The sequence below is a fragment of the Mercenaria mercenaria genome, chromosome 11, assembly GCF_021730395.1.
Source record: "Mercenaria mercenaria strain notata chromosome 11, MADL_Memer_1, whole genome shotgun sequence".
Taxonomy (NCBI): domain Eukaryota; kingdom Metazoa; phylum Mollusca; class Bivalvia; order Venerida; family Veneridae; genus Mercenaria; species Mercenaria mercenaria.
The window spans coordinates 38040946-38185124 of record NC_069371.1 but is presented as its reverse complement, the minus strand read 5'-3'; the positions used below and the strand labels follow the sequence as shown (position 1 = coordinate 38185124).

At 36.2% G+C, this 144179-nt stretch overlaps 4 protein-coding genes and 1 long non-coding RNA gene across 9 annotated transcripts in view; 1 reads left to right on the top strand and 4 right to left on the bottom strand.

The window, feature by feature from the left end:
- LOC123531519 (protein boule-like) overlaps window positions 1-49435 on the bottom strand; it is a 70936-nt gene extending 21501 nt beyond the window's left edge. For 2 of the 4 annotated variants that reach the window (XR_008366012.1, XM_045312562.2), the window contains exons 1-5: window positions 49262-49357; window positions 27267-27383; window positions 26907-26998; window positions 12696-12765; window positions 3261-3320 (exon numbers count right to left, since the gene is read on the bottom strand). Coding sequence is in view for 3 of the 4 variants with exons in the window: in XM_045312562.2 (XP_045168497.2) it covers window positions 3261-3320; window positions 12696-12765; window positions 26907-26998; window positions 27267-27383; window positions 49262-49309 (387 nt within the window). In the remaining variant the exon portion in view is untranslated. Of the gene's footprint in view, window positions 1-3260; window positions 3321-12695; window positions 12766-26906; window positions 26999-27266; window positions 27384-49261 lie in introns of all 4 variants that reach the window. The other 2 variants (XM_045312564.2, XM_045312563.2) reach the window with 2 other exon arrangements.
- A 10149-nt stretch (window positions 49436-59584) lies between these two features.
- Window positions 59585-84826, bottom strand: LOC123532474 (zinc finger protein 112-like). 2 transcript variants are annotated; one of them, XM_045313924.2, is made up of 6 exons: window positions 84709-84826; window positions 80109-81461; window positions 78697-78812; window positions 74529-74699; window positions 72699-72818; window positions 59585-62834 (listed from the first exon to the last, which is right to left on the bottom strand). In XM_045313924.2, exons 2-6 carry the CDS (start codon window positions 81443-81445, stop codon window positions 62308-62310), a joined length of 2271 nt encoding a protein of 756 aa, XP_045169859.2. In that variant the 5' UTR covers window positions 81446-81461; window positions 84709-84826; the 3' UTR covers window positions 59585-62307. The 2 variants fall into 2 exon arrangements, with proteins under 2 accessions (XP_045169859.2, XP_045169858.2); XM_045313923.2 differs by having other exon boundaries at window positions 84703-84821.
- LOC123533634 (uncharacterized) lies at window positions 62856-72662 on the bottom strand. The gene is made up of 6 exons (XM_053517175.1): window positions 71665-72662; window positions 71099-71187; window positions 70743-70864; window positions 70381-70494; window positions 70003-70122; window positions 62856-69040 (listed from the first exon to the last, which is right to left on the bottom strand). The coding sequence occupies exon 6, from the start codon at window positions 69022-69024 to the stop codon at window positions 64585-64587; it is 4440 nt and encodes a 1479-aa protein (XP_053373150.1). The 5' UTR covers window positions 69025-69040; window positions 70003-70122; window positions 70381-70494; window positions 70743-70864; window positions 71099-71187; window positions 71665-72662; the 3' UTR covers window positions 62856-64584.
- LOC123532473 (autophagy-related protein 9A-like) lies at window positions 84823-119488 on the top strand. The gene is made up of 22 exons (XM_045313920.2): window positions 84823-84968; window positions 87741-87931; window positions 90374-90482; window positions 90938-91087; window positions 92023-92158; window positions 93869-93971; window positions 97915-98014; window positions 98674-98723; window positions 99828-99918; window positions 100555-100654; window positions 102648-102688; window positions 103205-103267; window positions 103806-103880; window positions 104547-104656; window positions 105489-105529; window positions 106013-106147; window positions 108406-108585; window positions 109390-109473; window positions 114158-114224; window positions 114922-115022; window positions 115544-115625; window positions 116221-119488. Exons 2-22 carry the CDS (start codon window positions 87808-87810, stop codon window positions 116673-116675), a joined length of 2397 nt encoding a protein of 798 aa, XP_045169855.2. The 5' UTR covers window positions 84823-84968; window positions 87741-87807; the 3' UTR covers window positions 116676-119488.
- Window positions 110444-114135, bottom strand: LOC128546530 (uncharacterized). Its single transcript, XR_008366011.1, has 3 exons — window positions 113736-114135; window positions 112854-112950; window positions 110444-112340 (listed from the first exon to the last, which is right to left on the bottom strand). It is a non-coding gene; the product is annotated as an uncharacterized LOC128546530 (long non-coding RNA).
- Window positions 119489-144179: the final 24691 nt, after the last annotated feature.

Below are 144179 nucleotides of genomic sequence, written 5' to 3'. Positions count from 1 at the left end.
GAAAATACATGCTCAAACCAAAATGCTCAAAAGAGCAAGATGTAACAATACTGATGCACAGTTCTATTACACCTTCAATCTTACCTTCTTAATGGTCCAACAGTCTGCTGTCAACAGTCCATACTCATTTTTCAGTGCAACTTTGCTGAATTTTTTGGCCAGAAGAATTTTTTAAAAATGCCAACTTCTATTTTGAAGCAGAATTCATCAATGTTTACTGCATTAACATTTATTTTTGACTATGACTAGCAGACTGTGTCCGTTTAAGATTCACATCTCTATTAAACTCGCTGTATCAAAGAATCTCTAAGTTTTGACATATTCAGTTCACACTTGTTGAACATTATGTTTTTTAAACTCATTACCAACAGAGATAAACAACAGCTGCAGCAAGTATTTGCAACTAACATCAAGTCTCGCTGGAAAATCAGAACCTGAACATCTGGGGGTCAGGAATCGAGACCAAATATCCCTATGCCATTGCATGTCTCTAGGGAAGCTTTAGTACCTGTTCCAGCTTCATTTCTGCTTTACTTAGAAAGAAGAGATGTGCATCTTTCATATAACTTTTACCTCCCATTTCACTGTTAAAAACTTTTAAAAGATGTGTCTAACAATTTCTGTGGTCCGTCAGTTGATGAATAATAAAACCAATAGGAATTTTACCTTTTGCAATTAAGAAATGATACTTGTCCGATAACTTTTCAAAAACAGGAAATGGATTGTGTAGTAATATTAAAGGTAAAGGTTATCTACAACAAAAGGATAATGCATTAAGTTCTTACTTCAACAATTAAACTTGTACAAATTTTAAGGCATCTGCAAGCTTAATTCTCATACTATATAGACAGGGCTCGACAAATTCTTTGAAAGCAACTCGTCCTGCAGGACAACCTGCCTAGAATTTTCACTTGTCTTGCAACAATTCGTACTCATCCAGCAATTCCCTAAGAAGACAATGTCTATTTTATGGTAAATACCGGATCTTGTTCAGGACTATCGAGCGTCCAGCTAATGCGATCATAATGCAGTACTGTAACAGAGGGGGCAAATTTTAGTTGCGGACAACAAACTTTCATTTTAGATCTTTTAGCTATCTGGCTTCTTCACTGCTCAGGTTTTAACCCTTTACCACACAGAACAGAAGCCAAAGTAACCTCTTTTACATAACACTGATAAGTGATAATCAATAATCAATAATCGGTATATGGCTGATAAAGGTGACTGTCTTATATGAACAGAGGTGTTGGCATTATTTTATGATTACACACACTTATGTTAAAAATGTCATTATTTTAATATTTTCTGTAAGTTTGACATTATTTTTGTCAATATAAAGTTTGTAGCAATTTAAATTCTCTTTCCGATGATACAAAATTTATTGTAGTTTCTCTTTGAGTTTCGAAGATATAAAGTGTTAAAGTACGGGAATATATATTTTTAGGCATAAAATTCTGTTTTGGATTACTTTCACATTGAAATTCATATACAATTTCATTTTGATGTTTGAAAGTTTGATTTATAGTTAATAGACTTATCTTCCGAATCGGAATCGGTAAGTATTTATATAAAAAAACAACCATCAAACTGAATAACACTACAAAAATAACGGATCATAAAATTTCTGAAAGTGCAAAAAGATCGCTGAGATCGAGACTCGTAACCGACTACAGTATTCTTGTGCTAAAAATTAAAAATTTTAAGATAATATTACGTAATATTTTGATGATCAAACGTCGGTACATCACGGGTGACTTCCGCAGCAATTAACTCTTGGGGTGTCATAAAATATTTGAAAGCCGCGGTCCTTCTGTTTTGATTAACACTTCCCGTTATGTAAGGCCATAAATTCCAAGCCATCGTATACACAAATTGTTGTTTAGGGGAAATCCGCATGTATCACGCGTGACCTTCATGACCTAACACATTTAAAAATACTTTGATGTTAAATGGGTGTTATTTTTAGAACGAGGAAAGCCCGCGAACCGGCCAGTTGCAAGCAGTTTTCTCAGTAATTTTCCATGACGTAGCGTCGTGCACATGTAGGAAAAAACCCCGGTGTCTTTCTTTGCAAAGTACTCGATAAATTTAAATAGTAACCACATGATCTTGTACGTAAATAATGATGACGAAATCCCATATTTTGAGTTAGTAAACATCCGGAATTTGTTTCTTTAGGAAAAGAACGAAAATAAAGCGATTGATTATGAGACACGGGATAAAACGATTCTGTTCAAATGGCCGTTAATCGGTATAATACGTTTCTATCGGGGAACCGATAGACTCGGGTCAATACGTTTCTGTTCGGTAATCGATAGATACGGTGATAAACGTATCCATGTGGGAAAGGGTTAATTACATTATATTTTGGGTCAAAAATACTTTAATATTTACAAGCAGACAAATGGATTTGTCAAGCCCTGATAGAAATCACCCATTATCAAAGCACCCTTTTGTAGTGTTTTGTGTAGGCAAAGCAATAGCTTCCTTTTTTATTGGAAAGTGTCGACTATCTTGATTAAAGAAAATTAAAGTTTGGTACCATGTCTTTTGATAATGCTTGCCTGTGCTTCCAGTTTTGGATGCCATAAAAGAAGTACTAAAATTTTCAAAAATTATTATTATATAACAGTCTTATGCCATCCAACAACTGTAAATGCATAAAAGGAAACTAAATGTTTAACATCCTGGACAAATCATTAGATAATTGAAATCTGTGGTCAAGCTTTGCTTTTTAGGTTGTTATGATCAAACACCTAACAAGGAATATATTTTCATAAAGTTTTGTTTCCATCCTCTTTCATAACTAACTTTCAATAAAGAAAACATTTTTTTTTTTTTTACATCTTTCTCATACATGATATTACAGGTCTACAGTCAAGTCGCAAAGCCTGACCAAAGCGCCAACATGCAAATATAACAGTCTTAGAACAAAGTTTTGCAATTTAATTTCATCCGAAGAGTCAACTGTAAAAATTTGTTCCAAGCATAAAGTGCCATTAAATGCAAATATTTAGTAACAACATGGGCCCTCAACTCTAAAGTTTTGTACAAATCTTTTCAACATTCTCCATTTTTTCCCCCTCAGAACAATGAAATATTCCGAGATCATCAAATTATTAGTTTGTGCATAAAGTAATTTAACTGGAGAATTCAAAAACTGGTCAATCAACAGAACCTGCCAAACTGTTCAAAACACTGACAAACTTGGGTGTGGAAATCCTACTCAGAATGTCAAGAAACCATGCAAAAGTACAAACCTGCTTCCTAATTGCTGGTCCTATATTGAGCTTTCGGTCTCTGAACACCAGATTATCAGACTGAAACAGTAAAACAGTTTATGTTGTAATCTTGCATTTAACCAAGGTCTTCATCATTTTATCAAGCATGTTTTCAGAAAATGAACTTACTGAAAGATTTAAAAAGTACACAACTAGTATCTAAAGAATGGTTGTAAACTTTAACTATGTGAGAATAAGAAAAATTATTTAATAACTGTGTATTACAGAGATGCTAGTAAAACCAGAGCTGTCTAATTCCAGGGTTGTTTTTTCTTCTATAATAGGGGCCCTCCCCTCAGAAAATTTCTTTTAAACAATGCAGTTTTCCCCCAAAATTGCCTTTACATCAGGTTTTTTATTCCCCTTTGCCCAAATACCGAGCTATTCCCCCCCCCCACCACCCCCACCCAAAAATCACAGGCCTGGGCCCCTTCCCCTCTTGGTAAAAAAATCCCCTGAATTCATCAACAGTAAAAAAGTCTTGTCTCCTATTTTCCCAAATTGTGAAGAGGTTCTACCCTTTCTGTTTTGTGAAAAACTAGTGTTAACATTTTTATGTCTATATTCCTGCAATAACTGTAGAATCAGGAAAAAGCACCGTCTGGAAACACCAAAGCATAAACAAGAATGTGTATGTAGGACACAGGGTGTGCCCCCACTGGTATATTTGTCATAAATAAGGGGCAATTATTCAAATGTTTGCAGTCTTAAATGGGTACAGCCTCAACAAACATTTTACATAAAGGATTCCTTATTCTAGGCTATATACTTTTTGAGCTATGAGCATCACAAACAAAAAATCCACTATTTTGGCTATTTCAAGGGCTGTAACTCTGTAATTTGTGCTAAATTCTAAAGAAGAATGCCAAGTGTGCAAGATCACATCATGATAAAGACTAGGGCAAGGTTTCATCAATCTACATCAAATACTTTCTGAGCTAGGCACGTCATTAGGTGAAAATACACATTTTTTACTATTTCAGGGGCCGTAATAGGGTTTGAGCCAGACGAAAAATAGGTGTGCAAGTATTACGGGAGCCAGGCGAAAAATAGGAGGTGTGCAAGTTTATATCAAGATAAAGACTTAAAGGAAGTTTCCATCAATTTATATCAAATACTTCTTGAGCTAGGCATGTTAAAAGGTGGAACTGTGCATTTTTTTTCCATTTCAGGGGCCGTAACTTTGGAAATAGGGGGCGGGGCCAGACGAAAAACAGAAGATGCGGAAGTTCATATCATGGTTAAGACTCATACAAGGTTTCATCAATTTATATCAAATACTTTTTGAGCTAGGTGCGTCACAAGGTGAAAATGTGCATTTTTGATCATTTCAGGGGCCACAACTGGAAATAGGGGGTGGAGCCTGACGAAAAATAGGACGTGCACAAATTCATATCATGATAGGTTTCATCAATTTATATCAAACACTTTTTGAGCTAGGCGTGTCACAAACTTTTTTTGGATGGACAGACGGACAAGACCAAATCTATATGCCCCCCAACACAAATGGGGGCACAAAAACCCAAAACAAAACAATCAGGGCTTGACAAATTCTTTGAACACAACTTAGGCCTGCAGGAAGAGCTGCCTAGAAGGTTCACTCTTTAAGCTTCAATTTGTACTGTCCTGCAATTCACTCAGCAAGAACTATTTTACCCTACTCTTGTTCTAAACTGCCGTGCGTCTAGCTAATGCAATCATAATGTATTATTACCCTGACGGTACAGCGGGATTTTAGAGTTGCAAACAACAAATTAACATCAGTTTAATGCAAACAACAAATTAACATCAGTTTAAGATCTTTTAGCTTAGTGTATTTAAAATAAGTTGCTGTCTGTAAAAACTGTTTCCTTTGTGAATTGCAGGAGTATACAGTACTAGTACAAATTGCAGCAGGAGTGAAAACTATATAGGCAGCTCATCATGCAGGAGAGTTGCTTTCAAAGAATTTGTTGAGTCCTGCTTCAGCAATTTCCACTCACCACGGACAAGTTGATTTGTTAAGCCCCGACAGGGACAAGCTGGGCATATCCTATGAAGCAATTTCAAATAAGTAGTGAGTGAGTGAGTTGGGTTTTACAGCGAATCGACATAAAATGGTCATATATCGCTGAGAAGAAGTTATATTGAAAACGCCAATTGTAAAGCATACCTTAAATCATTTATGTAAAAATGTAAAGCATATCTAAAATCATTTAAGTAACAAGAGGGCCAAGATGGCCCTAGGTCGCTCACCTGAGAAAAAGACCATAACAGTGTAAACAGGTTTGACCCAGTGATTTCACGGAAACAAATATTTTGGCCATTAGGACTGAACCAAAAATGTGGTCTCTTGAGTTTAAACAAGCATTTCCTTTGATATGACCTAGTGACCTTGTTTTTGACCCAAGATGACCCATATTCAAGCTTGACCTAGATTTCATCAAGGCAATCATTCTGACGAAATTTCATGAAGATCAATTGAAAAATACAGCCTCTATCGCATACACAAGGTTTTTCTTTGGTTTGATCTAGTGACCTACTTTTTGAACCAAGATTACCCATATTCGAACTCTACCTAGATTTCATCAAGGTAATCATTCTGATTAAATTTTATGAAGATTAATTGAACAAGAGCTTGTCGAACACGAAATCCCCCCCCCCCCCCCAATGCATTCAGTAATTGCACAAGGAATAGAAATTATATGCTCACTATAAACAAAAGTTCTACTGTTCTGGTCCAATCTGACCTGGACCTTTAACCTAACAAGAGATCACAGAGTGATCTTGGGACTGACCACTGAGCCGTTTTTGAATGTTCCAAATTTCAAGACTAGCTCAAGATCAAAATCAAGGTCAAGTTTCATTTCGGTACAAAACAATGTGCATGTGGTCCAAATTTGAAAGCTGTGGCTTGAGAAATGTGAAAGTAGGTCACTAGATCAATTTCAATGTCAAAGTTCATTTCAGTACAGAACTATGCACGTGTTTCAAATTTGGAAGCTGTAGATTGAGAAATGTGAAAGTAGGTAATAGGTAAAAATCAATGCCAAATTTCAATTCAGAACACAAAAATATGCATGCAGTCCAAATTTGAAGCCTATAGCTTCAGCAATGTGAAAGTAGGTCACTATGTCAATCTCAAGATCAAAGTTCATTTCGGTACACAAAGCTATGCATGTGGTCCAAATTTGAAGGCTGTAGCTTGAGAAATGTGGAAGTAGGTCACTAGGTCAAAATCAAGGTCAAATTTTATTTCGGAACACAAAACAATGCATGTGGTCCAAATCTGAAGCCTGTACCTTCAAAAATGTCAAAGTAGGTACTAGGTCAAAATCAAGGTCAAATTTATTTCGAACACAGAACTATGCATGTGGTCCAAATTTGAAGCCTGTACCTCAAAATGTGAAAGTAGGTCACTAGGTCAAAATCAAGGTCAATGTGTTTCAGTGCTACAAAACTATGCATGTGGTCCAAATTTGAAGGTTGTAGCTACAGAAATGTGAATGTAGGTCACTAGGTCAAGATCAAGGTCAACCATGTCAAGGGTTCATCTTGCCCTCAAAAATATACAATGTGGTCCAAATTTAGAATGCTGTTAGTTATGACAGAAATTTTAAAGTTTTTCCCTATATAAGTCTATATGAACCATGTGACCCCAGGGGGGGCCATATTTGACCTAGGGGATAATTTGAACAAACTTGGTAGAGAACCACTAGATGATGCTACATTACAAATATCAAAGCCCTAGGCTTGTGGTTTGGACAAAAGGTTTTTCAAAGTTTTTCCCTATATAAGTCTATGTAAACCATGTGACCCCAGGGTGGGGCCATATTTGACCCAGGATAATTTGAAACAATCTTAGTGAAGGACCACTAGATGATGTCATATACAAAATATCAAAGCCCTAGGCCCTGTGGTTTTAGACAAGAAGGTTTTTCAAAACATTTTTTCCTATATAAGTCTTATAGAACCATGTGACCCCAGTGGGGCCATATTTGACCCCAGGAAATATCTTGAATACATCTTGGTAGAGGACATTTTCACATAATCAATGCCTGAAATAGAAACATAACCAAATATACAAAGCCTCTCATGGGGCATCCTGTGTTCTTGACTAGAAGGTTTATGCACAAAGATTTAGCCTTTACCTGAGCGTCTATAGGCACATCCTATGGTAAATTATAGATGTTAATTTAAACAATGGCCTATGCATATGCAAGTATAATGTGGATGGATAGCCATCATGCACTATCATGAAAATGACCTTTACGTCTAAGTGGACCTTGACCTTTGAGCTACAGACCTGGGTCTTGCGCACGACATGTCGTCTTCCTGTGGTTCACATTCATGCCAGTTATTTGAAAATCCATCCATGGATGACAAGATATGGACGGAACACGCCATCAATGCACATCCTTTAACGTCTAAGTGTGACCTTGACTTTGAGCTACGGACCTGGGTCTTGCGTGCGACACGCGTCTTAACTGTGGTACACATTCATGCAAGTTATTTGAAAATCATCCATGGATGACAAAGATTGGACCGGACACGCCCATCAATGCACTATCCTTTAAAGTCTAAGTGTGACCTTGACCTTTGAGCTACGGACCTGGGTCTTGCGCGCGACACGTCGTCTTACTGTGGTACACATTCATGCCAAGTTATTTGAAAATCCATCCATCGATGACAAAGATATGGACCGGACACGAAAATTGCGGACAGACCGACAGACGGTTCAAAAACTATATGCCTCCCTTCGGGGGCATAAAAAAAAAAGGAGCCGTCACTAATGGTGACAAATGCCCCCCCCCCCCCCGCAGCATCTTGACCTTTGACCTGGTGACCCCAAAGTCAGTAGGGGTGGTGTACTCAGTAAGTACTATCAGCATGTGAAGTTCGAAGGTCCTGGGTGAAGTGGTTCGCGAGTAAAGTGCCTTCATGCAAAAAGTTAACATTGGCCCCTGTGACCTTGACCTTTGACCCCAAAGTCAGTAGGGGTGGTGTACTCAATGAGTACTATCAGCATGTGAAGTTTGAAGGTCCTGGGTGCAGTGGTTCGCGAGTAAAGTGCCTTCATGCAAAAAGTTAACGTTGTGACGAACGAACGAACTAACAAACACAGGTTTTTTTCTTTCTGGCCTTCCAAATAATTTGATTCATATTCCATGTAGTAGCATCCTTAACAAGCACCTTAACCAAAATTCAAAGTTCTATGGCAAATCCTTCACAGACCAAATAAGAACTGTGAATCTCTGAGTGTACTTAGCAGTGATGAGAAGGCGTGATCATGATCCCAGTAGGGCTCAAACCCAAGATCCCCGGAGTTGAGCTTCCAATACCTTAACCACTAGACCACCGCTCAATTCTTAAACTGATCACAAATAATCTTTTTATGACCAGAAAACTATTTTACTAATAACAAGAGATCACAGAGTGATCTTGGCGCCCACCAATGTGCCATTTTTGAGTGTTCCAAATTTCAAGACTTACTGACTAGCTCAAGGTCAAATTTCATTTCCGTACACAACACTGTGCATGTGGTCCAAATTTGAAAGCTGTAGCTTGAGAAATGTGAAAGTAGGTCACTAGGTCAATCTTAAGGTCAAAGTTCATTTCGGTACACAAAACTATGCAAGTGGTCCAAATTTGAAGGCTGTAGCTTGAGAAATGTAAAAGTAGGTCACTAGGTCATGTGACCCCAGGGCGGGGCCATATTTGACCCTAGGGGGATAATTTTAACAAACTTGGTAGCGAACCACCAGGCGATGCTACATTACAATATCAAAGCCTTAGGCTTTGTGGTTTGGACAAAAAGATTTTCAAAGTTTTTCCCTATATAAGTCTATGTAAACCATGTGACCCCCGGGGCGGGGCCATATTTGACCCTAGGGGGATAATTTGAACAATCTTAATAGAAGACCACTAGATGATGTCACATACAAAATATCAAAGCCCTAGGCCCTGTGGTTTTGGACAAGAGGTTTTTCAAAGTTTTTCCCTATATAAGTCTATATAAACCATGTGACCCCCGGGGCAGGGCCATATTAGACCCCAGGGAAATAATTTCAATCATCTTGGTAGAGGACCACTAGATGATCCTTCATACCAAATATCAAAGCCCTAGGCTCTGTGGTTTTGGGCAAGAAGAGTTTCAAAGTTTTTCCCTATATAAATCTATGTAAATTATAGAAATAAACAAAGGGCCATAACTTACTAAAAATTTGTTGAACCAGTCTGATTTTCAGGGGGACACAACTAGGGTACCAATACATCATTCTGACAAAGTTTGGTCAAAATCCCCCTGGTAGTTTCTGAGGAGATGCGATAACGAGAAATTGTTAACGGAAGGACGGACGGACGGAAGGACGCCGGACCACGGACGCAGAGTGATTTGAATAGCCCACCATCTGATGATGGTGGGCTAATGAATGAATATATGTGTCTCCTGAGCACCTGAAAAATAACTCCATTTAAGTGAAAATCTTTGGCAATTTTAAAATTACTGACATTCTTGAAAATTGCCATGTGGTTTATAAACATAGAAGGTGAGAAAAAAAGTAGGTTTTATCATTATAATATTCATTAATTATTTTTCATTCAGCAAAATCTTTTTCATGTATATCTTATATTCATATCAAATCCGTGCACAAAGCGCGATTCTAAAAAGCTTTGTCCACAAACATTTGAGTAAATACATGCTTCAAACCATACACCTCAGGGCTAAAATTTTGCACTCGCTAACTCAATAAATGCAAGTAGATTTCACGGAATGTGAGTAGATAAAAACGTCACATGAATTTCAAGTACAAGTAATAGTCGAAATTGCCATGGTTTTTGTTAATGTTTGCAGATTCAGTTTCGGTTTCGTTGGAGGACGAGGCAGTGACAGGATTTTCCTCTTGTGCAGAAGAAAGAAAACGCGTCATCTTTTGTTGGTGAACCATTTTTGTTGAATGGTTTACCGTATAAAGAGACATAGAGGTCTATCCGATAATTAAATCTAGAATGCAGTCTACCTTACTACTTCTTACCTAAGTGCGAATTGGTACTTACTTATAATATTGGGTAAGAAAATTCACGTCGCCGTAATTGTGGCCGGTAGTTAAGTTGAGCAATCAACGACGCATTCAGAATCAGGGATAAAAACTAGTTATTTTTATTTAGGGGCACCCAGACTGTCAACAAGAGGGCCATGATGGCCCTATATCGCTCACCTGTTATCACTGCACTTGAGGACGGTCCTCAGAAAAAGTATCTAAGTCCAAAGGACAGGAACAACAAAGGGAAGAAATTTAACCAAAAAGAAAATTTTGTTTTAAAAGGTACAGATATGTCAAAATACACCTAAAAATTGGAGGTACAATCCATGTTGTACCACAGAAAAGTGGTCTCGGTTTTTCCCTACGGCCAATAATAAAAAAGTTACTAAAAATAAGCTATTTATAGTAACGTAAAAGGGAAGTAATTAAAAAGAAAATTATTTGTAAGTGAACAAAAGAAGGATCTGCCAAATAAATCTGTTGACATAAATGAAATTTCAGATCAGTATCTTCATTAGTTACGGAGATATACCAATTTTAATTTGAAATAAAGGGAGGTAATTTGAAATAAAATCAGTCCATAGTTATCTACCCTGATTGGCTCAGTCCAACTAATGACAATAATGAAATTTCAAATAAGTCCTATAAGTACTTACTGATATAAACTCATTTTGATTACAATCAGGGGAGGTAATCACATATATAATAACTCTGGAACCTACGAATCGTCGATTGGATCTGATTTGTCATGGAATCCAAGATTTATTGTTGTTGAAGATATTTTGGAAGTTTGTATCAAATAAAACCATAAATGAAGTCTCTATATGGCTGCAAAAGCCAAAATAACCAATTTTGGACCTTTAAGGGGCCATAACTCTGGAACCCATGACGGAATCTGGCCAGTTCAAGAAAGGAACCAAGATCTTGTGGTGATACAAGTTGTGTGCAAGTTTAGTTAAAATCAAATCATAAATGAAGCTGCTATTGTGCAGACAAGGTCAAAATAGCTAATTTTGGCCCTTTCAGGGGCCATAACTCTGAAACCCATTAAGGGATCTGGCTGGTTCAATAAAGGACCTGAGATCTTATGGCGACACAAGTTTTGTGCAAGTTTGATTAAATTCAAATCATAAATGAAGCTGCTATTGTGCAGACAAGGTCAAAATAGCCAATTCTGGCCCTTTCAGGGGCCTTAACTCTGGAACCCATAATGGGATCTCGCCAGTTCAAGAATGGAACCAAGATCTTATAGTGATACAAGTTGTGTGCAATTTTGGTTAAAATAAAATCATAAATGAAGCTGCTATTGTGCAGATAAGGTCAAAATAGCTAATTTTGGCCCTTTCAGGGGCCATAACTCTGGAACCCATGTTGGTATCTGGCCAGTTCAAGAAAGGAATCAAGATCTTATGGTGATACAAGTTGTGTGCCAGTTTGGTAAAAAATCAAATCTTAAATAAAGCTGCTATTGTGCAGACAAGGTCAAAATAGCTAATTTTGGCCCTTTCAGGGGCCATAACTCTGGAACCCATACTGGGATCTGGCCAGTTCAAGAAAGGAATAGAGATCTTATGGTGATACAAGTTGTGTGCAAGTTTGGTTAAAATAAAATCATAAATGAAACCACTATCGTGCAGACAAGAAATTGTTGACGGACGCACGCACGCACGGACACACGACGGACGAAGGGTGATCACAAAAGCTCACCTTGTCACTATGTGACGGGTGAGCTAAAAATAAATATTTAACATAACCTGCTAATTCATATCTCTGAGGATTATTTCGAGTGTCATTTTAAAAATCAGAGTGCTAAAACGCACAAAATTGTGCGCCAAGGACCCTGAAAACAATGTTCTAACACTATTTTTAAGGATATTGTAACATATTTAAATGAAAGTCTAAATTTGCAAGTAGATTTTCAGATTTAGCAAGTAAGAAAAAAAGCTATTGCTAAAATTTGCAACTGGTCAAAAAAGTAAACACATACTACTTCTCATATACGAAGAAGCATGTATCACCCATCTTGCTTGAAATTTAGTGAATATGCAAATTTAAGGTTGAAATTTTTCTGACTGGTATTTCTCAACATTTTCCTCAAGTTATTTCCTAGTAGTATATGCTATCCTATAAACCAGGAGAAAACCACAAGAAATAGGGTTTGAATTTTCAACTTGCCCAATTATTTTGAACACCACCCACATAACATACATTTTTTCTTATATTACTTAGTCCAATATACTCCACACAAATTCCATTCCCTTTCAATGACTCTAAAATCCTCCAACTGTACTTTTGTTTAACTCAATCACTTTTGCAGAACACCTGTCCCATAATTAAACTAGCATCTCTGCATTATATAAGTGAAAGAATAAAGACAAAAATGGACACTCACTTCTACACTCACCTCCTTTTTGATTATCCTGTCGGCATCTTCTTGGTTTTCGAATGTGATGAAGCCATACCTGGAAAATTGAATGGTCAGCTTATAACATTAATACTGTGGAATCATTTAATTTTGTCTGCACAAAATTTTGTGGTTTTGGCCAAAACGGTTGTTTCGTGGTGACGTAAATTCGTGGATTTCAAATTTTTTATTTTTTTTCTTCATAATTTCCACAGAACTAAATCTAGTATTTCATTTTGTTCTTACATGTGAAACCTACACGTGTCAAACTGCGCTACCATGGTAACCAAATTTGCAATCTACACCACGGGAGATTAGCAAGTGATTGATCATGCGCCAATTAACGACCGCTTTATCTTATACGACCCCTAATTTGCAAAACTTGATGAAACTGTGAAATATTCAATGAGGAAAGTCGGCGCCAATTAAAGTGTCAAAACTGTAGCACCTGGAATATAGTCTTGATTGATACAATATGAATGGTTTAGAATCATGAAACTAGAATGTGTCTGTAGGACACAGGGTGTGGACACTGGTACATTTGTCACAAATAAGGGGCAATAATTCAAATGTTTGCAGTCTTAAGTGGGTATAGTCTCAACAAACATTTTATATAAAGGATTCATTCTATTTTGGCTATTTCATGGGCCATAACTCTGTAATAAGCACTAAGACCCCTATTAACCAATTAACGGTGTGCCGGTGGTCTAGTGGTAACACCCTTGACTGTCAATCCAGAGGTCCGGGGTTCAAATCCCGGTCCAGGCACTGGAAATTTCTGAGATGCTCTTGAGCGTCTCCCACCTGACTTAGAGGCCTGTACTGGTTCTTCCCAGGAAAGACGGCTTCACGTGTATCGGTGCTATACACCCGGCATGTTGAAGAACCAGACTGAAAGACTCAAAGAGCTAGGCTAAGTTAGCCGGACAAGTCTGTATCTAAAAAGGATTTCTCTCTATCTCTTCTGGAGGCTTTATCTCACTCTGTCTCTGGTCAGACTGCTCTGTGTCTGTACTAGTAGAGGATGAATTTTGCGCCCTGTGTGGCTGCGTTTGCTATATGTAAAGCTCCTTTGAACGTGTTTTGAATGTTCCAAATTTCAAGACTAGCTCAAGGTCAAAATCAATGTCAAATTTCATTTTGGTACAAAACAATGTGTATGTGGTCCAAATTTGAAAGCTGTGGCTTGATAATTTGAAAGCAGGTCACTAGAACAATTTCAAGGTCAAAGGTCATTTCGGTAGACAGTACTATGCATGTGCTTCAAATTTGAAGGCTGTAGCTTGAGAAATGTGAAAGTAGGTAATAGGTAAAAATCAATGTCAAATTTCAATTCAGAACACAAAAATATGCATGCGATCCAAATTTGAAGCCTGTAGCTTCAGAAACGTGAAAGTAGGTCACTATGTCAATCTCAAGATCAAAGTTCATTTCGGTACACAAAAATATGCATGTGGTTCAAATTTGAAGGCTGTAGCTTGAGAAATGTGAAAGTAGGTCACTAGGTCAAAATCAAGGTCAAATTTTATTTCGGAACACAAAACTATGCAAGTGGTCCAAATTTGAAGCCTTAGCTTCAGAAACGTGAAAGTAGGTCACTGGGTCAATCTCAAGATCAAAGTTCATTTCAGTACAAAAAACTATGCATGTGGTCCAAATTTGAAGCCTGTACCTTCAAAAATGTGAAAGTAGGTCACTAGGACAATAACGAGGTCAAAATTTTTTCGGAACACAAACCTATGCATGTGGTCCAAATTTGAAGACTGTAGCTACAGAAATGTGAAAGAAGGTCACTAGGTCATCAGGTCAACTCATGTCAAGGTACATCTTGCCACTCAAAACTATACATGTGGTCCAAATTTGAATGATGTAAGTTATGGACATGAAGGTTCTAAGTTTTTCCCTATATAAGTCTATATGAACCATATGATCCCTGGGGCGGGGCCATATTTGACCCTAGAGGGATAATTTGAACAAACTTGGTAGAGAACCACTAAATGATGCTACATTACAAAATATCAAAGCCATAGTCTTTGTGGTTTGGACAAAAAGATTTTCAAAGTTTTTCCCTATGTAAGTCTATGTAAACCATGTGACCCCCAGGGCGGAGCCATATTTGACCCTAGGGGAATAATTTGAACAATCTTAGAAGAGGACCAATAGATGATGTCATATACAAAATATCAAAGCCCTAGGACCTGTGGTTTTGGACAAGAGGTTTTTCAAAGTCTTTTCCCATATAAACCATGTGACCCCCGAGGTGGGACCATATTTGCCCAAAGGGAAATAATCTGAACAATCTTGGTAGAGGACCACTAGATTTTGCTACGTACCAAATATCAAAGCCCTAGGCCCTGTGGTTTTGGACAAGAATATCTGAAACCGTTTTAACTGTTCCTGGCCAATGTGACCTTGACCTTTGACCTAATGACCTCAAAATCAATAGGGGTCATCTGCTGGTCATGGCCAGCCTAATTATCAATTTCCCTGACACTAGGCCCAAGCGTTCTAGAGTTATTGCCTGGAAACCATTTTACTGTTCCTGGTTACTGTGACCTTGACCTTTGACATATTGACCTTGAAATCAATAGGGGTCATCTGCTGGTCATGATCAACCTCCCTATCAACTTTCGTGACCCTTGGCCTAAGCGTTCTTGAGTTATCATCCGGAAACCGTTTTACTGTTCAGGGTCACTGTGACCTTGACCTTTAACATACTGACCTCAAAATCAACAGGGGTCATCTGCTGGTCATTACCAACCTCCGCATCAACTTTCATGATCCTAGGCCTAAGTGTTCTTGAGTTATCATTCGGAAACCGTTTTACTATTCAGGGTCACTGTGACCTTGACCTTTGACATACAGACCTCAAAATCAATAGAGGTCATCTGCTGGTGATGACCAACCTCCCTATCAACTTTCATGATCTTAGGTCCAAGCGTTCTTGAGTTATCATCCGGAAACGGATTGGTCTAAATTCCGACTGACCGACCGACATCTGCAGAACAATATACCCCTCCTTCTTCAAAGGGGGGCATAATAATAATAACCTCTTTATCAACTTTCACGATCCTAGGCCCAAGCATTCTTGAGTTATCATCCGGAAACCGTGTAACTGTTCCGGGTCACTGTGACCTTGAACTTTGACCTACTGACTTCAAAATCAATAGGACCAACCTCCCTATCAATTTTCATGATCCTAGGCCCAAACATTCTCGAGTTATCATCCGGAAACAGATGCCGACATCTGCATAACATTATACCCCTCCTTCGAAAGTTAAAGTTCATATCATGATTAAGACTCATGCAAGGTTTCATCAATTTATATCAAAAACTTTTTGAGATAGGCGCGTCACAAGGTGAAAATGTGCATTTTTGACTATTTCAGGGGCTCTGGAAGTAGGGGGGGGAAAAGCCAGACGAAAAATAGGAGGTACGCAAGTTCATGTCATGATAAGGACTCGTGCAAGGTTTCAATTTATATCAAATACTTTTTGAGCTAGGTGCGTCAAGAACTTTGGACAGACGAACACGGACAAGACCTAATCTATATGCCCCCACCACTCATGGGGGGTGGGGGCACAAAAATGTTCCGTACATGGCTATTGTTTTTATTCAGTAGTAGAGCTACTAGTGTAACCATAGTAAAAATAGTAATCCTTACATAAACTGGTTGCTAGACTTTCATCCAAATGTTTTTTTGCAAAATGAATGCGCGTCTGCATCTAAAATTACAAGCTGTTGAACTTGTGCATCTGTTATTTCCTGAATGATATAGTCGGTTTTGTTCTGACGCATACCTATGTTTATCGTTGATGGAGCCTCCATTAACTACACAAAAGCTGCAGCTCAGTACTGCCGCATGCACACAACTACGGACCAGATCAGACGACTATGGTGTCTTTTATGGCGACATCGAGTAAAATTTACATTATCTTGGGCACAATTTGTTCGTTGGTACATTTTAGTGGCTACAGTGAAAAGTTCACCTAAAGCCAGGAATATATGCTCAATTTGACATAGTGGCTGACAACATTCCATTTTGAATGTTTTGAAATATACTGAATTGTGAATTTTGAAGTCTGAAAAATAAAGTGCTTTAAAAATTAAATTTAAGTTGAAAATACTTACTATTCAAATTTATAAACTACAGTCGAGACTGCCTTAACGACCCCTGAATTTAGCGACTCCCTGTCATATGCGACCCTATTTTATGCTCCAGACATAATTTACTATTAAAATAGTCTGAATTAAGCAACCCCCTGCCTTACACGACAATCGACTGTAAAATTAGGCTCCAGAATCGATTATTAGACCGTTTTCAGCGACTTTGAGACGCTCCCTCGCAAGATTTTACACGACAGTTACCATTCGTTATCTCGCATGAAGTTGTTTGAGGCGAGAACTTATTTGTTTACAAAAAATAGCCGATGAAAAACATGAAAAAAATAACTGTTTTGACATTAGAACAGCATGCTAGAATTGCTCGATTTGGAAAAACCAGTGTATAAAGTCGCCGTAGAATTCGGAGTCGGAGCATACATTAACAATGTTCCCCAGGGATCAAAAAGAAGGCGATATTTAACAGAAAATGACGAAGTAAACATGGTTTTAAGATGCAGTCAATAAACAAATAAATGTAACAGGACCATTAATACACAAAGAACAAGAGTTGTCCGTAAGACAGCGCGCTCGACTTTTCTCAGTGCTTGACTCAGAATTAGAGCTTTGTCAGTAAAACAAATTCCAAGTTAAAAAGGGACATAACTCTGTCAAAATTCAAATATGAGTTATGGGAATTGTGTCTCCTGGTGCAGACTTTGATAGTAAATAACTATTTTGAGTTTCAAGTCAAAAGCTTTAATAGTAACAGAGATATTTGACTTTTAACAAAAAATTAAGTTAAAAGGGGGCATATTCTGTCAAAATTCAAATCAGAGTTCATGGTTCATACAGGACTTGGCAAAAAAAAATCAAGGACTTTTCAAGGACTTTTTATGGATTTTCAAGGACTATTTTAATCGCTTTAAATCTTAAATTACAAAACCATTTAGGCTCTTCATAAGGCATTATGACAGAAGAAAAGTTACAGAACAGTTTTATTTTTCCATAAGCTACAATAGCATATCTTAACCTTTATGAGATCTTCAGTGGGATTACCTTTTATGAGCTATATTTGCCTGTATACATATACTTAGTACATGTTTCTTGTAAGTCTTTCAAGCTCTCAAGACTAGTTTTCAATTTGTCCTCAAGGGACTTCACTTCTTGTTTTCGCGTGTGATTTCAACGCACTTTCTCCCACAGTTCCGACATCAATGAGTTTATCACATACACTTATGCTTGTCTGACTTAAACTCCTTTAACCACGATGAATAATCATCCTGTGTAAGCCATTTATTGGCGAAACTACATTTATTTTTTGGGCCACTCATTGTTGTTGTTGATAAGTCACGCTACAATGACCTTGCGCATAATATTGTAACGTTGTGAAAATCGCTATTCCGTATCTAACTTCCGTACAAAAACGGTGTTCAACTAGCGTTCCCTCCGTGGGTGTGCATGTATTTTTATTTTACACCGTTTTTTCGCTCGTTTTGACTTATTTATTATTTATTTTTTGTATTTTTCCCCTACAATACGATTGCACCCCCGTTTTTAGCAAAATTTAAGGACTTTTTTACCTTTTTTTTCAAAATTCAAGTACTTTTTCAGGGGATTTTTGGAAGAAAAAAATCAAGGACTTTTCAAGGACTTATGATAAAATTCAAGGACTTTCAAGGACCTGTGCGAACCATGGAGTTATGGGGATTGTTTCTCCTGGTGTAGACTTTGATGGTTAACAAGTATTTTAAGTTTCAAGTCAAAAACTTTGATAGTAACAGAGATATTTGACTTTATCAAAAACTTTAACAAAAATTCTAAGTTAAAAAGGGGCATAATTCTCTCAAAATACAAAAATCAGAGTTATGGGAATTGTGTCTCCTGGTGTAGACTTTGATTGTAAATAACTATTTTGAGTTTCAAGTCAAAAGCTTTAATAGTAACAGAGATATTTGACTTTATCAAAATTAAAAAAAAATATTCTAAGTTAAAGAGGGGCATAATTCTGTCAAAATTCAAATCAGAGTTATGGGGATTGTTTCTCCTGGTGTAGACTTTGATGGTAAATAAGTATTTTAAGTTTCAAGTCAATAGCTTCGATAGTAACAGAGATATTTGATTTTATCAAAAACTTTAAACAAAAATTCAAGTTAAAAAGGGGCATAATTCTGTCAAAATTCAAATCAGAGTTATGGGGATTGTTTCTCCTGGTTTAAACTTTGATAGTAAATAACTATTTTTAGTTTCAAGTCAATAGCTTTGATAGTAACAGAGATATTTGACTTTATCAAAAACTTTAACCAAAAATTCAAGTTAAAAAGGGGCATAATTCTGTCAAAATTCAAATCAGAGTTATGGGGATTGTTTCTCCTGGTTTAGACTTTGATAGTAAATAACTACTTTAAGTTTCAAGTCAATAGCTTTGATAGTAACAGAGATATTTGACTTTATCAAAAACTTTAACCAACGGCGACGGCAACGCCGACGCGAGTGCAATAGCTCTACCTTTTCTTCGAAAATTAGAGCTAAAAATGAACATTAACCTCAGTGTGTAAATAGTTCATCTAATGGAACATTTATATTTTAAAATCCCAAATACTACTCGCACCCGCCTTTATTCTCTTACTAGATCATGAGCTTAAATTTGTTTTATCAACATCAAACGAATTATGCATACTATTTAAAATGCTATATTTTATCAAAATGTACGTAAAGAAATAGTATTTAAACATTTTTACTCGTACCTTAAAAGAGGCCTATAACTAGAAAATGCTTTTGTAAAAAAGCGCATGTCTCCCCAAATGCAAAGTCCTATAGGCAATAAGTCAACAGGGGTCAGGAGCGAAAGTCAAAGAGACACTGATGGTTGGCTGCAATAGGGATCATCTACTTGGCATGTCCAGTCATCCCGCTAAATTTCAACACTCATGGCCTAGTGGTTCTCAAGTCACTGTTCAGGCTCCTGTGACCTTGACCTTTGATCAAGTGACCTCAAAATAAATAGGGGTCATCTACTCTGCATGTCCAATCATCCTATTAGGTTTCAACATTGTAGGTCAAGTGGTTCTCAAGTTATTTCCAAAAAATGATTTTACATGTTCAGGCCCCTGTGACCTTGACCTTTAATTGACTGACTCTAAAATCAATAGGGGTCATCTACTCTGCATGTTCAATCATCCTATGAAGTTTCAACATTCTGGGTCAAGTGGTTCTCAAGTTATTGATCGGAACTGGTTATCAATGTTCAGGCCCCCGTGACCTTGACCTTTAATGGAGTGACCCCAAAAACATTAGGGGTCATTTACTCTGTATGAACAATCATCCTATGAAGTTTCAACATTCTGGGTCGAGAGGTTCTCAAGTTATTGATTGGAAATGGTTTTCCATGTTCAGGCCCCTGTGGCCTTGACCTTTAACAGAGTGACCCCAGAATCGTTAGGGGTCATCTACTCTGCATGACCAATCATCCTATGAAGTTTCATCATTCTGGGTCAAGTGGTTCTCAAGTTACTGACCGGAAATGGTTTTCAATGTTCAGGCCCCTGTGGCCTTGACCTTTCACAGAGTGACCCCAAAATCGTTAGAGGTCATCTACTCTGCATGACCAATCATCCTATTAAGTTTCAACATTCTGAGTCAAGTGGTTCTCAAGTTACTGACCGGAAATGGTTTTCAATGTTCAGGCCCCTGTGACCTTTACCTTTAATGGAGTGACCCCAAAATCGATAGGGGTCATCTACTCTTCATGATCAATCATCCTATGAAGTTTCAACATTCTGGGTGAAGTGGTTCTCCAGTTATTGATCGGAAATGGTTTCCCATGTTCAGGCCCCTGTGACCTTGACCTTTGAGGGAGTGACCCCAAAATCAATAGGGGTCATCTACTCTTCATGATCAATCATCCTATGAAGTTTAAACATTCTGGGTCAAGTGGTTCTCTAGTTATTGATCGGAAATGGTTTTCAATGTTCAGGCCCCTGTGACCTTGACCTTTGACGGAGTGACCCCAAAATCAATAGGGGTCATCTACTCTTCATGACCAATCATCCTATGAAGTTTCAACATTCTGGGTCAAGTGGTTCTCTAGTTATTGATCGGAAATGGTTTTCAATGTTCAGGCCCCTGTGACCTTGACCTTTGACGGAGTGACCCCAAAATCAATAGGGGTCATCTACTCTTCATGACCAATCATCCTATGAAGTTTCATCATTCTGGGTCAAGTGGTTCTCTAGTTATTGGTCGGAAATGGTTTTCAATGTTCAGGCCCCTGTGACCTTGACCTTTGACGGAGTGACCCCAAAAACAATAGGGGTCGTCTACTCCAGCAGTCCTACAACCCTATAAAGTTTGAAGGTTCTAGGTCAAATGGTTCTCCAGTTATTGCTCGGAAATGAAGTGTGACGTACGGACGGACAGGGCAAAAACAATATGTCTCCTTGGGGAGACATAATTATATAAGTATCCAATATAAAAATGTGAAAAATCAAGCAGATATCTGTATATATGAAACCAGCGTCAGCCAGTTGAGTGAGACTGTTTTAAGAGACTCCCTGTCATATGTGACCTTTTTTGCTGCTTCCCAAAGTCGGTCTCTTAAAACAGTCTTGACTGTAGTACCCTTCTTTCAATGAAAAGCTTTATTTCCCAAAATGGACAAATATCGCGCATAAATTTCCCAATTTGAAAGGCCATGGCCTTTTCTCAATTTCCTGATGAAAAGCCCTGTGAAGGAGGGCTATCCAGAGATCATTTGTGTAAAGTTTCATCAAAATCCATTCAGTGGTTTTGGAGTAGATGTTGTTTAAAGTTTACTGTTGATAAAGTGACCATGCCCTCTGGTGGCAACAGGGTTTTCCCTAGGATTTTTCATTTGGGGGACATGATGTCCCTTAGGTTTGCATTTTAGTTAACATACACATGATTTTGGGGGACATTTCTTGTTTCATCTGACAACAAGTATTACATCGCATCACATGTTTATCGTGATCAAACAACAGCCATTCGTATTTACTCAACCAGGACTCGCAAAAATGGTGCGTAGACTGCGAAGAGTTTCTTCAACTCCATATTTTGATGAGTCATTTCACACTACTGCAGACTGCACTTCCTACATTACAGAACCATTTTAAGGCAAAAAAAAACAAGAGCACCGCCTTGCGGGTGCTGACGCTCATCTGATTTTTTTTGTATAATAGAAATATTGTCCTACCCATGATTTTCTAAGTCTAAAAAGGGCCATCACTCTTGCAAAAAGCAGGATAGAGTTATGTTTCTTGATGTACAGTGTCCACTTATGATGGTGAAAAACTGTTGCAAGTTTTAAAGCAATAGCTTTGATAGTTTATGAGAAAAGTTGACTTAAACATAATATTCAACCAAGAAAATGATTTTTCTAAGTCCAAAAGGGGCAATAATTATTGCAAAAAGCAGGATGGAGTTATGTTGCTTGCTGTACAGGGTCAGCTTATGATGGTGAACAAGAGTTGCAAGTTTTAAAGCAATAGCTTTGATAGTTTAGGAGAAAAGGTTGACCTAAACATAAAACTTAACCAAGAAATCTGATATTTTCTAAGTCCAAAAGGGGCCATAAATCTTGCAAAAAGCAGGATGGAGTTATGTTCCTTGCTGTACAGGGTCAGCTTATGATGGTGAACAAGTGTTGCAAGATTTAAAGGAATAGCTTTGATAGTTTAGGATAAAAGCTGACCTAAACATAAAACTTAACCAAGAAAACTGATTTTCTAAGTCCAAAAGGGGCAATAATTCTTGCAAAAAGCAAGATGGAGTTATGTTTCTTGATGTACAGGGTCTGCTTATGATGGTGAACAAGTATTCCAAGTTTCAAAGCAAAAGCTTTGATAGTTTAGGAGAAAAGTTGACCTAAACATAAAACTTAACCAAGAAATCTGATATTTCTAAGTACAAAAGGGGCCATAAATCTTGCAAAAAGCAAGATGGAGTTATGTTTCTTGCTATACAGGGTCAGCTTATGATGGTGAACAAGTATTCCAAGTTTCAAAGCAATAGCTTTGATAGTTTAGGAGAAAAGCTGACCTAAACATAAAACTTAACCAGGCAACGCCGACGCCGACAACCGCTCAAGTGATGACAATAACTCATTTTTTTTCAAAAAATCAGATGAGCTAAAAACGATAGCCAGTCCAAAAGATATCCGAGTCACATAGACGCTTATAAAATGTACTGTATAAAGCATCTTGCTTTTAAACTAACAAAAAAGAAGTACGAGAAAGAAGTTATCGGAAAGGACTTTTAGCGCCACATCGAGGTCGCACTCCTGCAGATTTTTGGGGACAGGACTGCCAAAAATCACGTAATCCTGCGCTTTTTATGCGGTAAGGAAAACCCTGGGCGGCCATGTTTTTTGACGAATCAGAAAAATTTGAACAATATTTGTAGAAGGTAACACAAGGACAATTTGTGTGAAATTATTTAAAATCGGGCTAACAGTTTTATACAAGAAGATTTACTACGTAAAATTCTACTATATACATAAAGGGAAAAGTGACCACGCCCCCTGGCTGCCATATTTTTTGATGAATCGGAATTATTTGAACAAGTGAATGAAGTACTGCCATGCAATACAAAGTCCCCTACTGGAAGGCACCTAATTTTCTCCATTGCAGTACAACATAATGAACTGATATCTGTCAATGATGTATAAACAATATTGTACTATATATACAATATAACAAAGCACTTGGATTAAAATTTGCATATATAAAAACGTACAGTTGTTTTCATTTGGAATTTTTTTGGCCAATTATAAAGAAGTTATCATAAAAGTTATTTATAGTAACAACAAAGTGAAATTAATCCTAAAAAAAAAATTCTTTATAATGTAAGTCCACAAGAAACTCTTTACCAGGTAGAGATAGATCAAAATACACCTAAAAATTGGATGTAACATGCACGTTGTACCACAGAAAAGTGGTCTCGATTTTTCCTTACGGCCAGTAATAAAAAAGTTATAATATAATCTATTTATAGTAAAACAAAGAGACGTTAATCTAAAAACAAGAGGACCATGATGGTCCTGAATCGCTCACCTATCTCCACATGACCCAGTGTTCAACTGAGTATGACATCGTTATTTCTATTATTTGACATAGTGACCTAGTTTTTGAGCACATGTGACCTAGATATCATCAAGATAAAAAATTCTGACCAATTTTCATGAAGATCCATTGAAAGGAGGTCACAAGGTTTTTCTATTATTTGACCTAATGACCTAGTTTTTGAAGGCACGTGACCCACTTTTAAACTTGACCTAGATATCATCAAGGTGAACATTCTCACCAATTTTCATGAAGATTTCGTGAAAAATATGGCCTCTAGAGAGGTCACAAGGTTTTTCCATTTTTCAACCTACTGACCTAGTTTTTGACCGCACATGACCCAGTTACAAACCTGACCTAGATATTATCAAGCTGAACATTCTCACCAATTTTCATGAAGATCCATTGAGAAATATGGCCTCTAGAGAGGTCACAAGGTTTTTCTATTTTTAGACCTACTGACCTAGTTTTTGACCCCACGTGACCCAGTTTCGAATCTGACTTAGATATCATCAAGATGAACATTCTGACCAATTTTCATGAAGATCTCATGAAAAATATGGCCTCTAGAGAGGTCACAAGGTTTTCCTATTTTTAGATCTACTGACCTAGTTTTTAACCCCACATGACCCAGTTTCGAACCTGACCTAGATATCTTCAAGGTAAACATTCTGACCAATTTTCATGAAGATCCATTGAAAAATATCGCCTCTAGAGAGGTCACAAGGTTTTCCTATTTTTAGACCTACTGACCTAGTTTTTGACCGCACGAGACCCAGTTTCGAACTTGACCTAGATATCATCAAGGTGAACATTCTGACCAATTTTCATGAAGATCCATTGAGAAATATGGCCACTAGAGAGGTCACAAGGTTTTTCTATTTTTAGATATACTGACCTAGTTTTTGACCCCACATGACCCAGTTTCAAACTTGACCTAGATATCATCAAGATGAACATTCTCACCAATATTCATGAAGATCTCATGAAAAATATGGCCTCTAGAGAGGTCACAAGGTTTTTCTATTTTTAGTTCTACTGACCTAGTTTTTAACCCCACGTGACCCAGTTTCGAACTTGACCTAGATATCATCAAGATGAACATTCTGACCAATTTTCATGAGGATGCATTGAGAAATATGGCCTCTAGAGAGGTCACAAGGTTCTTCTATTTTTAGACCTAATGACCTAGTTTTTGACCCTACGTTACCCAGTTTCGAACTTGACCTAGATATCATCAAGATAAACATTCTGACCAATATTCATGAAGCTCTCATGAAAAATATGGCCTCTAGAGAGGTCACAAGGTTTTTCTATTTTTAGACCTACTGACCTAGTTTTTGACCCTACGTGACCCAGTTTCGAACTTGACCTAGATATCATCAAGGTGAACATTCTGACCAATTTTCATGAAGATCTTGTGAAATATATGGCCTCTAGAGAGGTCACAAGGTTTTTCTATTTTTAGACCTACTGACCTAGTTTTTGATGGCACGTGACCCAGTTTCGAACTTGACCTAGATATCATCAAGATGAACATTCTGACCAACTTTCATAAAGATCCCATGAAAAATGTGACCTCTAGAGTGGTCACAAGCAAAAGTTTACGGACGCACGCACGGACGGACGGACGGACGACGGACACTGCGTGATCACAAAAGCTCACCTTGTCACTTTGTGACAGGTGAGCTAAAAAGGGTGCCTCATGGTGGTGAACATTTGTGCAAAGCTACATCAAAATCCCTCCATGCATGAAGAAGAAATGCTCCGGACAAAGTCATTCTTGAATTTGACCTTTGACCTCTAAGTATGACCTTGACCTTAGACCTCGGGTCCTGGTTCTTGCGCATGACAATTCCTCTCACGGTGGTGAACATTTGTGCTAAGTTGCTTTAAAATCCCTCCATGCATAAAGAAGAAATGCTCCGGTCAGTCATTCTTGAACTTGACCTTTGACCTCTAAGTATGACCTTGACCTTAGACCTAGGGCCCGGGCTTTGCATACAACATGTTGTCTCATCCAGGGGAATGTCCGTGCCAACTTGATATTTAAATCCTGTTTTGCATGACAAAGTTATAGACCGGACAGGAAAAAAATCATATTGACCTTTGATCTCAAAGTGTGACCTTCACCTTTAAGCTAGGGTTCTGGGTGTAGCGCACGACAAGTCATCTCATCATGGGGAACATTTATGCCAAGTAATATTGTAATCCCTTGATGGATGACACCGTTCTGGACCGGACAGGAAAAAAACCCTATGACAGTTGGCCTCCAATTGTGACCTTGACCTTTGAGCTAGGGGTCCAGGTTTTGCGCATGACATGTTGTTTCATCATGGGGAACATTTGTGCCAAGTAATATCAAAATCCCTTCATGGATGGCACAGTTATGGACCGGACAGGAAAAAAACCCTATTGACCTTTGGCCCCCCCCCCCCCCCCCCATTGTGACGTTGACCTTTCAGCAAGTGGTCCGGGATTTGTGCATGACACGTCGTCTCATCGTGGGGAACATCTGTGCCAAGTGATATTGAAATCCCTTAATGAATGACAGAGTTATGGACCAGACACGAAACTGACCCTTTCAAAATCGGACCATCGGTTTAAGAGATGTCGTTTTAAGATTTTTCTATTTTTAGCTCTGGCGGCCCCTATGTGCAACCAAGGGATAACGTTTAAACGGCAATCAATTATCCCGGGATATTGCCTTCAGTCACGACTCTGGCTAGCTTTTTCCCTTCTATATTGGGGGCCCATAATCCTAATTGCAAGTGCGCAAAATAGCAGCTTACTGTTTACCAAAAAAAAAAGGAAACATATATTATCATTAAAGAGCAATAAACACTTGTTTCATTCAGTTTTATGAACAGAGGAAGTTTTTGATGGTTGGAAGGGTGATCATTTCGTTTAACCGGGTAGAAATTTTGTAAACATTTACCAGTCAAACAGAGACTCGTTTAAAAGTGGGAGCCTTACTGCAAAGTTACACTATTTCCTTATTTTCTAAACATCTACTTACCCTTTTGATACACCAGCCCTATCTGCTATTATTTTGGAATCTTTAACTGCACCATAAGCAGAAAAAAACTGTTTCAGCTCCTGTTCAGTAGTCTGAAAATCAGTATCAAATAACTTATCAGTGCAAGCATTATTATTTAATTAAACACAATTTTCAAAGTTGATCCAACACATTAAGCTGTAAATGTCATGGAAAGAAATGTTCCCCAAGTAATCAGTATTACAGAATACTCGCAATTTAGTCAGTTTTAGTACAAAGTATTTTTCAAAAACATCAAAAATCATAAATATAAACCAAAAATAATTTACCAATACTCGTATTTTCACCAAATCAAACATCTCATTTTCTACTTCAACTTACATTTGCTGCAATGCCCCCAACAAAAATTCTGTTTGGTATAACTGTTCCAAATTTTGGTGCTCCACTCAAAGGGGTTCCGCATGGTGTAGTTGATGGACTGACATCTGCAGAAGACGTCTGAAATTTATACAAGATGGCCATGAGACCAGCATGCCTACTAATTTTTAAAATTAAGGGTAAATGTACCCCATGCCTTTGCAAAAGAGGGGTACACTTCAAAATTTGGGGGGTACACTACATGTCAGACCTGAAATTTTTCTATTTAACTAGTGAAATTTGCATATACATGTTTTTTTTTCGTGCAGACTTGTGTCCTACTTTGCAGCAATTTGTATTTAAAATCAAGCATTAATTTTTCATTTTATTCACTTTAATGAAGTTCAAGATACATTTATAAGGATTTTTCTATAGCAGAATAGCAGGGCGCTGTGCCCTGCCCTTTTTTAGCGGCACCCTTCTGTCCGATTCGCTGTCCTTTTGCCCTTTCAGCACCGCCCCTTTGACCCTTCAGCAGTAGATTATTTCTAACCAAACTGCCCGTCAATCACCTGTCAAAATATCAGACGTCCCAAATAACTGTCAATCAATACGCAGATATGACACTCGCCGACTACACACAGGTGTTGTGTATTTGCCAGAGGCAAATTTATGCAGTAATGGTAATTAAAAACGACTAAAAGACAATGACCGACTGAATCGTAACAAACAACAATTAGAGAGGTCTGCAATCAAAGCAAACTGAAAAAGAGAGAAAAACTAGAATGTGTCTGTAGGACACAGGGTGTGCCCCCCTCCACCCCTACTGGTACATTTGTCACAAAAAAGGGGAAATAATTCAAATGTTTGCAGTCATAATGGGGTATAGCCTCAACAAACATTTTATGAAAAGGATTATTTATTCTAGGCCATATACTTTTTGAGCTATGAGCATCACAAACAAATAATCCACTATTTTGGCTATTTCAAGGGCTGTAACTCTGTAATAAGCTCTAAGATTCTCAAGAAGAATGCCAAGTGTGCAAGGTCACATCATGATAAAGACTCAAGCAAGGTTTTATGAATTTACATCAAATACTTTTTGAGCTAGGCATGCGATTCTAAAGGAATGTGCATTTTTTTACTATTTCAGGGGCCATAACTTTACAAATAGGGGGTGGAGCAGGCCTCGACCTTTACTTTTTTCAGCAGTTGCCAGCAGGTCCACCAACTGCTAAAATCTAGTAGACCTGCTAAGACTTTAGTGGACCTCCAATTCTATCACATAAATTGTGATGCTGTTGACGTCATAACTTCATATGACTCAAAGAAACAGGACTTATTTCTTAAATAATCAATCAAAGGCCTTAAGGTCGGCTAATGATTGATGTACTGGTAGTATAGTCTACCAGTTTCAGTTTGTTTTTAGTTTTTTCCCCCAAACTGAACAGAGATTTTGTTACAATAGATTAAATGGACATTCATTCGATGCCTAGTAAAACTTTGAATGACATTATACAAGTATTTAAACCCAATATATTTCTCTAAAATCGAAGAGTGGTTCGCAAAAATAACAAGAGCTGTCGGAGGACAGCAACGCTCGACTATTCAACAGCCTTGTCAATTGAATGAATACAAAAGTTGAAAAAGGGGCATAATTTTGTAAAATGCAAAGTAGAGGTATTGAACCTCTGTACTGCATGTCATATCATGACAGTGAACAAGTGTGTGAAGTTTCAATCCTTTCCAATTTGTGGATACTGAGATACCAGCTTACATACAAAAACTTCACAAAAAACTGCTAAGTCAAAGGGGCATAATTTTGTAAAAATGCCAAGTCGAGTTATGGGACCTTCACAGTGCATGTTAGATCATGACAGTGAACAAGTGTGTGAAGTTTCAATCCATTCTAATTAGTGGATACTGAGATATCAGATTACATACAAAAATTTAACCAAAAACTGCTAAGTCGAAAAAGGGGCATAATTTTGAAAAAAAAGAGAGTAGAGTTATGGGACTTGCTTAGTGCATGTCAGATCATGATAGTGAACAAGTATGTGAAGTTTCAATCCATTCCCATTAGTAAGTACTGAGATACCAGCTTACATACAAAACCTTAACCAAAAATTTCTAAGTCGAAAAAGGGCATAATTGTAAAAGCAAATAGAGTTATGGAACTGTGCAATGTAGATCATTCATCACAGTGATAAGTGTGTGAAGTTTCAATCCATTCCACAAGTGTTACTGAGTTACCAGCTTAGATACAAACCTTAACCAAAAATTTCTAGTCGAAAAAGGGCATAATTTGTAAAAAAGCAAATAGAGTTATGGACCTGTGAAATGTAAGTCAGTTTCACAGTGAATAAGTGTGTGAAGTTTCAATCCATTCCCACAAGTGGTTACTGAGATACCAGCTTACATACAAAACCTTAACCAAAATCGGGACGCGGACGCCGACGCGGACGCCGACGCATGGGCGAGTGCAATAGCTCACTATTCTATGAATAGTCGAGCTAAAAATGTTGAAAGTACAAACTACTTGACAGCTGATACAGCCCATGACTATAAATATTTTTCTAGTAAACATTTGCCTCCGGCATTACCAAAACAGGCAATTATTGGCTGGTATATATTTGCACATAATAAAATTTGAATATGACAATTTGTATATTGAAATTTTATAGCGCGAATTGCCACATACAATTTGGAACGGATGGACGAAAGAACTGTTCAGATATTTTACAAATAACGGGCCTGGGGATAACCGTGTCACACGCTAGGTATTGTTCAATCATATTATAAGGGATGTGAATTTAAAGTATACTTACTTTTGCGTTTAAAGATATGTAAATGTTGCTGAGTGTCAATATACAGTGTCATGAATGTTTACACTGACAGGAAAATTGCGCATTCGAAACTAAGGGAAATTACTCGGACTAGCTTCCAATTTTGGAAAAGATAACCGATATTAATAAATGCAGTTCTTTTTTAGTTAAACCCATCATTTATTCTATTTCAGACCTGTTAACCCCTTCAAAACAATGTCAGTAGTCCCCAAGTCCATGAACTTTCAATTATCCATTTATTCATGTAGACAGACAGGCCCAGACAGGGCTGAACAATGTTTGAGCCATTTTTACGTGGTCTGTAGCAGAGTGGGTGTGGGGAGGGGTGTTCCTTCCCGCTTTGAACTGCAGTCAGATGTTGAAATGGGCATTGTGGCAGGTGGTAAAAGGGCAAATGTATCAAACTGTAAAGTGGCAATATGGGGTGGGGCGAGGATACCCCCTCCTGCAAGTAGGGATTGGGGTATCACCACAAGGAAATTTTAAAAATGCAGACCCTTGATTCAGCCTCTGGTGCGATTTCTAACTGAAAATTTTATGTTCAATTTCTAAATATTACCTAGATTCTTTTTAGTATTACAATATCCAAAGTATGAATGACTGTCACTTCATATTTTTTTTACTTTCAGGTCATGCCTCAGGACTAGAATATAAGTCTGATATAGATTCTATGTATGTGTAATAAAAATAAATTCTAGAATCATTTCTGTTACAATAATATCTATCATGTCTGTTACTTTAATGTTAAAATTTCATAACACAGCTCAATATTTACCCAAAATATTATATCTGGTTACGATTGCACTTTTCTATACCGTCAAAATCTCCAGTTTCAACAATGTGTTTTACAAATTGTGATGATACGAAGACAGTTTAGCAGCAATTGGCAGTATCTGACATTGAAGTTTACGGTGAAATTACCTCTTATTTAAATCATTTCATAAAAAAAATTGTTTCGTTTCGTCAAAGCAGTCTAACATAGACTATCTACTTTCGATTTCAAAAACTACAAGAAGATACAATTAAATGTTTCGCCGATTTGTTTATTTCTCGTAAAATAAGAAATAAAATCATTTTTAAAATCAGTAGTAACTAAACAAACCAGTAAGAGCTTCTTCTCCCGATAATTTATCCGCTTACTGACTGCAAAAGAACCGAAGTCCGTATTTTCAAACGCAGACGTAGAAGCATTGTTATAAACAGGTCACGTGTGTTCGCCGACAAGTGCCCAGAATGTAATTAGGATTCATCCGCGAAGTCTCGCGGAAGAATTAACGTACTGAACATATCTTATTCGGGCCATTTAAAATGAAGCTGTCATAATTTAATTTCATCGATGTGGTAAACTCTTTGATAAGAGACATTCCAATGCTTTCAGAGGTACCCGACTCAGGAAAATACTAGCAGTATGTTTTAGAGCTATATTTTGTCTTTCGCTGGACGTTACACAAGCTTGGTACGCCTGCGCAATTCATGAAATGCACAGCGCAATAAATTTATTTGCGCAATGATTTTAAAGATTATTTTTTGAAACGGACAGGGTAGCAAATGGATAATTTGGCTAATAAGTTAATATGCAGTTTTTATTTGAATTTGTGAACATCATAATTGCTTTTTGTGACAAAAGGGCATAAAATTAGTCACCATAATTATATGCGCAAATGTATTACCAAATCCCGCAGAATCGTTATGCGTGTTTATGCTTAATGAGTTACCGCGGAAGAAAATACGTGGCTCTTTTCGAGTATTGCACAATTACACTTCATAAATTTGACAGATTACATCGTATATTGGTCATAGCAAATGGGATTGACATTACTGAACTTCATACGATCAATGAACTCTTTGAAATTAGAGACAATCTAATGGAACTACATCAATTCGCTGTGTTGTGAGGCCATTTAATGAGAATGATAAATCGGGCGATAGCAAGGACTCGTCAAAACGCTTTCAGCGTTTAGCCGACTCAAAAATGGAAGAACTGTACCAGGGGTCTAGCTAGGTCCAATTTTTTGGGAGAAGTCACTTCTCCCTCAAATTGATTTAGGGAAAAGTGGAGAGGCCTTAGGGAGAAGTGGGAAGACTTGAGTGATTCGAAAGGTGGCTGTAATTTTCTTGTTTCTAGATAAAAAACATTGATGTGACCATTCATTTTCTTAGTTAGATCATTTCCCATATAGTGGTTATTGTTTCATTATAAAATTCTGAAAAAAGTTGTTTTCAAAATTCAAGACGATGCTGTAAATTTAACCCGCCGATTTTTTGCTATATCTTGTACCAAGTGTTTATTATTAACACCGAGTCACCAACTCGGCAAACAGTATCTCACCTGAATAAAACTGAAAGTAAACTGTGTAAACTAGAAATAGATATTCAAATCAGTTCATCGTTGGAAGTCAATTTAACGTAGTTACATTGCATGTCGTTCTTTTGGCATAGACAACAACTAATTGTGTACACTATTCCAATTAATCGCATGGTTAATCAGCAATTTCTTCGTAAAATAATGTTGTTTTTCTTTTGCACCTGAACATGTTGACAATTAACGCAGTGTCAAAGACATAACCGCGGCGCTAATTTGCTGAACACAATCGACTCTGTTGTATCTGATAATTTGATTCGCTTTCACACTTCTCGGGGAAAATCTCGCAAGTACCTGAAGTAGGCGGAGCCTAAATTATGCTATCGGCGTGTGTGTATGTGTATTTAACACTCTTCTGACAGTGCGTGCAAATTGTCAGAAGTTAGACATGTTAGAGAAGCGGTAATTAGCGAGTGCGGATATCAAAGAAAATCGGGCGACTTGCATTACCCTTTGAGGTTAGATTTGAGCAAAGTTTGAGGTTCCAAAGCGACTATGTCGCTCAAGTCGCCCACTCGCGAGAGCCCTGACTCTGGCAATCTGATATCCCGAAAAATAATTATTTTGAAAAGTGTCCCAAAATATGGACACAATAATCATCATCCACCCATGTTGAAAGCGAAAAAAAACAAAACATTAACAATTATCGGTAATTATTCTGTTGATAAACTAAGTAATTGGCCTTGTTTTCATCATCAATTAACACCCCATCAAAGAGCTAAAAGAAGTGTGTCGGTTATTATGGCATCTGAAGTGGAGAGCAAAGCCATTGCCCGAGATTGTCATGGCATTACGTCATGTTTTCGCGCAACGTGACACATCACTATCTGATCGTACTTTCTCGGTTTCCTTAAATTGTTGAGAAGAAATCAATAAAAAAGATTTTTCTTTAATTTTTTAAATGCGAATGTGCAATATACCGAACTTACATGTAAATGTGTCAAACCGTGAAGGATGATAGTGGATATCCTACCTCTGTGACCTATTTGCCCTCAAGGAATTTACATTGTTTGAGAAGAATATCTAACATCATCACGTTTGACATCGCGGGAGTGTAATAAAGCCATTAAATAAAAACGATAATACACTAGTGTAATAAAGCTTTGACGTCGACGTCATTTATAGTATCGGAAACGTTGGTCAAATTGACTTGTTTATATAGTAAAACAGTGATTTTTTTTGCGCCGATTTGACTCTGAAATTTGGCGTCTTCCCAACTGACAAAAATGGTCAAAATTCCCAAAAAATGCTTAAAAAATCTCCAAAACGAGATGATTTTTCCCCAATTAGATTGATTTCTTGTGAAAGTTGAACTAAAACGATGCAAATAATCATAAAAATTTCGACTCTAATTTATAATGGTTTATTCGCAGAATTTTGTTGCCAACTCAAACGCGTTGTTTACATATAACGGGTCACGGCATAGTACGGCATTTAGTATGACTTTCATCACAGTCGCTAAACGCTTTTTCATGCGTCAAAATGAGTCGGAAAAAAATTGTTAGAAAATTACCTAAATTATCGAAAAATGTCGCATAATTCCAAATATTATAATAAGAAAATAAAACTTAAAACACGCCATAGGTACTACGGACATTCGAACATCTTTTGGTAAAGTTAAAGAGAAATTAAATTCAAATCAAATGTCAGAAAAGCAAAGTGATCTGTCCAAGAAATCGGAGTCCCCACAAAATGACCCTCAGAAATCAACAGAAACTCATGGTGACCCTAAGCTATCTGAGCCATCAGATCCTGTGACATCAGAAAATAACCTGTCTGTCCTGTCTGTTCAACCTCAGTGCATATTTGAATGAAATAAATTTACCTTAAAATAAAACTTTTCAAAATGATTTCTTTATTAAGGTTTGCTAATTTTTCCCAATTCTGAAGTTTATCGCGCTAAAAATTCCCAATTGAAAAGGCATGGGCTGTTGCCAAAACAAGTAAAAAAATCACTGTAAAAGGAAGTAGAATTTTTGATGTTTCAACAGGAAAGACTAACATGTGATAAAAAGAATATTACATTTGTGACTTTCCATATTGAATTTATTAAACTCGTTGAATAAAATTGATAAAATTCTTGGCAGAGCCTCGCATTTTCATGGATCTAATTTAACTTTTTTTCCAACTAGCAAATTTTTGCTAGTGCCATTTTTTTCCACTAGCAAAATGATGGGTTCCACTAGCAATTATTTAAAAGCTGTTTACGAGCTAAATTCAAGTTGTTTTGTTGTTGTTTGGTTTCATATAAAAGTTCACAGTTCGGACAGGCTTGGGACTTTCTGGTTTTGAAAGTATGATACAAACCAAAGCACTCAATGATTCTTTGGACTTTTGGCTTGACGTTGATATTTTAAGTTTTTCTCAGGTCACAGTTGGTAGTGTTGCTAGCATTTTCGAGCTCCGCGGGCTTTTTTGCACCAAGAAACGTGTTATTTCCTCTCCATTTTCACAGAACTTTGCAAATTACAGACGTCAAAAATGAAAACAAATATTGCCTAGACGCTTACTTACATATCCGATAATTACTTTTGTATAAAGCGACAAGCGTCTAGAAGCAGTCACGTGATTATCGGTAATTTAACTGCCCGAAAGGAGTTTTTAAAGAGAAAAGGACAGTTTGAGCGAATTCCCCGATTTTCGAACGTGATCGCAAAAATATTCGAGTGCCATGATTTTCTACTCGCATTTTTTTTATTTTTACTCGAATTTTGCGAGTTAGCGACCGTTAAAATCGATCCCTGATTTTATCATTTTATTCAACTCGTTTAATAAATTCAATATGAAAAGACACTCATGTAATATCCTCTATAAGCGTCGTGTCAAAAAATACATGTACAACTTAAATTCATATAAAACTTATTAAAAACCGCAACGACATCATACTGCTTTATTTTAAAACCACATTTCTATTTATTATTTACGTTCACAAGGTCACGTAACCTATTCTACCGCACTAACACAGGGTTTTCCCTTGGGTTTTTTATTTGGGAGTCCATGGACTCCCATGGCTGCTAATTTAAGGGTACCTAATAATTTTTGGGGGTCCACAAATTATTGATCTCGAAAATGGACATTATTACTATAAAAATTTACCCTAAAACCGAATGAACTTAATTGTATCTTTTTAATTTAGATAGCAGCTGATTCAATATTTCTGAATGGTATCTTTCAAAATGGCATGAGCTTTTCAATTCAGACTGATTACAAAAGGTGTGATAGTCTTTTTGTTATGATCAAATAGCCAGTAATTACCGGCAATTAACGTGTCACCTCGTGTCAATTATGTTTTTCACAGTTTTATCTCGGTTAAAGATAATACTCGATCCTTAATTAGTATCATAATTTTTGTGATTTATTAATATTTTTTCATCAAAATACTTTAAATTTATATGAAATTAATTTTGTTTAATAAAAAAATAAACCATTCGATCTTTTACGGAACGTAACAGCAATCTTAGATTTTAGTGGTGACAGTTAGCGCGGAGAGTAGTTTCCCTTTACCAAAATGGCCAACATCGATAACAAAACTTGTTTTGAAGTTGGAAAATCGTCTATACCTGTGTATAATGAGCACCCACAATTCGGGGATGGTCCCGGTGGTAAAAAACTGCGAATTTTACATGGGTATCTGCGCAAAGGAGGCTTCAGTGCAAAGGAGTTTCGTGACCGATTTTGCGGGTCCAGTGGACGCAGAGGCACTAAAAATGCGAGTTCAAAGCAGTAAAAGCGCGTCAGGGACGCAGAAAACCTGCGTCCGGGAAAACCCTGCTAACAGAAATCTGTTTGCCAAAAATCGTTTTACTCCATGTATTTAAATTGCTGCCGCTTTTTCATTATTTAAGATTTTTTAATTGTGATTTTTGTACTTTCTGGTCAAAAGTCTGAATTTTATTACCATAGTTGTTTATTTACTTTAAGAAGTAAATAATCAAGATCGCGCTGTTTGAAATTTTACAGATCATTATATGAAAATTTGTGTTTTTATAGAGTTTTGCCTACATTTCTGACGATATCTTATTATAATTATTGTAGAATTCATACTGTATTAGTTCTTAAGCAGTGCTGAAAATTTGAAGCGATTATATTAAAATGAATCCACTACGCGCGTTTTTTGTGTACGTGTCGATAAACAAAAGTAACGACGACGTTACGATAGGGCCATGGTTCATACACATTCTTTCAGACAAAATTCCCTGACATTTCCCTGACTTTTCCCTGACATGAAAGCATTTTTCCCTGACTTTTTGGTTCGGTACCATACAAACCAAGTCACCTAGTATGACTTTTGTTATCTTAAAATGTGCACATTTAGTGGTTCAATTTTAAATGAAAAATAGAATGTTGGCCTCCACCACCCCTACAGCCAACCCTTACCTCCTTTTTGACAAACATTTACATTGTTTAATATTTTGTTTGTTTATTCCAAATCAACTGGATATGGAGCTGGTGACTATACAAAACACATTGGCAAGCAAAATGACATGAATTATCATGCATTAAAAAGTAATCAAATACACTGTTTCAAACAAACAAATGTTTTTATGTTATGACCAATAGACAATAAAGCAATTACTTTTGGAAACCTGAACATATTAGCCAAATCGAACTGTTTTTCTGAACATAGCTTTACTAAATTACATTAAAATGGAATTGTCATTCTGATTACCAATTAAAAAGAGTAACATCTATAGGATATATACCATGCAAAACACCTTGGTAGCAAAAGCATGTCTTTAAGGTATTGTAGATAATATTATGTTCAATTTTATATATCGCACATAAAATAAGCCCTGCATAATTAAGTGACAGTATTGCATACTATTATATACAAGCAAGCTGATCAGCCCCATATCCAGCACAACAGCATAAAAACCACTAAATGTTCACAAAATGTTAACAGAGTTGTACAGGTTAAACAACTAGCTATAATACACGTGGTTAGATTGAATTAACTAGTACTATAACAAAGGCAATGAATCTATAGGATAAGGATTCTATATAAAACAACCCATGCTGAATATCTAGGGTCCTTCAACCAATCAACATTAAATCTAGTCTGCCTGCTCATTGTTAGTGGTTAGTAGTCACACCTGAAAGGTTAAAAAGCTGAACTGCATGCTCCAAGCACTAGCCACATGCACAAGGCACCAGTATCACAAAAACATCCTTCTTCAAATATTGAAACTGTGTAAAATAAAGACCATATGTTTGTGTTATTGGAGCCTTGTATGTATATATAGTAATGGCTATGTTTTATATCTTTATTTACGTCTCATTCTTGCATACGACATATAATTACAGTGTACAATTACAACAAACTATTGCAAGACCATTCTATTTAAGAATTATAAGACTACAAATATAATATAATTTCTGTACATTTCATATAAAATATTCAAATAATTTACAGTTAAGATTCATGAATAACAATACTCGGCTTTTCACGATGTTTGCCTCTGAATAAGAGCTTTGCCATTAAAAGGGGCATAAATCTCTCAAACTTCTAATCAGAACTATGGGAATTGTTTATAGTGGGGTAACCTTTAATAGTAAACGAGTATTTAATTATCTATGTGTAATGGACACTATACAGGAGAGAAGGGGATCGAATCATTAGATATAGCCATCACCAGATTTGCTCAGGAGGTAAGGGGTGCAAATCCCTTTCAGTTTCTTCTATATGGAATTTGAAAAATATGTAGAATATAGATACTGCCAATTTCAGAAAAGCTCGCCGAATGGGCGTTTACATCAAACGCATGTAGTAAATGACGTAGCTGTCACTCTAGTTATCTGTGAGAGGATCACGCGTGTAGTTTGCTCCGCCCAAAAGTGTATTTCTATCGATCGCAGTGGTTTAAAATGTACAAAAAAACAATGTAAAGGGTTAGGTACAAAAGTAAAATATTGCGGGAATTTATTTCAAGATAATCCTGCATAATGCGTACATACATGTGCATGACACGTTCGCAGTATATATTTGAACTGTCTGAGGATTAACACTGGTGTACTCTAAACGAAATACAACAAAACTTATTATTTCTTAGTTCGATTCTTTCAAACCAAATCATTCGGAGAAGTAACAACAAACACTGTGATGTATTGAGTAGGTACAGTCTCGTATTGTGTATTATACTTCAACAATATTTCTTTACAATTATACCTGTAGCGGTGTCACTATATCGTTAAAAAACAAAGTTTTGTGTAAAAAGTTTTCAGTCTGTTAAAAACTAGATCTATGTGTCTTTCAATCTAATCATGTGTCAACATTTTCAATGTTCATTCCAAATGTATTACATAATGATAAGCACAGTTCAAGTATCGAAATTGTAAAATGACAACTCTCCTTATATAGTCCAACATAAACAATTCATCATTTGTTTTCCTAGTTCTTGTAAACGATCACTTCAATCATTTGTAAATTTAATGACTATTAATAAACTTTGATAATGTAGCAGTTGACCTCTTTACAATCGACACCGTTTACTTTCAAATACAGTTTGCAATATAGCCCCAAGGTAATTTTATGACGGATATCTTTCAACACCCCTGGGCTTATCAAGGATACATACAATACTCCAACACCACTCATTGAGTACACTCAAACAAATTGCCTAACGGTCACATCTTTACTCAGGAAAGATTCCATTTGTATTCATAAAGGTGAGTGACAGTCGAGCCAACTCTCAAGAGTGAGTGACTGTTGAGGGAGGTCCTGGGGACCCTTGAGTGTTTCTCAAGGTCTCATAATGTTAGTTTAGATGATAAATTTTCAATATCTAATTGATTTGAACGTAAGATAACAGTGTCATGTTAAAGCGGAAGTTCATATTTGTGCAAGGTATTTTGGAAAAATATAGTATGTTTATCATTTTTAATACATGTTGTTGAGAACGATGAAAACACAAAAAAGGCCCAGAAAATCAAAAGACTGTTTGAATATACAATTACGAAACCTAGCCTAACGGGGCTCATCAGTCACTCCCAGAAACACACGACGTAGTAATAAATATTTACATTTCACAAGCTTAGATATCCGTTAATTTATATTGAAATATATACAATCCGTCAAATTAAATGTCATGAAGAACCTATCATTATTAAATCTCATTGTTTAAATGACAACGGAAACATTTACTTATACAAAAAATATGAGCCGCGACATGAGAAAACCAACATAGTGCGTCTGTAGTCTGGTCAGGATCTATGCTGTTCGCTTTCAACGCCAATTGCAATTAGAGTAACTATTAGTGAACAGTAAGAATCATGAGCAGAGTGCACCAATGCGCAGGTTGATCCGGATTCATGCTGGTCGCAAACGCACTATTTTGGTTTTCTCATGGTGCGGCTCAATTATGTTTTTAACTAATACGTATTTCCTTTCCTACATGGTAAAAAGCTACATATGATGAGATGTAATCCGATTGTCGGTAAAATACAATGTGATGAGGTCACTTCTAGTATAATTATGCGTCTATCTGGGTCTGGTGTCTAAATGCTACATGTATTTCGATTTTTCAATGTTCGACGCCCAGAATTGTCGAAGTTGGACAAGATATGATAGGAAAACTATAGTTATGATTTTAAACTTGTGACTCTTGATTAACTGCATATTGTCGAATGGTACGGTCGTTAAATTCTAGTATTTGTGACAGGCAATTTAACGGTGAATAAAGTCTATGCAAGATCGCCTTTTACAATTCAAATTCTACTATCACAGTTTTAAATGAAATTAAAGATAAAATACTTTTACCGATATTTTCTCTCAAACGAGTCCACTTTTGAGACACGTAAGTTCTGTATATATAGTATACGCGTGATGTGTAAAATATTAAACAAAGGATTGTCATCGATTGAAATTTCGTTGGAAAAGTCTTCCATATCAAATATATACATTTTTCATAGAAATCCGTCAAATTATTACTGCATACAGAAACCATGTAGTATGTGATGTCATGAACATTTAAGTCAAACGGAAAAAATAGATGTAAAAATAAGCTGTTAGTCTAACTCGTCGCCCTAAGTCAATGCTGACTTCTGCTTTATTGCAATAATGTGCCCGTGTGATTTCTAAACTAGGAATTGTAGTATCCATCCATCATGTGACTATCCCCGTAGTCAAGTGATTAGTCGCTAACTTTAAATCACTGGATTAATGATTTTTATCATCGCTGACAGAAAAATTAAGTACTTTTAGATAATGCGACACTAATCGGGACAGATTTACGTAATTGTAATCAGTCACAGATTGTAAAAAAATGTTTGATTTGAAACTGATTCTGAGATACGACTTAAACTGTAATATCATCAAGTTTTAAAACCATAAATACATTGTATGACTGACAATTTATGTGTTGTTAAGACAAATTAATGGAAAAAAACACATAACTTGACTCGCGACTTGGGCGGAGTTAATGTAAATGACGGTTACAAAATTAGCCACTCACGATAAGAAAATCGATATCAGTCAGTGACTACAAGTGTATGATGCAAACACTGAAACGGCGAGCTATTCTGAAATTGGCAGTATATGCATATAATTTAAAATTATGCTTTAATTGTTGTAAGTGTGATAGCTTTCATGAAAAAGGAAATATTTGAAGAAACTGCCTTAACCTTTACAAATTGTTGCCTAACCAGATCAGAAAATTCCCTTACATTTTCCAAATTTCAAAATTTCCCTGACATTTTGTAAAATTCCCTGACCTTGAAAAAAAAATTTTTTCCCTGACTTTTCCCTGACGCGTATGAACCCTGAGGGCGCACGTGCTTGTGGAATAGAAAATTACCAGCATGACGTTTTGATATCTTTACGATTCGCGGGTAAATTCCAGTCAATCCAGGTAATTTTGCCTGATGTAATTTCTGAATTTGGTCAAGTTATGACGTAAAAACCTCTTGCCCAATCGGTCGAGTAATCCATTCGTCCTATAATGACTTTAACTCACCAATGCTAATAACTGTAGAATGCCGTAATTAAGGCAAAATCAACTTTCATTTTGTGAATTCGTCGATTTGGGTACACCTTTTCCCCCTTTTTTGCATTTTTAAGGGTTTTATTATATTTTCAGACCGTGAAAATTGGTTGACCATCGGTCTACCCAACTTTTGATAGTTAGTGGACCTGCTGATATTTTGGTTGCGTCGGTCCAACGGTCCACCGCTAAGGTCGAGGCCTGTATAATTTTAAGTTTGATGCAAATCCATCAAGAAATAACAAAGATAAAGAGAAAGTGCATCAAAACTTTAACAAAAGTGCGGACACGGAGGGACGCTGACGCCAACGCCGGGTCGAGTAGGATAGCTCTATATCATACTTCGTATAGTCGAGTTAAAAAATGTCAGTTTTATATAGAATATAAAGGGGAAACTATTTACTGGTGTGTGACCTGGAACCCATGACGGGATCTGGCCAGTTTTCGAAAGAAATCTCTATATCGTGTTCACATGCTAAAATAGCAAATTTTGGCCTTTTAAGGGGCCATTAACTCTGGAACCAATGACTGGATCTGGCCAGTTTTCGAAAGGAACCAAGATATTATGCCAATAGAAGTTGTGTGCAAGTTTGATTAAAATTGATTGCAAAATGTGGTCTACTTCCTGTTCACAAGAAATTGTGAACGGACAATGGACAGGCGATCACAAAAGCTCACCTTGTCACTACGTGACAGGTGAGCTAAAAATGGCTATGTCCAACGTGAAGGGTCGGGGCATCTGACCAATGTTTGATACTTGGTGTTATCAATGGTCACGACTGGTATTATCGATGGAAGTCATGACTGGTATTATCGGTGGAGGTCATGGGGGTTCATTAATGATTAATTAGAACAATAAACACGTTATATTATCAAGTGACCAAAGGGAAAGCTTTCTTGTCAACTGAACATCGCACACGCACAAGAGAATATGCTGTTTTTGCTGTGTATGTAGCTTTTAGTTTTATGAATGTGCGCATACAGTCAGGGATTTGCCACCGTCGCGCATGCGACATAGAAAAATCTAGCGCGATTCTCAAATCGCACACCCAGGGCCTCCTCTGCCATCTGCAATTCAGCTTCAATTTTGCAGTTTCTCTCAAAAAGTGGCTACAACTTTCTGAGGCACAGTGGAGGCCCTGCACACCCTATAAACACTTTCAATATATAGCGAAACTATTTAAGGGCAATAACTGCGACAGCAAAGGTAATTCCTTTATCGTCGTCTGCACAATCAAGTCTGTTCATCTATCAAAGTAAGCAAATCAAGACAATAGTGTGGGAGGAGTAGATTTAGGAACATACTCAACCCCCCATCCCCACCTTGTGAAGTTAAAATTTGCAAAGGATTGTTAATTTTTAGGGTTTTTGCCTTTTTGGAATAGTTTTACAATAGTTGTACACTGTTCAATAATTATATAAAATGTCATTCATCATTTGTAAAATTTCTTTATATATTATAGTAACCATCAGTTTTCCCAATTTAGGCCCCATTGGAAATAAGCTTTTAGCTTAATGGGTTATCTATAGGTCTCTAGCTTTCTCTATAAAGTAAAACTTTATTTTTTTCCCATTAATGACCATGGTTCTTATAATAATATAGGCCTACCTTTGGGATAGGGTATAAATTAACATGACATTGTACAATGTCATTTTCTTTCTGTCTGGTGCCAACGATCAAGACCCATGCCCAGTTTGTTTCAAAGGGCTGAAATGAAAGACAGTTGGGCAAGGGGAGGCAAAGTGTCTGTGAAGAACTCTGGTCTCCCACTCCCAGGAATTATTTCCATACTACATTATAGAAAGTGCCCATCAACCCCTACCCAAGCTTCTTTTATTTTTTTCACAAAATTCGGTCAAAAAAACAAAAATTATTAGCGAAAAAATTTCACACCAAGGTTGGCAAGGGTATTACAAATGATTCAAGCAATTACAATAAAATCTGTAACAAGAGCGCCGCCAAGCAGGGCAATATACGCCCGAAGTGTAACATCTGAGGATGGGAGCAGAATTTAAAGAACTTGACTGCTGAAGCCCAAAGGACAGGAATGACAAAAAAGAAGAAATTCCAAAAAAAATTATTTTTAAGTCCACAAAAAAATTCTTACCAGAATTTATGTCAAAATACATCTAAAAATTGAATGTACCATCAGACCTGGGGTCAATTACTTTAAAATGTAAGTACAGTACCATCCAAGTTGTACCACAGGAAAGTGGTCTCGGTTTTTCCCTACGGCCAATAATAAAATAGTTTCAAAATAAGCTATTTAGAGTAACAAAAAAGGGAAGTAATTAAAAAAAAAAAATTATTGTAAGAGAACAAAAAGGGATCTGCCAAATAAAAACAATAGCACTGCAATGCAGAGCAATATACACAAAGCAGTCATATATGAACTTTGACCCCTAAGTGTGACCTTGACCTTGAAATGACACATCCAAAACATGCGCTCTGCATGTCGACCTGGTGTAGTGAACATTTGTGTCAAGTTTCTTTGAAATCCTTCAAGGGGTTCAAGAGGTACAGAGCGGACACGAAATTGCTAACGGACGGACACCGGGACCATAACATAATCCATCCCTTAGGGCGTATAAAAAGATCCCTTGGAGCATAGAATGCAGCCAAAAAAGAATAATAGCAGACTCTGTTTGATGAGTGTTCATGATGTAGCAGGGTGTATTTTACGATGGCCCGGGGAAATACGCCAACTCAGCGTCTCTATATGAGAGGTAACAAGAGATCACAGAGTGATCTTGGCGCCCACCAATGTGCCATTTTTGAGTGCTCAAATTTCAAGACTTACTGACTAGCTCAAGGTCAAATTTCATTTCCGTACACAACACTGTGCATGTGGTCCAAATTCCAAAGCTGTAGCTTGAGAAATGTGAAAGTAGGTCACTAGATCAATTTCAAGGACGAAATGTGAAAGTAGGTCACTAGGTCAAAAGCGAGGTCAAATTACACTTCAGAACACAAATTTATGCATGTGGTCCAAATTTAAAGCCCGTACTTTCAAAAATGTGAAAGTAGATCACTAGGTCAATGTCAAGGTCAAAGTTTGTTTCGGTACACAATCCTATGCATGTGGTCTAAATCTGAAGCCTGTAGCTACAGAAATGTGAAAGTAGGTCACTAGGTCAATCTTAAGGTCAAAGTTCATTTCGGTACACAAAACTATGCAAGTGGTCCAAATTTGAAGGCTGTAGCTCGAGAAATGTGAAAGTAGGTCACTAGGTCAAAATCAAGGTCAAATTTTATTTCGGAACACAGAACTATGCATGTGTTCCAAATTTGAAGCCTGTACCTTCAAAAATGTGAAAGTAGGGCACTAACCTTCAAAAATGTGAAAGTAGGTCACTAGGTCAATGTCAAGGTCAAAGTTCTTTTCAGTGCACAAAACTATGCAAGTGGTCCAAATTTGAAGGCTGTAGCTACAGAAATGTGAAAGTAGGTCACTAAGTCAAAATCAAGGTCAACTCATGTCAAGGTTCATCTTGCCACTCAAAACTAAACATGTGGTCCAAATTTGAATGTTGTAAGTTATTGACAAGAAGATTTTAAAATATTTTCCCTATATAAGTCTATATGCACCATGTGACCCCCGGGGCGGGCCATATTTAACCCTAGGAGGATAATTTGAACAAACTTGGTAGAGAACCACTTGATGATGCTACATTACAAATGCCAAAGCCCTAGGCTTTGTGGTTTGGACAAGAAGATTTTCAAAGATTTTCCCTATATAAGTCTATGTAAACACTGTGACCCCTGGGGCGGGGCCATATTTGACCCTAGGGGGATAATTTGAACAATCTTAGTTGAAGACCACTAGATGATGTCATATACAAAATATCAAAGCCCTAGGCCCTGTGGTTTTGAACAAGAGGTTTTTCAAAGTTTTTCCCTATATAAGTCTATATAAACCATGTGACCCCCGGGGCGGGGCCATATTAGACCCCAAGGAAATAATTTGAATAATCTTGGTAGAGGACCACTAGATGATGCTTCATACATAGTATCAAAGACCTAGGCTCTGCGGTTTTGGACAAGAAGATTTTCAAAGTTTTTCCCTATATAAATCTATGTAAATTATGGAAATAAACAAAGGGCCATAACTCACCAAAAAATTGCTGAACCAGTCTGATTTTCAGGGGGACACAACTAGGGTATCAATACATCATTCTGACAAAGTTTGGTCAAAATCCACCCAGTAGTTTCTGAGGAGATGCGATAACGAGAAATTGTTAACGGACGGAAGGACGGACGAACTGACAGACGGACGGACGGACGGAAGGACGACGGACGCAGAGTGATTTGAATAGCCCACCATCTGATGATGGTGGGCTAATAAATATGATAACTGTACTATCTTTTACCACAAGAGATCACAGAGTGATCTTGGCGCCCACCAATGTGCCTTTTTTGAGTGTTCCAAATTTCAAGACTTACTGACTAGCTGAAGGTCAAATTTCATTTCCGTACACAACACTGTGCATGTGGTCCAAATTCGAAAGCTGTAGCTTGAGAAATGTGAAAGTAGGTCACTAAATCAATCTTAAGGTCAAAGTTTAATTCGGTACACAAAACTATGCAAGTGGTCCAAATTTGAAGGCTGTAGCTTGAGAAATGTGAAAGTAGGTCACTAAGTCAAAATCAAGGTCAAATTTCACTTCAGAAACAAATCTATGCATGTAGTCCAAAATTGAAGCCTGTACCTTCAAAACTGTGAAAGTAGGTCACTAGGTCAATGTAAAGGTCAAAGTTTGTTTTGGTACACAATCCTATTCATGTGGTCTAAATTTGAAGCCTGTAGCTACAGAAATGTGAAAGTAGGTCACTAGGTCAATCTTAAGGTCAAAGTTCATTTCGGTACACAAAACTACGAAAGTGGTCCAAATTTGAAGGCTGTAGCTTGAGAAATGTGAAAGTAGGTCACTAGGTCAATGTAAAGATCAAAGTTTGTTTCGGTACACAAAACCATGCATGTGGTCTAAATTTGAAGCCTGTAGCTACAGAAATGTGAAAGTAGGTCACTAGGTCAATCTTAAGGTCAAAGTTCATTTCGGTATACAAAACTATGCAAGTGGTCCAAATTTGAAGGCTGTAGCTTGAGAAATGTGAAAGTAGGTCACTAGGTCAAAATCAAGGTCAAATTTTATTTTGGAATACAGAACTATGCATGTGGTCCAAATTTGAAGCCTGTACCTTCAAAAATGTGAAAGTAGGTCACTAGGTCAATGTAAAGGTTAAAGTTTGTTTCGGTACATAAAACCATGCATGTGGTCCAAATTTGAAGGCTGTAGCTTGAGAAATGTGAAAGTAGGTCACTGGGTCAAAATCAATGTCAAATTTCATTTCGGAACACGAAATTATGCATGTGGACCAAATTTGAAGCCTGTACCTTCAAAAATGTGAAAGTAGGTCACTAGGTCAATGTCAAGGTCAAAGTTTATATCAGCGCACAAAACTATGCATGTGGTCCAAATTTGAAGGTTGTAGCTACAGAAATGTGGAAGTAGGTCACAAGGTCAAAATCAAGGTCAACTCATGTCAAGGTTCATCTTGCCACTCAAAACCATACATGTGGTCCAAATTTGAATGTTGTAGGTTATTGACAAGAAGTTTTTAAAAGCTTTTCCCTATATAAGTCTATATGAACCATGTGACCCCAGGGCGGGGCCATATTTGACCCTAGGGGGATAATTTTAACAAACTTGGTAGAGAACCACCAGGCGATGCTACATTACAATATCAAAGCCCTAGGCTTTGTGGTTTGGACAAGAAGATTTTCAAAGTTTTTCCCTATATAAGTCTATGTAAACCATGTGACCCCCGGGGCGGGGCCATATTTGACCCTAGGGGGATAATTTGAACAATCTTAGTAGAAGACCACTAGATGATGTCATATACAAAATATCAAAGCCCTAGGCCCTGTGGTTTTGGACAAGAGGTTTTTCAAAGTTTTTCCCTATATAAGTCTATATAAACCATGTGACCCCCGGGCGGGGCCATATTAGACCCCAGGGAAATAATTTCAATCATCTTGGTAGAGGACCACTAGATGATGCTTCATACCAAATATCAAAGCCCTAGGCTCTGTGGTTTTGGCCAAGAAGGTTTTCAAAGTTTTTCCCTATATAAATCTATGTAAATTATAGAAATAAACAAAGGGCCATAACTTACTAAAAATTTGTTGAACCATTCTGATTTTCAGGGGGACACAACTAGGGTACCAATACATCATTCTGACAAAGTTTGGTCAAAATCCCCCTGGTAGTTTCTGAGGAGATGCGATAACGAGAAATTGTTAACGGAAGGACGGACGGACGGACGGAAGGACGCCGGACCACGGACGCAGAGTGATTTGAATAGCCCACCATCTGATGATGGTGGGCTAATAAAATGTGCAACACCTCTCATGCCCCCAGCATGCCCATTCACGCACTGCAGTACGTGAATCACGCACAAAATATCAAATGCACGCATAAAAATCACTTGTTGGGGGTACATGCACGCAGAGATTCGGAACTCCAGTTCAGCTGCCAAATCGCTGTTTATTTCATCGCGCTCTTGCCAATTGTTTGGTATGGTCTAAAACGCAGATCCGGTCCACGAACGTTATAATTTCGTTTCCATCACCGAATTCTTGGCGTAATTGTCAGCTGTATAGAGGGGTTTGGTAAATGTTTTAGTGGGACGTCACACGGGTCGTGTGCAAAAAAAGAATGGATACGAAACGCAAAAAGGCATTTTAGCTTTAATAAACTCAGCAAAAGGTTAACAGTATTTTATTTTTCGATATTTAACTGCAATTTTGATACACATTGCATATCTGTAATAGTTTGGGCATTTATTATTGATGGACGAATTTTACCAGTCTCCAGTTGACTGTATGCTATTTCGGACGAATCGTGTTCCGTTCACGAAATTGGGAATACATGAACCTTGGTGAAAACTTATTTATATTTAGTATAATATAGGGAGGGGTCTTTTGATTCAGAATTTCCTATCTTAACTTCGGAAAAACGTTTTACATTTTCTAAAATTATCTCATCTGTTATACCCCACCCACGAGAGTTCTGTATGAAAAAAAAAACCAAAAAAAAACGTAATATACAAATTTCAGTAGTTAAATAGAAAATTTTCAGATCTGCCATGTAGTGTACCCCCAAAATTTGAAGTGTACCCCTATTTTGCAAAAGCAGGGGGTACATGTACCCTCAACTTTAAAAATGAGTGGGCATGCTGGCCCCCTAGCACAGGCTTAAGCGGAACTCTAATACACATCTATTGAATGGACTCCCATGAACCCAAGGACCAGAAAAAATAACAAAACTGAATAAAAGTGAATACAAGTCACACCCAGACATGATTCAAATTTCAATATCCATAATTCAATTAAAAAAGATGAATTTGTTCCACGGATCCAGTCGATTCAGTTTTTGACGGATGTGTAGTGCACTGCCACTCGTCATAAATTTGTGAAATTGTGTGTGTGCCCATTTCTTCATTTGTTCCAACTTCCAAGTCTTGTGTCTTCGATTGTCGTCTGCATAAACTTATTTGAATAACATTATATTACACATTAACAAATCCATTAATGACTGAATAATCTTTCTTCGTATCGAGAATGATACAAAACACAAATGTGGTCTTTTCTATCCGAGTAGCAGAAAGCTGGTAAGGGCAGTCTTCTGCAAATTCTGCTGAAAATTAACCCCGCTCTCAATTCTTTCAGTTTCGAATATTTGTTGGCACTTTTCTTTCACAAAGAGCCCCTAACCTATTCCAGCGAAAAGTAAAACAACATATATAATAGACACAAATGACATAGATACTTCGTAAATAAATCCAGGTATTTTCTTTACCATTTCGTGTAAATCCATTTCACCCCGCTGCTTGCAATACACAGATTCCTGAAGTAAATGCAGCCGAAATCTCTGTGGACGATTCCATTATTTGTTGGTTATTTTCATCATGACAACTTGAATGGAAATTATTCGATTCATTAAATATCACTAATATTTATTTTCGAAATAAAATCAATTCTTTTACATTGTTAACACCATAAAACGGCCATGCAATTGATATTTAAATTTATATCAGCTTTTTTTTTCAGCAAAAAATCAATCACATTAACACCCCTACAAAAGTGTAATCGTCGAAATACCCATCAGCGACAAGAATTTCCCGCCACACATTTCTATAGTTATCCTCGCGTGACCTTGTGACTTTACCTACAGGGTGTATGCAAAAATACAGATTCACTTAAATTTTTTGCTCAGTTCGTCCGTCCGAGCTACATACTGTACTTTTTATACGTCCGAAGGGACATATTCTGTTATGACGCCGGTGCCCGTCTGTCTGTCCGTTAGCAATTTCGTGTCCGCTCTGTAACTCTTGAACCTCTTGAAGGATTTCGAAGAAACTTGACACAAATATTCACCATTTCGGATGCCTCGCTTCAAGGTCAGTGTCACACTTGGGGGTAAAAGGTCATATGACTTTGTTTCGTGTCCGCTCTGTAACTCTTGAACTGCTTGAAGGATTTTAAAGAAACTTGGCACAAATATTCACCACATGTATCGAGACGACGTGCAGAGCGCATGTTTCGAATGGCTCGCTTCAAGGTCAAGGTCACACTTAGGGATCAAAGGTCATACCTTCGGGTGTATATTGCTCACCATTGCGGTGCTCTTGTTCTTTGCTGTCATTCCGGGCGGGGCGTGTGCTCTCCGTGACAATTTGATCAAAGACATTGTGTCTGAAATCATTCGTCCTCCACCTCTGATTCATGTGGGGAAGTTGGCAGTTACTTGCGGAGAACAGGTTTATACGGAGGTGAAGGCCCCTGTTTCGAATCCTGGCTACTCCCATTGCGGTGTGTCCTTGAGCAAGGCACTTTATCACGACTGCCACGGTTGACCCAGCTGTAAATGGGTATCAGCAAATTGCTGGGGGTAAGGTATAATTGCTTTTAACTGTTCTTAAAACAGGGTCGCTCAAAAGCTCTACAGAGCTTATGTTAAACGTTTCACGAAGCGACGATAAATAAAATTTACCTTTACCTTTACCTTTACTGGTACAGAATCCAGAAATACTGGTTACATAACTGAAGTACTTTTGAAAAACGGCGTTAACCAAAACAAACAAACAAACAAACAAACAAAATGACCGGATTATTCCTCGTCAACCACTGACTGGAATTCAGTGAAACTTTGACTGAAGCTTCATGCGCATATTTGCTTCAAGTTCGGTTGGATGATGTTTTTATGCCCCGGGCATTTAACGATTGAACTGTACGTCCGTCACCATTCCGTCTCCAGCACATGATTAATAATGACCCAATTTAGTTCATACTCACACCCAATAATGCTCTCTAGCGCTTTGCCGTAATTGGTCTGGTAGGCTTTTATTGTGGTGGTGATTATGCACCTGTCAATATTTTGCCCGCCCAGGGGGGCGGCGGGCCGACCCAGGGGAATTTGACATTTCAAAAATTGTGTTGTCTAAATCCCCACCCTAGGGACAACCTTTTTTGTCTAAATCCCACCCTAGAGCCTGGTTGGTACATCAAATGTTTGTCAAATTCCCGCCTGTCGGGAATGGTCTTCTGTCTAAAGTCCCGTGTATGCCCGCCGCTCCCCCGGGCGGGCAAAATATTGACAGGTGCATTAGTTTCTATAAATTCCATGTGAATTCTCTCTACTTGTATGGCATTGACCCTTACATGACATTTACCTTTAAACTTTAACATTTTTTTGAAAAAGCCGCCCACATTAATGACCCAATTCTAGTCCATACTCACATTTAACAAACAAGAACAAAAATCCAACAGGAACAACCACATTCAAAGAACACAGCCGCCCATAAGCACTCCACATAGAAGTATGTGTATGCGCAACACAGTAACTGAACACATGTAAACAGTAACACAAACGAACGCATTAATAACAAAAAAAAAGGTGAAGGATCACCGCCTTGGAACGGTCAGTGGCAAAACACCACTCGGATGTTTAAACTAGTTTACTGGCGCCAAACCTGACTCTTTAAGCTCTACCATGTACATATATGACAAGATAGTGTGAATGAAATTTGCTCCTGCCAGGTGAATCCCTAACACATGAAACAGTAACCACAGGAACACATCGTTAAACACAAAATATGTTCATGTAAAGATATATAAATCAAAACCATGGAACCAGAAACATAATATTATGCACTCAATGACTTTGCAGAAGCCAGAACACCAAGGGAAGCACCATAAATGGCACTACGAAGCAGGACAGGGGACAAATATCAAATCAGTCCGCCCCAAGAGGGGGATTTAAGAGCTAGCTACTATGCAGTTCCATACCTGTCCCGCCATCGCACAGTCGAAGAGGAAAGCGTTGTGACCAACTGTAAAAGGGCTAAATGCTAAACATGCAGTGTTTCTCAGAACAATACAGCCATAGCCTCTAGCAATAAAAAGTTTGATGGTTTTAATAAATAATGGTCGGAAATTACTATGTCCTTGACTTTTACAAAATTTGTAAATCACATCTCCATAAAAAAAATCAGGGTTGTGAAATACCTTGTCGCAGAAGAGTCTTTAGATTCTTTTGAATTTAATCACTAATTCCGAATTACGGTGATAAAATTTAGCAAACGATTTACGAAGTTTATGATAACGGTAGCCATGCTGAAGAAGCTTACTGGTAATAGCAATATTACGTAGATCGAAGTCTTCAACATAATTTCAAGCTCTGGCAAATCTTATAAGCTGTGAAATATAAACCCCATAAGACGTGGCACGGGGTACGAGTCCATCAAGGTGAGAGAAATTGACCATATCAAATTTAAAGTCGTCTTTCCTATGTTATTTTTTGTACGTATAATACCATTATTAATGGAGAGATGTAAATCTAAAAACGAAGCAATGGTACCATCCTTGTTAGTTTTATTTAACTGAAGCTTATTAGGATATATATTAATATATCGTCCAGATAGCGTGAAAGGCATTGTTGACATCTGCCTGCGTATCTGGCGATAAACGTAGCAAAACATCTCTTTCATAGCAATACAGAGACAAGTCTGCGACAAGTGGCGCGCAGTTAGTTCCCATGGGAATACCAATAACCTGTCTGAAAACAGTATTCCCAAACCTGACAAAAATGCTGTCTAATAAAAAGGAGATGGTCTGACAAACAACGTCACAACGTCATAATGTCACAACGTCACTAAAAACCACAAACTGACATACACATAAATGACAACGACCTTCATATGATCTTCAACTTCAAAATTAAAACCTCAAGAAATCACACCCCGGGGGGCATGAAACGCAGCTCCTTGTTTCAATGAGTTATTGCCCTTTGATTATTCAACATAGGTAAACTATAGCGCCATTATTGTCCAGAATATTTCTCAGCAACCACTGGCTGGATTGCAGCGAAAAATCAGAGGAAGCTTCATTATCAAAAAGGAGATGCGCATATTATCTTCATGTTCCGGTCCGACGATTTTTCACTGAGTTATTGCCCTTTGATTATTCAACATTAGTAAACTATAGCGAAATTATTGTCTGGAGTATTTCCTCAGCAATACCTGGCTGATATTCAACGAAATCTTACAAGACTTTTCACTTCATAGTTGAGAATCGCATATCATGTTCATGTTTTTTTCTCGGATTTCTAAGAAATTTCTTTGGAAACTTCACTACTAAGACAAGGTATGTACCCAGTCGATGAATTCCGCTTTTATGATAATTATACTTTGGAGTGCATCCATCGGTTTTATCGATATCCATCCATCGGTTTTATCGATATCCATCGGTTTTATCGATAGTTTCTCTTTTTTCGCTCGGCTACTGGACTCGCCCATTCGTCGGCGTCAGCATCCCGATTAGTTAATTGCCTGTTTATCAGTAGTGAAATGTATTTATCGTGTTTGGATATTATTTTGTATTAAATGAAATGGCCTGATAAACTTCGCAAATTTGCGGCAAAAATAAACAAACTTGTAATTTTACTTACCTGAACTCACTTCCACAAGTCAGATGTATGTTTCAATAATGGATAATATGTTGCCAATTAAAAATGACTTTAAGGCAAACGCGGTAGGATATGACGAGAAAGTGATGACATTATTATAAATGTTGATTCTAACGTAGACATGTATTTTGCTGCCGTTTTACTATCGCTTATCTATATTCAAATGCCAAATGTAATATACTGGTGGAAAGGTCGTCAATTTGCAGGTATTATAAAAGTTAGAAATTGTCAGACTGGATTCTCATGCTAACTGTTAGTGAACATTATTGGTAATGAACAAATTTCTAAGTATTGCATCTAACGATACTTTGGAAAGGTCGTCACTTTAGGTTTACAATGACACCCTGACCATAAAACTGGTTTGTTTGTAGAAGTCGTAGGGGCTTGTTGTCATTACACTGTTCAGGAGCCCAATTAACAGATATTTTGGGACTTACCTTGCATACATTCATATTTACTATAGAACAGAACATTCCACGTGCGCTCATACTGTTAGTGAACATTATTGGTAATGAACAAATTACTAAGTATTGCATCTAACGATACTTTGGAAAGGTCGTCACTTTAGGTTTACAATGACACCCTGACCATAAAACTGGTTTGTTTGTTTGTAGAAGTCGTAGGGGCTTGTTGTCATTACACTGTTCAGGAGCCCAATTAACAGATATTTTGGGACTTACCTTGCATACATTCATATTTACTATAGAACAGAACATTCCACGTGCGCTCATACTGTTAGTGAACATTATTGGTAATGAACAAATTACTAAATCTTGCTTCTAACGATACTTTGACTTGATTATACGGGTAATGTACCACTAAGATATCGCAAGAGAGAACTGTTTATGGTATTACAAGCCTTAGTAATTTTTGTATTTGTTTCTATATTGCAATGAAAATATATGAGTGTACTATAAAGATTATTATTTGCAATCGGAAAAAACACAATTCCCACAAGGGTCCGTAACGGGTATACAATATATGGTGATTTTTGCAACTTCGGCAAATCGTTCATAGTGTCCTTTCTTATGTTGTTTTAAAATGTCAGTTTACGCCTCGGATGTCAGATATTTTCGTATTTCAGAGCTTCAGACCTAGGCAATTTAGAAATATTTTCAAAATTAATTTCGTGTTATAAATGTTGATTCTACCGAAGCGTGAATGGGCCATGAGAGACTAATACGTTTTAGTACGTTATGGCTATGGAAAGGATATGCTATGAAAATGTGAATGTAAAACATGTTGTAGGCTAAATGGAAATGGTGGAGCTTATGTTCAGTCACAATGTTTAGGTTAGACATGTATTTTGAAAGTTACTGGCTTAGATATTCAAGCATTTTTCAATATGACAAAAGATACGTGCACATCTGTCCAACTGACATTTGATTCGTTCTTATTAAATTTTGTTGCCGTTTTACTATCGCTTATCTGTATTGAAATGCCAAATGTAATATACTGGTGGAAAGGTCGTCACTTTAGGTTTACAATGACACCCTGATCATAAAACTGGTTTGTTTTTAGAAGTCGTAGGGGCTTGTTGTCATTACACTATTCAGGAGCCCAATTAACAGATATTTTGGGGCTTACCTTGCATACATTCATATTTACTATAGAACAGAACATTCCACGTGCGCTCATACTGTTCGTGAACATTATTGGTAATGAACAAATTACTAAGTATTGCATCTAACGATACTTTGGAAAGGTCGTCACTTTAGGTTTACAACGACACCCTGATCATAAAACTGGTTTGTTTTTAGAAGTCGTAGGGGCTTGTTGTCATTACACTATTCAGGAGCCCAATTAACAGATATTTTGGGGCTTACCTTGCATACATTCATATTTACTATAGAACAGAACATTCCACGTGCGCTCATACTGTTAGTGAACATTATTGGTAATGAACAAATTACTAAATCTTGCTTCTAACGATACTTTGACTTGATTATACGGGTAATGTACCACTAAGATATCGCAAGAGAGAACTGTTTATGGTGTTACAAGCCTTAGTAATTTTTGTATTTGTTTCTATTTTGGAATGAAAATATATGAGTGTACTATAAAGATTATTATTTGCAATCAGAAAAAACACAATTCCCACAGGGGTCCATAACGGGTATTCAGTATATGGTGATTTTTGCAACTTCGGCAAATCGTTCATAGTGTCCTTTCTGATGTTGTTTTAAAATGTCAGTTTACGCCTCGGATGTCAGGTATTTTCGTATTTCAGAGCTTCAGACCTAGGCAATTTAGAAATATTTTCAAAATTAATTTCGTTTTATAAATTATGATTCTACCGAAGCGTGAATGGGCCACGAGAGGCTAATACGTTTTAGTACGTTACGGCTATGGAAAGGATATGCTATGAAAATGTGAATGTAAAACATGTTGTAAATGGAAATGGTGGAGCTTATGTTCAGTCACAATGTTTAGCGTAGACATGTATTTTGAAAGTTACTGGCTTAGATATTCAAGCATTTTTCAATATGACAAAAGATACGTGCACATCTGTCCAACTGACATTTGATTCGTTCTTATTAAATTTTGTTGCCGTTTTACTATCGCTTATCTGTATTGAAATGCCAAATGTAATATACTGGTGGATAGGTCGTCACTTTAGGTTTACAATGACACCCTGAACATAAAACTGGTTTGTTTGTAGAAGTCGTAGGGGCTTGTCATTACACTATTCAGGAGCCCAATTAACAGATATTTTGGGACTTACCTTGCATACATTCATATTTACTGTAGAACAGAACATTCCACGTGCGCTCATACTGTTAGTGAACATTATTGGTAATGAACAAATTACTAAGTATTGCATCTAACGATACTTTGGAAAGGTCGTCACTCTAGGTTTACAATGACACCCTGATCATAAAACTGGTTTGTTTGTAGAAGTCGTAGGGGCTTGTTGTCATTACACTGTTCAGGAGCCCAATTAACAGATATTTTGGGACTTACCTTGCATACATTCATATTTACTATAGAACAGAACATTCCACGTGCGCTCATACTGTTAGTGAACATTATTGGTAATGAACAAATTACTAAATCTTGCTTCTAACGATACTTTGACTTGATTATACTGGTAATGTACCACTAAGATATCGCAAGAGAGAACTGTTTATGGTATTACAAGCCTTAGTAATTTTTGTATTTGTTTCTATATTGCAATGAAAATATATGAGTATATTAAGATTACTATTTGCAATCGGAAAAAAAAACAAAGTTCCCACAGGGGTTCGTAACGGGTATAGAATGTATGGTGATTTTTGGAACTTCGGCAAATCATTCATAGGGTCCTTTTTGATGTTGTCTTAAAATCAGTTGATGCCTCAGATGTCAGATATTTTCGAATTTCAGAGCTTCAGACCTAGGCATTTTAGAAATATTTTCAAAATTAATTTCGTGTTATAAATGTTGATTTTACGGAAGCGTGAATTGGCCACGAGAGGCTAATACGTTTTAGTACGTTACGGATATGGAAAGGATATGCTATGAAAATGTGAATGTAAAACATGTTGTAAATGGAAATGGTGGAGCTTATGTTCAGTCACAATGTTCAGCGTAGACATGTATTTTGAAAGTTACTGGCTTAGATATTCAAGCATCTTTGAATATGACAAACGATTCTTGCACATCTGTCCAACTGACATTTGATTCGTTCTTATCAAATTTTGTTGCCGTTTTATTATCGCTTATCTGTATTGAAATGCCAAATGTAATATACTGGTGGAAAGGTCGTCACTTTAGGTTTACAATGACACCCTGATCATAAAACTGGTTTGTTTGTAGAAGTCGTAGGAGCTTGTTGTCATGATACTTTTCAGGAGCCCAGTTAACAGATTGTTTTCGACTTACCTTGCATACATTGATATTTACTATAGAACAGAACATTCCACGTGCGTTCATACTGTTAGTGAACATTATTGGTAATGAACAAATTACTAAATCTTGCATATAAGCTATAAGAAAAGTAGATGTGTCGTTGCCATATGTAATTCCTGATTCTTTGATAAAAGCTACCTAAACACAAATTTTACAGACAATAGTTGTTCCGAACTAAAAATATTGAGCATAAACCATTTTTCTATTTTTAGTAGCCATGACCCATATACAATCCAAATCCAGTTCTTAATATAAGCTTGCTATACATCAAGTTTAGCGACAATAACTTAAGTTATATGACTATAACCGTGACCTTGACCCAAGAGAAACTTTCAAACTCAGTAGGTTAATTATGTGGAAACCATTTTTCTATTTTTAGTTACAGTGACTTTGACCCTGACCCGAGTAAAGTATAAAGATTAACTAAGTTATGCTGACCTTGAACTTGACCCCACTGACCCCATATACAATCCCAACCTTGGTTTTTCTGTAAGCTACCTTTAAGCAAAGTTTGATTTCAATACATAAATGCAAACAAATGTTATTAAGCGGAAACCGTTGTTTCTATTTTAGCAACAGTAATCTTGACCTTTGTGACCTCATAATCGGTCACTCTTAATTGAAGTTATTGAGGGAAAACCAAAAGTTGACGTAGCTCGGCCTCCCAACGACATTTCGCCAACCTAATAACCAGCTTTTTTGAAAACCTTGTTAAAATGTACGCAACATTCTCCCAGGCAAAATATGTTTGGAATAAAGCAGTTCTTAATTATCTAATTATGTTGTAAAGTGGAATATAGAATATCAAAAGTACTGACTAAAGAAACCTAATGTAACAAGGATTATATACTGACCATATAGACAAGCATGTTGTGAAGTGTGATGGTTATACACCGAAACATTCTTAGTTCTAGAGGGCCCCCAAGTCGTTCACCTGAAGAAAACTTTAACCATCTGACTTTGTTTCTAACTAGGTTTGGTGAAAATACTTTATGCTGTTCATTGAAACAAAAGTTTTTTTTTTAAATCTGTATTTTACTGTCACACACTAAAAACGCATAACCATCAGAAGAAATCATTTAAAAGGTATTTCTATTTTAACCCTAAAAGGGCCCAAGTGCCCCATTTGAACAAATTTGCCATAAGACCTCATAATGATGTTACATACCAAGTTTGATGAAGATCCACGAAGCAGTTCATTAAAAGGTATTTTTATTTTCAGCCCTAGCAGTCCCTAAAAGGGACCACTTGCCCCCATTTGAATAAATTCATAGAGGACCTGATAATGATGCTTCAGGCTAAGTTTGATGAAGATTCATAAAGTTGTTCATGAGAAAAAGTCGTTTAAAAGTATTTCTATTTTTAGCTCTAGTGGCCCCTAAAAAGAGCCAAGTGCCCCCAATCGAACAAAGTTTAGAAAGGACCTTATAATGATCTTCTAGGTCCATCAAGTGGTTCATGAGAAGAAGGCCTTTAAAGGTATTTCTATTTTTGGGCCAATTGCCCCTAACTGAACAATGTTAAAGTGGTTCATGAGGAGTTCATGAGGAGTCTTTTACAAGCATTTCTAATTTTAGCTCTGGTACCCCCTAAAAGGAGCCAGTCGTCCCCATTGGAACAAAATTGGGAGAGGACCTTATAATGATGCTACAACCCATGTTTAATGAAGATCCATCAAGCAGTTCATAAGAAAAAGTCGTTTAAAGGTATTTCTATTTTAAGCTCTAAAAGCCCATAAAATGGGCCAAGTGCCCTCTTATGTACAAAGTTAATTGGGAGACGACCTTTTAACGATGCTACAGACCGAGTTTGATGAAGATCCATTAAGCGGTTCCTGAGAAGTCCTTTAAAGGTTTTTTTTCTATTTTTAGCACTAGTAGCCCCTAAAAGGGGCCAAGTACCCCCATTTGAACAAAATTGGGAGAGGACCTTTTAATGATGCTACAGACCAAGTTTGATGAACATCCATCTAGCAATTCATGAGAGGTCATTTAAAGGTATTTCTAATTTTAGCTCTAGCAGCCCTTCAAAGGGGCCAAATGCCCTCATTTGAACAAAATAGGGAGAGGACCTTATAATGATGCTACAGACCAAGTTTTATGAAGATCCATCAAGCCATTCATGAGTTCTTTAAAGGTTTTTCTATTTTTTGCTTGTTTTACACACCAAAGTCTAGTAACGGAAATCGGCAGCATGGGGGCTGCAATGTTCTTTAAAGTACAAAAAACATTTGGATTTCAAACTATTTTATTAATTTCATCTTAAATTACTCATGAAATTCAAAACCTAACAAACAATTATATTAGACATACAAACAATCTTCAGATTAGACACATTCATGGTAAGACAAAGTCTTTATTTAATGAAAAAATACATAAAACAAACAAAACATTATAATAACGAATTTCCGATAATAAGGAACAATATTTCAAATATCTGGATTTTTGCCCTTCCCTGTTCTACGCAAAACAAAGGCTATTTGACAGCTTTAAAGTGGAACAAGGGCCATTGAATGAATTTGGTAGAGCCACTCAATGAAAATTGCAGTGAAATAATTTTGAAATTGTGCCAGCCATTTCTAAGATTTTCCAAATTTACTACTAGTATATAGCAAAATTGGGGAAACTAGCCCTGACCCATGGCAGCCATGTGTTTTAAAGAAAAAATCATTTCAAGGACTTTGGTATATTGTCACCAAAGGAACATTTTTGAAAAATTAATCCAAAATCAGGCGTTCAGTTTCTGAGGAGAAGATTTTCAAAGTTTCCTTAAGGATGCCATGCCAACCAGAATTCTGCATGGATGGCCTAGGTTTGAAAGAATCTGAAGGGGAACCCCACAAGGAACATTCCTGTGACATTTGGCAGCTTAGGAGATGTTCATTACAGAAAGTGAACAAAAGACGATGGACAGCAGACAACAAACGATCATAAATTTCACAAGATGAGCCAAAAAAGTGGACTTTATAATGCTCCACACCAGATTTGATGGAAGATGCATTAATAGCTTCATGAGAAAAAGTTGTTTCAAGGCATCAAGTGGCCCTAAAACGGCCAAATGCCCCAATTTGAACAAAATGAATAAAGGACCTTCTAATGATGCTGTAGACCAAGTTTGATGATGATATCTCAGGCTGTACCTTTAATAGTATTTCCCTTTTAAGCTCTTCCTGCCTCGAAGAAGTCCCTAGTGCCCCTACTTGAAAACAAGAGTCATTGACCCTAAAGTGCTCACCTGTGTACAAGGCTTCAAGTGTGTTTGTATAAGTACAGAGTTAGGTTTCTTCTATGTTAGCCTACTGTAAAAGCAGAAATTTTCGCGAGGGTTTAATTTTCGCTATATTCGCGAGATCCTACATCTCGTGAAAATTAATCATCGCGTAAATATTCACCATTAGTATAATTCAAATTCAAGTAGGATACTTTTTTTACAACGTGAATATTAAACCTCGCGAACATACTCATATTTTCGAATTCTTGGAATTTTGACCCCGCAAAAATATGTGCTTTTACAGTATATTATATACATGTCACACAAATTTTTGAACCTAGGGCAATAATTTGAACAATTATGGTACAAATTACAAATGAAATCCGATATCACACACCAAATATAAAGGCTCTAGCTATTATTGATTTTCAAGGTTTTTTACATAAAAGCCTATGTCACACAAAGGGGCATGGCCAGTTTTTTTACCTTAGGGCAATAATTTGGACAAGTATGGTTAAAGAGAGTTAAACCCTTATATCACATGCCAAATATCAAAGCTCTAGAGAAAAGGATTGCAAAACTAAAACAGCTTTTACACCTAAACTAGACATGGTACATGTATGATCTGGCGGTATAATAGAGTTCATTACATAGTGATATGTTCTGTTAGTTTTCTGAACCGTAAAAAGAGTCATTATGCCTTCTATAAAATTTCGAGCTGCTATAAACTGAGCAAGGAACTTTCATATTCTTACAATATTTAGTTCACTTTATATTTATGTGTAAGTTTGGTCCAAATCCCTTAAAAACTATGGGAGTAATTTAGATAAAGATTTAAGGACAGATGGCAAACAAATCAACAATTTTATGCTCCCTCTGCCCGCAGTCCACCATCTGACTGCTCTTACAGTAGCATAATCACTGTGTATGTATCTTCATGAAAACCACTGAAAAATGAATGTGCTATGAAACACAAGCTGTACCTCCAAAATAATAAAACCTTGTCCTAATGGATATATACCTAATGAGTTAGTTGGTTAAACTATTTGAAAGGCATTTGATGTTCATAAATAAAATTTTCAGTATAAAAATAAGTCAAATGTAAAGGAGAGCAGTTTGTAAAGCACATATGCCCTCAACCCACCAATAATGGGTATGTAATTATGTTGTTTATCTTGACCTTTAATTTGCTGATCAAAAAGAGTAATTCTATAAAGTTAAAAGGCACAAGCATTCTTCAGTTATTAAGCTGAAATGTTTTAAGTCTAGTGGTCAATGTGACCTTGACCTTTGAAGTTTAAAGGTATTAGGCCGAAGGATTTTCACTCTTGAGGATAGTGTGACCTTGACCTTTAAGCTACTAACAATAGGAGTCATATACTACATTGTAATCAGTGGCAATTACCCTATGAAGTCTGATAACTGCAAGCCAAAGCATTCTATAGTTATTTAGGGGAAACTGTTCTCGGTCTCAAGGTCATTGTGGCCTTGACCTTTGACCTACTGACCCCAAACATAAAGGATTATCTACTGACCAGAGGCAATCATCCTCTGCTGACCCAAGCATTCTCTAGTAATTGAGAGGAAACCAAATAGTCTACAAACAGACGGACCGATTGAGCAAAATACTATACCCCATCTTCTCTGAAGGCGGCATAAATATCTAATGCCAACAAAGTTACATTCAGAAATTTTAACAAGTATTTAGTTTCATAACTTAACAACATAAAGAAGACAACAACAGAACATCACAGAACTGTAAAATTTGGATCAATTTTTTCACATGACCCGACTGTTCCTTCTTTACCATGTTTTGCCAGATGTTTATTTGCACCCATATCATGCTGTGTAGTACCATTTAAATTCGCTTTTTCATCCCTGTGTTTAGATAAATCCTTTGCAGCACAATGCTCATTTATGGAAGTATGGTATCTAGAATTATCATGTATTTCCTGAACCGTCAATGGTACAGCAAGATCCTCCGCTGAATTATCATAATGGTAATCGTGAGTATTCGGGTACCCCATCTGATAGTCCCTCGCTGGGAGCACTTTCACACTGGTGTTTTTGATAACGGGATAATAAGGTGATGAACTACACTCGTCTCCCGTAGTGTAAGTAAATGCATTCTCGCTGCCCGCTGATATGTAATCCGAGGCTGTAGTAGCTTCTGCCTGCTCAAATATCTGATTGTAGACTTGACCTGTGAATGATGAGATCTGATGGCCAACTTTTGTTGAAGCTGCTTTTGTTGCATCGTATCCCTCCAGCAACTCTGAAAGACATATGCTGTTAATCAAGCAGAAATTATTCTATTTCTAGATCATTTAATAAAAAACCCTGCAAAAATGGAGCAGAGCCTTTCACTTTGCAAGTTTGTCAATATTGCTTTCTAACTAATTATTCACCTTCAAAATTTTCCTACAAAGTTAGATTGTTTTGTCTCAATCTTCTTTTGAACAGTGTGCAATTTTGCTTTGCTCTCGTACTGTTTCTATACTATATTAAACTTTACATGTGGGAAAGAATTATTTCTATATTCTCCATAAAATTTGCCATCAACCAATTAGCCCAGCTAACCTACAAAACTTTTGAAAGCATTCATTGTGGTCTTGCTATTGTGATAGAAGTTAAAAAAGAAGGTCATGATGACCCTACATCGCTCAAAGTTCAAACAGGCTATAATAACAAAAGATTCTACTACATAATTTTGAAAACAGGCCTGCAAATTCATGAAAGAAGAGTTTTAAAGTTTTCCAAAAACTAGACCCATTTCTAGCAGCCATTTAAAAAAAAAAGTGAATATATAGGCTAATCAGGCTAGCCTTAAAAAGGGCCTAACCTTGAAGTACATGCAAAAGAAATGTTTCAAGTAGTTTTGACATGGGAAATATCTCTTTTTTCACCAACTAAAAGTTGCACGTCATGGCAAGTGCCCAAACCTTGTAAAATGGTCCCCGAACACTCATACCAAAATTCAAACATAAAAAGCTGTGCTATACTGAATTTTACTAAATCTACAATTGTTAGCCCTGTTAACGTCATTTTTTTCCATATTCAAGGGCAAATGGCCATTCAGATTAGCTTTAAACAACATTTCCTTCTTTGATTACCTTAATTTATTGTAATATATATATTGTTTTTCTTTTTAAACAGGGGTTAAAATACCCCACCCACTTTGTTATAATGCACAGTATAGATATAAAACTTAGAATATCAATTTCTTTTTTTATTATTTAGACATCTATAATTATTTAAAACAAGAATCAGTTTGAAAGACTGGAAAACAGTTTAATGAAATGTATTTCATTATTTCTGGCATACACAGTTATGCAGATAATTTTGTACAAGGTAGCGAGTTTTTCATGTAAAATAATGTTTTATCTTGTCTAAAGCAGATTTACATTCATTCAAAAGATGTAATATTTATCAGTAACAGTACAATGGATATGAACATTATCACAGTGTGTCAAGATGATATATACTACGTCTTTAAACGTTTAAAGGAATTGCTAAAGTGAAAGTATTGACTAATTAGATTTAAATATACTTAAGCCTGCTGTTTACACTTAAATAAAGTACAAATACATGTATGAAAATAATCTCAGATTTAACATTACAAAACATTAGTACATCAATTCTAACAAACGTTAAACAATATCTGCAGCATTGTCCAAATTAAGATACTGCTATTCCTTTAATGTTAAACAATTTAATTTGATCAAGGGGTCTATATTGTACCCCACCCACTTAAAATACTTATGAAACAATGTCATATTTTCTCATCTAAAGGGTACATAATGCTAACGTACCATTAACAATCATGACAATATTTATTTAATCATAGCTGCATTCCATCAGCAATAATTCTGATTAAATACAAAGTGCACAACACATCAAATATTGTGCATATATGTTATTTAGAAGATGATGAAAACATTTTCAGCATACTATTTGATAAATTTTAAATAAATATTTCATACTGATTCCCTCGTTTGTTTTTTACGTCTCAAAAACAGGAAAGCCTATTCATAGTCTTCTATATCAATGTCTGCTGTTGTAGGAGAGTTAGTGCAGTTTGTACCTCTACAGTCACCACAACCAGCTGAACACTGCAGTCCATGTTTCCTGCAACTGCATCGTCTTGAATCACAATTCGTTTTGCAGTTACAACGAATAATCTGAAGCAATGATTCCGGTGCTGGTGGTAGGTCTGTTTTTTTTGGTAGCAACTTGCTATTGATCATCTCCCAACCCCAGTCTAGTGGGTTTAGTGTGTCATTTCCAATCCAAGTCTGTGTTTGTATGTGTACTCGGTAGCTATGGTATACTGCTGCAGCTGTTGTAGGTGGCAGGGTGTAGACTTGTACACATGATGTACTTGTCATTACCTTGGTTGCAAACGTTTTAAAGCGTAAAATATTTAGGTTGTCTTCTGGCAAACCTCCAAAAAGGCAAATCAAAGCTTGTTCACCCGTTTCAGATATCTCGTCTTTCGTCAGCGCTTTCATGAAGTTTCCTGCGATTTCTCGTAAGTATGCTTTAGAACTGAATGCTTTCAATGCGGTTCCTTTCCCTATTCCATATATTCTAGATGTTGTGTCGCATCCTGTTAGTGCATGTATGAATGGCAATATACTACACAATTCCATTCCAAGTACTTCTTGTGTTTTGTGTATATCCCATACTTTAGTTTTGTTTTTTTTCTGTCTCGAATCTGATCTAAAGTACACCTTTTTACATGCCTTACCTACATGATAGCAAAGTAGCACCAACAAATCTGTGTCCTCCCCAATGACAAAAGTGTCATGATTGATAGCAGAAGTTATTGCCGTTTGTACTATGAGACAGTCAGCATCTCCTGATGCATGTATTACTTTTATGCCATTTTCAGACAGAAAACCACCGAGGAGCAATAGAAAATTTTGCTTGTTTTCGGTATTTCTTAGAAATGCCTCTTTGTTTGATTTGAATGGTGTGTCCTTAGAAAACTTCACTCGTGTTCCAACTACTCCCTTTGTTCGTCGTAGGTGTGTCACATCTTTTGTGTTTGGACCACTGGAGTATCCATCAAATACAACTGTTGGATTTGTATATTTCTGGAGCAAGTAGTCACTATACTGTGCAAATATTGCACCGAAGGAACTATTTTTCTGCCAGGGAATTTTCTGCAGTAAGGATCCCCCGTCTATGACATAATGGAATTCACATGCTTCATCTGTATTTTTTTCGCAATCACCAAATTTCCATATTGACTCTGCTAGATTTGACTTTTGGGGTTCTCGTGGTAATCCAGTGTTGTCAAACAATCCAGACGGAACGCCACATAGCTCATACTGAAAAATATCAGCAATATTATCTACGTATCTGCTGGCGGCTGTAGTCAAACGCTGGAAAAGTAATTGAGGGTCTATATTTACGATTTCGTCGGTAACTTTTGGTGATGTCTTTGCACTGAGCGTTACAGCTTGTAGAGATCGTTTAAACGAGTATTGGTCTATAACTTTTCCAACCATTTGTTCCATTATTGCGTGTCCTATGGTATGTGCATCGTCTACATTTACAGTAACATCAGCAGAGACCCCAGTTTCAATATTACGTAACGATGTGTCCGAGTCTTCAAACGGATTTCGTTCCTGAAGAAAATCAAGCAATATACTTGTATCTTTCTCGTCTCTCAGCAAACGGGATTTACCTACATCCTTGTGTTGTGCATTCGTTTTGTAAACAGTTTCGCAGAATTCTTGCATGGCATTGTTCATTTCTGCACTTGCTGGCATTGAAAGAAGCCACTGTGTCCTTTGCATTTCAGTCATTCCCCTTCCGCGTGTTAATCCACCTGTCGATTTCACTGATCTCATTAGAACCTGTTCGATTACTAAGTCACTAGAGAGGCCCGCCCAATATCTGTTTGATCTTCTTATTACATGACTACCAGATTGGAAATCCAAATAAACATCCGGGTGTTCTTTTTCTAGTTTCAGCATATTCTGCAGATAAATATAAGCAGATTTCAGGTATAAATTATGACCTGAAGCAGCAAAATATGGAAGCATTTTCTTTAGTGTTGACAAGTGAAGTATCCAATCGCCAGTCCTCTCTGCTCGAATGAACTGCTGAAGTATGGAAATCATATCTATGTACATGAACCACAGTTTTGCTGTGCGACTTATTTCTAATTTCTTTCTTTCTTCACAAAGAATACCAGCTACACTTTGAACTGCAATGTTCTGAGTAATTGACGGAACATCTAGTTCTTCTTTCTCAAGCTTGTCATATAGCACAGCAATATCATTTAAAAGTGTCTGGTCACCATTCCTTTGATTTGTTTCAATTATGGCATCATATGTTTCTAATGATCCATGCTCTGTATTTCCTATGTCGATAGATGGCTCTTGGTCTTCTAAAGGCGTTGATGTCAATTCTATTCCAAAGAGTTTGGAAACAATCAATGCATGAAGTGCGGTGTTCACTAAGAAATGACCTCTTAAAGCCCTTGCAGTAGCTTTTCCTGACATCATGTGAACCACAGCGTTTGGAGCATATATAACCTCCAATAATTCCTGTAAACCAGATCCGGCCATCAAGTGTCCAATGCTTCCAAGAAAGCTCATTTCTGTGTGAAATCCCCCTAAACGCAGCACTAGTTTTCGCAAAGGACTTTTTTCGTTTTGACAATTGATGATATAAGTTGCTTTCTGAAACAACGGTTGGTCAAATGTTAAAATGGGAGTAACTCCATACTTAGCAGACTGATCGCACACAAAGTGCAGTGTTGAATATATACACGAATCATCGCTTGGACTCATGTCTATCATTGGCATAAATGTTATACTAGACTTGCTTTGGTACGTCTTGTCTCCAGATGATTCAAACATTTGCATAAACCCTGACCAGCTTGGTCTAGAACGCCGAAATGGCCATATGACATTTGTGAAAGTATCAAATAATGAGCCAGTTTTGTCGTTGTCGCAATTTACATCTAATTTCAAAAATTCATCAACAGAGAAATCGCCTTCTGGGCCTTTAAAGTACTTGATATCAATTTTACCAAGGGCTGAAAGCTCATTTGATGATATGTCACATCTTGGAATTTGTATATGTACAGATGATCCTGGAGTTGAACATGCAATAATTCCCATTCCGTGGAATGTGTTATGACCATCTAATGTTCTGATATTGTGGTCGACATTATCAGCTACAAACTGGAGAAAACAGCCCGGGAAAAAACTAGGCAAAGACGTGTTTAATGCAGCAGCTGCGTTGGATTCAAACTTTTGAACTTCCCAGTAAGAAGAGCTAAATCCCAAACTACTTAATGTATCAATCAAGAATTTAGATCCAAAATGGTGATGGAGTTGTATTCCTAGACCGACCTGCAGAGGAGCTATAATTCCTTTGGGTCTGCATGCTTGTACAATTGCTTGACCAATCGCTGCGGTTTTTATACTGTTATCCTTACCACCAACTATTTTCTCCATGAAGTATTGTAAACTAACAGGAAGAAAATTTGTATTTTCTTCAACGGATGATACTGCTGAAAAAGACGGATAAAATGTCTTTGATGATTCCATCATTGAAATATCATGTTTTATCAGTTTAGCAGCAGTTGCGATGATAATCTTCTTTTCTTCATCAGCAGACACAGATTTGGAACGCTTGTAAAATTTATGCATGATAGAGGCTGCAGTTTGTTTTAGACTCACAATATCACATTTACCATCTAACGTGCTTATTAAGATAGAGTTCCCGAAGTGTTCCAGTATTTTTGCTTTCATGTGTTTACAGCTGTATGCCTTATCACCACATATATCTGACATCACCTTTACCAAATCGTTAACAGCTACAGCGTCATCTGCATTTTCAATAAAATCAATGACTGCAGCAAAGGCAGATGCCTGCTCTTCATTACCACGCCTTATTGGGCTTTTCTTGACTGTGGCTGCTTCTGTGTCTTGAAAACATTTAGGAATTTGCCTACCTGTCCTGAAGTTGACATTGCACGTCTGATGGTAAACTGCTTCAGCTGCTGGAAGGTCTATCGCAAGGGAAAGTCTGCTTAATACGTTGACTGCCCACTCGTCCTTTCTTTCATTACATAATTTGTGTACAGTTTTCTGAAATTCGAAACTACGAACAGGAAAAACATCATACCCACGTTTGTTCGCACATACTTTAGCATTTTTTGTACAAAAAAGACATTTTGTTTTAAAATCAAATGAATCTTCTGAACGTAAAGACCTAGATGTAACATGATTATTATTTATATCACTGTTTGTCAAAGAGTTTCGAATATGTATATAGTCACGGCGACAATGCACGTGTACATATTGTCCTATACATGTAAATATGTTAGTTCCTCTTGCTATGCTTGCATTATTGATTCCGTCGCTCCCCTTCTGTCGGAGACATACAACTGGTTGTCCATCTTCCAATTGCCCTTTGCAAATAGGACACTCTTCCATAGTTCTTTGTCAATTACTGAAAAAGAGAAATAGTATAAACCCATTTAAAGATAACCATTGGCCATCTTTCACTAAAATATTTTATTGTATATATTTTCTTCAAATGTATGTATTTTCCTGATCAGATGTATTTAACTCAACTATATATACTAGAGCTGCTTTTGAGAAAAGCGCATGTCTCCCAAAACTGCTTTATCAGACTTTCAGTGCTTTGATTATAACATAACTGCCTTATCAGACTTTCAGTGCTTTGATTATAAAAAAAACAAGTTTCAAGGGCCATAATTCCCAAGTGTCTGGGCCGATTTGGCTAGTTATCGAACTTGGCCGAGCACTTACTGGCAACACACAGTTTGTTCAAGTTTGGTGAAGATCGGATGAGAAATGTTCGACTTAGAGTGCGGACAAGCTTTGTGACAGACAGACAGACATGTGTGCACACAGACAGACAGACAGACAGGAGTAAATCAATATGTCTGCCACACAACTTTGTGGTGGGAGACATTATAAAGTAAGTTTGCATAAAGAGGTACATTCATGATTAAATGTCATGCAGGAAAGATTGTTAAAGAGCCAAATTTCTAGTGGTAGAACAAATCTATACTGTGTTTATCCATACATACATACTATGTGTACTTAAATCTAATTTATAGTACTGTTAATACACAAAAACGTGTTAATTAATGATTACATGAACTAAATGAAGTAGTTGTTCACGTTTTGAAATACGAACAAATTTGGTCTTAGATAAATACACCTTTAAACTGGGGGTGTTGCACGGATTTACATACAGCTTTAAATAAATGTGTATTTGTGTAATTACATAATATCTGCTAACAACACCTATAATGAGCAAACAATCGGACAGAACAAAGACAGCTTCATATAAATTCTTAGTGCCAGATGAACATATTTTATAGTTCATCCATAGGTTATTTCTCCAGAAAAAACTACATTCCTGAAACATTGTGTTATTACCTAGTTAACTTTATAGCATTGTGCAAATCGTTCAGAGGGACATATGGGACAATGTACTCAAACACACTCGTCTGATTTTCCGACTTCAGCATGTCAGTCACACAGAGTCAGCATGCATAACTGTAAAATAAAATATACCATTGTGGTGTAACATGTTTTTTACTGAACTCATTAGTACAAAACGTACAGAAGTATATTTTCATACACACACTGCTTCGCTCCTGTGAGGTTACACTGTTTATCACATTAATGTATTTTAGATTGTTTATACATTTTAATGTATTTTTCGATTGTACTTAGGTATTAAATTAGCTACACAGATATAGATAAATCAGTGTTAATACTCTATCCAGAATCAACATGTAGTAACTGAATTACCTAGATGTAATATAATGTGCACTGCCTATCTTTTCAATGGATGTTTTCAAACAATTTCGTTGTCATCAATCTTCCCTCTGCAGCATATCTGTCTCACATGATCAACGTGTCTAGCTGTAAATTAAAATATACCAATGTTTTGTAACATGTTTTTCTGAACACCTTCAGTATAAAAACGAACAGAAGTATATTTTCATACACACACTGCTTTTGCTCTTGAGAGGTTACACTGTTTATCACATTAATGTATTTTAGATTGTACTCGGGTATTAAATTAGCTACGCCGAAATAGATAAATCAGTGTTAATGCTCTATCCAGAATCAACATGTTGTATATGAACAAGAAACTTGTGTGAAATTACCTAGATTTAATATAATGTGCACCGCCTATCTTTTCAATGGACGTGTTCAAACAATTTCGTTATAAGCAGTACCGCAATCTTCCCTCTACAACATATCTGTCACACAGGATCAACGTGTCTAACTGTAAAATAAAATGCATATTGTCCGTTCCATATCTTATTATTGAGTAATATGCTGCAATTTATCACAATTATAGTTTTATCTAAAACTTCCTTTAAAAACTTTCATTCAGTCTTATACAGTCTGCGTAGAGAAAAATTATATTTACTTTTTTTTCTTAAATGTAATTAAATATACCGAAATTCAAAGAATTTCACAGTTATAAATTGTACATTCTATTTCGACGTAAACTTACATTCATTTGCAAGCGCTAACCAGTCATTAGTAGATACAGTTAATGGGCACCAGATACTCTGACGAGACACAACCGGCTCAAGTTGTCATCTTAAATGAGAAAAAACAGTAAGTTTAAATCAAATCAGTCAGTACAAACTCACAAAAATATTATTTATACAAATACCTTGTCGAAAACATGCAGAAAATCAAGTAAATTCGATCCACGTGGCACTTGATTCAATAAATTATAAATTTGTTTCATCTGTAAAATGGCCCTTATCCGCTTCCGTACATTTATTTTTCGGACAAAACTCTTGTTAAAAGAATGCATTTTTTCAAATTTCGGCTCTTTTCTAATAATTTCAAATTAAAATATCAACATTGATCGTTCTAAACTTTTATATATTCTCGTTGTTTAAAAAATAATTATACAAATTGCAATGACACCATGTGATAATCATACCCATTGACCTCTAGGTCATACGATTGATTTTAAACCGATACAAGAATTTTAGGCAGTTGTCAATATCTATGCAGCTCTTTTTATTCACATAAACAAGTTTTTAATATATAAAAACAACTTACAGCTTAAACTTTCTCTGTTTAAAGCACCAAACTGCCTGCGCAATTTTGTTTACATCTTTGGAATTGAAAATATGGCGGTGCGGAAGTTATCGTATGACGTCATTTTTCCCCACGCGCTTACTGAAACACACTAGTATGGTGTTCGCGTTTGGCCATCGGCAAATCTCATGTTTGGCAGAATTTTCAAGTTTGTTTTTGTTAAAATTGCAAGGTCGATTTTATGCAACTTTTTGTAGAAAGTTATTGCGATCATGTTCTTTCGCACAGTGTAATTTTATTTTCTTTTGCAAAATGTTCAAGGTCAAAACTCAGCCTGATTAGCCTATATGGCTTTTTACAATTTCAGTAGACATTTTCCCTACCTAGCAGCCTTGTGTTTTTTATTGAAGGAACATTTCCTTGAAATTATTTCAAAATAGGGCCAACAGTTTTTGACAAGAAGATTTTTTAAGGTTTCTATACAATATATAGGGAAACTAGCAGCCAGCAGAAAAGCATTCCTATGAAATTCTGAAATCGGGCTAGCAGTTTCTGACAAAAAGATTAATATAGGGGAAATAACAAGCTACATGGTGGCCATTTTTTTTGGACAAAAACATTAAACAATCTTGGGAAAGGGTCACCCTTGAAAATTTCCTGTAAATTTATTTTCTAATCAAACCAAATGTTAGGAGGAGATGCTGTTTGAAGCTTTTTCTATTTTCAGGGCTGGCAGCCATGTTTTGGAGTTATCTAAATAATCTGAACATTGTAAGTAAAGGGTTACCATAGGTACATATGCATACAAAAGGGTAAAACTTATTTCAAAATCCATGTTTTTGACAAATCAAAGCAATTTCAATAATGTTGATAGAGGACGACCCAATGATCTTCATACAAGGACATTCCTAAGAAATATTCTAAAACAGGAGCAGTGGTTTAGGAGGTGATGTCTAAAGATTTTTCTATTTTTAACTCTGGGGGTTCAATGTGTAAGTAAACGAAAGGAAACAAAGCAGGGTAACAAAATGCATACATAACACAGTGATTTTTACCTGATAGTGCATTGGTGCTCTCCTCCAATGGTAGATTGTGTACTTTCTTCAAATGACGTCTCAGTTCTTTACGTTCTATATATTCAGCTCTACAAAGAGCGCACTTGTATGGCCTTTCACCTATGAAGACAAATGTAACATGTCAATTTAGATGGGATCATTTTGTAATATAATTATGTTACAAAGTTTTCTTAAATAATTTTTGTAATAACATTTTATATTTGTATTATTTTATAAAATGGTATGTTTTTAAGCCTTCTTAGACATAAAACTAAAAGTGAGCTTAGTTTTAAACTAACAATGACTTATAAATTATGAAGATCAGGGCTGGTATTCATAAAGCTTCTAAAGGAAAATTTTCCCTAAGGGACTAACTAAGTGAAAAGTTCCAAAGCATTTTGTGGACAATCGTTGAGATAGTTGGAATGTCTAACAATATTGTCACATACAGTCTGGCATAGTAATTAAGATTATCAATAAATCTTACAAAGTCTACACTTTTCTTTCGTGCTATATTGTTCAGGAAATTTTACAAAGTTAACAATTTTCCTAAGTATTTTCCTTAGGAGCTTTATGAATACGGGCCCAGGTTGAAAAGTACAAAATTTCATGGAGTATATAAATGCTGTTGTATCTAGAGATAACAAAGAGGGCCACAATGGCCTTAAGTCACTCACCTATAAATGACTATTTGATGTTTGATTTATGTATGAAACACTGAATGACGATTTTAATATGAAAGTTTTTTTTTCTGTTTTTAGTGCTGGCAGCCCCTAAAATCAGTCAAGTAGAACCATTTGAACAAACTTGAGAGAGGACCTTATAAGGATGCTAGGGAGGCCAAGTTTGTTGATGATCCATCAAGCGGTTTAGGAGAAGAAGTCAATTAAAGGTTTTTGTATTTTCCGCTCTGGTGGCCCCTTATGTCAGTCAAGCAGAACCATTTGAATAAAGTTGAGAGAGGACCTTACAGACTAAGTTTGTTGATGACCTATCAAGCGGTTTAGGAGAAGAAGTAAATTAAAGGTTTTTCTATTTTCAGCCCTGGTGGCCCCTAAAATCAGTCAAGCAGAACCATTTGAACAAAACTGAAAGAGGACCAAACAATGATCATCCATCACACAGTTCATGAGAAGAATTCGTTTAAAGGTGAAAAGCCAACACCAGGCAATGGATGACAGACAGACACAGTCTCATCACAATAGCTCACACTGAACCTTTGGTTCAGGTGACCTAAAATGGCAGAATGCTGACTAAAGCAGGGTACTTTCTAAAACGTGTTTTAAATGTGATATATATATACGTTTATAAAAGAACACCAAGGATTGGGTGGGAGTTACCACTGACTCCTTCATATGTTCTCGTGAAAAATGATAATACATGTAATATTTAAGTTGGAAGACATTTTAAAATTCAATTGCACAGGTACCTTTAGTTTGTCCGTTTTAACAAGACTGTGATTCACAGTCAGTTTTTTAGTCATAATCTTTACAATAAATACCTGTAAGCCAGCCCGGACATGAAGATATTTTATCATCATTGGAGTTACAAAAAATGTACCTTATTCAACGGCTCATATCTCGTACTGTGTCACATTTGATATCTGTAGAGACAGGTGGGCAGACAAAAGAAATTTTATTTCAGCTGACGAAAGTAATTTCATTGGGGCAAGTGAGACTTCACTACGGGCGAGTAGATTATACTGGCTACTAGTCCTACAGGGTGGGTGGTGAAAAAAAAATTACACCCCTGCTCCAACTGAATTATAAATTCTACCATCGAACTCGTAACAACATGAAAGTATTTTCTATAAAAACACAGAAACAATACCTGAATGCTTCATTGTATGAACTTTGAGCTGATAGTTTGTCATGAATTGTTTGCCACACTGCTGACAAGCAAACCGATTTTCCCTTTTGTGTACACCCTGTATATGCACACTGAGATTGTAGCGTGTTGAAAATCCCATTCCACACAAGTCACACTGTACAGACTTCTCACCTAGGAAAATGTTCAGAAAATGTAACAAAAAGCTATCAGCAAAAGATAGACACATGTCATAGTTATGTTTATCCCCAACAATATTTAAGTTGTACTGCAACCTCTATACTGTTTGACCAACCTTTTCTGTAACCAGATTTTTCCTTTATTTCTCTTAAATACAAGACAATATCATTTAATTTATACATTATTTAAAAGAACTCTAACAATGGTGATACAAACTTTTTAGATATTTAAACATATCAGTTTTAATTTTGAATTTCTTTCTGAATGGATATTTTCCACTGTAGGGGGTTACCATAGGAACGCTACTGTGAAACTGTTGAAATCGGGTCAGTGATTTCTTGAAGATTTCAATATAGCCATACAGAAAAAACTTGCTCCCCTCCTCCCACCTGGCGTTTTAGAAAATCATTACAATATGAAGGAATCTGGTAGAGGATCACCAAAGGAACAATGCTTTGAAATTATTTTGAAATCGGGCAAGTTGTTTCAGAGAAAAATATTTTCACAGTTTTCCACAGAGCCATACAAGGAAAACTAGCAACCATATGGAGGCCATGTTTTTTAACAAAACAGAATAAATTAAATGCATTTTGCAAAGGGTCACTAAACGAAAGTTTCTGTGAAATAATATTTAAAGCGGGCAAGCAGTGTCTTAAGAGGAAGATTTTTGATATTTTTCCTTTCAGTTACCATGGCAACAAGAAATTAGAATTCAGCATGGATGCCCTAGACTTGAAGGAATCTGAAAGGGGACTATCCAATGAACACTCCTGTCTTGCCTACATATGTAGACTTTGATGGTCAATAAGTGGTCAAAGTTTGACAAAATTTGGACTTGTATGAAAACTGAACTGACTTCCAAGTCCAAAAAGGACCATAATTCAGCCAAAATAGTTGACAGAGTTATTTACTCTTGCTTACAGATGGAGACTTTGATGATAAACAAGAGCTCAAAGTTTCAAAGCCACAAGTCAAATAGTTTTGACAATCATGGACTATTACGAAAACTGAACCAATTTCCAAGTTCAAAACGAGCTATAATTCAGCCAATATAGTTGACAGAATTATGTACTCTTGCCTAGAGATAGAGACTGTTATAACTAGAACTGTCACAGGAGTGACTCATACCCCCACCATACGGTCTTGTCACAGAAGAATGGCAACCATAAGGAATCTTAAAAATACTTTGGAGTACTTCATCCTTGGCTTCCACATATAAGTAATACTAGTATAATACTAGTATAGTAATACTAGTAAATATATTAAATCTCTAATATAAGAGATACACTAAAAGTGAGTACAAAAAAGTGTCTTACCCACCCATGTTACCACAGAAAAATGTTTTTACTTTTTACATAGGACTTATAATAAAAAAGTTAGAAAAATACCTAAAATATTAAAAATCTAAAAATAGGATTTCTAAAAATAGACTAATTCCTGGAATTTAAGGGGAAGAAACTAAGTACAAAAGTTAAACAAGAGCACCGCCTTGCGGGTGCTGACGCTCATCTGATTTTTTTTGTGTAATAGAAATATTGTCCTACCCATGATTTTCTAAGTCTAAAAAGGGCCATCATTCTTGCAAAAAGCAGGATAGAGTTACGTTTCTTGATGTTCAGTGTCCACTTATGATGGTGAAAAACTGCTGCAAGTTTTAAAGCAATAGCTTTGACAGTTTATGAGAAAAGTTGACTTAAACATAATACTCAACCAAGAAAATGATTTTCTAAGTCGAAAAGGGGCAATAATTATTGCAAAAAGCAGGATGGAGTTATGTTGCTTGCTGTACAGGGTCAGCTTATGATGGTCAACAAGTGTTGCAAGTTTCAAAGCAATAGCTTTGATAGTTTAAGAGAAAAAGTTGACCTAAACATAAAACTTAACCAAGAAATCTGATATTTTCTAAGTCCAAAAGGGGCCATAAATCTTGCAAAAAGCAGGATGGAGTTATGTTTCTTGCTGTACAGGGTCAACTTATGATGGTGAACAAGTGTTGCAAGTTTTAAAGCAATAGCTTTGATAGTTTAGGATAAAAGCTGACCTAAACATAAAACTTAACCAAGAAAACTGATTTTCTAAGTCCAAAAGGGGCAATAAATCTTGCAAAAAGCAGGATGGAGTTATGTTTCTTGATGTACAGGGTCTGCTTATGATGGTGAACAAGTATTCCAAGTTTCAAAGCAATAGCTTTGATAGTTTAGGAGAAAAGTTGACCTAAACATAAAACTTAACCAAGAAATCTGATATTTTCTAAGTACAAAAGGGGTCATAAATCTTGCAAAAAGCAAGATGGAGTTATGTTTCTTGCTATACAGGGTCAGCTTATGATGGTGAACAAGTATTCCAAGTTTCAAAGCAATAGCTTTGACGCCGACAACCGCTCAAGTGATGACAATAACTCATCATTTTTTTTCAAAAAATCAGATGAGCTAAAAAAGGTTACTTCCCTTTGGCTCTAAGCCAATCAGAATGAGATATAGTGAAAATACATCAAAATTAACCTTAAATTCTAGGTAAAAGGGGACACAATTCATGAAAAATTAGTGTCAGAGTTATGCACCTTGTGTCACATGATGTGGGTGATGAGGTGGAACATCTATTTTAAGTCTGAATCAAATCCATTCAGTAGTAACTGAGATATAGTGAAAATACATCAAAATTAACCTTAAATTCTAAGTAAAAAGGGGCATAATTCATGAAAAATTGGTGTCAGAGTTATGCAACTTGTGTCACATGATGTGGGTGATGAGGTGGAACATCTATTTTAAGTTTGAATCAAATCCATTTTGTAATAATTGAGATATAGTGAAAATACATCAAAATCAACCTTAAATTTAAAGTAAAAGGGGACATAATTCATAAAAAATTTATGTCAGAGTTAAGCACCTTATGTCACATCATCTGGGTGATGAGGTGGAACAACTATTTTAAGTTTGAATCAAATCCATTTAGTAATAACTGAGATAATATAGTGAAAATACAACAAAATTAACCTTAAATTCTAAGTAAAAGGGGACATAATTCATGAAAACTTGGTGTCAGAGTTATGCACCTTGTGTCACATGATGTGGGCACATGATGTGGGTGATGAGGTGGAACATCTATTTTAAGTTTGAATCAAATCCATTCAGTAGTAACTGAGATACAGTGAAAATACATCAAAATCAACCTTAAATTCTAAGTAAAAAGGGGCATAATTCATAAAAAAATGGTGTCAGAGTTATGCACCTTGTGTCACATGATGTGGGTGATGAGGTGGAACATTTATTTTAAGTTTGAATCAAATCCATTTAGTAATAACTGAGATATAGTGAAAATACGACAAAATTAACCTTAAATTCTAAGTAAAAGGGGACATAATTCATGAAAACTTGGTGTTAAGAGTTATGCACCTTGTGTCACATGATGTGGGTGATAAGGTAGAACATATATTTTAAGTTTGAATCAAATCCATTTGGTAATATCTGAGATAATAGATTTTGGGACATGACGGGACGTGACGGGACGTGACAAAACTGACTCCTATATACCCCCCTCAAACATGTTTGGTGGGGGTATAATGAACAAGAGATAAAAGCTTCAAAGCCATATGTTAAACAGTTTCCAAAAAATATGAACTAGACGAAAAATGTAACAAAGATTTGCAAGTTAAAAGGGGCCATAATTCAGACAAAATCATTGATAAGAGTTATGTAATCTTGCCTAAAACTGGACTTGATGATGGTACACAAGACTTAGTGTTAAAAGTTTCAAAGCTTTATCTCAAAAGGTTTTCTCAAAATGTGGACTGGTACGGAAACCTTAACCAAGGTGTGATGCTGACGCCATGTTGAGTAGGATAGCTCTACTTATTCTTTGAGTAGTCAAGCCAAAAAATGCCGAGGGGCACATGTGGTCTTCCTCCACCATCAAAAGCTGGGAAGCCACCTAATGATCTATAACTGTGCCAGTACATTTTTAAACTAAACACATTGTACATACAATTAATTACCTGTATGTTTTGTCATGTGCCTTTTCAACTTATAATTGGTAATGAAGCTAGCCCCACAGATGCTACATACACAAGGTTTGGAGTCTGAATGATGCATCATTGAATGATGCTTCAACCTGTAATATAAATTTATTTATAAATAACTGACCAAAGTTAAAGTAAATATTCACAGTAGGTACTTGTTCCTCACTTAAATCTTAACTTAATATGAGAAAGTTACACAAGTACATCACTGCATTTAATTAATTTTTTTCCCAAACTTAAATTAATTTATTACATGGTTAGATTCTTTGCTTCAAAAGGATTTTCTTACATGATATATCAGAGACTGCATCAACCATACCTCAGGAGTCTAAATGACTACTTCATCTGGGTATTATAGCAAGTAAAATAATGGTAGAACAGCTTCATTAGCCTGCTAAATTTCTAAAATGGACTGGTCTATCTTTCAATTTGGGCAGTACCATATATTATTCGAAAAACGTACTAACTGAAAATTTGCTGACTGAACAGCGAACAGTGCAGACCATGATCAGCCTGCACAGATGTCTGCGTCTGTGTCTGATAGTCTGCGCTGGTCGCAAAGGCAGAATCACTTGCTGCCAGAAGGCTAAAGATTAATGGAACTGCTATGAGCAGTGTACTAAAAGTTACGATACTACTCTTATAACTTTGTTATAACTGATCGGAATCATGTGTAAGATACATCAATATCCTTTAAAATAATGTCAAATAAAGGTATGAGTCTCTATGTTGAATAAAATTACAAGCATGTTACAATCAAATGGCCCTTTTTTGCCAGAATAAAGCTGTGAAAATCACATATGTGACTTTATAAAGAAACAGTACTGTAGTTTCTTATCTTATCTATTTCATTTGAAAATTTACAAGCACTGAAGTGATATTATGATTTATCTTAGGTTATAATCAAATTAATAAAATGCTGACTTTTATTAAACTTTATGACGGCCTCTTGAAACATTAAACTGATATGATGTCACTTCAAAACTTCTGTATTAAAACGTTTCATGTTGATCAACATTAACTTAATTAGTCACAAACTTACTGTAGTCAATTTAGTGATTACTCATTTTGATAATTCAATGAAAATGCAGTTTAAGATATAATTTTACGCGATACAAAACTTAACAGTTTATAAATTATAAGTAAAACACAATTGCGCATGCAAACACATTATCTCACAGATCTGTGTAATCTTAGACTATTATTCTATCTGACGCATTCAACTGACATTGTACAAGTGCTAATCTAAACATCTTTACCACAAACTATGTATTATTTTACATTTTAAAAAGTTCAAAAACAAGCAAAGAAACTTTTTCAGCAAACTAGGAAAATCACTTACAAACAGGTCTATGTGCTGCTCACTCAGTGATTTAAAAGCAACTTACAATGTAATTGTGACATATCCCTTTCCACACATTTCACAATAGAACGGTTTCACTTCTTGATGCGATGCCTTGTGGGACTCCAGATGACCTTGATATTTGTATGACTTTGGACACAAGTCACACTGAAATGGGCGGTCTTCCATATGACTGATTAAATGAACTTTCAATTTATATGGTTTAAGGAACTTCCCACAGTGAGGACATTCCTCCTCTGCTTTTTGTAAACAACTCCTTTTAGGTTGCAAACTTTTGTTAGTTGAACTTTTTGACTTCTTCCTTCTTTCTTTTAAATCATGATTATTTAGTTCTTTTGCAAGTTGTGCAAGTCTAAGTGAGATTTTCTTTTCAAAACCTTTCTTATACCTTTCAGGTTTATTGCCTAGATCTTTTTCATCTGGTGTATATTCATCAGTCAGATCATTATCATCATCACCACCATCATCATCATCATCTTTTGCATCATTATGTGTACCAGATATATTACACATATTGTTGAAATTCCCTGATTTATTATTGTCGGAATTTTCCTTACAAACATTACTTTCTTCCACTTCAACTTTAACAACAATATGATCTTTTATTTCCTGATTTTTAGTTCTTTCTTCTTCAATTTCCTTACCATCTTTAACAGCACTTTTCCTTCTTTTCTTTTTCTCTGTTTCAACATTTGCTGCTTCAGGTATTCCATTTGTTATATGATGCTTTTTTGGTCTACCTCTCTTCTTTTCTGCTTTCTTACCATCAATATTTCTTCCATTCACATTTTCCTCAGTTTTGCTTTTTTCATATAATTTACATACAGTCCTTAGGATATGATCTACTTTTTCTGCTCTGCTCATCATATCAGAAACACTACCATCACTTTTATCATCAACTGTCTCCTTCTCAGTTAGATTATCATAATCTTCTTCGATACTATCACCCGTATCATTTTCCCTGCTTTCAAAGTAAGAACAATGCAAACTTAATGGGTACACCATTTTCTTTGTGTTATCAAATATATACGACCCATCTGCTGAACAATTTAAGACATGACTATGTATAGAGCAAATTGAGGAGAATTTACTCTTGCAAATTCTACATTCGAAAGATTCATTTTTTCTGTTGATCTCCAAATTTGTATCATCTTCATACAGGCAACTGCAAACATTGAAACTATTCCTGGATAAAGTACTGTGACATCTAAAATGACGTAGAAATGTCCTAAGATTGTCAAATTTTTCAGAGCAGATTCCACATATAAATGGATATGATACGGCTTCTTTTGGATGGTTACAATCTGCTGTGGTGTCCAAGTTTTCAATAGAATCTGACTGGTTTTCTGATATTGCCTCCATTTTTCAAAGCTGATATCTACAAAAGAGGATTAAACTGATCATTATAAAATGTACTTGTCAGTTTCCTCTTAAATCAAATTTGTATTCCTACCTATATGCCCTATAATAGGCTGTTACTAGTATATAACTAGAGATGCTTTTGAGAAAAGCGCATGTCTCCCGCAACTGCCTAATCATCTAAATAGTAAGTCAGTCCTCATATACTGTTTACTTAGAGTACATGCACATGCGCTTTTTTCACACCAAAAGAACCCCTATACTACTTTTAAAAGTAGTTTAAAGGTAGTATAGGCGTCCTTTTGAGGTAAAAAATGCGCAAGAAAATTGAGCGTTTTTTTGGTAATTCAAGGGCCATAATTCCGAAGTGTCTGGGCCGATTTGGCTAGTTATCGAACTTGGCCGAGCACTTATTGGCAAACACATTTTGTTCAAGTTTGGTGAAGATCGGATGAGAAATGTTCGACTTAGAGTCCGGACAAGCTTTGTGACAGACAGACAGATACACACAGACAGGAGTAAATCAATATGTCTCCCACAGCACTGTGTGGTGGGAGACATAATTATAGTCTTACTCTACATTAGAACATATTTCAGTAGCATCCCTTTTTCTCAAGTTATTCAAACTTCTATATATAAATTATGTCCCTTTGTTTATAAGTTATAGCAACTACTTGATTAAGTAAGATAATGTATTGAATTATATAAATAAACCTCCAAAAGTGACTTTGTCATTGGACTTTGTGACCCATGTCATGTGCAGCGCTCTGTGTCCTCTTGATGAGGCCAACAACTGATGCTAATTTTATAAAAATCTTGCAAGTGTTTTATTAAAATGATATGGAGCAGACACGAAGCTAAGCTATTTGGCCTGTGACCTACAGTGCAACTGACCTTGACGTTGGACCTAGTGACCTAGATTATGCGCTCCGAAGGTAAACTTGAACAGGTTAATAACTGATACTAATTTCATGAAAATTCCCAGCAGTTTGAAGATAAGGCGCGTACACAAATTTAAGCTATTTGACATTTGACCTCCAAGTGTGACCTTGACATCTGACCTAGTGACCTGTATTGAGCACTCTACAGGTGTCTTGATAAGGTTAACAACTGATGCTAGTTTCATGAAAATCTTCTGAGCAGTTTAGACAATAATATATTATGGAGAGGAAAAAAAGTTAAACTATTTGATCTTTGAAACCTAAGTGTGACATTGACCTTGGACCTCGTGACCTGGGTTAAGCTGTCTGCACAGCATCATAATGAGCTTAATTATTGAATCAAGTTTTGTGATATACTTTCCAACACTTACAGACAGGGGTCTAACTGTTTCAAGTTATCACAGTTTATAACCCATTTGAGTTTTTGCGTATATTCTCATAACTTGTTTCAGTTATCATGAAATATTATAAAGCCCGCCTGTGCCAATTCCACATTTTGAATGTGACTAATGCAATTATTTCCTGAATCCTTGAACTCTTATCTTTCCAGCTATGCAGTAAAGATTTTTACGCAAGGCTGATAAAGTTTCACGCAAAAGGTAGCTATAAAACTCTTAGCATCCCATTATGCTTATCAGGTCATGGTCAGACTAAAAGAAAATTTGATTTACCACAGATTGCTACTTATTTCACTGTATAGGACACTTTCAAAGTTTGAGAGAACAGCAAAAAGACCTTTTTTGAATAACTTACCTGAGTTAACTTATATTTTATAACTATTACAGGTTATAAAATGCTTGAAAAAATAACTGGAATAGGTTACATAACTTAAAACACTTACACCCCTGATTGACTTAAGAAGATCTCTAATATAAAAAGTTAAACTTTTTAGAAACATAATGGCCATGATAGCCCTGGCGGCCCTGCACCGCTAACCTGAGTTTCAAAGCTTGCTTGAACAACTTTGGAAGCAGGTTATACAAGGAAAATATAGATCTGTGAATTTGACCAGTATTGGGCCTGCATTTTCTGACAAGAAAAATTTATTTTGAAACTGGGTCAGAGGTTTCAGAATTGAGGATTTTAAAGTTTTCGTATAGCTGTATAAGATGCCAAAAAGGCAGCCATTTTTTCAATCAATCAACATAGCTTGAAGGACTTTTGTTAAGTGGAGGATGAATGATTTCAGACACAATGTCTTTTAAGACTCCTAAGGAACATTAGAAAGAAATCTGGTCGGCAGTTTTTGAGAGTTTTCCTTCTGGCTACCTTGGCCTACAAAAGGAACATTCCAGTGGTTTAGTTGAAAATGGCTTAGTGGTTTAGCAGGAGATGTTTTAAGAAAGTGCAAATGATGGACGAACAACTAACAATCAACAATACCTTAAGTTTAGGTGAGCTAACTAGTTAATTAAACTACATGATTCCTTCACAATCCTACATGAACATAATGTTAAATCAAAAACCCTTTTAAAAGTCCATGGCTTACACGACCCTGGTTAGACCACACGACCCTGGTCAGACCCCACCTTGAATAAAGCTCCAAAGTCTGGTCTCATATACAAAAAAAAAGATAAAAGGTAAGGGTAGATTTCCCAGAAACACAGAATTACTCAAAACCAAAGATTGAAAGAAACCAAATACAGGTGGTCCAAAGGCAGGCAGCATGTTGGCTTTTAACCTTTGTTGCCCTCAGTTTTTATGTTAAAGAAATGCTACACAGTCTTAATTGTGCAGATCAGATCTCTAGTGCATAGATCCCCGATAGTCCCTTACTACAAACTTTGGGATTCCGACAAAATCCCCTGTGGACAAAACCCCCTTTACGCATTTTTGCATAGGAGGACAAAACCTTCTTCGCATTTTCTTTGTCCTTGTGAAAAAAAGCAAAAGGGGTTTTGTCCTCCTTGTAAAATACGTGAAGGGGTTTTTGTCCTCCTTGTAAAATTCAGCGAAGGAGATTTTGTCCTCCTTGTAAAAACGATAACGGGGGTTTTGTATGCCTATGCAAAAATGAGCCAAGGGGGTTTTGGAGTTTTGTCCGCAGGGGATTTTGTTCTACTGCACTTTTTGGGCCATATATGCCCACACAAGAGCTATGTGCTTCGCAGATAACACTTTCGATCTGAATTTGTCTCTGTTATGCACAACTCTGCAACAGTCTTCAGTCAGTTGAAGCTGGCCATTATATGGAGGAGGGAAGTATCCAGAATGTTTTATCCGAATAATAAAACAGGTCCAAATAAATAAAAATAAATATTTAATACCTAAAAAAACTTAAACATTACATTAATAAAGAAACAGTTAGTATATACGTACACTTACGTAAAATACATATTGATCGAGTAAATGTTCATTCGCCTAAACAGACATGAAATTTGGAAGAATAGGTAATTTGCTATTTTCACAACTTTAGAATATTTCGACACCGTTAGAATTTTACCCAGAGAGCACCATTTGTTTTCTTTTTTGACAGATGATGAAAACTGCGTCTCAGAAGCATAAATTATTGTTGATGCTCGTATCTAAATTCTGTTTATAGTATATTTTTCACCACAATAATAAGCACTCTGCAATAAAACAAGGTAAACAGAAAACCTAACCATCGACATTGTCCATTTTGTCCTTGGCGAAGTTGGACTCCACTTCAACAACTTGTCCTGGAAAAAAATAAATAAGTTTTATTCATTGATTGTATTTTTTTTTTGGTTTGATTAGCATTTACAAAATTGTCATCTGCTTAGTTGAAGTCCCATTGCCATGCCTTGAGTGACTCACCTATCGGATTCGGATAGGCTACCATATCAGACAGGTCCATACCCCTGCCAATCATTTCAAGCAGGGTTTCAGAAATCCAATGTCCAGAGCCTGGGTCTAACAAAATTCTGACCCCTATCTATCTATCTTCCGTAACCGCTGAACCCCTTGCGGGGACGTAGACATTTTGCGCGTCAAAATCATAAGAGAAAGAATATAGTGATAAAAATTTGGAAGTGTCTAGCCGTCTGGTAACCAGACACCTAGCCTGCGTTCTAGTCGTCTGGTTACCGGACGGCTAGCAAATCCTCAGGAGATTTTCTAGTCGTCCGGTAATTGATTTCTTAATGAATAAGTAATGATTTTATATAGTTTTAAATGTTATTTACTTAAAATATCAATACTTATCTGATTAAACGCAAGAGATTGTGTTTGTTTACAAATCCGTTGATATTCTATTTTTAGAAATGATAAAACAATGATCGCCGGACGTCCATTATGCTATTTTGTAAAAAAGTGATGTTTTTTTCTAACGGCCTAAACTTTAATTAGTAAAACACAAATTTATATACATTTTTTGAAGAATGGAAAGCTTAAAAAAAGCAATTCATTCATTAATTTTTACTATAGTTATTTCAAAATAAAATGGATTAATTATGAACGCTTTTCTTAAAGTTTTGAAAATATGAAAATTTGAAAGTACTTAAAAACTGTCTTAATTTTGAAAATCGAGTGAAAAAGTTGTTAAAATTTAAAAATTCCGATCCCATGAAAGCCTCCAGATGGACAGATTTTAATAAGTGACGTCATGTCAATCTCCCCATTATTGAGTTCGGCAAACTTCCATTTTATTGGCTGAATAATCCAGTGATTTATTGTAAATGTTTATAGTATGTATTTACACAAAATTTTGTTTGCAGATAAGTATCGATATCTTATGTAAGTAACATTAAAACTATATAAGATATAAAATCAATTACCGGACGACTAGAAAATCCCTGAGGATTTGCTAGCCGTCCCGTAACCGGACGACTAGAACGCAGGCTAGGCGTCCGGTTACCGGATGGCTAGACACTGCCTAAAAATTTAGAGTGGAAGAAACTAAAAAATAACTTTGGTGAAATAAAAAGGTTAAAACTTTAGTTAGCAGGATAACTAGGGTGAGACATGTTCAAGGCTGCAAACTGCGGCACTGAACTGCTCTAGGGTAGGGAGGTGGGCGACACTGGGGGGTAGTTGGTTCCAAGGTACACTTTCTCAGAAATAAGAGAACTTGTAATAGTCATGGTTGCAGTAATTAACCAATAACTTAGGGAATGGCCATAGTGGAACATCGGGTCTTTGGGGGAAAGGTAATCTACGTTTGGGGGATATCAACCAGATCATGATAATCTTATAGAAGAGTGATACCTAGAATCTTTTATGCCTTAAATCCGTCAACGAAGGTTTTAGGGAGTGTAGCATATCTGTTACACTGGAAGTACGGCCGAAGTCAGTCTTGATCCAATGGGCGGCTATTCTTTGGACACTTTCAATTTGGTCTATCTGGGTTTGGGTGTGGGGCGACCATACCTTGGAGGCATATTCAAGCTGGGGTCGGACTAGAGTCTGGTAAGCAATGGTCTTAATGGGTTTGGGAAATTTTGGGACCTTAATGTTCTTCTTAAGAATCTTAGGTTTGGTTGCTTTTTTGGTTGACCTATTTATGTGATTGTCCCATGATTGTCCCATGAGGTCATTTGAGTATTCCACGCCTAGGTATTAGCTGAGCTGACCGATTCAAGTTGGACTCCATGTAGGTAATACTGGTAGGGATAGGACTTTCATTCTAGGGGCGTGGATCACTTGACACTTGGAGGGGTTGAACTCCATATCCCACTCCAACTCCCACTTTTCTAGAAGTTTTAGGTCATTTTTGAGAGTGACAGATTGGTCTGCAGATGACAATGTTAGATTATTTCCCGTGTCATCTGCAAAAGGGGGGCGATTTTGGAAACTAATGTTTTGTGGAGGTCATTTATGTAAGCTAGGAAGAGCAGGTGACCAAGTACAGACCCCTGCGGGACACCTGATGATACTGGGATGGCATCAGGGGTGTGCCATTTAGTACTATGATTGGATCCTTTCTAAAAGCCTTTGACCCATCTTAGTGTGTTACCTCTGACTCCATATTCATTCAATGGCATCAGAGTTGCTGATCCGTATTGTTTAAAATAACATACAAACCAGTCTTAAAATACCATCATTTTACCACCACCTGCCAAAGTGTACTTCAGATTTTGTCGACTTCAATATTTATTGAATTTTGAGAGCAAATACATTGGATTAGAGGCATTTGATCATGAGGCAGTTTAGTGCTTGCATCGAGTTTTTTGCTATTAAATTTAAATACTTTAACAGAATGCAAAAATTAACAAAATGTGTGGGCTACCAGACAAAAATATGGGTAGCTCAATGGGCTATATCAATATATAGATAGTATGACCTGTTATCTGCTTGTAGGGCAAAAAGATCTAACCTACTGTATACAAAACTGTACTGTAATATTTTATATGGTGTTTCTGAAATTTCAAAAACTTCCCTGTTTATTTTTTTGACAGGACCCTTTTTGATTACAATGTGATTAAGACTACTCGAACAAAGGTGTGACTGTATACAGTAAGAGAGATGGCAGAATTTGAGACCCAGTATCAGCAGTTATCAGTGTATGATGATGATGACACAGGGGAGGAAACAGATAATCCGGCGGAAGATCATCTGATGATACATGTTGTTCCCGAAGGAAACAAAGGTAAAGTTTATATACTTGGTCATTGTAGTGTATCAGGGGTTGGTTTATACATAGAGATAGAAAGACCACATAGTTGGTCTGTATTGGTTTATTTACATTGTTTCTAGTACTACTATTCTACACACTATACAAACATGGGTAATAAAAAGTGGGCCAAACAGAAATATGTAATTTATTGTATTAAGAAACTCGTTAAGATGTACCAGTTCTGAGATTTTAGTAGTTGTACATACTGTGTGCATTCAGCTTGTTAAAAAACATTTCAATTTGACAGCAGTGCTTCACTGAGGCATTGATCAAGTACTACTCCAACAGTAAAATAAGTTCTGTGTAACATGTGATAGTAAAATTAAATGTCGTGTAACATGATGTTATAGTAAAATAAATATGTAACATGATGGGGACAACAGGTACATTACATAATTATGTCTCCCCCAGGAGACATATTGTTTTTGCCCTGTCCGTCCGTCCGTCCGTCACACTTCATTTATGAGCAATAACTGGAGAACCGTTTGACCTAGAACCTTCAAACTTCATAGGGTTGTGGCTGCTGGAGTAGACGACCCTATTGTTTTTGGGTCACTCCCTCAAAGGGCAAGGTCACAGGGGCCCGAACATTGAAAACATTTCCCATCAATAACTAGAGAACCACTCGACCCCGATTGTTGAAACTTCATAGGATGATTGTACATGCAAAGTAGATGACCCCTATCGTTTTGGGTCACTCCATTAAAGGTCAAGGTCACGGGCCCGAACATTGAAAAACCATTTCCGGTCAGTAACTTGAGAACCACTTGACCCAGAAGTTGAAACTTCATAGGTGATTGGTCATGAAGAGTAGATGACCCCTATTGATTTTGGGGTCACTCTGTCAAAGGTAAAGGTCACAGGGGCCTGAACATTGAAAAAACCCTTCCGATCAATAACTAGAGAACCACTTGACCCAGAATGTTGAAATTTTCATAGATGATTGGTCATGAAGAGTGATGACCCCTATTGATTTTGGGGTCACTCTGTCAAAGGTCAAGGTCACAGGGGCTGAACATGGAAAACCATTTCCGATCAATAACTAGAGAACCACTTGACCCAGAATGTTGAAACTTCATAGGGTGATTGGTCATTTCGAGTAGATGACCCCTATCGATTTTGGGGTCACTCTGTCAAAGGTCAAGGTCACGTGGCCTGAACATGGAAAAACCATTTCCGGTCAGTAACTTGAGAACCACTTGACCGAGAATGTTGAAACTTAATAGGGTGATTGGTCATGCGAGTAGATGACCCCTATCGAATTTGGGTCACTCCATTAAAGGTCAAGGTCACAGGGGCCTGAACATTGAAAACCATTTCCGGGCAGTAACCCTTTAGAACCACTTGACCCAGAATGTTGAAACTTAATAGGATGATTGGTCATGCAGAGTAGACGACTCCTAACGATTTTGGGGTCACTCTGTGAAAGGTCAAGGTCACAGGGGCCTGAACATTGAAAACCATTTCCGGTCAGTAACTTGAGAACCACTTGACCCAATGATGAAATTTCATAGATGATTGGTCATACAGAGTAGATGACCCTAATGATTTTAGGGTCACTCTGTTAAAGGTCAAGGCCACAGGGGCCTGAACATGGAAACCATTTCCATTCAAACTGGAACCTCTTACCCAGAATGTTGAAACTTCAATGATGATTGTTCATGCAGAGTAAATGACCCCTAAAGATTTTGGGTCACTCTGTTAAAGGTCAAGGTCACAGGGGCCTGAACATTGACAACCAGTTCCCATCAAAAGCTTGAGAACCTCTCGACCCAGAATGTTGAAACTTCATAGGATATTGAACATTCAGAGTAGATGACCCCCATTGTTTTTGGGGTCACTCCGTTTTAAAAGGGCAAGGTCACAGGGGCCTGAAAATTGATAACCAGTCCGATCAATTAATTGAGAACCACTTGACTCGAATGTTGAAACTTCATAGGATGATTGAACATGCAGAGTAGATAACCCCTTTGATTTTGGGGTCAGTCTATTAAATGTCAAGGCCACAGTGCCTGTTCATGTAAAATCATTTTTGGAAATAACTTTAGACCACTTGACCTACAAAGTTGAAACTTAAAAGGATGATTGGACTTGCAGAGTAGATGACCCCTATTTATTTTGAGGTCACTTGATCAAAGGTCAAGGTCACAGAAGCCTGAACAGTGACTTGAGAACCACTAGGCCAGGAGTGTTGAAATTTAGCGGGATGATTGGACATGCCAAGTAGATGATCCCTATTGCAGCCAACCATCAGTGTCTCTTTGACTTTCGCTCCTAACCCCTATTGACTTCTTGCCTATAGGACTTTGCATTGGGGGAGACATGCGCTTTTTTACAAAAGCATTTTCTAGTTTAGTTTCTAAATTTATAGTGGATACAGATGCATTAACATTCCACTGTATAATGGTATTTCAGCTCGTTGGAACCATATAGAAAACTTGGATGAGTTTTTCACAAGAGTTTACCAGTATCATCAGAGGCAAGGGTTTATGTGTATGGTGTTAGAAGATCTACTCCAACTTCTGTAAGATGTTTCATAATTTTTTCTTCTACTTTTAAGCTTTAGTCTGAAGAAAATAAGTACATTTACAGTTTACAGTCTGTGTCTTGTACCATGTATTAAGACAGTGTACAGGTAAAGACAAGCGGCAGTTCATTTCTCGTTATTTCAGCATTCTTTGGCTGTAGCTTATATGTCAGAGCAATGGTTTTTGTGACAACAGGGGAATACAGAAGGAGAAATCAAATGGAATATACTGATTTTCATCATGGGTCCACTACCATAAAATGAAATGTGATCATTAGTTTTTTTAATATGTAAATATGACAGTTTTAATATGCCGTAATTACAAAATATATATTCATTATCTTATTACTTATAATGGATAAAAAATTTGTAAGAAAAGTGGATTTTTTCCCTTGAAAATATTTGTAGCTACGTATCCTTAAATTTTGTAATGTTATTATCTTATATTTCAGTCAATTTGTGTTTGTAGTGGTGTTTTCTACATTTCTCATTGTATGTGTAAAGTATGATGAACTATTTGACAATGTTTATCGTAATCGTTCCCAGCATCATAAAGTAACATTAGACGATACAATCAAGTCACACGAAGAATGTTTAGAATCGTAAGTATAGTTGTGTTGCTATCTGTTAAATTTCTATAATGAACTTGTTTATCTTTCAGTTTGGACACTACCATTAACTGTTAAAAGGGGTGCTTATCAAAAAGATACTGGCTGAATAGCGAACAGTGCAGATCATGATCGGACTGCACAGATGTGCAGGCTGATCATGATCTACACTGGTCGCAAAGGCAGAATCAATTGTGCCCAGCATGGCAAGAGTTAAAAATAGATATCAGAGGGTACACAACACAAATGTACAATTTCAGTGCTCGCAGGTGGAGTAAATAAGTATGCATCATACAGTGTAATAAACATCTGCTAAAAATTTTCAAATGTATTTAATTGTTATCAAATCACTTGGTACAGGTAAATCTACATGTTAAAAACTGCTAACATAACAAATTAAATCAAACCGAGTCTGCTTATGTTGCTTGGTTGCATCCTATGCCTCCGGAGGATCTGTTTAATATATATATATACAGATCTTATTTACAAGTACAGTGAACATGCAAGGCTGCATCATGTGAATATCTAGCAATGTTTTGGAAATAGTCATCTCAGAAACTTACTTTAAATACCCATGTACAAGGCGCACCAGTGTAGAAGACGAACCCCCAAATCTAGGGGGTAAAACTTCTTTGGTCAGTTCAGTAGGTGAATAACTAGCAATGTTTGGAAAATTGACTTCTCAGAAGATTACTTTCAATACCCCATGTGTAATGCACATCTTAGGGAGAATTTTTCTTTGCTAAATCCAATAGGTGAATAACTGATAGTGTATGGAAAATTGACATCTTAGAAGCTTATAACATCTCACACTGTGTTATTGTTCCTTCTTCCCTGTCTATGCATATGCCAACAGATTAAATACTGTTCATATTTCATTTTCAACAATACATGTATAACTCTAAATGATAGCCTATATTTATTTACAGGTTTACTTCAACTATTATATTTTGTCTGATTGTTGCCACTGCGTTTTGGTTGTTTCGTGTTTTAAAGGTGATCTACAATATATTCCTCTACTTTGAGATTCGATCCTTCTACAACACTGCATTAAAGATAACTGCTGTAAGTATATAAGTCTTGCAAGAATGTAAATACCCATTGTTACCTGATTAATTTTTTGGTGTTTGTGTTTCTGGGCCCATGGTGAAGCAAACTGTAGAATGGGTAATATTCTGCAAGGTTTAATTTGACTAAGGCCACATTTAAAAAGTCATTGTTTGCTGTCTCCCGACCCTGCTTTTTAAAGTTGGGTAGGTAGGTAGGCAATTTAAAAAAAAATTTTTTTTGGTTGTGGGGTTGTACGTTTACCAGTATATATATGATCGTTTTTTCAGAATATTTCTTCCGTAAAAATAAGACAAATCTGTATATGTAGTATAAAAGGATGAAATCAAATAGTACAATTTAAACTTTCTTACTTATAGTTTTGCTTACATGCACTTGAAAAATATGCGGCACTTGTCATATCGCAACTTTAAAAAAGATTTTGACCAGCATTGTCCAATAAAAACTTTTGGGGCGCAGCATTTTAAGTGGGTAGGTAGGGAGACAGCAAACAAACATATTTTTAATTTTGGCCTAATTTTTGCAATCATAGCAACACAAATTCAGAAGTTTGATCTTCAATAGTACAGATAGCTACAAAGCACAAATTTGTATGATATGACAGTAATATTGATGTCATGTTGACATATTAACTAGATCCCTACAGGAGCTAGAAAAGAGTGCAACTACATTTTGAACTACAATTTCATGTTAAAGCCATTTTATAAAAGGATATAACAGGACAGTGAGTATAAAACTAGTTCAAACACTGAATTTATTATTAGGCATACAAAATAATTCATTGAATTTTCAGTCACTCCTATTATTCCACAGGACATGTAACATCATATTTTACTATTATTGAAACACTTGACATCACTTCAACCAACTACTGTGAAATCATTAATATTCGTGGGGGACTAATTTTCGTGGATTTCGCGGTTGAGTCAGTCCACGAAATTTAATCCCAACGAACAAGTAAAATTCCCATTCATTTTATGTTCAAAAGTGGAAATCCACGAATTCACATCCCCACGAAATTGCCAATTTGACAAAAACCACGAAATTTCATGCCCACAAAATTAAATGATTTCACAGTATTTTGAGCCATAAATGTTGCAAGAATTAATGCTTTCCAATTTCGTCCACTTTTTTTTTACATCAAAGACATAAGTATCTTAATAATATGTAATGGAACCATGTTTTAATTGAGCCGTGCCATGAGAAAACCAACATAGTGGGTTTGCGACCAGCATGGATCCAGACCAGCCTGCGCATCCGCGCAGTCTGGGCAGGATCCATGCTGTTCGCTTTTTAAAACCTATTGCAATTAGAGAAACTGGGTAGCGAACAGCATGGATCCTGACCAGACTGCGCGGATGCGCAGGCTGGTCTGGATCCATGCTGGTCGCAAACCCACTATGTTGGTTTTCTCATGGCACGGCTCAATTTATTTTTAATACTCTGAATCAGTTAAATATACTGAATGTAAAACATAATCCTGCATTACAATGTTTCTTAGATAATCATTCAAAGCCAGTATTTGTCGGGTGTATAAGAGAACTGTAAACTGACTTCAATCGAATTGGCATATGACGGAATTCAGTGCTGCCCAGTTTTATAAGTTACAAGCTAGAACAGCAACTGTAAGGTGATTCATTATTTCTGATGTATTATTCTGTGTTTCCTGTCTGTCTTCAACAAGAACTTTTTTCACTGATTTTGCAGACTGATTTGCCTAACATGACATGGCATGAAGTACAGACGAGAATTTTAGAAGTTCAAAAAGATCAACAAATGTGTATACATAAGTCTGATCTTACACAGCTAGGTAAGAATATTAAATTATGAATTGTTTACTTAGTAAGTCACAACAGCTTGGCAATGTTTAGGCTTTTAATAGTAGAGGAAGAGCTCAGGTGGCCCACTGGACTTTAGATGGGCACTTGAAATTGTACTAAAAAGGCACAAAAATCAGGATTTGCTTTGATTTGCAATTCTTAGGAGGTAGAAAATTACTTTTTTCTGTAAAAAGGCTGAAGAGTGAGTACCTGGTGTCAAACATTTTCCTACATAATATGAAATCTGTAAAAATAAATCATTTAATTATTTAAGAAATAACAAGTATCAAATTCGCCCAGTCCAACTTACTATGGACCGTATAGCCTCTACTTCACCTAACATCCCCAGATGGAACTCCAAGAAGGCCAGGTGGACCTTTTACCAAAGTCTGAGTGATGAGCTCTGTAAAGACATCAGAGTGGAAGGTAGAGACATCAACCGGGTTGTCAAAGACTTCAACGCCAGTATACTTAAGGCTGCTTACAGCGCCATTCCAAGGGGAGCAAGAAAGGACTATAAGCCATACTGGAGTGATGAGTTGGAGAATCTACAGGCAAAGTTATCAGAAGCCAGGGAGGAAGCAGAAAACAATCCCTCACAAGAAAATAACCTTTCTCTACAGCAAGCCAAGGCCAAATTCCTCAGGCACAAACGGGAAGCACAGAGGAAGAGCTGGAGAAACAAAACAGCCTCGCTCAACCTAGAGCGAGATAGCCAAAAGCTGTGGAGATTGATGAGACAGCTGAACGATGAAGAAACAGGAAGAGGCTCAGTAACTTTGGAAGAGGATGGTGAACTGTTGACGGGTAAACAAGCGGCAAACACTTTTGCCTCTAACTACAAAAATGTTTCCAACGTCCCCATCAACAGGGAACGGCAAAGGGAAGCCCCAAGAGAAAAAAGGGAAAGGCAGACAAGCCAAGTGACACCAGAATGCATGAAGCAGGGTCTTAAACTGCATGAGCTACAGACAGCTCTTAGGCAGTTGAAGACAAAGAAGTCTCCTGGACCAGATGGAGTCACAGATGAAATGCTGACCCATCTAGGCACTGAAGCAATTTGCAAACTCCTGGAAATTTACAACTACAGCTGGCACAAGGACTGCTTCCACAGATATGGAAAGAGGCAGTCATGATCCCCATCCACAAGAAAGGAAAGGATCCAAAGAAGGCTGCAAGCTACCGCCCAATCAGCCTAACCAGCTGTGTTGGAAAGACCATGGAGAGGATTGTGAATGCACGCCTGAAGTGGTACATGGAGACTAACAACCTATTTGCAACGCAACAAGCTGGCTTTCAGACAATTCCGCTCCACTGAGGACCAGACCACTTATCTATCGCAAGAGATAGAGGACGCCTTCCAAGAGCAGAAAGTCGTGCTTACAGCATGGATTGATCTGCAGAGGGCGTTTGACAAAGTCTGGACTGTTGGACTCCTCGTCAAGCTGATGAGGACTGGAGTAGGAGGTCACATGCTGAGATGGATTAAGCCATACCTCCACAACAGGAGAGCAAGAGTGAGTTTAGAACATGCCAGCAGTAGGAAGTTCCTGTTGCGTCATGGTGTCCCACAAGGCGGAGTCTTATCCCCTACACTCTTCTTGCTTTTTATCAATGATCTGGTGTCTGAACTACCGAAAGGAGTTAAGGCTGCTCTCTACGCTGACGATCTGGTGTTATGGTGTAAGGAAGAACATGCCACTACAACCACATACAGGATGCAAGAAGCCATCAACACAGAGAATCAATACAGAGAAATCGTCCACCACACTATTCTCCCTGTCGTCAAAGCAGAGGGCGGGTAAAATCAAGATGGGAAATACTTCGCTGATTGAAGCAGACGAGGCAAAATACCTTGGAGTGACCTTTGACAAACGCTAACCTGGAAGCCCCACATTAGTCAAGCAAAGGGAAGGCCGTAGGAAGCTTGCCATGATGCGCAAACTTGCTGGAACAACGTGGGGAGCAAATGAGCAAATACTCAAGACAGTATATCGGGAACAGTGAGACCCCATTTAGAGTATAGCTCAACTGCCTGGTCCACTACTGCCAAAACTAACCAATAGGCTTTAGACAAGGTTCAGAACCAAGCATTGCGGATCATGACAGGTGCTACAAAGTCTACACCAATCTCCTTCATGGAGAAGCTAACAGGCACATAGCCGTTACAAGACAGAAGACATGCAAAGGTTCTGCTTCAAGCAGAGAAGTTCAGGTCGTTTCAAGACCATCCCATGAAAGCCAAGCTAGATGGCTACACAAAGAATCGGCTCAAACGTAGCAGCTTCGTACATGAGGCAAAGAAACTCAACCGAGAGTTCAAAACTGAGTCCCCTAGGTAGTGAAGACATCATAAATCCACTAGCGAATGATCTGTCCTCAGTGACTGTGAGACTTGCTGTTCCTCGTCTTGACCATGGGAAGCAAGAGGATGAAGGCATTCAGAAGAGCCTCACACTTGCTATGGTCAATGAAGACTATCCTCCGGAATTATAGACTCATGTCTATACAGACGGATCAGCCACATGCGCCGTCAAAGATGGAGGAGCAGGAGTTTTCATTCAATACCCATCTGGTAAGAGAGAAACACTACATGCAGCCACAGGAAAACACTGCAGCAATTACAAGGCAGAGACTGAAGCACTCATGAAGGCCGTCTCAATGGTTGAAGACTCTGTAGAAGAAAGCTCCTCAGTCGTCTTTCTCACAGATGCACTGTCTATCATGGAAGCTCTGATCAACAATAAAGCTCCGCAGCTAGCCAGGAGAATGCAGAGCCTGAGTATAACCTGCAAAGTAGCACTTCAGTGGATTCCATTCCATTGTGGACTTGCAGGCAATGGAGTGGCAGACAAACTGGCTAAGCTAGGAGCTCAGTCAGAACAACCAACAGAACCTGTGAGTTACAAGGAGAAAGTCACCATCATCAAGGCACTAACGAGACCAAGGATGGAGGAAGATGCTTTTCATCTCCTTGATCGGTCCGAACAAGTGATGATGGTCAGGCTCCGCTCAGGGTACAACAAGCTCAATGCTCACATGTACAAGAAATACAGACTGACATCATCACCAACTTGTACATGTGGTGAAGATCAGACTGCGGAGCATATACTTCAGAGATGTAAAAGGCATGACCAGGAGCGAGTTGCGACTTCGCCGATAGATACCTCAATCCACCAGAAACTGTATGGAGGCATTGAGGATCTTCGGCAAACCACAAGTTTCATCGAGGCTACTGGTCTGACAGTGTAGATGCGAACGACAAGAAGAAGAAGAAGAAGAAATTCGGCCTGAGTGATATATTTTTACGCATAAGAACGATAAACGAGGAATATTCTATGATAAACCTTATTTAGATACTTGTTATTTCTATTCTAACACAACTTACCTCAAATAACGTTAGACGAGATTCAGAAGGGTATTTTCATCTAACATAAATTACTACTGCTTGCTACACCGCAGCATTAGCAAAAACAAGGTTAGCGCGCAGCATAGTTCAAGGTTGATATATTGCAGAATAACCTGAGATAGACTTCACTGTACAAGTTTGTAGGTTTGGTCGTGTTAGAATAACAGTTATTGTATGATGGTTAGGTGAGTATCCAAGGTTCTGGACCTGCGCACAGTGGTATTGACAGAGACAGATAGGCCAAGGTAAATATAACCTTGGTCGGGCCCATAAACTTGGATGTTCATAAAAATTACTGCTAGATTGTTCTTAAGAAAATATGCCTACAAACAAGTGTACCAATGTATACTATCAACTGATCTAAAAACATTTTCAGAAGATCTGGTTTTTGACAGATCTATATTTAGTATAGCTTGTGCATTTGTTCTGACGAAAAGATGAGGATCTTCATGTGACCGGTTATCATCCAGTAAGATAATCCAAATTCATGAATCATAGAATTAAGAAGTTTATATCATTTTCAGATATATATCATCGTATACTGAGATTTAAGAACTACACGTTAGCCATGGTGAACAAATCAGTGTTACCGCTAAAACTTAATGTGCCTTTTGTTGGAGAGTAGTAAGTAGAAAATTTCCTTTTTCGTAAAAATGAGAATGCAGAACTGTGAATTACCACTACTGTAATCAGTTATTTGGTTTTTATTCTTGTGGATCAACTAAAGAAGTGAATTATAAACTCACCCAGCACTATCCTCTGATTCATGTAGCATGAATGTTAAAATTTTAAGATTAATTTGTTCTGTTGACAAGTGGTTACGTTCCGAACTTTGAATCACTTGCCTCTCACCACTGTGGGTTTAAAACCTTGCTTTGGGTGTAGCTTTTTTCATGTGAAGAAGCCATCCAGCTGGCTTACAAAAGTCTGTAGTTTTACCCAGGTGCCCAGCTGCAATGGAGAAATGCCCCAGGAGGCAACTAGAGTCTTCACGATCAAAAGCTGGAAAAGACACCATATGATCTCAATATTTTCTACATTTGGATCACTCAACATCGGATAACTGAGCATTTTGCTAATCCTATTGCTTGTGATTTGTGATATACTGTACTGCTTGAAATGGTGTTATACTGTACTGCTTGAAATGGTGTTAAACAGCAAAATTATGTGCTGTCATTTATAGTAACCACTAGACCACTGCTCCCCTAATATATTGTGATTACTTTTCATTGTTATTTTTGTCTGGAATATACTTGACTATTTATTATATTTTCTGCTTTCAGTGTATTTCTAAGTACAGGACTGAAGTATAACATTGAATTTCTCCTATTTTGTAAGTATTATTTTAATCTTTAGAAATTGTAAATCAAAAATCTGTTTTAATTATAACTCCATTATATATGTGGTTAAACAAAATTTAGTAAGGTTATACATGAATCAGCTTTTAATTGGTGTCTCCTGAAATGGTCCGTTATATGTTTGCCAGATAATACTCTGAACTCATTTTAATTTCATGGGAGTTAAATTTCTATTTTTGTCAAGAAAAACTTACCTTATGGTGACCTGAATTCATGGATTTAAAATCTTAAAGATAAAATAAATAGAAAGTTTGTATATCGTTCAGGATTTAATTTCATGAATTGATACAGCAACAGAATGAAAATTAGCCCCTCACAAATATTTATGATTTCATAGTATGTATTAAAACTGAGGCTTCTAGAACACCATTAAAAGCATATAAATTTTGCCAACCAGGTGTTTCCAAACAAACTCTTGTGTCTGAAAATCTTTCAGTGTCCTTTTCTCTTTCTCACTCTAATAAAATGACTGTATAATTGGCGATTTATAGGAATATCTTTGGTTACCTATCCCTGTTTGAATGAAGAGTAATTATGCCAGAGTACCAGAAAACTATACATGCTGTGAAATCATTAATAGATCATTCATTTTCCCAGTTTATAATTTCCATTCAATTTATGTTTCAAGTTCAAAATCCATATTTAATATCCTCACAAAAAATGCTGTTTTTGCCAGAACCATAAAATTATATATAACCATAATTTTATGCCAGCAAAATTAAATGCTTTCACAGTAGTTTCTTAGCTCTTGGAAGTGGCCTTCAAATGTTTGTAACATTTTCATACAAGGGGTATGCTGTTTGGATAGGTTTTTGTTATGAATTTATATGTAAGCTGATACCTCAGTATTGTACAGGTTCCATGACTCTGTTATGCATGTTTACAGTATTATGCTCCTTCATCAACTTCATTGAATTAACTTTCTTAATGACAAGGCTGTTGAATAGTCGAGCATTGCTGTCCTCTGACAGCTCTTGTTGTTACAAGTAGTGACTTGATTGTTGACAATATGTTTAACTCAATACTTTAATCTTGAATTTAAGACTTTGCTTTTACTAGTGTATGAATTGTATTTATAGGGGGACCATGGTCAGCGTTCGAAAACAAGTGGCATTTGAAAGAAGAGTATAAAGAAAAAAGTTTAACTAAGAGAAAACAATTAGCTGAAACGTAAGTATGTGTCTGTATTTAATGTTACAGATATAGACCAGCTAAAATAACTTGAAGTTCTTCTGTTGTGCGGAATGCTTTTGAGGTAACATAGTTTGACTTGAATATAAAATGAAATAATAGGTGCAATTCTTCACTGCATTCTGGATCATTTTTGTCTTCAGTGCTCAAAGATTATTTTTATATAAACTGGTCCAGGCACTGGAAATTCCTGAGATTCCCTTGAGAGTCTCACACCCAACTTAGAGGTCTGTAGTGGTCCTTGCCAGGAAAGAGGGCTTTGCATGTATCGGTGCTATACACCATGCACAGTAAGAACAAGGTTGTCTGTTCAAAAAGAACTAGGCTATGTTAGCCAGACATGCCTTATCTAAAAGATTTCACTGTTCTTTGGGCTTCCTCTTGCTCTGTTGCTCTGGTCAGAAGCTCTGTGTCTGCACTGGTATAAAAGGTAAAGGTAAGCTTTATTTTACATCTGCTTACAGAGCATACCATCAACAAAAATAGCTACAAATTTGTTGTGTGACAAACTAGTGTCTGCCAAGAGTAGTCTACACTAACACACACCAATTATGCTACAAGCCTGCATATTTTATAATGCATCTTTTTCAAGTTTCATCTGGTATTCTTTTTCAGGTTATCTCAGCGTATTCTGTGGTTAGGAATTGCCAATCTAGCATTATCTCCCCTGATATTTCTCTGGCAGATTCTATACTCTTTCTTCAGATATGCAGAGGTAATAATAGTTCTTAAAAATGACACTTGAATTTCAGTTTATATATAACATGTGAAAATTATTATTTACATATATATATTATCAAAAACCTATTGATAATATTTTATTAGCTTGGCTATTTGAAGCTTTTCTACTCACCTGAGCCGGAGCTGGTGTCACACCTTGGTTAAAGCTTTGCATACAAGGTTTTATCTGTGACAGTAACTATTGCATGTATTACATTAAAACTTGACTGCCTAGTCAGACGTATTACATAACCAAGTGAATTTTTGGTTGAATTTAATACAATGATGCCTATTTTTCACAGTCATCAGACCTACTGAAATAAAAACAAGTTGATTACTCTTGGTTGATGTAATGTAAATTGTGGTCCTTTTTTGACTTAGAAAATTCACTAAGTATTTTTTTGCAACTAACTGTTAAGTTGTATCTCAGTACAGCTCTATGTATTGGATTGAAAACTTCATACAACGCCTCCATGTCACCAGACCTACTGAAATGATTAACTATGGTTGAATTTACCATAACCTAAAAGTTGGCACTTTCTGGACTGAGAAAATTTGATGACATTAATTTTTTGCTCAAGTTATACCTCTGTAACGATTAAAACTTCACAGAAGGCATCCTTCTCATCAAACATACTCTTTGTTGAAATTGATTCAAATTACGGCCCTTATTTGACTTAGAAAATTTGGTTAAAGTTCTGCATGCAAGTTTTTTTTGTTGCTATAATAAAGTAATGAATTGTAATAAAATAGTTCAGTAACATAATTCTTGCCAAGTATTGGCTGATATTCAACTTAGATGTTGTTGACAGGCTCTTGCCATTTTAAAATTGGGGGAAAAAGTAAAATGAACAAAAATCATATATTAAAACATACTTGCTAGGAACCAGTAGTCTGACAAAATTTGATCTTTTTCCTGCATTACTTTCTCAGAAATTACTTTACGTAGATGAAGCTCATACCCCATATACTTCAGGTGATTTTTCAGCTGCAAGTGTAACTAATACCTTTAGCGATTTAAAATATTGGTTTCAAAGAGGCACAGATAAGAGTTGTAAAAGTAATTTCCCCCTTCTGGTAAACCAGTAACTGGACAAAAAATTTGGCCACAAATTACTGTTATTTTGAGGTCAAAACAAGTAAATAAAATATTTCTTCCAATATGTTTTAATCTTTCTAAATCTACTAAGAGATTTTTATGCCCCTGAAGGGAGGCATATTAGTTTTCAACTGTCCGTCCGTTCGTTCCTCACAACGTTAACTTTTTGCATGAAGGCCAACGTTAACTTTTGCATGAAGGCACTTTACTCGTGAACGACTGCACCCAGGACCTTCAGATTTCACATACTGATAGTACTTACTGAGTTCACGACCCCTACTGACATTGGGGTCACCAGGTCAAAGGTCAAGGTCACAGTGGCAAATGTTAACTTTTTGCATGAAGGCACTTTACTCGCGAACCACTGCACCCAGGGCCTTCAAACTTAACATGCAGATAGTACTTATTGAGTACACAACCCCTACTGACTTTGGGGTCACCAGGTCAAAGGTCAAGGTCACAGGGGCCAATGTTAAATTTTTGCATGAAGGCACTTTACCTGCAACATACTGCACCCAGGACCTTTAAACTTCACGTGCTGATAGTACTTATTGAGGACACAACCCCTACTGACTTTGGGGTCACCAGGTCAAAGGTCAAGGTCACAAGGGCCAATGTTAACTTTTTGCATGAAGGCTTTTTACTCGCAAACCACTGCACGCAGGACCTTCAAACTTTACATGCTGATAGTACTTACTGAGTACACGACCCCTATTGACTTTGGGGTCACCAGGTCAAGGTCACTAGGTCAAAGGTCAAGGTGCTGCGGGGGCATTTGTCACCATTAGTGACAGCTCTTTTTTACACCATGCATATTGCACAATACTTTTACCTTGCTTTTAACCAAAATACATGTATTTCTAAATATTGCACTTGCTCTGTTTTTCAGTTGGTTAAAAGACAACCAGCATTTCTTGGTTCCAGAAGATGGTAAGAAAAAGTTTAAAGAAACTTTTTTTACATTCCCCTTCAAAAGAGTTTGTTGAGGCTGTGCTGAAATTAGGCTGTATTGTCTGATTTGACCTGCCTTAACATTTAAGGCAGTAACTTTAGCAGGGAAACACAAGAACATTTTATATGACTTGACACAGTACTGTATAGGTCAGACAATTTTACTCAATGGGAAAAGTTAAATGAGTTGAGAACTTACATTTTTCACAGTCACCTTTGAAAATACTCAAGTTGGAACAATATAAGAACTAGACTTCTCTTTCGATAAAAGTTCTCTGTTGTATAAGTTGTCACCATTTGTTACAAACCATTAACTAGATGCTGCTGGGTAAAAGTCTACATTTTAAGTAAAGATGGCAGTTGTCACAGCTGTTCTGCTAAGTATCAACAAGAGTAAAAAAAATATAAAAAAGGTGAAAATTAATTACAGTGTTTTATTTAAACCATTCTGTGAATATGTAACATGATTTAAAATTTTATATACTTTTCTTTCAGGTCCAACTATGGCAGACAGTATCTGAGACATTTTAATGAACTAGACCATGAATTCAATGCTAGGTAATAATTTACAAAAATACAATTTGATTTCAGTGTAAGGAAAGGAGTTTCTTGTTTACTGAACTTTCAAAAAAAGAAAAAACAAAAAAAAACTAGTTTTTGCAGATTTCATGGTCTTGTCTGTTCACAAAATGTTACCGCTGCAAACAAATATTTTCCAGTTCATTTAATCTTCCAAAATTGAATTTCAGAAAATTTCATGCTATGGTAAGTGACATGAAGTTATTTCACAGTATGCTTAATATGTTTTTGTCAAACATACCACTACAATTAAATCTTCCATTTCTTATCAGTATTTCAGTCATCTTGTTACAGTGGAATTCCATGGTATTCTTTGTTAAAAGAATTAATCATGTAAATTCTGAACCAGGACTTGCTAGAACTGTTAAATTGTCAAGATAAACAGATACTTGAAAGGAAACTAAAAGAAAACATAATGCTCATATGATAGAGAATAAATTCCAGTTTGTATTTGACTCTGTTGAATATAATGTGAAATTGTAATAATGACTTGACAAATGTGAAATGTTTATTCCAGATTAAACAGAGGTTATAAAGCTGCAGACATGTATCTTAGTATATTCACTTCACCTTTGCTAGCAATTATTGCTAAGTAAGTATGTTCTAGATAATTGCTGAGTCATCATTACAAAATCAAACTCTTTTAAAATGTATGAAGATTGTCAGTGCTTAATCAAACCACCGATTGTGTGTTCTATTCATACTGTTTCATCTGATATGACGTGCTAATTGAATAAAGTTGATGCTTGAGAAAGCAAATATACATTGGGATATTTGGTTTGTGTGTTTAATTTGGGTATTTCATAGAGTTAGTTTGAGGGCCTCCATGGCTGAGTGGTTAAGGTCGCTTACTTGAATTGCCTCTCACTGCTGTGGGTTCGGGTGTAGAATCTTTATGTGAGGAAGTTGTCCAGCTGATTTGCGAAGGTCATTGGTTCTACCCAGGTGCTCCCGATGCCTAATGATGCTCAGAGAAGCACCTTTGATCTTCCTCTACCATGAGGAGTGGGAAAGTTGCTGTATGACCTATAATTGTGTCTGTGTGATGTTAAACAACAAAATGTTGTCAGTTTATTACAGTCAAATGTCTTCCTAAGTTTATTGATTTGTGAAATTACCACTTGTGTTAGACATTAATAAGTCATTGGACATATGTGTTCATACACAGTCTCTATTGCCTAATCTCAACTGAAATTTCATTATTTTGAATAATAAGACTATTGATTTATATAAATGAACTGTTTTATATGTATTTCAGAAATGTAGCATTTTTTGCTGGTTCTGTGTTGGCTGTTTTGGTTGTTTTAACTGTGATAGATGAAGATGTCCTCAATGTGGAACATGTTCTAACCATTATGACCATAGCTGGTGAGCTTGATTATTTAAAAAGCCAAGACTTGTTATTTATTGCAATTAAAATAATTTCAGGCTATATAGAATCGAGGGATATTCTCTCAACAGAGTCCACATTCTGCTGTCTAGAACACACGTAATTATGTCTCCCACCACACAGTGGTGTGGGAGACATATTGATTTACTCATGCCTGTGTGTGTGTCTGTGTGTCCGTCACAAATCTTGTCCCCCCTCTAAGTCGAACATTTCTCATCCGATCTTCACCAAACTTGAACAGAATGTGTTTGCCAATAAGTCCTTGGCCAAGTTCGATAACTAGATCGGCCCAGGCACTTCGGAATTATAGCCCTTGAAACTTGTTTTTGATAATCAAAGCACTGAAAGTCTGATAAGGCAGTTGAGGTCTTGGTGCATGGTTGACTCATATACTACTATTCAGATAATTATGCAGTTGTGGGAGACATGTGCTTTTCTCAAAAGCAGCTCTAGTTGGGTCTGTGTTCAAACAAGACTCTTAAGTTGCAATTTCATTGTTAACACCAGATCTAGTTTATAGACGTTGCCAATTTCATTCAAAAAGGAACTTTTTAAAGATTTTTGGAAGTCAGAAATATGATATGTTATAGGTCTTTGTGATACAGTTGAACCTTCCTTTGCAGCCACCTGTACTAAGCAACCACTTGCCTTATGCAGCTAACCAGATAGTTTCCCAAGTTTACTTTTTGTTCAAATTTCAACTTCTGTTAAGCAGCCACCTGCCTTACACAGCCAGATTGTGTTGCTCCTTTGACTGGCTGGCTAATACAGGTTTGACTGTATGTATTATTTATCTGTAATGTATTTCAGGTGTAATTGTGACATCCTGTAAAGTTTTTATACCAGATGAGGTAAGTCCGGAGTTTTTCATGGTTTTAATTTACTTGAGCATAGTCCAAGGGGTTAGAGCCAGGAGGTTGTAATTACATAAAAAATAAGCTGGCATGTATGACCTTCTGGCACTAACCCCTCAATACATATAGACAGTGTTTAGAAAAAAATGCATTTAGTGTGAGGTTTTACAGAAAACTGTTTTTGAATACAGTACCAACAGCAGTGATACATAATAATTTCCATTTTTTGCAGGCATATTGTTCTATAGTTTTGTAAACGGTTGTTGTATCAATGTAGTATGTAGTGTAATAATTAATTTTTGAATTTGAAAATATTGACTTTCCTTGATAAAGATATGAATTAAAAATTCCACACAAGTGTGCTTTGTCATGTAGGAAGTTGGTGCAATGTCATTCATTTTGTTCTTGATAAAAACTTCATTACATGGTGTAATTATGACTGTTAAAATGTTGCTATACATGTTTTAATGTATATTTTAGCATACTGTATATTGTCCAGAGGTTCTCATGAGGAATGTTCTGGCACAGATACACTACATGCCCGACCATTGGTGCGGAAATGCTCATACTTCCAAAGTTAGAGGAGAATTTTCTCTACTCTTCCAGTTCAAAGCAGTAAGTTCTAGTATATTACTTTTGTTAGCTGTTTCCCTGCGAGAAATTAATGATTTTTCAGTTGGTAAGGTTTTCTAAAAAATGTTGACCTAGCTGAGAAGAAATTGTAACCCTAAAAATTGGAAAATATCATGAGCGGTTTTCATTCAGTTCTAAGAGAAGTGCACCTCATACATGTACTGCAGTTGCAAACATGATACTAGGTTATTTAACACATTCTAACACGACCAGCAAATAACCTATTTACACATAGAAGAACATCAGTCAACAGTTATTTTGCGATAACCCATGCGTGTGCAGTGATGTCATCTGATCCATGGGCATAGCACGGTCGTAAAAAGTAGTTACCATTTTTAGCTCGACTATACGAAGTATAAGGAGAGCTATCCTACTCGACCCGGCGTCAGCGTCTTTCCGCGTCCCCACCTTGGTTAAAGTTTTTTTGCACTTTTTCTTTTTTCATCATATCTCTGTAATTACTTGATGGATTTGATTCAGACTTAAAATAGTTATTCCTTATCATCACCCACATCATCTGACATAAGGGCCATAACTCCTGCACCAATATTTCATGATTTATCCCCCCTTTTCACTTAGATTTTCAGGTTAAAGTTTTGATGCACTTTCACTCTGTCTCTGTTATTGCTGAATGGATTTGATTCAAACTTAAAATAATTGTTCAACATCATCACCCACATCATATGACACAAGGTGTATAACTCTGGCACAAATTTTTCATGAATTATTCCCCCATTTTACTTAGAATTTCAGGTTAAAGTTTTGATGCACTTTCACTCTATCTCTGTTATTAGTGAATGAATTTATTCAAACTTAAAATAATTGTTCAACATCATCACCCACCTCATATGACACAAGGTGCATATTTCTGGCACAATTTTTTAATGAATTATTCCCCCTTTTTACTTAGAATTTCAGGTTAAAATTTTGATGCACTTTCACTCTATCTCTGTTATTACTGAATGGATTTGATTCATACTTAAAATAATTGTTCAACATCATCACCCACATCATATGACACAAGGTGCATAACTCTGGCACAAATGTTTCATGAATTATTCCCCCTTTTTACTTAGAATTTTAGGTTAAAGTTTTGATGCACTTTTACTCTGTCTCTGTTATTACTGAATGGATTTTATTCATACTTGAAGTAGTTGTTCAACATCATCACCAACATCATATGACACAAGGTGCATAACTCTGACACCAATGTTTCATGAATTATGCCCCCTTTTACTTAGAATTTCAGGTTAAAATTTTGATGCATTTTCACTATATCTCAGTTATTATGAAATGCATTTGATTCAGACTTGAAGTACTTGTTCCACATCATCACCCTCATCATATGACACAAGTTGCATAACGCCTGCACCGATATTTTTTGAATTATGCCCCCTTTTTGTTTAGAATTATAGTTATATAGTGTTTTGATAGACTTTATATTTACCTCTCTTATTACTTAATATTTTTAACAGACTCAAGCTATTGTGCAATATCTTCGTCCACCATTGGAGTCATTAAAATCTCTAGTGACAGTTCCAGTTTCCTCAGTTGTGCCCAGATTCACAATCCAGCATCGAAATAGTCGAGCGCACTGTCTCCTGTGACAGCTCTTGTTCTAACTCTGTTGATACTAGTAGTATGTCATGTTAGAATCGAAATAACAAGTTCCCAAGTGTGATTTATCGTAGAATAACCCGAGTTATTAGTTCTTATGTGAAACAATATATCAAAACTCAAAACACGGGTTAAAAAAAAAATTCTACGATAAAATACAATTGGGAACTTATTATTTCTTAAATTTTCTTATTAATACTGTCATATATTTAGAGGTATACCCATTTGAAGAAACATTTTGGACAGGTTGATAGGTAAGGCCTATATGTTTTTCTAATGGGTGTAAGTTGTAGCTTGGAATTCTCGCTTGGGGTGTAGAATAATTTCATGTGAGGAGGCCTTCAGGCTACCTTACAGAAGGTTGGTGTCCTCTATACCTTTATTTATGCCTGTAGAGGCACCTGGTGTCTGTTATAAAATTAATTTTTCTACCTTCAGAAAGTTGGAAAGTTACCCCAAAATCTTGTTGGCGTGACTTAAAACCAAACAAAAATTTATGTGTGAAATATCTTGAGTGGTACTCTCCAAGCCAGTAGACATTTGTTGACATAGGAGCAGAGTTACAGAATATGCCAGTTTTATAGGATAATGATATGCCATCCTTATCTTATATATATTTACAGATATATCTTGTGGAGGAGTTGTTGAGTCCATTGATTACTCCTCTGATACTGATATTCAAGTTCCGAGGTAAAGCCGGTGATTTTGTTGAGTTCTTCCATAACTTTACAGTGGATGTTGTAGGTGTGGGAGATGTCTGCTCATTTGCTCAAATGGACATAAGGAAACATGGAAATCCACAGGTATGACCTGGTTCAGTAATCAATTACATTCAATTACCATTATATTGTGATTAATTAGATTGACATATAATCCGATTTATCAGAAATAATTGATTACATTAAAATACAATTACGTTAATTCAATTTTTGAGTTAAAATGCCATACAGAAAATTCCACACAAAGGTTTTATATCCATAATTTTAATATACAGCTTTCCATTTATCTTAATTTTACCTAACTGGCAACAGTGTTTTTTTTTCCAGCTGATTCAATGGACTTTGGATATCCTTATCTGTTTTGTCTTTGAAATTTGAAAGCCAGCAAATTCATCCAGCAAAATGACCATTCCTTTTCAAACCAAACAAAATCAAATAATTTTGAAGTATGGTAGTTTTATTGTTAAGAAAGTTTACCTTGACAGATTTAAAGTTGATGAAATTAATGAAAATATAATTATGACATATAAATGTAATATGGAAATTTAATAATCAGAGATTTTTTCCTGGCATCTGTCTCCCACTAGCAAAATGTTGACGTTGTGCAAAACTGTATTTTATTATATTCATTATCGTTCGAGTTTGCTAATTTTTTTGAGAAAGTATGATTCTAAAATTGTTATGAATATTAATTAGCATATCTCCCAAAATATGTATGCTTCTAAAATTGTTTTAAATTTTAATTAGCATATCTCCCAAAATATAACAAGCAAATTCTTCAGAACAGGTATGGATGTAGGAAATCAAACTGCTTGAATAGAAGCAGAAAATACACAATATTCTGCATAAATTTCAATTGTAACTGTATTTTTCAAACTGTCGTCTTAGTGGACTGAGGAACAGGAGTCACAGGCCAGTCAGAAAGAACAAGGAGAGGATGGCAAGATAGAAATGTCCCTTATGCATTTCCATGTAAGTTAATAATAGAAATGTCTCTTGTGCATTTACATTTAAGTTCATAAAAAAATGTCTCTCATGCATTTCCATTAAGTCCATCATAGAAATGTCTCTCATGCATTTCCATGTAAGTCCATCATAGAAATGTCTCTCATGCATTTCCATGTAAGTTTGGAATAAAAATGTCTCATGTGCATTCATAGAAGCGTCTCTTGTGTATTTTCATGCAGGTTCATAATAGAAGTGTCTGTTGTGCATTTCCATGTAAATTCATAATAGAAATTTCTGTCATATATTTTCATGTAAGTTCATTATAGAAATGCATTTCCATGTAAGCTAATATTTTATTTTGAAAGAAATGGACTTTATAGAAGATTTTATTACCATTGACTTGATATTTTGAGACCAGACTCAAACCCACTCAAGGCTGCTGTTATTTTGCTTGTTTGCTTTCTATACCTCCAAAGGATCCTCTTATATATTTTATTTGTCAGTTTAATAACAAAGTACTAACAGTGTGAAATGATTAATTTTTGTACAATTTAGGATATACAGCAACTTTCCTACTTTAATGATGGCAACTGAACAGTACTTTCAACTTCTTCACACAAAAGAATTCTACACCATGAATGGTGTTCAAACTAACTGATAGTGGTCAACTCTTATGTTCAAGTCTGGCCTTAAAGTTGAACATGGATGTTTGAAAAAATCCTCTCTTGAAATATGTGACAGAGCATGAGATTTTGGGTCCAAATGCAATTTTGGTCAAAAATGGGGTTTTGGGCTAATTTTGACAGACTGACCGGTTCTGAGTAAAAATCTTCAATTTGACAACAAAAATCAGTCGTTGTCATGGAGATATTACCACTTTTCGGACACCATGTTTTTGTCTAACTGTATCAAAATTGAGGCAGTTTATCTTAATAATGACACCATATTTAAATAATATCAAGATAAAATACATGATAAAATAACAAAAGCAACATGCAATTAATGGAATGTATTTCTTTTTGTCTCTTTCTTTCATGTAGTATAAAAATATTTATGTTCTAAAAATCGTTTCTATAGCAACACTGTTGTTTAACCTCTTTTTTAACAGTTTTTTGATGAATCTGGCAATAAATTACATAGAATGTGAAATAAATACACAATTAACTTTTTCTAGTGTGCTAACAGTTTACAGACAACTGTTTTATGACATTCTTTTGAACAAGATACAGAATTTATTTGATATCAAATTAGACAACATCCCAAAAACTAGGACATTAATCTTATTATTATAGACACTTTATCTATTAAAGAGTAAGAAAGAATATCAGGCAAGAAAATATAATTATTAGACTGTTATTATCAACTGTGAGTTTGCTAAAATTTCAAAAGACTTAGATTACTGATCAGTGAATCATTACCATGGCAACAATGTGGTATTTTCTTACAAAAATACTAACATTTCCATGGCAACAATGTGGTATTTTCTTACAAAAATACTAACATTTTTGGCAATTTCTTTGTAATAAATTGAATATTGGAAGTTTTTTTTCATATATTTATATCAAAAGCTGTCTGTCTTCTTATTTAAAAGTAAGAGAGTAGACATCATTCCCTGAAAATTAATGTAATATGGTTTGAGAAATACATAATTTTCAGATACACCTCTCTCAGTTACAACTATTGCCATTTTAAGGCAGGCTTGTGTAATAACATAGTGCTTTGTTGATGCAATTATTACATATGAAAATATATTCACTAACATAATACAGCTTAACATATAAACAAGAAAGATGTTGTTTACATATGATGATATCCAAAATAATTTAAAAGTTAAATTAATGTTACCATGGCAACAATACACTCTTTTCTTAAAATAGTAGTTTTTTGTAAATTTTCCAGAAAGAATCAGAACATTCATTTAGCATGTGTTCAGTATACATTTGTTTTACACCACAAATGGTCAATTATGATCATTTATAAAAAACAAACATCATTTTATGTAATATAACTTGTCTTTGAGAACTACATATTTTCCTGATATGCCTACCTGCATTACAGCTCTGCCATTTTATGACAGATTTGTGTTATGACATGTTTTGTTGATGGTTACACATAAAAGATATTTTCTTGCAGAACATAGTCTGATTAGCAGAATATAAAGAAGACACATGCTGTCTACATAATCAAACAAATCTAAATTTAAGTCAAATTTGTGTTACCATGGCAACTCACAATGTTTTGCAAAAAAAATAGCTATTTCTGCAAAGGTCATGTCATGTAAAAATATCTTTTAACACAATTATAACCATGGATTAACATGATTAATTCTTGAAATAAAATATATTATATTCAGCCAGTAACAAATATTTTCTGCTATATTGGTAGTTTTCTGCCATTTCTGGAAAAATCCTTCCTACACTCACACTGGCAAGGCAGTTTTTATTGTGAAAATTGTTGTGCTTTAATGTCACACATGTTGTAGTTTTGAAACAACTAGGATTCATTCAACAGACATGTCTTAGTATTTCATGCATGCAGTTTTAGAAAATTTATGTTAAATTCTGTATTGTTAGAACAATTAAGATAGTGCTTCTCAAACAATTTCACAGCTGTCATGACATCAAAACACTACTTTTACCCAATATTTCTCACAGTTGACTAAGTTTTACCTTTTCTTGAAACACATTTGTAATTTGAACTAGAATTTTTAACTTTTTCAGGTCATGAGGGCAGGAAACATGACATTATTTGTGCAATATGGAGTTATTTGCTCATATCAGTATTTGTGACATGCACTCTATTCCACAGGCATGATTTCAGCTGGATGATCAGTAGAACATATTAATTCCTTCTGTTTCATTCCCATTTACATATTCATAGTTCTTTCATCTCTGCAAAACAAAAATTCATCAACATTAGAACTTCATTTTAATAAGATTAGTATAAGGTTACAGAATATAAGACTGTAAAGCATCTTTTTAAGCTTAAGAGAGTCTTTTTGTTAAAAGCTGACTGAAAGCAGATTTGATAAGTATAAACTCATCCAACATCTTACAGTATTCATACAGAAAAAGTAGCTTTTCAAGAATACATAAACTAGCTAAGATTCCTACAGTCTAGACATACAATTCATGCAATCAAACTTAATGCAAACACAAATACTGTAAAAATAATTTTGAAAATATGAAAAAATACATACATGATATATTCAATTATTGTATGTCATTACTTATTCACTTCTTAATATATTACACATATTTGTTGAATGGGTCTATAATCAAAATCATTTCTCTTAAAATGTTATGAATGAAATAGATCACTTATGTTTATGCTACTTTAATGTCTTTATCTTTCTTAGAATAGCAGTATAGTAAGTGTAAAAATGTATGAAGAAATTTACAAACCCCCATAAAATCCAGCTTGTTGTGTATAGACCTTCCTGGAAAATCATTTCACTGTTTAAGGTCATTGAATCATGCCAAACAATCCTCAGTGGTTGATCTGTAAAATGAAAAAAAAATACTGAAAAGGCTGAAATGTTAGATAAAAAATGCCCTGGGCAGTTAGCTCAGTACTTATTTAGCACAAAGACTTCTATAAAAAGAGTAATAGGTTTGAATTCCTGGCAAGGCTTTCAAAACAGAATGTATCTAAAGTTTATTTATTTTACTAAGTGGGTTTTAGTCACTTGCCAAGAACAGTACAAAATGGTGAGGAATCCAGAAATAATGGCCAAGTGAACAGTATGCAAATTTAACATGAAAAGCTTTGGAAAAAACTGTCTCTTTCCAAGTAAAAACAATATTTATGCCTTGTAGAAGTTTTATGTATGGACTGATTTGACATTACATGTAAGAAATTAGTGGTTGAAGCTGACAATAGATGTGTTTCAACTATTCTTAATCAGTCACTTTCATGGCATGGCTATATTTATAAAATGATCAGGGCTTTAACTTTAATATGTAACTAAACATTATGACTGACTGTTGTAATTTTGTCTAGCACCAGAGTCACAAGGTCTTCTTGTAATTGTCTTGCATACAGATTCTACTGAGTAAGAGTCAAAACCGATTTAAAAAAAGTTGAATTCATGGCAGATTCAGCAAATAAAATATAGTCTACAATATATTGACACTTGTAAATAAAATTTGAACTGCGCTACATCTACCTCGAATCTGTCATTAGTGTCAAATCCGGGCTATTTTTGGAAAAGATATCGGACAAAACTGTCGATATGAACTCAAATAATATTTTTAACACTACATATCGCTTAAATACTTACTTACCTTGAGATTCGCTAACTGTCATTCTTTATACAATCGAAATAAATCATCAAATAATTGTTTTTGGTAGTTTCATTTTCTCCGCGACCTTCGAAGTTTACAAATGGCGTGTCGATTCAAAGGGCGATAAATTAACAATCATTTAAATTTTATAAAGAAACAGAATTGCAAAACACGGAAATGTTTATAAATGTCACTTCATTTTTTTCTTGTGGCAAGGTAGAGTATTATTGAAAACAAGAAATGCATTAATTGCCGCGAACACGTGGTAACGTCCACCATTTTTTTTGTGACGTAACTTTAATCGATGTTTTCTCAAATAACGTAACGCTGAATTTGGACCCAAAATGTCATGGTGCGTCACATATATGGATGATTGAAAAACTAGTGGTAGTGGTAAATTATGTTATAATTTTATTTTTCAGTTAACCAATCCAGAGTGGAAACCTCCAGAAAACTGCAGCATGTTCTTGAATAATGTCAAAGATCACAGTAATATTTTTTTACATATTTAATGACACTAATTGTGACATCATTAGACTGAACTTTATTGTATGATATATAGAAAAAGATTATTAATTTTGAAATTGTAAAAGTTTTTTCTTTTCTGTAAGTGTTGTAGAATTACCTTTGTGTACAGCTGAACATCTTTTTAATATTTACGCTTTTAGTTTGAAAGATATCAACTACTGAGTGGTATCATATCAATATTTACTCACTGTGAATTTTCTTTTAATACAAAGTGCAATATTTACACACTGTTTATTACTTTGCCTATAAAATGGCAATATTTATGCACTGTTGATTTCCTTTGACTACAAAATAGCAATATTAATGCACTGTTGATTTCCTTTGACTACAGAATAGCGATATTTATGCACTTTTGATTTCCTTTGACTACAAAATGGCAATATTTATGTACTGTTGATTTCCTTTGACTACAAAATGGCAATATTAATGCACTGTTGATTTCCTTGACTACAAAATGGCAATATTTATGCACTGTTGATTTCCTTTGACTACAAAATAGCAATATTTATACACTGTTGATTTCCTTTGACAACAAAATAGCAGTATTAATGCACTGTTGATTTCCTTTGACTACAGAATAGCAATATTAACACACAGTTAATTTTCTTTGACTACAAAATGGCAATATTTTACAAACTGGTGATATGCATATTTTCAGTACAGCGAGATGTTGTAGCTATGAGTTCAATGCAGCAAGACCTTATGGGAGGACCATTTCAGAGTATGATACCTAGTGGAGCCACTGGTGTAGGGCTTGGGGTGAGATTTAAACTTCAGTAGTGCAATCTGTATTTGTATGATTCAGTGAATATGAAGAATCAATATATTTTGTAAATTTTCCTTCAAAATATATAATTTTGTTAGCATAAAAAATTGTGGTTTTAACCAAAATAGACTATTTCTGGGGACAATGAATTTCAAATTTAAAGATTAGATAAATGAAAATGTTTTTTTGTTAATTGCCTTTGATTTTGTGCATTGATGCAACCATAAAATCCACAAAATTAGTCCCACATGAAAATTTATGATTAACAGGATCAGTTCTAACATTACTATTAGTATATGTTAAGATCATTTATTGAAATTCTAGTGGAATTAAGTTTAGCAGAAACCAAGAACAGCAAATGCCTTTCATTAAAGGGGTTTTTTTTAATCAATATTTGATAAAATCTGTCTTTAGTAACAACTTCATATAAGTATATTCAGTGCTATTGGTTTGTATTTTCTGTCCCAAGGTTTTCTAAATGTGTATTAGAAATTCTGTTTAATTCATATTCTAGTATGCCAGCCTGGTATCCAGTATAACTGGTCAGAGTGCAATGCTGTCGCCATCTGTAAACATGTCTGCTCCTTTTGCATCAGGTAAATTTCTTTGTTTAAAGTGGATGTTTATATTGTAAAATACTGAGCAAAATACTTCAGTTATCCAGTGTTTGGAGCAATCAAAACATAAAATATATGGAACGGAGACCAGGTGCTCCACCCATTGATGGTAGAGTATGTAGAATGTCACTGTTTTTGCATTACAAGAAGTCTCTAAAAGCCTTCCTGTCTAGTTCAGCAGGTAACTTACAGGACTGTAGTCAAGTGGTCATCCCTGACTTTTTGACTATGTCTGAAGTCGCTGGGCTCCAGCAGGCCTCCATCTCTTGATTCATGTGGGAAAGTTGTTTGTTAATTCAGAGAACAAATTAGTACTGGTGCAGATTTCAAAAACAGTTAGCTTAACCTGCCACATTTACATAACTGAACTGCTGTTTAAATTGGTATTAAACCCATACCAAACAGACAAACAAATTTATTGTCTAGTCAGTTTTAATGAAATTGACGCTGTAGTCGGCTACTATATCAGTTGCTTGTGACAGAAACTCACTGACATGTTCTGTAGAATATACTTTACAAATGTATAAAGTTTGTAACATTTTAACTTTATTTAATAAAAGTTTGTTATTTTCAGGTGTAACACCAAAAATGCGAGGGGCAGTATCTCAGTCAGAGGGACCACTAGCTGGATCAGGCGGTGGACTTGGAACCAGTTTTCATAGTCCCAGTTCCTCCATGACGGGACCTCCTACACTTCAACCCTTGTCCCAGCCTCACTCTCTCATACACCCGCCATCTTCCCTGTTACAACCAACTTCTACATCTCAGAGACATTATGACGAGGGGCAGATTGAACTCATGTCCACAGATATGAGTTTCAGTGCACTTTACATGCATGATCTAAGAACTAGAAGAGCTAGGGGGTATTATGAGAATTTAGACGATATAAGAGCCAGGTCTCTTTGGCAACGCCATGACACCCCACAAGCCACTCCGTCATCAGGGGGGACTACTCCAATGCCAAATATAGAAGAGCGCCCCCTGGAGGAAGACAGTGGCACAAAGGAAGAGGACAGTAATCTTATATAGATAAACTTGCAGTTCTAAGGCTCAAAACAGTAAGGCCAGTGTTAGTTTCAGTAGACTGAAATCCTTCAGCAGTGAATGTGCCAGTTCATTATGAACATGATAAACTGTCCACTGACTTTTGAGAAGAAGCATGGATTTAGTTATAATAATTTTGTTGTGACAGTTAGCAAATGGCTAGGATATGAGTGTGTCAGCACAGGTATAGGGCCCTGATGCAAGTACCACATATATGTGTGTAGACTTTTTTAAACAGAATATACATTGAATAAGTCAAACCTGGATTAAGAAGCTTGTCAAGAGTGCAAGCACTAGCTGCTTACAGCAAGACAAGTTGATATAATTAGAACAAAAATCCAGTTTGGGAAGTTAGCTGACTGGTTGCTTAAGTAAATTGGCTGCTTGAAACAGGTGGCATCTAAAGCAGGTGCAACTGCATGTTCTTTCATGTTGGATGTGGATGTGGAAAAATGACCTACATGTGAAGCCCTTTAGCAATTACAAATATTGTTCAAATATATGTTTTGATTTTATAATTTTGAGATTCATATTGATGTAATTTTTATAAAAAGAAGCTAAACTGCATCAAAGCTAAACAGATAGTAGTGTATAATCATTGATGTTGTAAGTCACCTATCATATTGACATATGTTATTAATTTGTGATGGTGCGCCGTAAAACCCAAATAAATAAATAAATAAATATTAATTTCCAATTTCTAAGTTGATATGAATAGAAACTGTCAAGAGGATAACTTCTGAGATGGGTTGAGTTTTACTAAATTAATGTCATGCGAGCCTGTGTGATTTTGTTAAAATAAAACTGTCTTGAATATCACTCAACCTAGAGTGTAGTTTGATGGCATAGGAAATATTTTGTGATATGTAATATTTGGGGCACTTATATCTTTATTTAAAATATGGGAATGTCATCGCCTGCAACTGTATAATATGGGTTCATATTACAACACTAGTCTTGTGTATATTCGGAAGTCATTTTGATTCTCAGTTGCTTACATATATTTTACATGCAATGAAAATTTTAGTTAACAATGATTTTCTAATTTTGTATACTGAGAGATAAAAGGTAGACATATGCATGTTACAGACTGTTACAAACATCTCGTAATTATACTAGTTAAAAATTCATGATTCAGTTACAGTCAGTTGAGTCGGCAAGAATTGAAGTTACAGAGATGTTGAGCAAAGCATCATAGTTATCCAGTTAATCCTGAAGTCCCTGCTTTAATAAAGAATACTCTAACAAGGCCTGATTAGTTTTCCTGCTCAGCAAAGATCAAGAGTATGCTGTTATTGTGCAGCAAAATCACTATGTTACATCATAGTGTCAATCGTTTTAGCAATGCACTGTAAATGAATCTATGACATGAAATGAGCATGTATTTAGTGGATGTCATTAAGAAAGTAGAAAGCAGTCCTACATATTAGTTAGAATCAAAATGGAATATCTCAGTGAGTTTCTATTGATAAAATCTTTGTTGTTCACTTACATACTAATGCATCACTATTCCTTTGCATTGATCAAAACTTTGCATCAGAATTTTATTCTGTAATAAAATCACTGTTTGGAATATATTACTTCCTAAACAAATATCATAAACTAAGATAGCAACAGTTTGTGCTGGTGTGAAGTGAGAGATCCAAACAAACTATGATTTTCTGTGTGTGGATTTACTTATATGATAGAATCTAAATTGTGTGCCAAGATATTCATAATCAAGGTTTTGTTTGATATTGTATTCATTCTGATGTGTGTGCTTTTCAAATAGTAGAGCTTTTGTTCTCACTTCTTTGTTGGCATTGGCATTCACTTCACAAAAGATTTGCATGTAAGCAGGTTTTCAAATGTCACAAATATTCTTGGCATCATGAGATGACTTCTAAGGACAAGTTACATAACCCTTTTTTGACAATATTTTGCCCCTTTGTAACTTAAAACGTTTGATAAATGTTTTGCATCTAAGCAGGTTTTTCAAAACTTACTAAGCCAAATGCCTTCATACATAGCTTTGGCATTATGGGATGACCTCACCGGGCAAGTTATATATCTAACTTTTATTTTTTATTAAATTATGTGCCTTTTAACATAGTTTTGTGAAAGTTTTGCATGTAAGCATGTTTCTCAGAAACTACATGACTAAATGTTTTCAGATTGTTCACACGTTTTTGGCATTATGAGATTATACACATAGCAAATTCTATACTTTGTGATTACAGTTTGGCAAAATTATGCCCATTTTATTTTCTAAAAGCATTTGTATGTAAGAAGGACTTCAGACATAGTAAAGTGTCCAGTATTTAGATAGCTCTTGTTTATTTTGAATCCAGATTTTTTATAAACAGCGTATCATCTGAAGACCAAAGTATGTCTTTCCGAAACTCGGATATTGATAATGTCTTGAAAAAAGCTTAATGTATTTATTAGCTATCTACCCATCACCCTTTTTTGTGTACTGAACTCCTGCCGATTCCATTCAGTTGAAATGAAACTTTGTATACATCATCAACATGAAGTTGACACATGAATGTTGTCAGGACTTTTATTGCCCGATTATTACTTTTGGAGCTCTGACCATTGCTTGGATTTTGAAATATAACAGCTATATAAGATCATTATAAACTCAACTACCCCTACAGTTTTCAACCAGATGAAATGAGACCTGGGTTACGACATTGACATGAAGTGGATATGCGCATGTTATTGGGACTTTGATGTCTTATTACTTTATTCTGGAGTTAATGCTGTGTTGTGGACTCTATCTAAAATTTTGTCAAGCATTTTTAGGGGACATGTGTCACACACTGTTCATACCATTCTTGTTGTGAGTTATGTTCAGTTTAATGATAATTTCCTTCCGTTGCGGAACCAGCATTTGTAAATGTTTAGCTAACAAAGCCCCTCTACCAAACTGTTCAAAAGCGAAACTCTACAATATATGTTAACCAATATCATGTTATTGTCTTTCAATTTAACTGGTAATATAGATATGCTTATGTACAGTTTTATATCGGTCAGAAAGCTGTGTTGTGTGTAAATTTTGGAACTAGTGTTAGTGTAATTTTCTTATTACTGCTTGTAAATATGTACAATATGTAGATACTGTGTACAGTTGTAATATTCAGTGTCATTTTGAGTTGTTATTATTAATTTATTTATACCATACACAAGTGTTTGTTATCATTTTAGCCTTATTTAGATTTGTATGAAAACATGAGCAGTAGATTAGTATTATGGGCTGTCCTATTTTAGCTATTTTTTTGAGACACCCAGCCCCTCCCCCCAAAGTGTATGGAGACACCTAGATTTACCCTTGTCCGCATGTGTATCTGGCTGTATGGACATCCATCCGCTCATCTGTCTGCCAGAGCAAATGAAGGGACGTTTGTTTGATACAGAGGACAATTGGTATTGGTAGATTCTGATCATTACGTTCTGCTGATTGAGTAATTTCTGTTGCTTGTTGAGTATTTTGTAACAAATAAAATGCCCAATAAATGTCTGTTCTTGAGAACGTCCTATGGTGTGTCTGAATTTGTGTCACGCATATCTCGATCAGAATTTGACCTGGAGTTCTGAAACTTCATAGGATAGTTATTCAGCATGCAAATCTGGGGTTTTGTTTGGGATTTCATTCAGTAAGGTCAGAATTATGACCCTTGACGGTCAAAAATATGGATAAAGGGTCTTAAAGTTTGTGTCACATGGGTCTCAAAAAATATTAGACTTAGAGTCATGAAACAACGTCATGAAAGTTGGGCACATCGGGTTTTGTTTGGGATTGTACTCGGCTGGACCAGAAATATGGCCCTTGACTGAGAAATGTACATAAAGTAAAAGGGCTAGAATATTTGTTTCCAATGTTTCTCAAAAAGTACTGTGGCGGCGGGCAGCGGGTGGTCGGTGTCCAAAGCATGTCCGCTCTCCAAGTCGAATAGTTTTCATCCGATTTTCACCAAACACAATGTTTGTGGGTATAATATCTCGACGAAGTACGATAACCAGCGAAATTGCCCCAAGTACTCTTGGATTATGGCCCTGAATTACTCGTACTCTTGGATTATGGCCCTGAATTACTCGAAAAATTGCCAATTTAGCCTTGTCCGCTCTCTTAGTCGAACAGTTTTCATCCAATCCACCAATTCACCAAACTTGCTGACAACGTTTGTGGGCATAATTTCTCGGCCAAGGTCGATAACCAGAAGTAGTATAGGCGCCTCTTTACTTGTAAACAAACGGGCGCCATCTTGGATGACCTAGTTACTATAAATAGTAACTCATTTGCATATAAGAAATGAATTCACTGCACATGCGCGGTGGCCATTTTGAATTCTAATTTTAGAATGACATCATCTTCCTATTTTAAGAATGACCTCACTCTGCTATTTATATCTCCCGGAAGTATATAGAGCTGACTTATATACCTATCTAGGGCGTGTTCGCGCACATTGAGGGTCAGGTGCTCAGCCCTAGACGGGGAGATGAAAACAAAAACTATATATCAATAATGTTTAATTAATAATCATATAGATTTATCTATAACGTAATATACATTGTATGGTAATCAAAGAACTTATTAATGATAAGCAAAATATCTATTCCATTTAAACTAAAACATAAAACATTCTTTAAAATAAGTACATTATAACTTAAAATAAAGTATTACATTTTTGCCAACGATGTTTGCTCCTTGGCGTCCACTGACAAAATGACTCCAATCATAAGCGTATTATTCCTAAAAGCGCATGCTCGGACCTATTTTTACGATGACTTCATAAGCTATATTTAGTTAAGATCATGAGTGAATCAAACATGATCAGGGTCAGAACGTCTAGCGTGTGTTGATTTAAGGCCGGATAGGCGGACAATAAAAAGTAAACATGTCAAAGTTAATCCCTTTAAAGTCGCCACAATGTCTGGCGTTTATTTATTTAAGAGCGGATACGTTAACAATAGCCTATTCAACTATCAAATTTAATCCCTTAAAAGTCGCCGTAGTGTCTGGCTTATGTTGACTTATGGACGGATGCATTAACAAAGGCCTATTGATCTGTCCAAGTTAATCCGTGTATTGAGTACGGGAAGGGAGGCAACATCAGGTCTGGGTCACATATGTACCGAAGTGCCTCTTTCATACCATCAATGATATGATGTTAAAGAACATATTTCTTAAACAATTGCCAACATTTTAATGACCATTCAGAGTTTTAGAACCAGTAAAGGACTTTTTAAGAAGGTTGCTAAAAATCATCAAAATAAGACGTTTTGGGGTCCATTTTTACATTTTGGGTATCTGACATTTTTGAAAAGCCCAAAGGGTGTACTTTACCATAAACCAGGTGCCAACCGGAAATGAAGTCATTAAAATTTCAAAGTCATCGTACAGACTCGGGACCGGTACCGTTAGAAAGATCTTTCCAAGTAGGTTCAGAAAATATGTACAATTACGGGTCTATCTCTATCCATTTTCCAGATATTGAGGTTTAAACCAGAATCATTCTTCCGGAAACACCCGGCTTCATGCCTTTATTATTAAAGATAACCTAGGCATGTTGGGTATCTAACCGAAGGTCTCGACTAGTACTATAAGTTGGTACACTCGAACCGGAAGTGAAATCAATCACGCGTAAAATTCACATTTTCTGCACGTCCCTAGACTCGAACCTGGTCAAGTAAGGTACCATTGGAAAGGTCTTTACAAGACGATTCGACACACACACACACACACACACACACGCACACGCAAACACACACATACACACGTACACGTACATGCGCACACGCACACGCACACACACACACACAAGCACACACAAGCACACGCGCACACACAAGTACACGCGCACACACACACGCACAAACACACACACACACATACATGCACGCACGCACTCACGTATGCGCCATTAAACAATAGATGTAACATCATCAAAATATTCAAAATTATCAAAATCATTCGGGCCTATTACCCTAATACACAGATTGTGTCTGCAACTTCATTAACAGGTATCACAATAATATCTTCCTTTGTAACTTTACATTTGTCATCTATAGTTATTACAGCAACGTCATAGTCTCCGAATTTGAACATGCCAGTTCCACTACGGTGTAGATACTCCAACACATCACACAATATTTCATATATATAATTTGGAACATTTTTCTAGAGTTTTGAATTAACAGAGTATACACTTCAATATAATCGTACAAGTCTATGCATGAAATTCAACCTTCAGCGGATATTAAGTATTAATATTTTTTGACTTGAGATCGGCTTAAGATAATGTATGAAAAGAACTGGCCAATTTGACACTAATACTTTGAAACTGTAAAAGCGGGTTAAATTTCAGTCAATTTCATGACTTTTAGAGAGAAACTTATAGAAAAGAGTATTTTGTGTTATAAAACTTTTATAGTCCTTTAGGATACTGTCTTAAGTACAGATAGGTTCTAGAAAGCCTATTTCGACCATTCTAGGAAATCGTCAAGATTTTCAATAAACATAAATACTGTTAACATTGAACAATCAGTTTTCCCCATTTCGTGACACACTTTCTATTCATCAATTCTGAGATGTTAATTTCATGTGATAGAATTCATAAAAATCTTTCATTTACATGAAACAGATAGCATTGGAAAGATCTCGTCGCATAGGTTCAGAAAATGTATAGATATTTACCTCTATCTAGATCCGTTCTCAAGATATTGGCGTTTAAAGATTGAAGTGACGTCATTGCAAACGTTTTTGAGCGGTAAATTCAAATTTCGCAACCAAAATTTTCAAAACGTAATTTCTCCTCTATTTGTGGACTGATTTTAATGATCTTGGTGTCAAACCAAAACGCTTGGCGAGACCTAAGTGTTGGTAGGAAACAACCGGAAATAAAATCACTCATGCGTAAAATATCGATTTTCTCCTTTATTACTCAACCGACTATACCCGTGTTTGGTATCCTACGAAAGGTTTTGACTAGTACTATTCCATTGTTTGCACTAAAAGAATATGGGTTCACTCACGCGTAAAATGCGTCAAAGTAAGCTTACCTGATCCTTTCACTTTGAGATCAAAAAGTGACAATGAACGAATTCACAGGGTAAAGTAAAATAGATAGAGCCAAAGCAACGTTCTGACTAGTCAGTATAACTAATAGCAATGCTCTGATTGGCTAATGATATGACGCATTCTGATTGATCACTCAGGGAACACGCGTCATTTATAAGTCGTAAAGTAAATTTAACCATGATTGAAGGTGTTACGAGTTACTGTATATACCAACAATTCCTCCTCCACATCTTCTCCTCCTCCTCCACCTCCTCCTCCTCCTACTCCACTCCTCCTCCACCTCCACCTCCTCCTCCTCCATCTTCTCCACCTCCTCCTCCTCCTCCACTCCTCCTCCTCCTCCTCCTCCACTCCTCCTCCTCCTCCTCCACCTCCTCCTCCTCCACCTTCTCCACCTCCTCCTCCTCCTCCTCCACTCCTCCTCCTCCACCTCCTCCTCCTCCTCCTCCTCCACATCCACCTCCTCCTCCTCCACCTCCTCCACTCCTCCTCCTCCTCCACTCCTCCACCTCCTCCTCCTCCTCCATTCCTCCTCCCCTCCTCCACTCCTCCTCCTCCTCCTATTCCTCATCTTCCTTCTCCTCTGCCCCAAGAAAGCGTAAGAATGGCAAACAAAATAAAGCAGTGTCTTTTTGATAAAAGATACTTACATCGGTTTCACAAATGCATCAGTGTCCTGTTTGCCATCAGTCTTTCTCTCGGATTGACAACATGCGGAGACATCAACGTTATGTCCACGGAAATGACGAAGCAACTGACAGTTTTTTCACCGCCATTACAAACATGGGACATCTCAAGAGAAACGGCGTTTCAACATCCATTTTCTATGGTCGTTTCAGGACCAAGTGGTAGTGGAAAAACTGAATGGACAAGAAAACTGCTATCATCAAATCTTGTAAGACCTCAGCCTCAGCGTATCATATGGTGTTTTGGACAAGGGCAACCATTGTATGATGAACTTCAGCGTGAAATCCCCGGAGTCGAATTTGTACACGGTATCCAGACTACTTGAATGATTCCCAATATATAAAGTTAGTCAAAGGAACCTGCTGGTCTTTGACGACCTGATGACTGAAGCTAAATGCGACCAAAGAATTGCTGATCTCTTTACGAAGGGCAGTCACCACAGGAACATATCTGTCGTTTATCTCACCCAAAATTTGTTTCCTCAAGGTAAAGCCTGCAGAGATATCGCTTTGAATACACAGTATCTGGTGCTATTTAATAATCCTATTGATAGACAGCAAGTGGCTGCATTGGCAAGAAGAATATATCCTTCGTCTAGTAACATCTTTAGAAACGGTTTAAAACGAGCGACATCAAGACATCACGGTTATTTGGTAATAGACTTAAAATCCAGCACCCAAGAACAACACCGTTTACGTGAAAACATTTTCGAGGCAAACACTCCAGAAAAGAGAAAACGAACAGATGATGAATATAAACAAGAAGACTATTTCAATGGTGAAGGATACTTATCTGATAAAAATGATGACAAGGTTGAAGATGGGGAGGAAGATTCTGATGACCAAGAGATGATGATAGTGATGATGAAACAGAAAATAGAAAAAAATGATACTTTGTAAAGAAACGATCTTTGATCAAGGACCTCCAGGTAAACGTAGAAAAGTTGAGATTATAGAACAGCGATCACGCCGTGAGATATGGATAAGCGTTTTCAGGATCCTCTCAGACAATCTATTAAAGAACAATTTAAAGCTAAAGTTAACAACTATACAGAACAAGGCTCTCTTTAAAGAAGAGTACCGTCGCACTGCTAATGATGAATTGCCTCAATTAAGAAAGAGACTGAGACAAAATTATGCCCGATTTCAAATTTTGACTTTTATGAGCTACAAAACGACCCTACTCAGCAGCAGATTCTACAGTCGGCTAAGAAACTAAGAAGTCAGCACGGCATGACTGTCAAAGAATCTGTTTCGGCAAGCCATTGCCCTTAGAAAAGACCTATTGATGAGTTGTGGCCCGATCATAAAAGCAAAGAAGAATATTTAATGGATGATAATAAAGAAAGTGATGACGATGAAGAATCGGATGATGATGATGAACGTTGTAAGAAGGATTGGCGTGCTTTAACTTTTCATCATGCAAAATGGGTACCATAGAGGTATACGATTATAAACAAGAAAAATGGGTACCGGATAAACCGGACCCGGAAAAATGGATACAACACTTCAAAGACTTGAGGGACGGATATCCGTGTATCCTGATCATATGGCCGTTACATCGTGGGTAGCGTGCTCATCTTAGAAAAATGGCTGAACTAAAAGAGAAACAAGAAAGAGAAGCACAAGAACAAAAGGGGAAGATCTCCCCGTAGTAAAACTTGTGACACCCGTAGCCCAAGCGGTTGATATTGCTAGGTCGGAAATAGACGGTCACGAAAGCATAGTGATCTAAAGCGACATAGGAATACATTGGACACACCTATGAGTCGTGATTTAGACAGCCCACGACGTAAGAAATATCGCCAAAATAATGACCCAAGATACTATGGATTGGAACACCTATACATTTTAAAATGAATAACTATGAACTCGAGGAAATGTTAAAAGAGTACCCTGTGACAATATGTGCTGCGGATCAACTTCAGATACGTAGAGGACAATACGTCATCTCAAATACAGACACGAGCCAGGGATCAGGAAAACTTTGGGGTGGCCTTTTATTTTCCAAAAAGGGACACGACGAATTTTTCGATTCACTAGGTAATAGACCAGAGCACAAATAAAGTTCATTTTGAGCAAGTGTTAAAGAAGCGTTACTGGATGAACTTCAGTCAAATACAGGATACAGATTCAAACATATGCGGCTGTATTGCGTATATTACATTATGAACCGATGTTCTGGACGAAAAATGAAGGACATTTTAAAACCGTTTGATGTGTATTGCAAGAAGTTGAATGATGACTTTATTTTGTTTTATTTAGTTGATACATGTAACCTGTATTAGTGATAGAAGTTTTGGCAATAAAAGATTGAAAGAACAATATGTCTTTGTTATTTATAACCCATACGTTTGAATTTGATTTGAAAGAAAAGATGAGGCGTTAGTAGGTGTGATGGTGTACACAAATAAACAACATATTCTTTTTATTTATTTTATTTCTTCAACATCGTTTCACAAATTGATATCATGCTTCGCAATAAGCGTCTCTAGCAGTTCTAAATGAAAAATTGCATCAATAATATCTACAGATTTCGTAAGTAAAATAAGATTATTTTTATTATTCTTCACTTGGACTGGAAACCAATCGTATAGAAATTCTTGGCAACCACCTCGTATCGCATCGTTGACATAAAGCGCTATTTCCTCGTTCTCTAGGAATATAAGTCATCCAGTTACTTTCACTGATCGCCTCAATACTCAAATTCATCTTATGAAATCGAATCATGTCGATTAAAGTGTCCTTTAAAAGATATAAAAGTGCTCTTTTGTTTTAAAACCACTGTTTTTGCCTTCTTGGGGAAACTTTTGTGATGTTATTTACTAAAACCATTCAATAGGGCTTATAGTCCAACAGTAATATAACGGTATGTAGGGTGTTTCTGCACAGTCGAAAATATTTTTCTACAGAGATCCGATGATAACACATCCATCATTTATTCTTTGTAAAACTGTCTCTTTAGTCTGTCCTTCATACACATTTTGATCAACACCAAAACAGCAACGAATTCCAGTCAAACACGCTTTTAAATCTACCAATTTCTGTTTGCATGATGATCACAGAGCAAAGTAAGTACATCATGTAGATATTTTCGGGTCCTTCAGGTTCCGTACTGATGTTACAGGAGCAAAAGGAATTTGGATGCAAGCTATGTTCGCACCACTTGAGTTCTATTTTCGGATGATACTTGCTCATGTAGTTTCGGAGCATGTACATCCATGTGGAGTAATTCATATCGAATTCAATTCTTGTTTTTGTTATGTTCTTGTACTTAACATAGAGACACCCCTTCGCTTCCAGAAAGTCGCGTAAAGCACACTCTATGTCTACCAAATAATGAACGCTAGGCAAATTAATACCCATGTCCGTATACGAATTTCCAGTGTGGATGGTGGAGAAATCTACATTCAATTTTGTTTGTTTGTTTGTTTTGGGTTTAACGACGTTTTTCAACAGTATTTCAGTCATGTAACGGCGGGCAGTTAACATAACCAGTGTTCCTGGATTCTGTACCAGTACAAACCTGTTCTCCGCAAGTAACTGCCAACTTCCCCACGTAAATCATCAGAGGTGGAGGACTAATGATTTCAGACACAATGTCGTTTATCAAATAGTCACGGAGAACATACGCCCCGTCCGAGGATCGAACTCACGACCCCGCGATCCGTAGACCAACGCTCTACCTACTGAGCTAAGCGGGCGGGCCCTACATTCAAAGTCGTCCTGTTTCTTATATAGGCTGTTAATAATTCTACCCAAATGTCTTCGGAAAACCCAAAATGTACTTTACTGTAATGCACTTCATTAATCCATACTTTGTGATGTACAGGACACACTTCCTTAAGGTCAGCAGCGAAGGAATTCATCATATTCTCGAATACTCCCGAACTATTTCCATGATTTGACTTCAGAATGATTTTGTCTGATGAAAGCGTATTATATACTTTCATTTGAGGTAATTTTTTAGTACAGTGGTCATTTCTATTGATTCTGATTGGTCCCAATTAAAAATAGTAATACTGGTTTAAACTAGTCAAACTGAACCATCAAAGAATGGACAAGTTGAAAAGAGTACCTTTGTTAGAGGATTAAAATCTCTAGTCAATACTTCTATTGATAAAATCAATATCCATTATACTGCGTCCGGCCTTAAATAAAAACACGCCAGACACTACGACGACTTAAAGGGATTAACTTTGACAGTTGAATAGGCTATTGTTCACGCATCCGCTCTTAAATAAATAAACGCCAGACGTTGTGGCGACTTTAAAGGGATTAATTTTGACGTGTTTACTTTTTATTGTCCGTCTATCCAGCCTTAAATCAACACACGCTAGACATTCTGACCATGATCACGTTTGATGCACTCATGACCTTATTTAAATATAGCTTATGAAGTCATTATGAAAAATAGGTCCGAGCATGCGCATTTAGGAATAATACGCTTATGATTGGAGTCATTTTGTCAGTGGACGCCAAGGAGCAAACATCGTATGACAAAAATGTAATACTTTATTTAAGTATAATGTACTTATTTTAAAAATGTTTTAATGTTTTAGTTAAATGGAATAAATATTTTGCTTATCATTAATAAGTTCTTTGATTACCATACAATGTATATTACGTTATAGATAAATCTATATGATTATTAATTCAACATTATTGATATATAGTTTTTGTTTTCATCTCCCCGTCTAGGGCTGAGCACCTGACCCTCAATGTGCGCGAACACGCCCTAGATAGGTATATAAGTCAGCTCTATATACTTCCGGGAGATATAAATAGCAGAGTGAGGTCATTCTTAACAAAGGAAGATGATGTCATTCTAAAATTAGAATTCAAAATGGCCGCCGCGCATGTGCAGTGAATTCATTTCTTATATGCAAATGAGTTACTATTTATAGTAACTAGGTCATCCAAGATGGCGCCCGTTTGTTTACAAGTAAAGAGGCGCCTATACTACTACCAGAGAAATAACCCTAGACACTCTTGGATTATGGCCATTGAATTACTCGAAAAACTGTCAATTTAGCCTTGTCCACTCTAAGTCGAACAGTTTTAATCAGATCTTCACCAAACTTGCTGACAATGTTTGTGGGCAGTGGGTTTTCCCCATTAAACATAACTTTCTCAAAACAGAGTCACACTGGCCATAGCTTTATCAGATCAAGTGGTTCCAACGTTGTTTGAGCGGTGAATTTTACGCCGATCAGATGGAGAAATATGGCCGATACTACAAATTTCCGGAATTGTAAGTATGATTTAAAGGAATTTCTACCCGTTAAATAACGAATCAAATGAAAACGATGGCTGCACCTGGAGCGCAAATGTGTCTATATTTTAGCACATGTGTTGATTTAGCTGAGATTTGTGCCGTTTATTCAAACACTTCTGTACAGTCCGGCGAAGGAAGGAGATTTTTGACAGTTTTTTACAATATCGCCTCAAATTTAGTGTTTTTTTTCGGGAGCAAGTAACTGTTAAAAACACTTTTTATGTAAAGGCTAAACCCCCCTTAAAACAAAGTGTGTGTATTTTAATAGAATTATTCAGGGTTGTTTCTGAACAATCAGCCGAAAACCTAATGCAACGCCGTTTCGAGTGGTCGCTATGCAACGCAATCAGTGGATACCGTTCTGTGTCTTACTTGCGAAGTCTCCGTCTTAAAGACAGACATTATTTTCAAAGCCTAACAATGAATGAATTAATTTGGATAGTTTTAAAATCATCATATTTAAACCCGCCATTCTAATATATTGTATGCTCGCTTAACATTTAACATATTTTTTGCGGACATTGTCAAAAAACATCAACACATAAAAACATAAATCAAGGATGAACATCGAACAATATCATTAAGTAAATAATAGTATTAGTTCGTTAAAATAAGAACCAGTTCACGATATTTTTCTCCTCCACGAATGGTACTGAACAGCATGCCCAAAATCGGGTTGACTCTTTTAAATCAGTATTGTTACAGTTGGTTACTTTAGTCCCTTAAAACTAATACATTTCGATTTCATTACTGATTTGTTGTGGCATTTAAGCTGTTTGTACAAAATAAATAAAGTTTAGTCCATGATAAAAGTATTGATCAGTTGTTTTGTATATATTTTCATTCATATTCCTGGTGAAACGTTCATTTATTTCAGAGAGATAAATCACAGAGACCGTTAAAATTGGCCAGGAAAAGGCAAATTTTATTTGCCCTCCATAAAACAGAAACGATGTAATAAAACTCTACGGTCGCCGTTTAAAAATTAAAATACAAATGAAATACAGTCACCAATGAAAAAAAAAGTTTTGTTGGAGACAGTTAAATAATACAATTGTAACACGTCTCTCTTAGTATAGCTAGTCCGTTTATTTTCTTCCATTGGTGTCTGTATTTCATTTGTACATTTATACACTGATACCACACCCATTAAAATCCGTTCACTTAGCTGTGTCTATCGCTCGCTAACATTGCCTATTCTTGTATACTAATACAAAAACGCTTGGAAGAAGGTCAGCGTACGCCGTACGGTCCTGTATTAAGAATCGTTGTGTTCTTGGCATAGGATGTAAAGACATTTTTGATGATATAGAATGTTCTGTTTATGGGCACAATGAAATATCTTTTTCGTCAGTTATTCGTTGGTTTAAGAAATTCAAATGTGGGTTAGTTTCAACAGAAGATGAACCACATGGCCGTCGGCCGAAAACAGCAACGTCTGCCAGGATGGTTGCTAGAGTGAAAGAAATACTTGCTACTGATACAAGATACACCGCTAAAGAAATAGCTAATATGGTTGGCAGCTCAAAAGCAGCTCATACAATCCTGAAACGTAATTTGAAAATGAGAAAGATCTGTGTTAGATGGATTCCCCATCTGTTGACAGATGAGCAGAAAAAGGCACGCGTGCAATGCGCAAACTTGTTGCTTAAATAGTTTCCAAATTACAATGCACGATCTTTCGCAAATGTCGTCACTGGTGACGAACATTGGTTCACTTTTTTTGAGCCCAAACGAAAGATTCAGAACAAAATATGGACAACAAAGTCTGGCAAAAGACCATGCATTGCAAAGCGGACCATGAGTGTCAAGAAGGTAATGTATGCCATATTCTTCACAACTCGGTCCTGCCATTCAGGTTGCTGTACTTAAAGGCAAATCCGTAAATTCGAATTTAACAAGACTAACGTTCTACGAAAACTAAAGAAATATTTCAAAACTCGAAGACCCGCAACTGGTTTGGCCAATGTCAGATTGCTACATGAAAATGCGTCATCGCACAAGGCGTCTATTGTACAAGACTTTCTGAAGCAGGAAAAGGTTTGTTGTGCTACCTTCACCACCCTCCTTATTCGCCTGACCTTGCTCCGTGTGACTTCTTTTGTTCCCAAGGCGCAAAAATACCTTTCTAGTCGAAACTTTGTGCAGCGCAAGCACCTCTGTTCTGCAATATTCCAGTGACTTCATAGTATACCTAGAAAATCTACGAAAAAGGGTTCAAGGATTGATTAGAAGACTGAAATTTTTCAAATTTGTTGGAGGTGAATATTTCCAGGGACCAAATAAAATTTTCATTGAAATCTGTCAAGGATACATTTTTATGTGCTCAGATGCATTCATATTTGAACAATCCTCATAAAGAGTCAACCCGCTTTTGGCATACTGTTCAGTACCATTCGTGGAGGAGATAATGTCCTTGAACTGGTTCTTGTTTTTACGAACTATTGCTATTACTTACTTAATGATATTGTTCGATGTTCGCCCTTGATTTATGTTTTTGTGTTGATGTTTTTGACAATGTCCGCAAAAATATGTTAAATGTTAAGCAAGCATAAAACTGTATTATATATATTTAGTACAAGATATTAGAAATGGTAGGATCATTATAATGATATAAAAGTCACTAAATTTAGGCTTAAAGGACTGTTTTTAAGACCGTGATAAGACTTAACAAGTAAGACACAGAACGGTATCCACTTGACTGCGTTGCATAGCGACCCACTCGAAACGGCGTTGCAATAAGTTTTCGGCCGATTGTTCAGAAACAACCCCGAATAATTCTATGAAAATACACACGCTTTGTTTTAAGAGGTATCACTTTACATAAGAAGTGTTTTAACAGTTACTTGCTCCCGAAAAACACTAAATTTGAGGCAATATTGTCAAAAACTGTCAAAAATCTCCTTCCCTCGCCGGACTGTACAGAAGTGTTTGAATAAACGGCACAAATCTCAGCTAAATAGACACATATGCTAAAATATAGACACATTTGCGCTCCAGATGCACCCATCGTTTTCATTTGATTCGTTATTAAACGGGTAGAAATTCCTTTAAATCATACTTACAATTCCGGAAATTTGTAGTATCGGCCATATTTCTCCATCTGATCGGCGTAAAATTCACCGCTCAAACAACGTTGGAACCACTTGATCTGGTAAAGCTATGGCCAGTGTGAGAGTGGACGTTTCATAAGTTTTCTGTGAAATCTAGAATATTTTACAAGTGTTCATAAACCTGAACCCATATAATAAAACAATTATTGACTCGTGAGCCATTGAATATGATGTGATATTCAGAATGCTACCGAGGCGAGAGTCGAGGTCAATATTGCCATCTTCCGGTGAATATCACATCATACCCAATGGCTCAGGAGACAATAATTGTAAAATGTTTACCGACAATAAATAAATATTGATTTGATTGGACCCGTACAATACTCCACACTGAAATAAGGCCACGTGTAAATGTACGTGTACACATGCATATCGAAAGAACATATGTATGCACAAACGGACAGACAAGAGGTATGAACCCATCAAGGTACCACCTGATAAAGGTCAGTAGATTAACAGACTGAAAAGTCCATTGGTTTTTCGGTACACTTACGCATTCCATTTTCATAATCTACTTAATGTATGCTGCAATGCTTTCATTAATGATTCTTCTTATCCTGACATTACGATTTCATTGTGCACTCACGTGTATCTGTATATTTCTAGATGAAGTTCTAAAGTTTTTACTTTTAGTGTATTATGTTTATACACAACCTTCATCTACTTGTGACATTTCATTTTTTGAAATTATTAAGAACATTTAGTTTTAGTGAGACAAGTCGTTGAATGTTTATGATATTTTCAAAACGAGATCAATAACCGACTTATAGTTTATCTAGTGACCTTACTTGCCACGTAGCGTAGTATACATGCTTCTGAAAAGCAGTCTCTAACTGCCGTATTTATTCTTTTAAATCGTTAAAGTTACAAATGCAAACAAAATAGTCACGCTTAATCTGATATACATACTGATTTTACATTTTGAAACCATGTTTTATGTAACTTTCAAAGATAAGAATTCATGTGTGTCACCATCAGTCACTTCTACTAAAATTGTTCCAGTGTTGATAATTATTTAAAAATGTATGGTTATATGTTGCCTTTGAAATGATACCGTTTAACATCATGCTTCAACTATTTCAATATTGTAATCATTTTTTGTGTGTGTGTGTTTCCTCTTAGTTACGTGGTTTTGCTTATGCGATGTGGTTGCAAAACATTTTTGTGTGTTTTGTATGAAAGCCCTGGAAGGACAATTGACTTCAGTACTTCCCACTTTTGACTTCTAACTTTTGCACTTCTTACTGCTAACTTCTTGACTTCCTACTTCTAACTTCCTTCACTTTTGACTTCTAACTTCCGCACTTCTGACTTCCAACTTCATAACTTTCGACTTCTGATTTCCAGTTTCCACACTTCTTACTTCCGACTTCTAAAGAGGGAAAGCTGGAAGTCAGAAGTGCGGAAGTTGGAAGACAGGAAGTAGGAAGTCAGAAGTTAGAAGAAGGAAGTAAGAAGTGTGGAAGTTGGAAATCAGAAGTCGAAAGTCAAGAAGTTGGCACTCAGAAGCGCGGAAGTTAGCAGTCAAAAGTGTGGAAGTTAGAAGAAGAAAGTAAGAAGTCAAGAAGTTGGAAGTGAGAAGTGCAAAAGTTAGAAGTCAAAAGTGGGAAGTACGGAAGTCAATTGTCCCTCCAGGGCTTCCATAGTATGAATTTTGGGTTTAACGTCGTTTTTCAACTTTTCAGTTATGTAACAACGGGCTGTTAACCTAACCAGTATCCCTTGATTTTGTACCGGTACTAAACTGTTCTCTTCGAGTAACTGTCAACTTCCCCACTTCCCCATATGAATCAGAGGTGGAGGACGAATGATTCAGACAATGTTTATCAATAAATTTTACTATCATAATGTCAAATTTATTATTCATGTCTGTATTCATTATTCCGCTTATTATTCTTATATAATTTCAAATACTATAAGTTGGGTTATATTCGTAATGCTTTCATTTTCGCATAAATAATTATATTGTTAACCAAGGCGATTCACGATTTAAACGGCATGAATATTAAGGAGCGTTATTTCATTAAAGAAAGAACCGCGAACTCACATTTACGCCAATACACCTGTTGTAAATAAAATCGCGAAAAAATATTACGCGAAATTTATCCAAACTACAGTATCAGGCTTTTTATGATTACGCTATGATAAATAATATATCTGGATTCAAAGTGAGGCTGTTGTCAAAGTACGACCAAATTCTTATTTCTGCCACTGAAGCTGATAACAGCGTGTTCACTCCAGTAGCTTATAGTCATGAGTATTGTTATTTTGTCATTCGTTTATTTTCATCTTTTCACGTTAGCATTTGGACTAACAAACACGTTCGTTTATGAGTCATACTCAGAAAATGAAATAAACGGAAATTCTATTACTAGCTAAGATACAAACTCTGTACAGGAATGTGTTACCCTATGTGACAACATGTTTGGTTGTTTGTCGGTAAATTTCCATAAAGACGATGAAAAATGCGTCCTTACCGATTATTATCCAACCGATAATACAAAATCAGGAGAACCAAAACTCAGCTGGAAAATCTACTTCCGAAGACAATTTGGTAAGAACTTTTCTCATGTCTTATTTGATAAACTTCTACCATGGGCGTGCCCGTTGAACTAGTATTTTTCTTTTTACCTAGAAGCATTTGAAGTAATTTGACTTTGACCTATAATAATACTGTCATATTTGGAAATCATTTTCATCCAAGAAGCCGTTCGAATACAACATTTTATTATATACATCACACATCTTTAAAAAAATAGTTATATATTTTGCCATATTCATGCCATATAGAAATAGTTTTAGCAGCGGGCACAGTCATAGATCACAAAACTAGTTTGACAATATGTCAACCTTCCTTCACAGTATTATCATTTCTGGATGTGTTCGACATCAGTCTGTCATATCGAACTTTCTGTACTAAACGCGACTGCTGATAAACCTTAGTTGAGAATTGCGGCCCAAAGTTAGAATTTCATATTTGTTGAAAGAATCAGTTAGAAAATAATTTTACAGAATTTAAAAAGGGCTTCATTTACGTCAGATACTGTCTTCAATATTGAATATATTTCAAACTTGCATACAGTTGATAAAATAATGGTTCATGAATCATGATCATAGTAACGCCAATTCGGAAGTTACTCGATTTTAAAAGTCTTTCAGGGTTTAGGCAGTGTTTGGGCAAAAGTCAGTCTTCTCCCTTGAACATGTGGTCAGCCTCTTTTGCGCTTCATAATTTGTACTGCAAACAACATTTCACATAAAAAGCACAAACGTTACTGATATATTCATTTTAAAAGCCTGAAATGCCCTAAACAGTATCATCTTTTTGAGAATGTCTGTTTTGTTTATAGCCCAGAAACCCAAATTGGCTACTACTCCAAAAGACTGTTAGCAATTTTAGCTGGAAGATAGTGCAAGATACAAAACACGCTCCAATTAAAGAAATTTGAAGGGTTCTTTAGCCAGGTGTAAAACACGCATACACTGAACTCTTATTTTAATATTAGTAATCTTAGTTCGAGGAGCGGGTGCTTCAACTGCAATGCATACACCTCAACGGCTGGTGATGGTCTAGTTAGCATTGATAGGTATGAACAATAAATTCAATCAAAACACTTAAAACACAGTAATTCCAAAGTCTGGTCAATATTTTCTTCGATGGCATCAGTTTTCCCACATTGATTGTACACACGCATTGAAAATACACTATTAAACCTGTTTAATATAACCTTAATCTTTAGTCAGCATATTGCTGACTCAATACGCGCATACATCTAATAGGTTAGAATTAATGTTTGCGACATTTTCTTACATTTCTCCACCCAAAGTTAAGTAAATAACATCATATCAACTATTCAGAGGCAGTTCGATGCCATAATAGTTAATCTATATATGTCGCGCCAATAGTAACCTGTATTTGGTGGTGTTATACCTTTCGCAAAACCAGTAGTGTTTCAGTTCCCTTGAGCAAATGACATTACTTTAATAATATCCCTAAGACCATCACTGTATGGAAAAGGTATTGTTGTTGTTCCGCCGCTTGTTCTATGACGTTTTCATTTAGTTGAGAAAATTCAACATTATTCCTTTGTATCTTACGGTACAATGTATTAATCGTAATTATATATAAGTTCGACGGCGAGTGAGTGAAATAAAGCAATTACATATTTTGATACTGCACTTTAACGTGGACGGTGTAAAGAAGCCATTTGTTTATAACAGGTAAAGAAAGAAGAAAATTCGAAGTTTCGGCAAAGAAAGTTAACATGTGATAAAAAAGAATTTATATTAGTGTCTTATTACATTGAATTTATTAAATTATTCAGTTAAAAAAGAACAAGATAAAATGCTCGTCAATTCAACTCATTTGATAAATTCAATATGAAAAGTTATTCATGCAATATGAATTGTTTATAATACATGTTAAATATTAACCTAATAGAATTAGTTGAAGATAAGGACAAAAGCGTCTTTGAATGTACTTGAATGTACCAACCTCACACTTACCATAAATTCAATCTGATAGTTTATAGTGTAGACATACAGTGGAATTATTGCCTATAGCAAATCTGTAAAGAGATCCAAGCAACTGGGTGTTTTTGCTTTTTGCAAAAATGTTAAGTATTATTTTTATTCAACACAGATATCAAACTTTTAGAAGGAGCGGTGGCATGGCAATCGTCTACACTGATCTGGGGAGGTAAACCTGAATCGGCTGACCGTGCTATTGATGGTTTCAGTGATGCCACCAGCACGGCAGACACGTGTTCACACAAAAAATGGTGGTAACATAAATTACTGGGCAGTGGAATTTGGTACACCTGGTCCCGTGAAGGAGGTTGAAATATACTTCCGGAATAAATGTTGCTGTAAGAAATATTCCATTTACATTCAATATCTTGATCGAACTCTGTTATATATACACTTGTCTGTTGGATATCTTGGTATTTTTGAAATAATTTTATTCACATTAAAAGCTTATTGGAATAAACACACTAAATAATTGACATTTTATTGTACGAGTATAAAACATGAAAAACTTGAAAGGGCTGCTGCGTACACCAGGTCTCACTTTTTTTGCGGGGAAGTAAAGGGGGACAAACTAAATTTGAAGTCTGTATACAGACTGTGTACTACATTTTAAGCACGATTGCCATTATTTAAAGAATGACATTCATATATGGAATTGAGTCTGTATACATTAACCTGTAGCCTGCTGGCGGCAAGTAATCTTGCTTTTGCGACCATATTGATCTTGGTCTGCACTGTTCGCTATCCGGGCAGTATTATCCCTTCGATAAATAAATGATACTTCCCAAATCGAATGATAGACCAGTCCATTATAGAAATTTAGCAGGGTAAAGATTAAAAGAGATCTACTAACAATAATTATGGTTTGATAAAACAATTGTGTTATTTTACATAAAAATATGTGTTTTGTGGAAACGTTTGACTGGAGTCCAGATATATTTGATTTAAAACTAATTCCGCTTAAAATGATCAATATACAATATATTAACTTCATTTTCTAGATTAATCTAAGTCAGTAAATTTATAGACAGCTTACGTTTTATCTATTACATTTCAGATTATTGGAGGAACACCAACTTCACAATCACTGTATCAAACAGCCGTGATGATGTCCTTAATGGCAACGGGAAGCTTTGTGGAACGTACTTTGGTCCAGCTATTAACAAAGAACCATTTCACCTCACCATACCATGCATTAACACAATCTATGGGAAGTTCTTGAAAATCAAACACGATGTGGCGGATGTGTTGATATTGTGTGAAGTCGTAGTGAAAACTCCGTAACTATTACAGATGAAGTTCGACATTTTAACATAATACATAACCTATATTGTAATAATTACGAAAATCATTAATGGAGGATACCCTATCACATGTCTTGGGAGTCAAACCTTTATACATTGTAGCTCGATTATTCGAAGACAAAAGGGCCATCGTAGTCACCCCGGCGTCGAACTCACCATTGTTTTCACGAACTTAAAATACCTGTTACAGTATTCATTTACAGAACGTTTAAAGAAGACAGTTTTTTTCTACAGCTAAAACAGCTAGTTTATATGATACAATAGCTAAATAAATGCAAATTATCAAGCAGCTTTCAATGGGTTTAAAATGTAAATAATGAGCTATTTTTTCATGATTTTGGGTTATCCGTATTTTACTATATAGACGTTTACACAAAGAGTATAATTGCCTTTAAAGTGATTTTGCATTGAATATTATCATACCGTTTGCAATAAGTCTTTTTTTCATGAATGTTAATAAAGTAAACCTTCTTTGTGTTAGGCCTACACAAAAATATTTTCGCCCGTGCGAAACTTTTCCCACAGGCTGTGACTAAATACAGAGTTAGTGCGCCCGTGATATATTACAGACCCCGGTATATACCGGATTAACTAAATTTGAACAAAAATACCTTAAATGTATATATTTTGTAACCATGGTGATTCTAACCCTAACCTTTAGTCAATATATTATGCACATTATACACTAAATGCATGCGGACATGCAAAAAAATGAGTATTTTGGCCGTGCGTTCCATTTGATAATAATTCCGCGCATGCGCCGAACGGCTGCACCAACTCTGCAATGAGAAACATTCTTTCCCACATGTGACGTGACACACATGGAAATGACGTCATAAATGACGTCAAATATCTGATATGAAATTTGTACGTCATTATGGAAAATCAGAGACGTTCGAGCTTCTATTTTAAGTTCCCGTCCATGCTTATTGATATGGGGTACATCGGAAAAAAAGGTATATTTTGAGGCTTAGGGTCAAGGAACGTAAAGAGCGAGTAATAGCTACCCTTCAGTGACATTTCAATCGTAAACATTCTCAACCATTAGCACAGAGTGTCATACAGACGCCAAGAAAATGCAAATAAAGCTGCTAGATGCTTTGTTTCTTTTTTGCAAATCGTGTAATTTTTGTTATACATTACTTGTGTTTTCAATCCGAGACGTAATTCTTCCAACGTTTGTAAGTGATCTTCTTTTTACGTTATACTGTATATCGCTCACTTGCATTTGCCGGGATGTGGCGTCCAAATATCATAGGCGTAGGAGCAGGGGGGGGGGGGGGGCAGCGGGGGCCCAGGCCCCCCAAAAGCCAGGAGAGGGAGCCAAAGTATAGTTTGCCCCCCCCCCCCCCCCCCCCCCCCCATCGAATATTTTGGAAAAGAGATATAGATTGCAGTCTAATATAACATTTACTAAGCATCATATAATTCTTTTCAACCTGATTTCTGATTTGCATTTGGCCTTCCCTTATATTCTGACTTGTCTCTTTCCGTGGTGTGAGTACTGAAATCTGTACGCGCCGCGCCAAGAATTGTTTACATTTTATAAAAATAATATATCATTGAGCGCAATCACTACAGTTCCGGTTTGAGCGTCTGCAAAATCAATGTAGGCCTAACTATTAAGCCTGTTTACGCATGTAAACGTTATGTATTTTTTGTTTTTCATTGTCCATTCAAGGGAAATGATATTTCCACAACTTTATACCACAATTAGACAAATGCAGTGCTAATTGATTGTATGTCCAGGGCTCCAACAGATGAATTTAAAAAAAAAAAAATGGCACACTTAATTAGAACAATACATAATATGACTGATTAAGACAGTTCAGTGCCTAGTCGTATGTGTATCATCAGAATAACTCAATGATTGCTAAAACATAAAGGTTTGAGGGGCCTATGGCCCAATTAATCCCTGTACAAGGCTTTGAGGCTTTGTCACGAATAATGCACTGAGGATACCTTGCCGCTAACCTCCCCCCCCCCCCCCCCCCCCCCCCCCACACACACACAAACCGCCGGTCGAAAAGGTTTGGCCCCACCAAAGTTAAACTCGCTCCTACGCCCATGAATATCACAAGCTTCCTGTAATTAATGGTTTCTGAACCGATTTTGATTTTCAGTCTCGCCCACGATAAAAACAGTAATTGACTTTACTGTCTTAATAAAAGCCATTTACATCAATGGATTCCATCTGTTGATTATAACTTCAGGATTTAGGGGTATATAATCAAAACAGAAATATTTGGTAAAGAAAAGAATGAGGTGTTGCCATGCAATACGTAGTCCCCTACTTAAAGGCACATAATTTTCTCTACTGCAGTATAACATAATTATCTGATATCTGTCAATGATGTTTAAGCAATATTGTTTGTTTAATTTTGGTTTAACGCCGTTTTTCAACAATATTTCAGTTATGTAACGGTGGGCAGTTAACCTAACTAGTGTGCCTGGATTCAGTACCAGTACAAACCTGTTCTTCGCAAGTAACTGCCAACCAGAGGTACATATTATATCACAACAGTAAGATTAAAAATTGCACACACAAATACCTACAGTTGTTAATTGTTTCATAGCATCATCTATAGATATAAAAGTATTTGATTTCAATTTTGATAACATTTCATTTTGAAATTGGTGGTAAAATATGAGAAAAAAAGTAAGAAATCATCATATTAAAGGAAAGTAACTCCGAAGAAAATACACCAACATGTTTTTATGTTTTAATTGGTTCCATATGACAAATAAGCTTATATAACAACTACCTGTCAATCACATGTACTACCGTACTGACTCGTGCGACTGAATACATAAGATATTGGAGAAAACTATTGAAATTTCAGCACTGCAGTATTGCAAATGCATCAAAACGAACAGCTGTAATAGTTGTTTGAAATAGTGAGATTTAAAAGACGTTGAACTGTGCGAAAGTGTGGCTCCTTTATGCAGTCCTTCTCCGGAATTCAATGTATATATCACTAAAATGACAATTGCTTTGTAGAGTAATATTCATGTTTTATATGCTGTTTAATTTTCAAACCAAATAAACCTTTCTTTCTATGATTTGTTTTTTTTTTAGTTTTTTTCTTTCAAAATATGGGGCTAAGCGTTAAAAGATTTTAAAAGTGAGTGTGTGTTAAGGCGTTTTGTCATTGATCACGTGGTTGTGGCCAATGGTAATGTCTTTAAGATGATATATATATATATATATATATATATATATATATATATATATATATATATATATATATATATCGTAATAAATGTCTTTAAACTATTTGCCTGAACCTACATGTAGATGGGGTTTCTAGTAATTTTTAAATCAGGCATATGACAGATAGATATAATTTCGACTTTCCACCATTGTAGTTTCGTTATTTCGACTTTTCAACATCGCAGTTTCGTGTTTTCAGAATCGTGGTTTCGACTTTTTACAATTTTAGATATATATAAGAAAATATTAAAAGCTACTCCTGGACAAGTATATAATAAATAAAAAAGAAAAATATCCGATGGGTTTTCCTCTCTCTATATATATTTGTCTACCTTAGACATATTATATATCATATATTGACCTGCTAATGAAATTAAGATTTGCTGTAACGGAAAGCAATACCTCAAATCTTTAGAAGGCCAATACGCGATCTATTACCTATTTACAGGTACAATGTAAAACTGTAGGTAACCACTGGCAACCCCTCACCCATATTTGCTAACTTAATGATCCACTTAAAGGATTCACTTAATAAGTACTTTGTAAACAACAAGGTTAGGTTTTTGTAAAAGCTAGTCCATTACCCGTTTATCATGCTTATGTTAAAAAAGAACTAGTACTTAAAGATTATTAAGTGGTATACGTATACCATCAACCAGTTACGCAAAACGATAGAAAGACTCTGTGTGTGTCTTTCTTCTGCTGCAACAGTGGTTTTTGCAGTTGTTCGCACAGACAGCCAGGTAAAAAAGGCTCCATGAGATTCGAAAGCTGCGGTCTTTTCGTTGTTTTAAAACAAAAAATCCTGTCGCAATACCAAATCAAATGATCAAAATATAATAAACAAAGTCACGTATTTATATGTTCAATATTTAAAACAGTTTTTTATCGATATTGTAACTCACAATCTGAAATGTGTCTTACCAAAATCCTATGCTTTCTCTGTTACTTGTCAAAAGGTCTGAATGCTTATGAACAAAGTAGAACTACATGTAGTTTCTGTTTACCTCCCTTGGCTCTTACTACAAAAGATCAAGTGCAGTATAAAAACTGGCGTTTTCATAACCATGTAATTTTGCATAACATCTATTTGGGCAGCTGTTTCATCTGTTTTAACAGAAAATTTAAAGTATTTATGCATTTAAAGTTAGTAATGGCCACCTTTAATTGAATTGAGGTTAAATTTTAAAAACAACTTTTTGCAGTACATTCCGCATGGGTCACGTCAGGCGATAGTGAAAGCCTTGTTGTCAAATCTGCAAACGAACTACACAATCATGAAATCAACCCTGAGTTATTTAGAAAATTAGAACAAGATAAGGAAACAATATCTATGTTGATTGAAAGTAAAAGCAAATAAGAAAATGATCCAAAACCAAATAATGACAGACACAGGAAAGGTGGTTCTTCTTAAAGACATTCACAACATCAAAGCTCAAGCACAAACAAATTCTAAGAACGACAAGAGTAAGCTTCAAAGTGCCTTTGAACACTTCTCTAAAGCTAATGGCGCGGATTATTTTTCCAAGACAAAAGAATGCGCGAAATATTTGATTCATATCCAGAGCTGCTATGTATTGACGCTATGTTCAGAGTGAATGATCTTCGCATGCCATTGTATATTTTGCTAATTGAGAACGGAAACAGACAGAGCTTGTTGCTGATGAGACGGAAGAAATGATCACAGAAATTGTTAGATTGTTCAAATACTAAAATCCGAAATGGACAAACGTAAAGACTCTAATGTCTGATAAAGACTTTGTAGAAAGAGAGGTGTTAAGCAAAAAGCTACCTGATACCGCGCTCCGTATTGGTTTATTTCACGTACTAAGAACAATTAGACGAGAAGTTACTGCTGAGAAAATGGGTGTAAGTAGATATGAACGTGAAAAGGTATTAGAAATTATACAGAACATTGCTTACTCTCGTTCCGTACAGTTGTATGAAACACTCAAAAATGAACTAACAGCCTTAAACATGACTGCAATGAATGAGTATTTCACTCGATCGTGGGACTTGATCAAAGATCAGTGGGTTATAGGACTGTCTCCTGTTTCATCCTTTGGCATCCGAACAAACAATCTTCTCGAGAGCGTTAATCTGAAAATAAATCAAGTGGTGGACAAAAACGCCAAGCTTGACACTTTCACGAAAGACTTCATGGTGTTTTTTTGAGATGGCCATAGAACAGATATTAAAAGCAAAGCTTGCAAATCAACATCAAGAATATCCGTTACTCAGTCATCAGAAAATTCTCCCGACTACGAATACCAGCGTACGTTAACGCCTTACGAGTATAAA

What these genes read in the sequence shown, in the direction of transcription:
- LOC123533634 (XM_053517175.1), bottom strand. Translation starts at nt 69,024, where the DNA reads ATGGAAGAGTGTCCTATTTGCAAAGGGCAATTGGAAGATGGACAACCA.
- LOC123532474 (XM_045313924.2), bottom strand. Translation starts at nt 81,445, where the DNA reads ATGGAGGCAATATCAGAAAACCAGTCAGATTCTATTGAAAACTTGGAC. An exon ending in GGATATGTCACAATTACATT is followed by an intron (nt 78,813 to 80,108) that starts GTAAGTTGCTTT and finishes TTTATATTACAG; the next exon opens with GTTGAAGCATCATTCAATGA. An exon ending in TCATACAATGAAGCATTCAG is followed by an intron (nt 72,819 to 74,528) that starts GTATTGTTTCTG and finishes TTGTCTTCATAG; the next exon opens with GTGAAAGGCCATACAAGTGC.
- LOC123532473 (XM_045313920.2), top strand. Translation starts at nt 87,808, where the DNA reads ATGGCAGAATTTGAGACCCAGTATCAGCAGTTATCAGTGTATGATGAT. An exon ending in AACCATTATGACCATAGCTG is followed by an intron (nt 104,657 to 105,488) that starts GTGAGCTTGATT and finishes AATGTATTTCAG; the next exon opens with GTGTAATTGTGACATCCTGT. An exon ending in GAATAATGTCAAAGATCACA is followed by an intron (nt 114,225 to 114,921) that starts GTAATATTTTTT and finishes GCATATTTTCAG; the next exon opens with TACAGCGAGATGTTGTAGCT.